Source organism: Mauremys reevesii, linkage group 15, assembly GCF_016161935.1.
Source record: "Mauremys reevesii isolate NIE-2019 linkage group 15, ASM1616193v1, whole genome shotgun sequence".
NCBI classification, from domain to species: Eukaryota; Metazoa; Chordata; order Testudines; family Geoemydidae; genus Mauremys; species Mauremys reevesii.
Genome location: NC_052637.1, coordinates 1,888,447 through 2,012,493, shown reverse-complemented (window position 1 = coordinate 2,012,493; position 124,047 = coordinate 1,888,447). Strand labels below are relative to the sequence as shown.

The 124,047-nt window shown below is 51.2% G+C and overlaps 7 protein-coding genes and 1 long non-coding RNA gene across 21 annotated transcripts; 1 reads left to right on the top strand and 7 right to left on the bottom strand.

Moving 5' to 3' along the window:
- Positions 1-13,603: 13,603 nt before the first annotated feature.
- Positions 13,604-18,120, bottom strand: LOC120382854 (zinc finger protein 850-like). Of its 2 annotated transcripts, none has more exons than XM_039500278.1 (4): positions 18,083-18,120; positions 17,346-17,459; positions 14,329-17,033; positions 13,604-13,659 (listed from the first exon to the last, which is right to left on the bottom strand). In XM_039500278.1, the coding sequence occupies exons 1-4, from the start codon at positions 18,114-18,116 to the stop codon at positions 13,651-13,653; spliced, it is 2,862 nt and encodes a 953-aa protein (XP_039356212.1). In that variant the 5' UTR covers positions 18,117-18,120; the 3' UTR covers positions 13,604-13,650. The 2 variants fall into 2 exon arrangements, with proteins under 2 accessions (XP_039356212.1, XP_039356213.1); XM_039500279.1 differs by having other exon boundaries at positions 14,329-17,030.
- A 44-nt stretch (positions 18,121-18,164) lies between these two features.
- Positions 18,165-43,358, bottom strand: LOC120382883 (zinc finger protein 501-like). 6 transcript variants are annotated; one of them, XM_039500334.1, is made up of 4 exons: positions 43,305-43,358; positions 42,569-42,682; positions 40,901-42,255; positions 18,165-18,209 (listed from the first exon to the last, which is right to left on the bottom strand). In XM_039500334.1, exons 1-3 carry the CDS (start codon positions 43,336-43,338, stop codon positions 40,907-40,909), a joined length of 1,497 nt encoding a protein of 498 aa, XP_039356268.1. In that variant the 5' UTR covers positions 43,339-43,358; the 3' UTR covers positions 18,165-18,209; positions 40,901-40,906. The 6 variants fall into 6 exon arrangements, with proteins under 6 accessions (XP_039356268.1, XP_039356271.1, XP_039356270.1 ...); XM_039500337.1 differs by lacking the exon at positions 18,165-18,209 and adding an exon at positions 35,697-35,739; XM_039500336.1 differs by lacking the exon at positions 18,165-18,209 and adding an exon at positions 38,938-39,499.
- A 29-nt stretch (positions 43,359-43,387) lies between these two features.
- LOC120382945 lies at positions 43,388-44,858 on the bottom strand. The gene is made up of 3 exons (XR_005588286.1): positions 44,803-44,858; positions 43,956-44,043; positions 43,388-43,431 (listed from the first exon to the last, which is right to left on the bottom strand). It is a non-coding gene; the product is annotated as an uncharacterized LOC120382945 (long non-coding RNA).
- Positions 44,859-45,354: 496 nt separating this feature from the next.
- LOC120382867 (zinc finger protein 271-like) lies at positions 45,355-58,515 on the top strand. Of its 3 annotated transcripts, none has more exons than XM_039500302.1 (3): positions 45,355-45,410; positions 48,989-49,076; positions 49,611-49,947. In XM_039500302.1, exons 2-3 carry the CDS (start codon positions 49,053-49,055, stop codon positions 49,860-49,862), a joined length of 276 nt encoding a protein of 91 aa, XP_039356236.1. In that variant the 5' UTR covers positions 45,355-45,410; positions 48,989-49,052; the 3' UTR covers positions 49,863-49,947. The 3 variants fall into 3 exon arrangements, with proteins under 3 accessions (XP_039356236.1, XP_039356235.1, XP_039356234.1); XM_039500301.1 differs by lacking the exons at positions 45,355-45,410; positions 48,989-49,076 and adding exons at positions 55,497-55,610; positions 55,938-58,515 and having other exon boundaries at positions 49,684-49,737; XM_039500300.1 differs by lacking the exons at positions 45,355-45,410; positions 48,989-49,076 and adding exons at positions 55,497-55,610; positions 55,935-58,514 and having other exon boundaries at positions 49,684-49,737.
- A 7,519-nt stretch (positions 58,516-66,034) lies between these two features.
- On the bottom strand, positions 66,035-73,372 carry LOC120382913 (maestro heat-like repeat-containing protein family member 1). The gene is made up of 9 exons (XM_039500392.1): positions 73,175-73,372; positions 72,690-72,822; positions 72,260-72,339; positions 71,895-72,000; positions 71,300-71,395; positions 70,488-70,592; positions 70,003-70,138; positions 68,497-68,649; positions 66,035-66,616 (listed from the first exon to the last, which is right to left on the bottom strand). The coding sequence occupies exons 2-9, from the start codon at positions 72,783-72,785 to the stop codon at positions 66,540-66,542; spliced, it is 849 nt and encodes a 282-aa protein (XP_039356326.1). The 5' UTR covers positions 72,786-72,822; positions 73,175-73,372; the 3' UTR covers positions 66,035-66,539.
- Positions 73,373-81,144: 7,772 nt separating this feature from the next.
- On the bottom strand, positions 81,145-91,189 carry LOC120382861 (zinc finger protein 260-like). 2 transcript variants are annotated; one of them, XM_039500289.1, is made up of 3 exons: positions 91,136-91,189; positions 84,277-84,390; positions 81,145-83,953 (listed from the first exon to the last, which is right to left on the bottom strand). In XM_039500289.1, the coding sequence occupies exons 1-3, from the start codon at positions 91,167-91,169 to the stop codon at positions 81,879-81,881; spliced, it is 2,223 nt and encodes a 740-aa protein (XP_039356223.1). In that variant the 5' UTR covers positions 91,170-91,189; the 3' UTR covers positions 81,145-81,878. The 2 variants fall into 2 exon arrangements, with proteins under 2 accessions (XP_039356223.1, XP_039356224.1); XM_039500290.1 differs by having other exon boundaries at positions 81,145-83,950.
- Positions 91,190-100,584: 9,395 nt separating this feature from the next.
- LOC120382901 (zinc finger protein 135-like) lies at positions 100,585-105,320 on the bottom strand. Of its 3 annotated transcripts, none has more exons than XM_039500373.1 (5): positions 105,282-105,320; positions 103,482-103,569; positions 102,845-103,338; positions 102,106-102,219; positions 100,585-101,792 (listed from the first exon to the last, which is right to left on the bottom strand). In XM_039500373.1, the coding sequence occupies exons 3-5, from the start codon at positions 102,969-102,971 to the stop codon at positions 100,681-100,683; spliced, it is 1,353 nt and encodes a 450-aa protein (XP_039356307.1). In that variant the 5' UTR covers positions 102,972-103,338; positions 103,482-103,569; positions 105,282-105,320; the 3' UTR covers positions 100,585-100,680. The 3 variants fall into 3 exon arrangements, with proteins under 3 accessions (XP_039356307.1, XP_039356306.1, XP_039356308.1); XM_039500372.1 differs by lacking the exon at positions 105,282-105,320 and adding an exon at positions 104,481-104,532; XM_039500374.1 differs by lacking the exon at positions 105,282-105,320 and adding an exon at positions 104,481-104,532 and having other exon boundaries at positions 100,585-101,789.
- Positions 105,321-109,989: 4,669 nt separating this feature from the next.
- LOC120382865 (zinc finger protein 271-like) lies at positions 109,990-113,311 on the bottom strand. 3 transcript variants are annotated; one of them, XM_039500295.1, is made up of 3 exons: positions 113,271-113,311; positions 112,552-112,665; positions 109,990-112,252 (listed from the first exon to the last, which is right to left on the bottom strand). In XM_039500295.1, exons 1-3 carry the CDS (start codon positions 113,302-113,304, stop codon positions 110,217-110,219), a joined length of 2,184 nt encoding a protein of 727 aa, XP_039356229.1. In that variant the 5' UTR covers positions 113,305-113,311; the 3' UTR covers positions 109,990-110,216. The 3 variants fall into 3 exon arrangements, with proteins under 3 accessions (XP_039356229.1, XP_039356230.1, XP_039356231.1); XM_039500296.1 differs by having other exon boundaries at positions 109,990-112,249; XM_039500297.1 differs by having other exon boundaries at positions 109,990-112,287; positions 113,271-113,286.
- Positions 113,312-124,047: the final 10,736 nt, after the last annotated feature.

Genomic DNA, 124,047 nt, shown 5'->3' with positions numbered 1-124,047 from the left:
GTACATACAAAGCACGGTCATTTATTTCTAGCATGCGGGCTTGAACTCCTTTATTCTTTCCTCTCATATTTGCGCCGTTATCATAAGCTTGGCCTCTCATGTCAGCAATGTCTATTCCTAAGTTGTTTGCCTTTTCAAGAAACGTTTCCAATAAGCCCTCGCCAGTTGTATCATAAACATTAAGAAAACCAACAAACGCTTCACGAATATTGACACCATCTTCACCACTGCATTCAACAAAGCATAACACCACAGACATCTGTTCTTCATGTGACACGTCGGGAGTACAGTCCAAAATAACTGAATAATATTTTGCTTTTTTAAGCTGCGCTATGTTGGCCTCTTGAATGTTACTGGCAACAAGTTGAATCAGCTCATTTTGGATCTGTGGACTGAGGTACTGAACATGTGTCTCTGCCTTCTTAATCCTCTGTAAAAGTTCGCTGAGGACAGTATCATACTTTGCAAGCAATTCAAACAGTCCCAAAAAGTTGCCATTCGAAGGATCGCCGAGCTTTTCATTACTTCCTCAAAATGCCAAGTTTCTTTCGGACAAGAAAATAACGACATCAACCATCCGTTTGACAACATTTCTCCAGAAATCTATTTCTTTCAGAAAAGCCTGCAATTCGAGTTGGTCAATAGATGTACGGTTTACTATGCCTGACCGAAGGTCAAACCATTTCACCATACAGTCTTGATGACCTTTGCCTGTTTCATGCTGCTGAAGTCTTTTTGACAGTGTTTTCCAAGCAGATGTTCCACGACGTAGCGGTATGTCGCCAGTGCCAAATAATTTACAACAAAAACAAAAAATGGCATCTTTCTGAACTGAGTACATTAACCATGAACGTCTTATTTTCTCGCCATTTGCCATGGTTCGATAGAAATGAGTACTTGTGAACCTCCGTCTTTCCTCGTTAAATGGAAATTCGTAACTTTCATTCTGCTGCGGTGGGCCACGTGGAACAATGTCACACACTTGCCTGTCCGATATTATAGATGGCCAATCTCCTGGATCATCAGTCAGTGGTTCAGATTCAGATACTTCTTTCCCGGCAGCAGCTGGAATATCTGTCACAGTTTGTTTGGTAGAACAACTGGCTTCACCTTCGACCTCACTTGAAGCACTTCTGGATACTTCTGGATACGATTCATCGCTGCTAGCGCTGTCCGTTTCATGTGCCTGTACCTGTACGTTGGATTGCAGCGCAAAATACATTGACAACTTTTGCTGCCTTTCATTTACTAGCTCCGCTCTTATACATTCTCTTAGACATCACAAAGCACGCTTCTGCATTGGAAACGATAAAAAACTAAACAACTAAATTAATAACATTTATCCGCCGACCACCATTATGAACGCAAATACACATTCTTTGAATGGGTCCAACTAAAATTCGAAACTGACCGACAGACAACTGATGTAGCCAATAGCATAATGATGTATCATAATGACTTCACGGTTTTGTCAGTAAAACCGACATGGATTGTGCAATAGCGTCAATAAATGTCACTTTCCTAGTTATACCTTACATTTTTTTTGCCACTTTTAGGGGCCCTCTTCCTTGCAGGGCCCCCTCCGGTCGGAGGCTACGGAGGGCGCTCGCTGCACCTCTGCATTTCACATGGTGGCTGGCATGTCAGCCAGGCCCCAAAATAGCTGATATCAATGGCTGAGTCCAGCCCCCACCAGGCCCTTGCCTGCCAGAGCTCTGGGCCATCACCTCCCAAATGGCCTTTCATCCTCCCTAGAATGGAACATTTCCCTCTTGGCCTAAACAGCCCAGCAGTGCTTGGGGTGCGCAGTGTAGTAAGAACAGGAATTCTCTTCAGGCACCAGCCTCTTTTTTCTGCCCTGACTCAGACAGGGCTTGTCTAAACCACGCCGAGTTTTAGCAACGAGGCCGTGTCCATACAGCCTTGTTGCTAAAAGCCGGCGTGTGTAAATTCTCTTTGTCGGCAAAATACTTCCAGCCCCACTGTCAAGGTATGATTCCCCTATTTGAACTTTAGCGTCCAAAAGTGGGGACCTGCATGTACCCTTCTAAGCTTAAATCCTAGCTTAGATCTGATAGCACTGCCACCAACCAAAAAGTTAGTGTTTTGGTACACTTTCCATTCCCCCCAAACCTTTCCCTGGGGAACACAGATCCAAACTCCTTGGATCTTAACACAAGGAGAAATTAACCATCCCCCCTTCTTCCCCCCACCCCACAATCCCTGGTGAGTCCAGACCCAATTTCCTGGATCTTAAAACAAAAAAAAATCAATCAGGTTCTTAAAAAGAAAGCTTTCAATTAAAGAAAAAGAAAAGGCAAAAATTATCTCTGTAAAATCAGGATGGAAATGCTTACAGGGCATTCAGCTTATATAGACTAGAGGGACTCCCTCCCCCCTAGCATAAGTACAAGTTAGAGCAAACAGAGGTAACATATCCTTCCAGCAAAATACACATTTGCAATAAAGAAAACAAAAGACTAATCCGCCTTCCAGCTAGTACTTACTATCTTGCACATGAGAAACTGTTTCAGAAAGATTGGAGAAACCTGGTTGCACGTCTGGCCCCTCTTAGATCCAAGAGAGAACAACAACCAAACAAAGAACACAAAACAAAGACTTCCCTCCAACAAGATTTGAAAGTATCTTGTCCCTTCATTGGTCCTCTGGTCAGCTGTCAACCAGGTTTACTGAGCTTCTTAACCCTTTACAGGTAAAAGAGACATTAACCCTTAACTATCTGTTTATGACACCCACAAGTGGCGTTTGCGCTTCCGGCAAAGCTGTGTTCACACTGCCACTTGCTGCGGCAAAACTTTTGTCTTTCAGATGGGGGAGCTTTTTAAAGTACCCGGGAAAGACAAGAGCTTTGTCGACAACTTGGCAGCGTAGACAATCCCATACCTAGTTGCCACACACGGCTCTGTGGGGCGGCATAAGAACATAAGAACATAAGAAAGGCCGTACCGGGTCAGACCAAAGGTCCATCTAGCCCAGTATCTGTCTACCGACAGTGGCCAATGCCAGGTGCCCCTGAGGGAGTGAACCTAACAGGCAATGATCAAGTGATCTCTCTCCTGCCATCCATCTCCATCTCTGACGAACAGAGGCTAGGGACACCATTCTTACCCATCCTGGCTAATAGCCATTTATGGACTTAGCCACCATGAATTTATCCAGTCCCCTTTTAAACATTGTTATAGTCCTAGCCTTCACAACCTCCTCAGGTAAGGAGTTCCACAAGTTGACTGTGCGCTGCGTGAAGAAGAACTTCCTTTTATTTGTTTTAAACCTGCTGCCTATTAATTTCATTTGGTGACCCCTAGTTCTTGTATTATGGGAATAAGTAAATAACTTTTCCTTATCCACTTTCTCAACATCACTCATGATTTTATATACCTCTATCATGTCCCCCCTTAGTCTCCTCTTTTCCAAACTGAAGAGTCCTAGCCTCTTTAATCTTTCCTCATATGGGACCCTCTCTAAACCCCTAATCATTTTAGTTGCTCTTTTCTGAACCTTTTCTAGTGCTAGAACATCTTTTTTGAGGTGAGGAGACCACATCTGTACACAGTATTCGAGATGTGGGCGTACCATGGATTTATATAAGGGCAATAATATATTCTCAGTCTTATTCTCTATCCCTTTTAATTATTCCTAACATCCTGTTTGCTTTTTGACCGCCTCTGCACACTGCGTGACATCGTCAGAGAACTATCCACGATAACTCCAAGATCTTTTCCTGACTCGTTGTAGCTAAATTAGCCCCCATCATGTTGTATGTATAGTTGGGGTTATTTTTTCCAATGTGCATTACTTTACATTTATCCACATTAAATTTCATTTGCCATTTTGTTGCCCAATCACTTAGTTTTGTGAGATCTTTGTGAAGTTCTTCACAATCTGCTTTGGTCTTAACTATCTTGAGTAGTTTAGTGTCATCTGCAAACTTTGCCACCTCACTGTTTACCCCTTTCTCCAGATCATTTATGAATAAATTGAATAGGATTGGTCCTAGGACTGACCCTTGGGGAACACCACTAGTTACCCCTCTCCATTCTGAGAATTTACCATTAATTCCTACCCTTTGTTCCCTGTCCTTTAACCAGTTCTCAATCCATGAAAGGACCTTCCCTTTATCCCATGACAGCTTAATTTACGTAAGAGCCTTTGGTGAGGGACCTTGTCAAAGGCTTTCTGGAAATCTAAGTACACTATGTCTACCGGATCCTCCTTGTCCACATGTTTGTTGACCTCTTCAAAGAACTCTAATAGATTAGTAAGACACGATTTCCCTTTACAGAAACCATGTTGACTATTGCTCAAGAGTTTATGTTTTTCTATGTGTCTGACAATTTTATTCTTTACTATTGTTTCAACTAATTTGCCCGGTACCGACGTTAGACTTACCGGTCTGTAATTGCCAGGATCACCCCTAGAGCCCTTTTTAAATATTGGCGTTACATTAGCTAACTTCCAGTCATTGGGTACCAAAGCCGATTTAAAGGACAGGTTACAAACCTTGGTTAATAGTTCCGCAACTTCACATTTGAGTTCTTTCAGAACTCTTGGGTGAATGCCATCTGGTCCTGGTGACTTGTTAATGTTGAGTTTATCAATTAATTCCCAAACCTCCTCTAGTGACACTTCAATCTGTGACAGTTCCTCAGATTTGTCACCTACAAAAGCCAACTCAGGTTTGGGAATCTCCCTAACATCCTCAGCCGTAAAGACTGAAGCAAAGAATCCATTTAGTTTCTCCACAATGACTTTATCATCTTTAAGCGCTCCTTTTGTATTTTCATCGTCAAGGGGCCCCACTGGTTGTTTAGCAGGCTTCCTGCTTCTGATGTACTTAAAAAACATTTTGTTATTACCTTTGGAGTTTTTGGCTAGCCGTTCTTCAAACTCCTCTTTGGCTTTTCTTATTACACTCTTGCACTTAAGTTGGCAGTGTTTGTGCTCCTTTCTATTTGCCTCACTGGGATTTGACTTCCACTTTTTAAAGGAAGTCTTTTTATCTCTCACTGCTTCTTTTACATGGTTGTTAAGCCACGGTGGCTCTTTTTTAGTTCTTTTACTGTTTTTCTTAATTTGGGGTATACATTGAAGTTTGGCCTCTTTTATGGTGTCTTTAAAAAGGGCCCATGCAACTTGCAGGGATTTCACTTTAGTCACTGTACCTTTTAACTTTTGTCTAACTAACCCCCTCATTTTTGTATAGTTCCCCCTTTTGAAATTAAAGGCCACAGTGTTGGGCAGTTGAGATGTTCTTCCCACCACAGGGATGTTGAATGCTATTGTATTATGGTCACTATTTCCAAGCGGTCCTGCTATAGTTACCTCTTGGACCAGCTCCTGCGCTCCACTCAGGATTAAATCTAGAGTCGCCTCTCCCCTTGTGGGTTCCCGTACCAGCTGCTCCATGAAGCAGTCATTTAAAGTATCGAGAAATTTTATCTCTGTATTTCGTCCTGAAGTGAAATGTTCCCAGTCAATATTGGGATAATTGAAATCCCCCACTATTATTGGGTTCTTAATTTTGATAGCCTCTCTAATTTCCCTTAGCATTTCATCATCACTATTACTGTCCTGGTCAGGTGGTCGATAATAGATCCCTACTGTTATATTTTTACTAGAGCATGAAATTTCTATCCATAGAGACTCTATGGAACCTGTGGATTCGCCTAAGATTTTTACTTCATTTGAATCTACACTTTCTTTAACATATGGTGCCACTCCTCCCCCTGCACGGCCTGTTCTGTCCTTCCGATATATTTTGTACCCCAGAATGATTGTGTCCCATTGATTGGTCTCAGTCCACCAGGTTTCTGTGATGCCTATTATATCTATATCCTCCTTTATCACAAGGCACTCTAGTTCACCCATCTTATTATTTAGACTTCTGGCATTTGTGTACAAGCACTTTAAAAACTTGTCCCTGTTTATTAGCCTGCCTTTTTCTGATGTGCCAGATTCTTTTTTATGTGATTGTTTATCATCTGATCCGGCCCTTACATTATACTTCTCATTCCTCTGCTCCTGACTATAACCTGGAGATTCTCTATCATCAGACTCTCCCTAAGAGAAGTCTGTGTCCGATCCACACGCTCCTCTGCAGCAGTCGGCTTTCCCCCATCTCCTAGTTTAAAAACTGCTCTACAACCTTTTTAATGTTTAGTGCCAGCAGTCTGGTTCCACTTTGGTTTAGGTGGAGCCCATCTCTCCTGTATAGGCTCCTCCCATCCCAGAAGTTTCCCCAGTTCCTAATGAACGTGAACCCCTCCTCTCTACACCATCGTCTCATCCACGCATTGAGACTCTGCAGCTCTGCCTGCCTACCTGGCCCTGGGCGTGGAACTGGGAGCATTTCTGAAAATGCCACCATAGAGGTCCTGGATTTCAGTCTCTTCCCTAGCAGCCTAAATTTGGCTTCCAGGACATCTCTCCTACCCTTCCCTATGTCATTGGTACCTACATGTACCACGACCACCGGCTCCTCCCCGGCACTACACATAAGTCTATCTAGTTGCCTCGAGAGATCCGCAACCTTCGCACTGGGGGTACTGGGGATAACTCGGCACCCACTTTCAACAGTGCCGGCCAAGCCTCATTTGAAGAGTGGCTCTTGGTTAGGATGATTTAAGGCAATTTTTAAAGGTCTTTCCCATAGGTGAGGAAGCATGTCCTGTGTTCTTGAAAGGCCCTTTAAAGTCCCACTTGACTAGGGTGACCAGATGAGAAACATGAAATATCAGGATGTGGCGCCAGGGGGGGTGGGGGTGGCTGGCAGAGCGCAAAAAAAAAAACCAAAAAGAAAAAAGAGCCAGCGGCAGAGGAAAAAACAAAAACAAAAGCAAAAGCGCCGCCAGAGCATAGCACCCACCAGCTGAGCACCCACCGGCAGCTCCACCCCCCACCCTCCTGCACCAGCTCCCCTCCGCTGCGCCTCCACCTCCCCTGAGCTGGCTGCCACGTCCTGCTTCTCCCCCTTCCCTCCAGTGCTTGCGCCACAAGACAGCTGATTAGCGCAAGCCTGGGAGGGAGGGGTGAGGAGAAGGAGGAATGCGGCGTACTTGGGGAAGAGGCGGGGCCAGGGCGAGAATTTGGGGAGGGATCCAATGGGGGAGGGAAGGGGTGGTGCCGGGCTGGGCCGGGAGGACGCGAGGGCAAAATGTGGGGACAGTTTGTGTCCTGACCGATGTTCAGTCGGGACGCGGGACAAACAAGTAAATATCGGGACAGTCCTGATAAAATCGGGACGTCTGGTCACCCTGCACTCGACTCTACACTGTTTAGAACTCTCCCTTGTTCAAACTGCTTCCGGCCAGAGAGACAGAGCTGCAGATACTTGGATCCTCAAGAAAAAAAATAAACGTCCCCTTCCCCTAAAGAAAAGTGTTCAGCTACTCCAGCCTTGTTAGGAGTGAATCCACCTTCTTCCCCAGCTAAGAGGTCGCTCCCTCCCTTGCATTCTGCAGCCCTGATTGCTGCTTTTCTGCTCCAGGTACATCCATAGGCGCTGACTCCGGGGGTGCTCTGGGGCTGGGGCACTCATGGGGAAAAATTGGTGGGTGAGTTGCACCCACTGGCAGCTCCCCGGCCCACCCCCTGACCCCAGCTCACCTCCACCTCTGCTCCACCTCTGCCTGCTCCCCTGAGCGTCCTGCGGCTCCGCTTCTCCCCCCAGCTCCCAGCGCTTGCTGCTGCAAAACTGCTGTTACACGGCAGCAAGCGCGGGGAGGGAGGAGGAAGAGGGGAATGTGGTGCGCTTGGGAAAGAGGTGGGGTTGGGGTGTGGATTTGGGGAAGGAGTCCAATGGGGCAGGGAGAGGGCAGATGTTCAGCAGGGGTGGGTGGGGCGGTGGTGGAGTTGGGGTTGGGCCAGGGGCGTTGAGCACCCCCTGGCACCAGGAAAAGTTGGTGCCTATGGGTACATTCCCCCACTTTTGTTTTAGTGTCAGTTTCCTGTTGACACAGACATATTGTTAATCACAGAATATCAGGGTTGGAAGGGACCACAGGAGGTATCTAGCCCAACCCCCTGCTCAAGCAGGACTAATCCCCGGACAAATTTTGGCCCCAAATACTGAAATGACCCCCTCAAGGATTGAACTCTCAACCTGGGGTTTAGCAGGCCAATGCTCTACTGAGCTATCCCGTCCCAACCCATAAGCAGGAAAAGCAAATGCCCCCTTCTTTTATATTCCTTTAACTGTCCCTCCTCCCCAGCCAGGTTATGTGTGTACCTCTCCCTCCTCCCAGCCCACGTCTGCTGCTGATCCCTGCTGGGGAAGGGAGGGGAGGGAAACGGCCAAAGGGGATCCTCGGCATCTGGCCTTCAACTTCAGAGTAGAGGGAGGCAGAGTGAAAAGGAGATTGCAGGGAGTTGCCCGCAGAGCAGCGGGCACAGGTGGGAGAGGTGCAGATGCAGAATGGGGCAGCTCAGAACAGCTGCTCCCCCCGGGGCACCAGCCTGCTCCCCAGGAAGCCCCAGCACATTCCCTGCTAGCATAGGTGTGGCCTTCTGCCTGCGCCGGAGGGTGCTCGACCTCTCCTTAACCCACCCCCATTCCAGCCCCTTCCCCAAACTCCCCACCCCAACTCCACCCCCTTCCTGCCCCATTCCAGTGGTCCCCAACCTTTTGATGGCCAGTAACACAATCATGTTTTCAGAAGAGTGTGACGGGCACCAACAATTTTTCAAGCCTTATTTCATGTTTGTACATTAAATAAAATGAAAAACATCATAATTATATTATAGAATATATGAATCCATAAGATAAAAAGGACAATTTCACATGTAAAAGGTATTAATTAAATTATTCGGCAATTACTCTTTCACCGTACTATGTGATTTTGCTCTTTTTTATCTACCTGTAAGAAAAATTAAGGAGTTTTTACAAAATAAATATCATAAACAGTTTTCATCTTATTTATTTTAAAAAAAGTAAAACATTGTTGAACTGCTGGTTGAAATATATTGATTATTCTTACTTTAACATAGAATGAAGCCTGCAGCCCCGGAGTTCTCTGTCCTCGGCAAGCACAGTGACACGGTTTCTCTCCGGCTTAAGCCGCGGCCCTGTGCTTGCCGGGGACCGAGAACACTGGTGCCCACAGCCTGCAGCCCCGGAGAAGCCGGAGAGAAGCCGCGGCCCTGCGCCTGCCGGGCACAGAGAACAGCGGCGCCCGCAGACTGCAGGCCCAGAGTTCTCTGTCCCTGGCAGACACGAGGCCGCGGCTTCTCTCTCCTACTGGGCACTAGGCGGGTGCATATAAATGCCCCGGCGGGCACCATGGCGCCCGTGGGCACCGCGTTGGGGACCACTGCCCTATTCCAACCCCTTCCCCAAATCCCTGTCCTGACCCCACCTCTTCCCTGCCTCCTCCCCTCAGCACGTCACATTCCCACTCCCCCCTCCCTCCCGGAGCTTTTACACCACGAAACAGCTGTTTTGTGGCGGCAAGCGCTGAGAGGAGAAGCGGAGACGCCATGCGCTCAGAGGAGGAGGCGGAGGCAAGGTGAGCTGGGGCAGGGAGCTTGGTTGCCGGTGGGTGCAGAGCACCCTCCAATTTTTCCCGTGGGTGCTCCAGCCCTAGAGCACCCATGGAGTCAGCGTCTATGGCTGCTAGCTCACTGAGTCAGACAAAGACACCCCTCCTTGCTCTTTTCCCTTCCCAGCCCACCTCACCCCAACCCAGCCATCCCCAGCCAGGTTCCTCCTCCACACCACAAAGTCCCATGCCCGGCTCTACCAAGCTCAACTCCACCCCCCTCTTCCCAGCCTCCAGAGCCTGTTCCCAGCCTTGCTCAACCCCCCTGCCGGGCCTCACTCCCCTGGCCCTCCTCAATCACATGCTACAAACTTTTGCTCCTGGCTCTGGCTGGTCTCTAGGGCCCCCGCCACAGGCAGGGAGGGGCTCCGCGCAGCTCTGAGCTCCCGGGAGGAAGTGAGGGGGGCGCTGGGTAGAGCCAGAGCCCTCAGCCAGCCTGCTGAGGGATAATTCAATTCCAGAGGATGGGAACAGGGTCACTGAGCCCCCTTGGGAGACGCAGGCAATGTTGGGATATGTACATATATAACCCATCTATCCATGTAACGTGTTATAGGTCTTGCGACCTAGTGTGGCTGGAGTGTGTTTCGACATGAGTGCATGATTTGCATTTTGGCAACCAAAGCGAGAACTGAAGGGTGAATGGGTCAAAAAGAACTGTTTATAATACACCAGTTTTGTCATGTCCCTGGAAAAAAATGAAGAATCGGCCAAAAAGGAAATGACACCAGCAGGACAGCTTTAAAACTGTGTAAGAATTGGAGAAAATGGCACCCCTTGGATTCTGGCTTCCTGCCCAAGACTGGCTCCTTGGAGTTGCAGATGAAGGCCCAGGACAACAGAGACTCCTCCATCTCCTCCATATAATAAAGGGTTCCACACTAAAGGGTTCCACAAGCTCATAGACCTTCCAAAGAGAATGGGATACGGCTGGGAGTCAGTATTCAATCCATCATTGCTCCGGATGGCTGCCAACACCATCGGTAATTTATTGTCCCAACCTTTGTGCACCACTTTGCGAAGGGCTTGCTTGATAATCTGATCCATCCTTTCTACTGTCCCTGACAATTGAGGATGGTAGGGGATAGGCAGTTGTTGCTTTACTCCTAAAGCTTTTAACATTTTTATTCTTTTCCTATAAAATGTGCTCCATATTCTGAATCAATTACTTTTGGAGCCCCGTATCTACTAAACAGAACTTTCCACAACTTCTTGGCGGTGGTCTCTGCAGAAAGATTCCTGGTGGAAACTGCCTCCACCCAGCCAGAAAAAGAATCTATTATCACTAATAAATACTGATTCCCTCTTTGGGCTTTAATATAATCAACCTGTATTCTACTCCATGGCCCTGCAAGTCTTTGGTGCCACAAGGGTCCCACATTCAGTGGTCTATCCCTGTCTGCTGCCCATCTTATGCTGCTTTTAACCAAATTTTCTACGTTCCCTCGCACCTTAGGCCGTATTCCAAACTGGTTTTACCTTAAAAGAGAGTATTTTCTATTCCTCGGTGGGCCATAGACTGACACAGGTTAATGATCTCTTCTCTTTACAGTTTCTCGGGTACCCACTTTTCCTCTCCCGTTTCCTTATTCACTGCAGAACCCCCTTTCATACTCCAGGTTCTCCAACTTTAGGTTTAGCCTTGTGTTTTATGGAGTCGTGGACCCTTTAAATCACCGCCCAAATCCTGGGGCTCCCAGCTGCTGCTGCTATCCCGAGGCTCTGGCAGCGATTTAAAGGGGCAGGGGCTCTGGCTGCCACTACTGCAGCAGAGCCCTGGGCCTTTTACATCAATGCCGGAGCCCCGGGGCTCCCGGCCACTGCCGCAGCTCCCGCCATGATTTACAGAGCCTGGGGCTCCCAACCACTGCTACCGCAGCCAGAGTCCGGGGCCCTTTAAATCTCAGTGTAAAGGGGCCAGGGATTTAAAGATCCCACCAATTCCGGTTGAGGCCCCTCCCTCTGCTTAGGACTCCCGCATATCGCTAAATCCTTTAAGTCACTTTCACCCCTGACCATTGGAAGGGAAACAGACGTGTGGGGGGAAGGCTGTTGGCAGAACCTCAAGTCGCACATGCCAGGGGCAGTTCAGGATTTAGCCAAAGCCAAAGCAGTTGAGGATGTCGGCTGGTTCCTCCTCTCTGTTTTGCCCTGCTCAGCTTCCCTTTCAGGATCAGGATGATGAAAGCCCAACTGTGCCATGTGGGTCCTCCTGGCTGCACTGTACTGAGTGCGACTAGCTGGAAACTCCGTAACTTACCAAACGACACAGCAACATCAGCCAGTTTTCGACTCCCAGCCTTGCGCCCCAAGAATGTGCATATTGGACTGTTCAGTGTGGTCACTGAGATGGACAAACTCAGTCATCAGTGGGTCACCCCCACAGAGGGGCCGGATTAGGCCACAGCCTTGTTCTCTCTAGTCAAATCCCTCAGACACTTCAATGAAAACACACAGGTCCGGACAAAATACTAAAACCACTTTACTAACTGGAGCAAGGGGGTTTTCAGGGATTAGGAGGGAGAAGGATGTCAAAGGTCAGAACTGGTTAAAACTAGAAAATTGCAGTTCACAGTTCTAAAACTAGAACTGTTGCAGGCAGTTCACAGTTCTGAGTACCCAGGCTGGATTCCTTCCAGCCTTGGTCCTTCCTCCCTACTCCACGGCCCCTGTTGCCTTTCAAGGCGGATTCTTGCCTTCTGTAAAGATGGGAGGAGAGGTAAAAATGGAGGCAATTCTCCCTTGTGCTTTTGTACCACTCTCCTCTTTGAGGTACACCCCCAGCCAGGGGGTAGGCGACAATCAGTCTGTGGCCTAATTGAGCATCCAGCCATCGTTCTGGTGAACTATAACTCTCTTGTTCCCAGCACCACAGCTGGTGAAGGGCCAGCTGAGCAATTACTGGCCACTTAGCACCTAGCTGGTGTGCAGGTGCCGCTGTCTCTGCGGAGCTCCTCTGTGGGCGTTTTCCAGCTTTACAGCATGTAACAAACATACAGCAAACTCTCCGAGCCCCATGGACAGTGCGGAAAGACACATTTTAATGGAACAATAATATTCAGCAGGCGATAACTTTCCCTATGATACCTCACAAGACATACTTTGGAGAAGATTTATCATTTTGTAAATGTGGTGACCATAATAGTGTAGACCAGTGGTTCTCAAATGCGTTTCATCAGCAACTCACCACCCCAGATTCTTTGTGTCTTTGGTCATTACGCCCGCACCCTCACAAACACATATATCGCCACCCAGCTCTAACGGCAGAGCAATTGCTGGTGAAGGTCACAGCTCTGAAGTCCTCCAACAGCAGCACAGAAGTGAGGGTGGCCACGTGAAAAGTGATGTTCCTCAATAAGCAGACTTATCACCCCATTGACACCTACTTCTGTGCTGCTGCTCCACCTCTGTTTGAGAGCCTGAGCATTTATCCCCACCTCCCAGATGGGCCTGTTCCTCCTTCATGAGCCCCAGCCACCTTTAAAAAACAAAAAACAAAAAGAACCCACACTGATCACGCCTCCCTTGACACATTCCTGTCCCTCCTTTGGGAGGCTCTGCCCACAGTTTGAGAATTGCTAGTGTAGAGAGTCACCGTGGGGATTGGTAGCCAAGATGGTAACACCTGCTCCTTTCCGTCTCCGGGATCCCCACAGAAAATGTCCGAGCAGGAGAGGGGAACAGATCCGATTAACACTAACCTCGCAAAACACATTCTGGGGATTTCAGCTATAAACATTCCCTCCATCTTTCAGACCCTATCCGCAGCGAATTCAATGACACTGAGCTAGAACTAGGCAGGTGGCATGGCTGATGGGTATAATCTCTGAATTATTGATCCCTGATTTAACAGAATACAGGAACTCTTTGGATAGCTAAACATAGACTACTACAGTTACCCCTCTTAGAATCATAGAATATCAGGGTTGGAAGGGACCTCAGGAGGTATCTACTCCAACCCCCTGCTCAAAGCAGGACCAACCCCAACTACATCATCCCAGCCAGGGCTTTGTCAAGCCTGACCTTAAAAACCTCAAAAGAATGAGATTCCACCACTTCCCAACGTAACCCATTCCAGTGCTTTACAATCCTCCTAGTGAAAAAGATTTTTCTAATATCCATCCTAAACTTTCCTCACCCAATTTGAGATCATTACTCCTTGTTCTGTCATCTGGTACTAATGAGCACAGTCTAGATCCATCCTCTTTGGAACTCTTTCAGGTAGCTGAAAGCAGCTACCAAATCCCCCACCTTTCTTCACTTCTGTAGACTAAAAACAACCTCTCGCTCCTCTCTTCTCTCTCTCATCATGTGCTGTGCTCCAATTTTTTCTTTTTTCCATTGGACCTCTCTTCCCTTTTTTTTCCCTTTTCTGTACTGTGGGTACCCAAAAACAACACAATACTCAGGAGGAGACACCAATGTTGAATGAATATGGAATGATCACAGGAACCCCTTGAATGATGGCGCCCCTTAATCTCCTGGCTTATAAAGTCAAATAAATATACATCTCAATACATTCACTGCTTTCCTCAGAGCACATCCACAGAAGGCAATCAGTAGTTACTTCATAACTAACTCTTTCAATCTTCATACTTTCTTTCACATCTTTCAAAACTGCTATATAGCTACTAAGGTAGCTTCACACTTTAAAATCTCTTCTAAAAGTTGAATCTCAGGAATTTACTGCAAGTTGCTTCTTTTTTTCGTTATGTGTCACAGAAGCTGTGTGGATCTTTCACGCTTTAATAAGGTCAAGGTCAGACTGAAACTTTTCCCGTAGTCCAAGCACCTCTGGAGTCTCTCTTGTGTGGATTGCCTGATGTTGAACAAGCTGTGACCTTTGTATGTAACTCTTCCCACAGTCCAAGCACTTGTGTGGTCTCTCTCTTGTGTGGATTGCCTGATGTTGAATAAGATGTGACCTTTGTATGAAACTTTTCCCACAGTCCAAGCAACTGTGGGGTCTCTCTCCTGTGTGGATTGCCTGATGCTTAACAAGGTTTGAACTCTCTGTGAAACATTTCCCACAGTACAAGCACTTGTGGGGTCTGTCTCCTGTGTGGACTGCCTGATGTTTAACAAGGTGTGACCTTCTTAGGAAACTTTTCCCACACTCCAAGCACTTGTGCGGTCTCTCTCCTGTGTGGAGTGCCTGATGCTTAACAAGGTTTGAACTCTCTGTGAAACATTTCCCACAGTCCAAGCACTTGTGGGGGCTCTCTCCTCTGTGGATTGCTTGATGCTGAATAAGATGTGACCTTCGTATGAAACTTTTCCCACACTCCAAGCACTTGTGGGGTCTCTCTCCTGTGTGGATTGCCTGATGATAAACAAAGCTTGACCTTTCTATGAAACTTTTCCCACAGTCCAAGCACTTGTGGGGTCTCTCTCCTGTATGGATTGCCTGATGATAAACAAAGGTTGACCTTCGTATGAAACTTTTCCCACAGTCCAAGCACTTGTGGGGTCTCTCTCCTGTGTGGACTGCCTGATGTTTAACAAGGTGTGACCTTATTAGGAAACTTTTCCCACAGTCCAAGCACTTGTGCGGTCTCGCTCCTGTGTGTAATGCCTGATGACGAACTAAGTCTGACCTTCTTATGAAACTTTTCCCACACTCCAAGCACTTGTGCCGTCTCGTTCCTGTGTGTAATGCCTGATGATGAACTAAGTGTGATCTTCGTATGAAACTTTTCCCACACTCCAGGCACTTGTGGGGTCTCTCTCCTGTGTGGATTGTCTGATGAGAAACAAAATCTGACCTTCGTATGAAACTTTTCCCACACTCCAAGCACTTGTGGGGTCTCTCTCCTGTGTGGATTGCCTGATGATAAACAAAGCTTGACCTTTGTAAGAAACTTTTCCCACAGTCCAAGCACTTGTGGGGTCTCTCTCCTGTGTGGATTGCCTGATGTTTAACAAGGTGTGACCTCCTTAGGAAACTTTTCCCACACTCCAAGCACTTGTGGGGTCTCTTTCCTGTGTGGATTGTCTGATGATAAACAAAATCTGACCTTCGTATGAAACTTTTCCCACACTCCAAGCACTTGTGGGGTCTCTCTCCTGTGTGGATTGCCTGATGATAAACAAAGCTTGACCTTTGTAAGAAACTTTTCCCACAGTCCAAGCACTTGTGGGGTCTCTCTCCTGTGTGGATTGCCTGATGTTTAACAAGGTGTGACCTCCTTAGGAAACTTTTCCCACACTCCAAGCACTTGTGGGGTCTCTCTCCTGTGTGGATTGCCTGATGATAAACAAAGCTTGACCTTTGTAAGAAACTTTTCCCACAGTCCAAGCACTTGTGGGGTCTCTCTCCTGTGTGCATTGCCTGATGCTTAACAAGGTTGGACCTTTGTAAGAAACTTTTCCCACATTCCAAGCACTTGTGGGGTCTCTCTCCTGTGTGGATTGCATGATGTTTAACAAGGTGTGATCTTTGTAAGAAACTTTTCCCACAGTCGGAGCACTTGTGGGGTCTCTCTCTTGTGTGGATTGCCTGATGTTTAACAAGGTTGGACCTTTGTAAGAAACTTTTCCCACAGTCCAAGCACTTGTGGGGTCTCTCTCCTGTGTGTAGTGCCTGATGACGAACTAGGTGTGACCTTCTCATGAAACTTTTCCCACAGTCCAAGCACTTGTGGGGTCTCTCTCCTGTGTGTAATGCCTGATGAGAAACTAGGTGTGACCTTCGTATGAAACTTTTCCCACAATCCAAGCACTTGTGGGGTCTCTCTCCTGTGTGTATTGCCTGATGTTGAACAAGGTCTGACCTTCGTAGAAAACTTTTGCCACACTCCAAGCATTTGTGGGGTCTCTCTCCTGTGTGGATTGGCTGATGTTTAATAAGGTTTGACCTCTCTTTGAAACTTTTCCCACACTCCAAGCACTTGTGGGGTCTCTCTCCTGTGTGGATTGCCTGATGTTTAATAAGGTTTGACCTCTCTATGAAACTTTTCCCACAGTCCAAGCACTTGTGGGGTCTCTCCCCACTGTGGCTTAACTGATGTCTAATTATTTGTGTCTTTGAAATGCAACATTTCCCGCACTCGAGGGATTGAGAGGGTTTTTCTCCAGTGTGGCCTCTCCCGTGGTTATTAAGATCTGAGAGCTTATTGAAGCTTTCCCCATGGTCCAAGCACTGAAGGGGTTTCTCTCCAGTATGGATTGTCTGATGTGTCACAAGCTGTGATCTCACAATGAACCCTTTCGAACACTGAAGGTAGTGCCAGGGAGTCTCTTCCTTGGCATCCTCCTCTCCTCCCGCACTGTTAATAGATTCATCCACTTTCTTCCCTGGGTGGTTTCCCAGAAGGCTCTCTGACCTGTGCCAATTTCCACAGGCTTCTTCGGGTTCGAAGCACTGGGAAAAATTCCCTTCAGCTCTTCCCACAAAGGTCCCCTCCGGTTCCACTTCCCCGGGACCTTCCTCATGATGATTCCCCTCCTCATTCTCAGTCCCTCGCTCAGCACCTGCTGGAAGAGACACAATCCAGACAGGAGTCATTGTGCTGGGGAGAAAGAGGAATAGCACCGAGAGAAAACCCAACACAAAGACTCAGCAATTGGACTCTGCCTCCACATCCCTCCCAAACACTCACAGGGAAGGAAAGCTGGGAAGCAAATTCCTGCAGGTAAGAGGCTGGGTGGAATGGCGTGAGCTATATCTGATGACTGCAGCCCTGTCCTGTCTGAAACGAGGAAGAACTGAGGGTTTTTACTCACACCATATTTGGGGAGTCTCAACTTTTTCCTTCATTCCCTAAATGGTTCTGTGTCAGTCCTCACCTGTATGGGGGCATCTCGGAAGCCTTCTGTCATTGCAGGTCTGGAGATCGGGCAACCAAGGCTCTTCCCCTCGTTCCAGCTGGACAATCAGTTCAGGTTTGGGAAGGGGAAATCCTGTGCAGAGGGTGAAATCAGACCAGATCAGGGTGCATGGAGCATTGGTGGAGTATTTGTCAGAAAGGACATTCTGTGAGCGGAACCTGTCCCTGTGCTCTGCTGGAGGAACGTGCAATCCAAGAAGACAGGAAAACGGTCACTGAGCCACCATGCGCAGAGGAAGTTGTCTGGGGAGGTGAATTGAATTATTACTACACCCTCACTAGGCGTTCCCAGGATCTGTGCGCTCTGGGGGCCTTGTCGACTCACACACGGCTCTGGACTTAAACCCCTGCCTCTTTCTAACCTGCAGAGCCCAGAGCCCTCACCAGGGCTGGAGCTAGTCCCAACGAGGGAAGTGAACAGGGATTGTGCATGCAGCCGAGAAACAACACAGACAGGACAATGCTGGATTAATGCCCCTTTGAAAGCTGGAGGGGTGGGGATGGTTTAGCTTCTCCCTTGGGTGTTGACACCCATGTTCCACTGGAGGGGCACGGAGATGCAAGTCTCTCTCACATGGCAGCTGTGCATTATGGAACCCACTCACCTCTGATTTAACTGACATGGGAAGAACATGACCAGATTGAGACAGGCAGACCACAAGGCTTCTAGTATCTGAGGGGACAGGAATCCCTTACCCAGCGAGGTCACCATCTCGTAGTTCTCCTGCATGACATCCCTGTAGAGGGCTCTCTGAGCGGGGTCCAGCAGAGCCCCCTGCCCCTGGGTGAAATACACAGCCACCTCCTCGAAGGTCACCGGCATCTGAAACGACAAAAGGCCCCGGTCATTACACGCTGCTCCAGCCACAATCCTAATAGTCACATGGGAGGAAGGATAAAGAAATGGAAGCTCTGGGAGGGCCACAGTTGAAGAATCCCACCCCCACCCTGCTCAGAGCAGCTGGGACGCTTCAGGGGGTGGGAGAAGATGAGAGCTCCTTGTCCCCCCCAGCACACGGAGCAGGGCAGGGTCTTCTCATTTCCCACACTCCTGCCAGCCACAGGCTGATACGGGAAGCAGAGCTCTGAGCCGGGGACAGGGACAGGAATCCCAACAGCCTCCCTGCGTATTTCACACCAGCCTCAGGCTAGTGGGGTCTCACTCCAGCACTGGGAACCTTGAAAATGTTCCCAGCCCAGTGCAAGGGGGTTGTATCCTGTTTGAGAAATGGGGAAATGTCCCGTCTCCCGTCCCCCATCACCAATGGGCCCACTCAGAAAATCAGCAGGTTTATCACACCCTGTCTCCTTCCTGCCCCTGTCCCGCCAAGAGCTCCCTGAAAATCCCCTACCCAAGCTGGCTTCATCTCAGACATTTCCCTTCCCTGCGTCCTGGAAGATGGGCCTATCTGGACCAAAACATGGACGCGATTCCTCAGTCTGTAGGGGCGAGAGGGGCAATGGGGGAGGTACCAGAAGGGGCTTCAGTCCATGTAACCCCCCGATTCCTCCCAGGAACTTCAGACCCTCCCAGTAATAGTATCTCTGAGCCAAATGCTAGAAAAAAAAGCAGAACTAAAGGGGCCACTTTGGGGGATTTCCCCGCACTGCCCTGTAAACTCCTCTCCCTGAGGAACAGCCGGAGCCCTCTGGTGGCATCACCTGAAGAACGAGCTGCCCTGGACTCCTGCAGCAGCCCCCAGGGACAGGCAGGCAGAGGCTGAGCCCAGTGGCCCATCCACACTCCCTGCCTGCCCAAAGCAGCAGCGACTCCGGAGGGGCTGAGATGTGAATCCTGCCCAGAAATCAGACCAGGGCCCCGGGCAGACCCCAAAACTCATGAGACACAGACCCCGCCAGCCCGGGGGTGTCTGACAATAACACACACTGGGAACGGGTGGGGCTGTCCCCTCCCGCCTCCCACACCCCCTTCCTCGCAGTGCCCCCACATCTTCCCCTATTCCAGCCTCGCCCTCAGCCCCACAATCCCCGATCCCCGCATCGCCCCATCTTCCCTTCAGTGCCCCCGCCCCCATCCCAGCCTGCCCCCGCAGTCCCCGCACCCGCCTCCTGCCCCCACCCCGCTCCCCGCCTGCCCTCACCCCTGCACCTCTTTAGCCTCCGCCCCTGCAGCCCGGGGTGCCGGGGGCGGGTCTCTCACCTTCCTCCGAGCGGGGCCCCGGGCAGGGGCCGGGCCGGGCTGGGGCTCTGCCCTGGGAGAGGCTCCTGGGAGCAGCGGAAGGGCCCTGCTGGAGATTCCCCTCTCCCGGCTGCAGCCAGGGCTCCGGGCTCCCAGCACCAGCCGCCCCCCGGGGCTTGGGGATCTCGCCAGGAGCCTGGGAGCCAGAGTCACCGCAGCGGCTGCGAGTCACTTCCTGCGGCCGGGCCGGAGCCCAGCGCCCGCTGCCGCCTCCCGGCATCTCCTGGCCCTAGCGATCAACCCTGCTTAATGCAGCATCTCTGGGCGCGTGTTACCAGCACTGGGTGACCAGACAGCAAGTGTGAAAAACCAGGCGGGGATGGGGGGTAATAGGCACCTATATCAGACAAAGCCCCAAACAGCGGGACTGTCCCTATTCAATTGGGACATCTGGTCACCCTACCAGCACTGGTGCAAAAGTTAGAGCTGGCTGGTCCGGCTGAGCCAGACTTGTGGGAGAGAGAAGCTGTTGTGTATTTGGTTGTCATGGTTTTTGTTCTTATTGCAACTGAGTTAGATTATTAGGGGATAGGCCGGCCAGCTTCAGCCTGTTGAGTGAGCTCTGTGTCTATAAATAAAATGGTAGTTTTGTTAGCTGTCTGCTGTCTGGCCTCAAGAGATTTGTTCCTAAACCGGCTTTCCCCTGTAGTAAGAGGAGGCCCTGAGATCTAAACCTAGGTATCAGAGGCCCTGTATGAGGCCTAAGGCCTGAACTAAAGTAATGGTCAAGACTTTGCTAACATAAAGCAAAGTGAAGCTGTGAGCCAGAGGCAGGCCCTGCTCACAGAAGCTGGCAAGGAAAGGGCTGATGCTGCAAGAATCATGATCTAACACGGCAGAAAACCTCAAGCTAGGGAACCCCCTGATCCCCTCCCTATTGATCCCCATGGAGTTTGATAACTCCTGGACCCGCTGGATTGCCAGTAAGGGGGATCCATATGAATTTAAAAAAGAGAGTGGGGAAACATGGCCTGGCATCTGCAGAGCAATGGTTGAAACTGAGGCTCTGAAAAATAGTAATAAGTGTAAGAAAGCAAGAATCTTACAACTCATGTCTATGGCAGTGAGATGGGTTAGACAGCATGCTGGCATGCTGGCCAAGAAAGTAACAGTAACAAAGGAAGAGTTAAAAGAATCAAAAGAAACTACACAGCCCTGGAATGCTCCCACCCCCCTTGCAGGGTGGCAAGCAGCCCAGAGACAACCAGTACAGGAACAGAGTGAAACACTGGAAACAGCTGTAAGTATTACATTTAGTATGAAATATTAGTAATGCACCCCAAATGAAAATGAATGTCTATACAACAATTGCAAAAGTATAGCTTGTGTTATAAAAGGCTTGGTCCCTATTACATTGTTATTACATTGTAAAGAAACTAAGTTAAAACTGTGTATAAAGTTTGGGTTAATGAAAACAAACAAAAAAAACTTTACTATGTTAACTAACAAAAGTTGTTTATGTTGTATCTCACAGACCCAACATGCCAAAAAATATCACACCCTGAAAACACCAGATAATATCAGTATACAGTGAAGAAACCTCCAGGCATCAAGAAAAGAAAAATGAAGTGCTTTTTAAATAAGAGTCTGGTCAAATACCCCTCTACCTACCATATATGGACAATTAATTTAACAATCAGCTAAAAACCACTAGCTGGACCAGGATCAACTGGATCTACATCAACCAATGGAACAGAGAAGCTACCCACTTCTGTTTCCTGCCCAGTAAAGCTTACCCAAGGGTGACAACCAGCAGCAAGGGTAACCTATAACATGAATGGACAGTACATGTAGTAACTAATTATAATATATTTATAACTAAAGGCCTCTGAGGTAGTGTCACTACTCCAAATTTTTGTTTTACTTTTCATATATATAGCAGTGTGGGACACACTATCACAATCCCTACCCCAGTATTTTAAAACACTCAGCCTACTACTAATAATGAGAGAGATAGGGGATAACTGGAATTGCCTTAACATATTGTGTCACCAAAGTAAAAGGGCCAGAGTACACCAGCAGGCTGGAAAAACATGGTTATGCTTGGATATAAGGTGGTGTCATATGTACACATACATATTATACATATATGCCCATACACACTACAAATATATATGCCATATCCATATAATTCATATATATTAATTATTTGGGAGTGCCTCTAAGGCTCAATCATAATACTACATTCCTCAGTCATGGTCCCAGGCCTAACATTCCCAGGCCCATAATAAGGGACTAAAAAATAATTGGATAATAAAATCTGCCTAACAGTCATATGAGGGAATGTGCAGACTAAACAGACAGATGGGGCATGAGTGTATAGATGGTAAAATAAAATAACCACATAACAGTGTTTAGCCCACTGGGTTATCTTCAGTCCATGCATTATGCTTTTCCGGGACAATGGGTAAACATCCTCCCCATAAAAAGACAAAAAATGGGAGAATGTAGTAAGAGGAGGCCCTGAGATAGAAACCTTGGTATCAGAGGCCCTGTATGAGGCCTAAGGCCTGAACTAAAATAATGGTCAAGACTTTGCTAACATAAAGCAAAGTTAAGCTGTGAACCAGAGGCAGGCCCTGCTCACAGAAGCTGGCAAGGAAAGGGCTGATGCTGCAAGAAGATACGTACCTAAAAGGTGCTGAACACTAGATATCAGAACATTCACATACTTGCACATTCCACACAGATAACAAGGAACAGGCTGGTCCATCCCAATGACAGGGGCAAAAGGGTAATATGATGGATAGAGTTGTTTTGATCGAACCAACATGTACAAGGTGACAGGCAGCACCTTACTACGTAGACGGGTTGCACCTCATACGTCAGGAGTGATGTGTAACTTGTTTGTACCTGTGTATAAGAACGCATCCCTGGGGCGGTGTCTTTGTCCGGCCTACGGGGCAGTGGAAAGTCCCGCCACTGACTGAGCCGAGTCCATTGACCGTGGGTACATATTCGTAGTATGCTCAGTAGACTAAGTAATCTTCAGAGAACTACTACTGTATCCAATACGGCAATAAACCTGGCCGACGTGCCTTCGTACCTTACTAGACTCTGTGGTCATTGGGGGTTCTCTCCGGGTCTGCTGTGTCAGCTATCTGAGCAGAGCTGGGGCAGCACACAGAGGGAACACACGCATGCAGCCGAGTGATATCAACATTGGAGAAAGCAGTGCACCATACCGGTAGCACTCTGACAACACTTCTAACAACACCCCCAAGGATATAACAAGTGGCGACGATGGATGGGATTCCGGTGCTGCTTCAGTAATAGAAGGAAGGAGAAGTCAAGGTAAAGAACAAACAAACAAAAATACTGCTTGTTTGCACTGACTGTGAAAGTGGACAGTATTAGGCCTGACTTTGGGTTTTGTACCCCACTACATCTAAATCTTTAGGTTTAGCCTTGTGTTTTATGGAGCCCTGGACCCTTTAAATCACTGCCCAAATCCTGGGGCTCCCGGCTGCTGCAGCTAGCCCAGGGCTTCGGCAGCAGGACTCTGGCAGTGATTTAAAAGGCCAGGGGCTCTGGCTGCCGCTACTGCAGCAGAGCCCTGGGCTGTTTACATCGCTGCCAGAGCCCGGGGCTCCCGGCTGTTGCCACCGCAGCTGGAGTCCCGGGCCCTTTAAATCTCAGTGTACAGGGCCCAGGGATTTAAAGATCCCACCAATTCCAGTTGAGGCCCCTCCCCCTTCTTAGGACTCCGGCATATCGCTAAGTCCTTTAAGTTACTTTCACCCCTGACCATTGGGAAAGCAACAGACACGAGGGGAAGGCTGGCGGCAGAACCTCAAGTCTCACATGCCAGGGGGAGTTCAGGATTTAGCCGAAGCCGAAGCAGTTGAGGATGTCGGCTGGTTCCTCTTCTCTGCTTTGCCCTGCTCAGCTTCCCTTTCAGGATCAGGATGATGAAAGCCCAACGGTGCCATGTGGGTCCCAGGAGAAAGCGGGTGTGAGACATACCCCAGGGTACAATCTGGACTGTTGAACTGCTTAATTCTCCATCCCAAGGCATGTTTTACACTGCTTCCCAGGGTGAATAAAAATCAATGACATTAAAAAAAAATCAAGAAAATCAGATTTCTGTTATTTAAATGTCTGTCTGGTGATGTTCTCCTCCTAATACAATATGGCATGAATGAAATAACCAAACAATAAAAAAAAACAAATGAAATGAAATGAAATAACCAAACATTCTTTGTCTGATATAGCTGTAAAACTCACCTGAAAAGTTTTCAAAATAAATCACTGTTTAAAAATGTATAGTGTGAACCTTCCATATATGAAACCTACATTTATGTCTATGTTGTGAAGAATATGTAGAAAACCATGATTAAATCGAGTCTTCCTAACTAGTGATTTAAATCAAATCCATCCTGCTGCTTCCCTGGGTGAACAACAAACCCCCCTCCATGCACTGCTCATACACAGCCACCAGCCTTCAAAGTCACTCCTGGCTGCACTGCACTGAGTGCCGCTAGCCAGACACTCAGGAACTTACCAAACGACACAGCAACATCAGCCAGTTTTTGACTCCCAGCCTTGAGCCCCGGGAATGTGCAGCTTGGACAGCTCAGTCTGGTCACTGGGATGGACAAACTCAGTCATTAGTGGGTCACCCCCACAGTGGGAACAGATTAGGCCACAGCCTTGTTCTCTCCAGTCAAATCCCCCAAACACTTCAATGAAAACACACAGGTCCAGACAAAACACTAAAACCACTCTACTAACTGGAGCAAGGGGGTTTTCAGGGATGACAGGGGAGAAAGATGTCAAATGTCAGAACCGGTTAAAATTATAAAATTATAAAATGCATTTTAAATCCTAAATGTTACCAATTTAAGGAAAATGTGAAGCAAGCAGGTTTTCCCACCCCACCTGCTGTTGCAGGCAGTACACAGCTCTGAGTACCCAGGCTGGATTTCCTTCCAGCTTGGTCCGTTCTCCCCACTCCACGACCCCTGTTGCCTTTCAAGTCATACTCTTGCCTTCTGTAAAGATGGGAGAGGAGAGGTGAAAATGGAGGGAATTCTCCCTTGTGCTTTTGTACCACTCTCTTCTTTGAGGTTCACCCCCCAGCCGAGGGGCAGGCAACAATCAGTCTGTGGCCTAAGTGAGCGTCCAGCCGTCCTTCCGGTGAATTGTAAGGTTTGTAGCATGTGAGTGAGCAGGGCTGGGGGAGTCAGGCCCGGCAGGGGGGTTGAGCAAGGCTGGGAACAGGCTGTCATAAACAGACTGTTAAGGGTTAATGCCTCTTTTACCTGCAAAGGGTTAAGAAGTTCACCTGGCCTGGCTGACACCTGACTAGAGGAACCAATGGGGGAACAAGATGTTTCAGAAGGAAGGAGGGAAGTTTTCCTTTGTTTAGAGAGTCTCAGTTTCAGGGGCAGTGAAAAAGATCAAGGAACCAGCCTCTTATCAGAGTAGTTTTTTTTAGAAAGGAATAAATAGGTTTATGTTTATTTCTTTGTAACCTGTCTTGTGCAATTAGAGGGAGAATCAAATTGCCTATTGTGATATTTTTCATTAGTGTACTAAGTTTTTGCCCAGGGGAACATCCTCTGTGTTTTGAATCTGCTGTCTGTGAGAGTAGCTGGTATGCTAATCTCTCCCAGAGGGTTTTCTTTACCTTTCTTTTCTTGAATTAAAAGCCTTTTTCTTAATACCTGATTGATTTTTTCCTTGTTTTTAGATCCAAGGGGGTTGGATCTGGATCCACCAGGAGTTTGTGGGAGAAAGGAGGGGGGATGGTTAATTTCTCCTTGTTTTAAGATTCAAGGGATTGGATCTGGACTCACCAGGGAATTGGTGAAGGAGTCTCTCAAGGCTACCCAGGGAGGGGAAGGTTTTGGGGGGAACGGGAGTGATCCAGACACTGAAAATTCTGGATGGTGGCAGCGATACCAGATCTAAGCTGGCAATTAAGCTTAGAAGTGTCCATGCAGGTCCCCACATCTGTACCCTAAAGTTCAGAGTGGGGAAGGAACCTTGACATGGTGAGCAGCAGTGTGGGATTTTTAGGAACCAAAAGACAGATTTTTTTCCCCTCTTTTGAGATGCTGGGGAAGCAGTGAAGGAAAGATACCCTGAAGGCAAACAGATAAAGGTGTTTCTAACAAGGCTTTGTTAGAAAGGATTTCCAGCTGGGCTTAGCTGGAGGGTAATTAACAGTTTGCAAAAGACAAGTAACAAGCCAGTTTTTCTGGTCTCTTCTCATTCTCAGAAGCCCAGATAAAAGCTGTGGGTTTTTTTTTTACCTCTCAAACCAAGATAGCTCAGGCAGAGCAGGGAAACATGTCAAGCAAAGGGAAAAAAGCCATACTACAGGAGCTGGAATTAGCCAAACTCTGGGCTGAGGAGAGCCAAAAGGAACATGACAGACAGATGGCCAGAGATGAGGCTGCCCACAAAAGAGCTATGGAGGAGAAACCAAAAGAGATGGAGGTGAGAGAAAAAGAGATGGAGGAGAGGGAAAGAGAGAGAAAGCATGAGCTGGAATTAGCAAGGGCTAAGCAGGAGTTACCGGCCAACCCTAACAACCCTTCTCCAGGTACTGCTTCCCATCTCAGAAAATTCCCCACCTACAATCAGGTGATGATGTGAGGCCTTCTTAGAAAATTTCAAAAGGGCCTGCCATGGGTACAGCATCTCTACAGACCAGTACATGATAGAGCTGAGGCAACAGCTCAGTGGACCCTTAGCAGAGGTGGCGGCTTAAATGCCTAAGGAACAAAGGAACGATTATAAACTTTTTCAAAACAAGGCCAGAATCAGAATGGGGCTAACACCTGAGCATGCCCGTTGGCGGTTCAGAGCCCTAAGGTGGAAACCAGATGTGTCATTTACCCGACACGCCTACCACATTGGAAGGAGTTGGGATGCCTGGATATTAGGAGCAAGTGCTAAATCTCTGGAAGTGCTGTCCTTCCTAATGCAAATGGAGCAGTTCTTAAAGGGTGTTCCTGAGGAAATAGAAAGGTACATCCTAGATGGGAAACCCAAAACTGTATCCGAGGTGGGGGAGATCGGAGCCAAATGGGTGGAAGTGGCAGAAAAGAAAAAAACTACTAGCAGTTGGAGCAAATATCAGAGGGGGCAAACTGAAACCAAACCCTATCACCGGGGCAACCCAAGGCCCCACCTACAACCCAAGGAAAGCCCCAGACACCTTATTGTCCCACCTCACCAGTCTACAGCAACCCACCTCGACCCAATGACCAGTCAGCTGGGCCATGTTTTAAATGTAATGAACTGGGACATATAAAGGCCCACTGCCTCAAGTACCTCAACCGATTACAGTTCATTACACCACAATCACACCAGAGATCCCCAGGCACAGATGCCTCTCAAATACGCTTGGAGCGAAGGGAAACCTTGAGAGTGGGCGGAAAGAAGGTTATCGCGTGGAGCGACACCGGGGCACAAGTGTCAGCTATCCACCAATCCTTAGTGGACCCCAAATTCATCAACCCAAAGGCTCAAGTGACAATTCACCCATTCAGGTCAAAATCTTTAAACTTGCCTACAGCTGAGTTGCCTGTCCAGTACCAGGGCTGGTCAGGAAGGTGGACTTTTGCAGTCTATGACAATGATCCCATCTCCATGCTACTGGGGGAAGACTTGGCCAACCATGTGAAGCTGGCCAAGAGGGTGGGAATGGTCACATGCAGCCAGGCCAAGCAAGCTTCCACACCCATCCCTGTTCCTGAGCCGTCCACAAGGGCCCCATCTATGTTACCAGAGACCCCGACAGAGGTGCTGGAACCGGATCTTCTACCCATGAATGCTACAGGCCTAGTGAATCCAGTCCCAGAACCGGAACTGGCAAAGCAACCAGCACCAGAACCGTTGCCAGCACTGACGTCAGCGCTTGCAAACCCATCTACAACCCCAACACCAGAGGGCACCAGCGGGCCTGAACTGGCAGAAGCAGCAGACAACCCTACCCAAGAGGCTCAGCCAGAGCCTGAAATATCACCTAGTGCACCAGCAGAGAGCGGTTCACAATCAACGAAAACAACCCCATCACCTACCTCGCTTCCGGAGGGACCAAGCCCAAGTCCACAGTCTAAGGAGGAACTGATGTCTCCAGCCTCAAGGGAACAGTTCCAGGCTGATCAGCAAGCAGATGACAGCCTTCAGAAAGCTTGGGTGGCGGCACGGACACCCAGCTGCCTCTCAACTCTTCTAACCCATCCCGGTTTGTTGTAAAACAAGGACTTTTATACAAGGAGACTCTTTCTGGTGGACACCAGGAAGACTGGCGTCCTCAAAGACAGTTCGTATTTCCAACTAAGTACCGGGTAAAGCTCTTGAGCTTATCTCATGGTCATCCCAGTGGCCATTCCGGAGTGAACAGAACCAAGGACCGGTTGGGGAAGTCTTTCCATTGGGACGGAATGGGCAAGGACGTTGCTAATTATGTCCCGTATTATGAGGTGTGCCAACGAGTGGGAAAGCCCCAAGACCAGGTCAAAGCCCCTCTCCACTCACTCCCCATAACTGAGGTCCCATTTCAGCGAGTAGCTGTGGATATTCTGGGTCCTTTCCCAAAAAAGACCCCCCACAGGAAAGCACTACATACTGACTTTCATGGATTTTGCTACCTGATGGCCGGAAGCAGCAACACCAGGGCTAAAAGTGTGTGCCAGTCACTAGCAGACATTTTTACCAGGGTAGGTTGGCCTCCGACATCCTTACAGATTCGGGAACTAATTTCCTGGCAGGGACCATGAAAAACCTGTGGGAAGCTCATGGGGTGAATCACTTGGTTGCCACCCCTTACCACCATCAAACCAATGGCCTGGTGGAGAGGTTTAATGGAACTTTGGGGGCCATGATATGTAAATTTGTAAATGAACACTCCAATGATTGGGATCTAGTGTTGCAGCAGTTGATTTTTGCCTACAGGGCTGTACCACATCCCAGTTTAGGGTTTTCACCATTCGAACTTTTGTATGGTCACGAGGTTAAGGGGCCATTACATTGGCGAAGCAGCAATGGGAGGGATTTACGCCTTCTCCAGGAACTAACATTCTAGACTTTGTAAGCAACCTACAAAGCACCCTCCGACACACTTTGGCCCTTGCTAAAGAAAACCTAAAGGATGCTCGGGAAGAGCAAAAGGCCTGCTATGATAAACATACCAGAGAGCGTTCCTTCAAAGTAGGGGACCAGGTTATGGTCTTAAAGGCGCTACAGGCGCATAAGATGGAAGCGTCATGGGAAGGGCCATTCACAGTCCAAGAGCGCCTGGGAGATGTTATCTATCTCATAGCATTCCCCACCTCAACCCTAAAGCCTAAAGTGTACCATGTTAATTCTTTCAAGCCGTTTTATTCCAGAGAATTAAAGGTTTGTCAGTTTACAGCCCAGGGAGGAGATGACGCTGAGTGGCCTGAAGGTGTCTACTACGAAGTAACGGTGGAAGAGGTGAACCTCTCCGCTACCCTTGGACATCTGCAGCGACAGCAGATCAAGGAGCTGTGCGCTAGCTTTGCACCAATGTTCTCAGTGACACTCATGTCTGACCCTGTGCTAAGGGCCCCAGCCTTTGACAAACCATTCCTAGTAACCACAGATGCAGCTGAATGTGGTGTAGGAGCAGTTTTAATGGAGGAAGGACCGGATCAAGAATTCCATCCTGTCGTGTTTCTCAGCAAGAAACTGTCTGAGAGGGAAAGCCATTGGTCAATCAGTGAAAAAGAATGCTACGCCATTGTGTATGCCCTGGAAAAGCTACGCCCATATGTTTGGGGATGGTGTTTCCAGCTACAAACCAACCATGCTGCGCTAAAGTGGCTTCATACTGCCAAGGGAAACAACAAAAAACTTCTTCGATGGAGTTTAGCTCTCCAAGACTTTGATTTTGAAATTCAACACATTTCAGGAGCTTCTAACAAAGCTGAAAATTCTGGATGGTGGCAGCGATACTAGATCTAAGCTGGTAATTAAGCTTAGAAGTGTCCATGCCGGTCCCCACAACTGTATCCTAAAGTTCAGAGTGGGGAAGGAACCTTGACACGGGCTCTGGAGGCTGGGAAGAGGGGGCTTGCAGCCAAGCTTGGTAGAGCCGGGCATGGGACTTTGTGAAGTGAAGGAGGAGGAACCGGGCTGGGGATGGCTGGGATGAGCCAAACTGGGAAGGGAAAAGAGCAAGGAGGGGTGTCTGTGTCTGACTCAGTGAGCTAGCAGCCATAGACGATGACGTGTCGCTAAAACTCGGCATGGTGTAGACTAGCCCTGTCTGAGTCAGGGCAGAAAAAAGCGGCTGGTGCCTGAAGAGAATTCCTGTTCTTCCTACACTGCGCACCCCAAGCACTGCTGGGCTGTTCAGGCTGAGAGGGAAATGTTCCATTCTAGGGAGAATGAAAGGCCATTTGGGAGGTGATGGCCCAGAGCCCTGGCAGGCAAGGGCCCAGTGGGGGCTGGACTCAACCATTGGTATCAGCTATTTTGGGGCCTGGGCCCTGGTCAGTACATACATGTGAAATGCTTCCCTGTGGCCTTTTGACATGCACACCGAGGTATCTCACTGCCAAGTCCCTCTCCTAGGAGGGGAGGGGAGGGGGAAGGCTGCAGGGTGATCTCCCACCTCCGTGCAGCCAGGGGCCAATGCTCCCCACTGCCATGCTGGAGCCTCCACATGTATGTACTGACCAGGGCCCAGGGGGCCGTCCACAAAGTGCACAGCTATGTGGGGCACCAGGAAGTTTGGGGCACCAAAGCCCCTGCCCTGGTTTTGCCCCACCCGGCCTCTTCCTTCCCCTGATCCACCCCAGCCCCGCCCCTGAGGACTCTGCAGCAGGGCCTGGCCTACAGTCACCGGTGGCAAGAAGTACAGAGACCTGGCCCCAGCCGTGCCCCCGGTGAGTGCTGGGGGGTGGTTCCTCCCTGTCTCCCAAGCCAACCCCCCTGTGGAGGCCTGGGGCTTCCCCCCATGGAGGTCTGTCCCCCCTCCTACACAGGGGGGTTGTATAGGGGCCCAGGATAGCTAGGGATGGCCCTGGTATTGACAAATAAAATGGACACGGGCAGTGCAGGGTTGGGGTTGGGGGTGCAGGTGGGAGGGAAGTGCAGGGGTTAAGGTGAAGGTGGCACTGTGGAGAGGTTGGGGTGAAGGTAAAAAAATGTAGGGGTTAGGGGCACAGTGTAGGAGTTAGGGTACAGAAGGGGGCGAGGATTAGTAGCAAAGGGGGTGCAGGATGGGGAGCCCGCAGGGGCTAAGGGAAAAGGCCCTGGTGGATATGACGGTAGGTTTCTGCTGTCACCCTTCCCCTCCCCCCCCCCTTACTTCCTCTCTTTCTCCTTTTGCTTCTCTCTCCCACGAGTCTGGCTCCGCCAGCCCAGCCAGCTCCAACTTTTGCACCAGTGCTGGTAGGGTGACCAGATGTCCCAATTGTATAGGGACAGTCCCGCTGTTTGGGGCTTTGTCTTCTATAGGTGCCTATTACCCCCCATCCCCTCCTGATTTTTCACACTTGCTGTCTGGTCACCCAGTGCTGGTAACATGCACCCAGAGATGCTGCACAGGAGCCTCTTCAGCGCTAGGACCCATTCCCAGCCTTGCGCCCCAGGAATGTGCATCTTGGACAGCTCAGTCTGGTCACTGTGATGGACAAACTCAGTCATTAGAGGGTCACCCTCACAGAGGGGCCAGATTAGGCCACAGCCTTGTTCTCTCCAGTCAAATCCCCCAAACACTTCAATGAAAACACACAGGTCCAGACAAAACACTAAAACCACTTTAGTAACTGGAGCAAGGGGGTTTTCAGGGATTACAAGGGAGAAAGATGTCAAAGGTCAGAACTGGTTAAAACTATAAAACAAAGAAAGAAGAAGTGGGACCACTAAACACTGAGGATGGAATGGAGGTTAAGGATAACCTAGGCATGGCCCAATATCTAAATAAATACTTTGCCTCAGTCTTTAATAAGGCTAATGAGGAGCTTAGGGATAATGGAAGGAAGGATGACAAATGGGAATGAGGTATGGAGGTAGATATTACCACATCTGAGGTAGAGGCCAAACTCAAACAGCTTAATGGGACAAAATCGGGGGGCCCAGATAATCTTCAACCAAGAATATTAAAGGAACTGGCACATGAAATTGCAAGCCCATTAGCAAGAATTTTTAATGAATCGGTAAACTCAGGGGTTGTACCGTACGACTGGAGAATTTCTAACATAGTTCCTATTTTTAAGAAAGGGGAAAAAAGCGATCCGAGTAACTATAGGCCTGTTAGTTTGACATCTGTAGTATGTAAGGGTCTAGGAAAAATTTTTGAAGGAGAAAATAATTAAGGACATTGAGGTCAATGGTAATTGGGATAAATTACAACATGGTTTTACAAAATGTACATCATGCCAAACCAACGTGATCTCCTTCTTTGAGAAGGTAAGAGATTATTTAGACAAAGGAAATGCAGTGGATCTAATTTACCTCGATTTCAGTAAGGCATTTGACACGGTTCCACATGGGGAATTATTAGTTAAAATTGATCCCCATCTTCTCCAATTTATGAAAATTGAAAGGTGGATAAGGAACTGGTTAAAGGGGAGACTACAACGGGTCGTACTGAAGGGTGAACTGTCAGGCTGGAAGGAGGTTACTAGTGGAGTTCCTCAGGGATCAGTTTTGGGACCAATCTTATTTAACCTTTTTATTACTACTGACCTTGGCACACAAAGCGGGAATGTGCTAATAAAGTTTGCGGATGACACAAAGCTGGGAGGTATTGCTAACACAGAGAAGGACCAGGATATCATACAGGAAGATCTGGATGACCTTGTAAACTGGAGTAATAGCAACAGGATGAAATTTAATAGTGAAAAGTGCAAGGTCATGCATTTAGGGATTAATAATAAGAATTTTAGTTATAAATTGGGGACGCATCAGTTGGAAGTAACAGAGGAGGAGAAGGACCTCGGAGTATTGGTTGCTCTTTATAAATATATCAGAGGGATTAATATCAGGGAGGAAGAGGAATTATTTAAGCTTAGTGTTATACCAATAAAAACTAGCAGGATTTTATTAAGAGGGATAAGGCAGAGATGCCACATTTATTGTAAATATAATAGTAAAGCAAAAGATAAAAGCAAACAACATTGTTTTACTACTTATTTCTATCACTACTTATTTCTTATACACACACATACACACACACACATATATTCATTCAGGTTCTGTATAGATGTTATAGTTACCAGCCTAGACGTTGCTCATGCCAACTTACTGGCCAGGTATCTTGGTCATGAGGATGGAGCCGAGTCTGTGTCAGATGCATCTGATGCTCCTGGAGGCTGGTAGCAGAACCATAGACTCAAAGTCCTCAGTCTTCAGAGTCCAGTTTTATAGGAATTTATTCCTATGTCAGTTCATGAGAGTTGCTTCATTCTGCTATTGCTAAATCAATCAGCAGGTGGCTAGCTCCATGTTATCAGATGTTTGTTTTTAATGCCTTTGAGGTGTGGTGGGTGGATTCCAGTTTGCCCTCTGGGGGGTCATCTGGTTGATTCCACTTGACACCTTCTTCAGCCAGCACTGAATTCTTCAGACTGGTAACTCCCTAACCATTTATTCATTATTTAAACTAGGCACTCATTCACATACATTCTCTATCTTAATCACATCTATTTTACTGTCTCTTTACCTTTTGGGGTGTTACCAATTTATGTGAGACTCCCTGTCTTTTAACAATTAAAAATAAAGTGAGATGAAAACGTACAGAGGGTGGGAGTCTCTATCTATATACTATAACAGCTACTGTTTTGGCTTACTTCACCCCCTCCACAGTTAGGGAAACCCATTTGTGCAAAGCCATCCACAATGTCCTGCACGCTCCCCGGAGTCACGGTCTTTCTTAGCAGGATGCGATTAATTGCCTTGCAAACTTGCATCAAAACGATTCCCACGGTCGACTTTCCCACACCAAACTGGTTCCCGACCGACCGGTAGCTGTCTGGATTTGCCATCTTCCAGATTGCAATAGCCACCCGCTTTTCCACCGTCAGGGCAGCTCTCAATCTTGTGTCCTTGCGCCGCAGAGTGGGGGCGAGCTCAGCACACAGTCCCATGAAAGTGGCTTTTCTCATACGAAAGTTCTGCAGCCACTGCTCATCATCCCAGACTTCCATGACGATGTGATCCCACCACTCAGTGCTTGTTTCCCGAGCCCAAAAGCGGCGTTCAACGGTGCTGAGCATTTCCGTGAATGCCGCAAGCACTGTAGTGTCACACGCGGCAGACAAATCCATATTGATATCATCGTCGGACTCCTCACTGTCACTTTGGAGCTGAAGGAATAGCTCGACTGCCAAACGTGTTGTGCTGGTGACACTCATCAGCAGAGTCCTCAGCAGATCGGGCTCCATTTGCCACAGAAATCGTGATTCACAGAGAGTAACAGAAAGACACTCACAATGGCGCCAAACGCTGCCGGAAAGAGTGAATGCTGGGATGTGAAGCGATGCACCACGGGGCGCTGGCAAACAGGAAGCGGAATGACCCGCACACTTCCTTCCCCTTCCCACAATACTCAGCGCCAAAATGGGACGAGGTGCTCTGTGGGATAGCTGCCCACAATGCACCTCTCAATACAGCGCTGGAAAGTGCTGCAAGTGTGGCCACACTGCAGCGCTGGTAGCTGTCAGTGTGGCCACACTCCAGCGCTGGCCCTTACACAGCTGCATGACCAGCGCTGTAACTCCCAGCGCTGCAACTTGTAAGTGTAGCCAAGCCCTTAGAGTCAATTGACGTCAATTAACCACTTAATTACAGCCTTACAGCCGCTGTTACAAAGTAAAGTAGAGACTACAAAATTTTACTTAGGGCTTGGCTACACTTACAAGTTGCAGCGCTGGTGGAGGCTTTCCAGCGCTGCAATTACACCCCGTCCACACTTGCAGGGCACAACCAGCGCTGCAACTCCCTGGTTGCAGCGCTGGCTGAAAACCCATCCCGGCAGGGGTATAAGGAGTGCAGCACTGGTGGATCCAGCGCTGCTCAGCAGGTGTGGACACTCACCAGCGCTTTACCTGTCCTCCAGGGAATAAGGAGCTATCCCAGAATTCCTGTTCAGCCACTCTGCTCATCAGTTTGCACTCTACTGCTCTTGCCTCAGGTGACCAGCCCTTTAAATGCCCCGGGAATTTTAAAAATCTCCTTCCTGTTTGCTGCAGCCAGGTGTGGAGTGCAATCAGTTAATCTTTCCAGGTGACCATGCCTCCACGTGGCAAACGAGCCCCAGCATGGAGCAATGGCGAGCTGTTGGACCTCATCAGTGCTTGGGGGGAGGAATCAGTGCAGGCACAGCTGTGCTCCGGCCGTAGGAATTACGATATCTTTGAGCAGATATCAAGGTCCTTGCTGGATAGGGGCCATGATCGGGACGCACTGCAATGCAGGGTGAAAGTTAAGGAGCTGCGGAGTGCCTATTACAAAGCCCGCGAGTGTAATCGCCGATCCGGATCTGCCCCCACGACCTGCCGTTTTTACAGGGAGATGGACGAGATACTTGGGGGTGACCCCACTGCCAATCCCAGGATAACGATGGACACTTCTGAGCAGGCTGGGGGACAGGAGGAGGAGGCGGAGGCGGCGGCGGCGGAGGAGGAGGCGGGGGGGGGGGAGGAAACCACGAGTGAAGCTACTGGGATGGGGGAAGACACCCCAGAGTGGGCATGCAGCCAGGATCTCTTCTCAAGCCAGGAGGAAAGTACCCAATCGCAGCAGCCAGCAGTTGCAGAACGACAAGCAGAGGAGCGGGTTAACGGTAAGCGGCTTTTATTTTCTGGGTGGAAATGTTTCTGGAGAGGAAGGGGGGTTATGGCTGCATGCATGCCAGCCTCTAGATGTGGAATAGCCCGTTGATGTGGTCTATCACGTCGCGGTAATCTGCTTCAGTTATCTCAGCAAAAGTTTCAGCCAGAGCGTGGGCAATATGCCTGCGCAGGTTTATAGGGAGAGCCACTGTGTTTCTTGTCCCAGTCACGCTGACGCGTCCGCGCCACTGTTCCGCGACTGGGGGGGGGATCATTTCTGAACACAGGGAAGCCGTGTAGGGTCCCGGGCGGAATCCACATTGCTGTAAAAGAGCCTCCCGCTGTCCCCTAGTGACTCGCAGCAGGGAGATATCTTGCAGGATTAACTCCTGTGAAAAATGTTGGGAGACTCTTTAGTGAAGAGATAGGTAGATAGTGAAGATCACCCCTGCAGCTGCATCTTCACTCAACCCCTCTATCACTCCAGATTACCCGAAGCAACCAGCCCCCCTCTATCAATCAAGCCCCACTTCTCCTTCTATAAGCACCCCTCACTCACCATTTCGTGGCTTCTGTCGTGTTATGCGTGTGGGGAAAGAATGTTAAAGTGCAAACTCCCTCAGTGTAACAATTCATGTCTGGAGATAGTGGATACAATGCTGCCCCTGTTAAATGTTTCATTTCTACAGTGACCTTGACTCCTGGAGTGGGCAGATGTTCCACAGCACAGAGGCTACAAAATTTGAGAAGAAATCCCGAAAGAGCAAAGAGGAGATGCTGAAGACTGTTCTTCAGCACTCTGCTGCAGAGAGAAAGGAACTGAAGGAGTGGCGAGAGAAGGAAAGCATGATCCGCCAGAGACATTGGCGTAAACGCTGGGGCAAAGAAGAAAAGCACAAACCAGCTGCTAGAGATCCTGTCGAGCCAAGCGGACTGTCTCAAGGCAATCTTAGCCATGCAGGCAGAGCAGTCCCGTGCTGCCCCACAGCCCCCCCCGTCCCAAAGCTTTTTCCTTGTGCCCCAATGTCAGCTCAAACCGCCTTTCCCCAGCATTCAGTTTCTTACCACCACCAGCTGCCTCCAACACCTGTTCTTTCACCAACCAGCCCTGATACCTACCACCCTTACCCTCTGCACTCAACCCCCACAACCATGCAGTATATGCACCCTGAAGTGCAGGAATCGTTAAACAGCACTCCAGACAGGACATATGCAAACTTGTGACTGTACAGTTCACCAACCCACACCCCTTCCCTCTTGTGTTCATGAAATGTTGTGTGTCTGTCTGTCTGTCAAGGAATTTTTTTTCTTTACAATAAAACAATTCTTGGCTTTGAAAACAGTCTTTATTATAGCAGATAGTGAAAGATACCTTAGCCCAGTAAAGAAAGAGGCACTGCAAATCATTTTAGGGATAATAGAATAACAGTGTAAACAGTGCAATTCACTCCCATGCAAGTCAGCAAACATTACTGTTGGCTTTCAGCCTCAAATTCTTCCCTCAAGGCATCCCTAATCCTTGAAGCCCTGTGCTGGGCCTCTCTATTAGCCCTGCTCTCTGGCTGTGCATATTCAGCCTCCAGGACTTGAACCTCGGTGGTCCATGCCTCACTGAATGTTTCACCCTTCCCTTCACAAATATTATGGAGGGTACAGCAAGCGGATATAACCGCGGGATGCTGCTTTCCCAAGTCTAGCTTCCCATACAAGCAAATCAAGCGGGCCTTTAAGCGGCACATAGAACACTCCACAGTCATTCGGCACCGGCTCAGCCTGTAGTTGAACCGGTCCTTGCTCCTGTCAAGCTTCCCTGTATAGGGTTTCATGAGCCAAGGCAGTAACGGGTAAGCGGGGTCTCCAAGGATCACAATGGGCATTTCGACGTCCCCTACTGTGATCTTCCTGTCTGGGAAAAAAGTCCCTGCCTGCATCTTCCTGAACAGGCCACTGTTCCGAAGAGATGCATCATGCACCTTTCCAGGCCAGCCTGTGTAAATGTCAATGAAACGCCCGCGGTGATCCACAAGCGCCTGGAGAACCATAGAGAAATACCCCTTTCGATTAACGTACTCTGATGCCAGGTGGGGGGGGGCCAGAATAGGAATATGCGTCCCATCTATTGCCCCTCCACAGTTAGGGAAACCCATTTGTGCAAAGCCATCCACCATGTCCTGCACGCTCCCCAGAGTCACGGTCTTTCTTAGCAGGATGCGATTAATTGCCTTGCAAACTTGCATCAAAACAATTCCAACGGTCGACTTTCCCACTCCAAACTGGTTCCCGACCGACCGGTAGCTGTCTGGATTTGCCAGCTTCCAGATTGCAATAGCCACCCGCTTTTCCACCGTCAGGGCAGCTCTCAATCTTGTGTCCTTGCGCCGCAGAGTGGGGGCGAGCTCAGCACACAGTCCCATGAAAGTGGCTTTTCTCATACGAAAGTTCTGCAGCCACTGCTCGTCATCCCAGACTTCCATGACGATGTGATCCCACCACTCAGTGCTTGTTTCCGAGCCCAAAAGCGGCGTTCAACGGTGCTGAGCATTTCTGTGAATGCCACAAGCACTTTGGTGTCACACGTGGCAGGAGAATCGATATCGATATCATCGTCAGACTCCTCGCTGTCACTTTGGAGCTGAAGGAATAGCTCGACTGCCAAACGTGTTGTGCTGGTGACACTCATCAGCACAGTCCTCAGCAGCTCGGGCTCCATTTCCCACAGAGTAAAACAGAAAGACACTCACAATGGCGCCAAACGTTGCCGGAAAGACAGAATGCTGGGATGTGAAGCGATGCACCACGGGGCGTTGGAACAGGAAGCGGAATGACCCACACACTTCCTTCCCCTTCCCACAATACTCAGCGCCAAAACGGCGCCAAAACGGGACGAGGTGCTCTGTGGGATAGCTGCCCACAATGCACCTCTCAATACAGCGCTGGAAAGTGCTGCAAGTGTGGCCACACTGCAGCGCTGGTAGCTGTCAGTGTGGCCACACTCCAGCGCTGGCCCCTACACAGCTGCATGACCAGCGCTGTAACTCCCAGCGCTGCAACTTGTAAGTGTAGCCATACCCTTAGAGAATAGGCACTTAGAGTTAATTGACGTTTAACAAGTTTTATACAAAGTATTTCTTTGAGCAGGCTTCACACAAACACAGCTGGTGGCTTCCAGGTTAGAGGCTAAATGTTGGGAATCACATTTACTTCTAATATAAACCTTCAGTCATAAAGTATCATGTAACAATAAATCATTTCTAACAATAAATCATTTTTCATATAAACCACGTCTAATATAAACCTTCTTTAATATCCCTACATTAGTACCAATGTGGACACAAGAACAAATGGGTATAAACTGGACACTAGGAAGTTTAGACTTGAAATCAGACGAAGGTTTCTAACCATTAGAGGAGTGAAGTTCTGGAACAGCCTTCCAAGGGGAGTAGTGGGGGCAAAAGACATATCTGGCTTTAAGACTAAGCTTGATAAGTTTATGGAAGGGATGGTATGATGGGATAGCCTAATTTTGGCAATTAATTTTGGCAATTGATCTTTGATTATCTGCAGGTAAGTATACCCAGTGGTCTGTGATGGGATATTAGATGGGACGGGATCTGAGTTACTGCAGAGAATTCTTTCCTGGGTGCTGGTGGGTGAGTCTTGCCCACATGCTCAGGGTTTAACTGATCGCCATATTTGGGGTGGGAAAGAAATTTTAATCTAGGGCACATTGGCAGAAGCCTTGGAGGTTTTTCGCCTTCCTCTGCAGCGTGGGGCATGAGTCACTTGCTGGAGGATTCTCTGCAGCTTGAGGTCTTCAAGCCACAATTTGAGGACTTCAATAACTCAGACATAGGTTAGGGGTTTGTTATAGAAGTGGATGGGTAGGATTCTGTGGCCTGCGTTGTCCAGGTGGTCAGACTAGATGATCATAATGGTCCCTTCTGACCTTAGAGTCTGAGTCTATACAATGCATTTTAAATCCTAAATTTTATCAATTTAAGGAAAACGTGAGGCAAGGAGGTTATTGCACCCCACCTGCTGTTGCAGGCAGTTCACAGTTCTGAGTACCCAGGCTGGATTTCCTTCCAGCCTTGCTCCGTCCTCTCCACTCCACGGCCCCTGCTGCCTTTCAAGTCATCTTCTTGCCTTCTATAGAGAAGGGAGAGGAGAGGTGAAAATGGAGACCACTCTCCCTTGTTCCTTTGTACCACTCTTCTCTTTGAGGTTCACCCCCCAGCCGGGGGGCAGGTGACAAAGTGGCCTAAGGGAGCATCCAGCCGTACTTCCGGTGAATTGTAACTCTCTTGTTCCCGACTCCACAGCTGGTGAAGGGCCGGCTGAGCAATTACTGGCCACTTAGCACCTAGCTGGTGTGCAGGTGCCGCTGTCTCTGAGGAGCTCCTCTGTGGGTGTTTTCCAGCTTTACAGCATGTAACAAACATACAGCAAACTCTCCGAGCTCCAGGGCGATAGACACATTTTAATGGGACAATAATATTCAGCAGGTGATGACTTTCCCTATGATACCTCACAGGACATTTATCATTTTGTAAACATGGTGCTGGCGATGTGCCCAGCTCTGAAGCCCTCCAATAGCAGCACAGAAGTGAGGGTGGCCATGTGAACAGTGATGTTCCTCAATATGACTGTTCACAGCAGACTTATCACCCCATTGACACCCCTACTTCTGAGCTGCTGCTCCACCTGGGTTAGAGAGCCTGAGCATTTATCCCCACCTCCCAGATGGGCCTGTTCCTCCTTCATGAGCCCCAACCACCTGGGGACAACAGCCAGTGCTCTTTAAAAAACAAACAACCCACACTGATCACGCCCCTCCCTTGACACATTCCTGTCCCTACATTGGGAGGCTCAGCCCACAGTTTGAGAATTGCTAGTGTAGAGAGTCACCATGGGGATTGGTAGCCAACAGGGCTGGCTCTAACATTTTTGCCGGCCCAAGCAAAGAAAAAAAAAGAGCGCCACCCCGCCCCCGAGAGCCCCAACCTTCCCCTCTCCCAACGCCCCGTCGCATCGCACCGCCCAAGTCCCCGCCCCCTCAGCGCTGCGTCCGGCCTCTCAAGTCCCCACCCCCCCGAGTGTCGCATCGCACCGCCAAAGTCCCTGCCCCCCCGAGTGTCGCATCGCATCGCCAAAGTCCCCGCCCCTCCGAGCGTTGCGTTGCATCACCAAAGTACCCACCCCCACAGCGCCGCGTCAGCCGCCCAAGTCCCGGCCCCCTCCAGCGCCACATCGCTCCGCCCAAGACACCCCCCCCCACGCCGCCTGGCTAAACCAAAAACAAAAACCGCCTCCTCCCAAGGTGCCGCCCGAAGCACGTGCCAAGGTGCCGCCAAGATGGTAACACCTGCTCCTTTCCATCTCCGGGATCCCCACAGAAATCATCCAAGCAGGAGAGCGGAACAGATCCAATTAACACTAAACTTGCAAAACACATTTTAGTGATTTCACCTATAAACAAACATTCTCTCCATCTTTCAGCCCCTACCCCCAGCAAATCAATTACATGCAACTTGCTTAATCCTTTCTTACCATGTGTCACAGAAGTTTAGATCCTGGGTGGATTCTTCCATGTTTAATGAGATCAGACCTCCATATGAAACTTTTCCGGCAGTCCAAGCACCGCTGGAGTCTCTCCTGTGTGGATTTCGCCTGATGTTTAACAAGAGCTGACCTTTGTATGTAACCTTTCCCACAGTCCAAGCATTTGTGGGGTCTCTCTCCTGTGTGGATTGCCTGATGTTGAACAAGGTGTGACCTTCTTAGGAAACTTTTCCCACAGTCCAAGCACTTGTGGGGTCTCTCTCCTGTGTGGAGTGCCCGATGTTTAACAAGGTTTGACCTCTCTGTGAAACATTCCCCACACTCCAAGCACTTGTGGGGTCTCTCTCCTGTGTGGATTGCCTGATGTTGAACAAGGTGTGACCTCTGTATGAAATTTTTCCCACAGTCCAAACACTTATGGGGTCTCTCTCCTGTGTGGATTGCCTGATGTTTAACAAGAGCTGACCTTTGTATGTAACCTTTCCCACAGTCCAAGCATTTGTGAGGTCTCTCTCCTGTGTGGATTGCCTGATGTTCAACAAGGTTTGACCTTCTTAGGAAACTTTTCCCACACTCCAAGCACTTGTGGGGTCTCTCTCCTGTGTGGATTGCCTGATGTTGAACAAGGGCTGACCTCTCTGTGAAACATTTCCCACAGTCCAAGCACTTGTGGGGTCTCTCTCCTGTGTGGATTCTCTGATGTTGAACAAGGGCTGACCTCTCTGTGAAACATTTCCCACAGTCCAAGCACTTGTGGGGTCTCTCTCCTGTGTGGATTCTCTGATGTTGAACAAGGTGTGACCTTTGTATGAAACTTTTCCCACACTCCAAGCACTTTTGGGGTCTCTCTCCTGTGTGGCTTAACTGATGTCCAATTATTTGTGTCTTGGAAATGAAACATTTCCCGCACTCGAGGGATTGAGAGGGTTTTTCTCCACTGTGGCTTTTCCTGTGGTTATTAAGATCTGAGAGCATATTGAAGCTTTCCCCACGGTCCAAGCATTGAAGGGGTTTCTCTCCTGTAACCATTGTCTGATGTGTCACAATGAATCCTTTCCCACATTGAAGGTAGTGCCAGGGTGTCTCTTCCTTCGGATTTGTCTGCTGCGCTCTGGGATCCTCCTCTCCTCCCGCACCATTAATAGATTCATCCACTTTCTTCCCTGGGTGGTTTCCCAGCAGCCTCTCTGACCTGTGCCAATTTCCACAGGCTTCTTCGAGTTTGAAGCACTGGGAAAAATTCCCTTCAGCTCTTCCCACAAAGGTCCCCACCGGTTCCACTTCCCCAGAAGCTTCCTCATGATGATTTCCCTCCTTGGTCTCACTCCCTTGCTCAGCACCTGCTGGGAGAGACACAATCCAGACAGGAGTCATTGTGCTGGGGAGAAAGAGGAATAGCACAAAGGGAAAACCCAACACAAAGACTTAGCAATTGGACTCTGCCTCCACATCCCTCCCAAACACTCACAGGGAAGGAAAGCTGGGAAGCAAACTCCTGCAGGTAAGAGGCTGGGTGGAATGGCGTGAGCTATATCTGATGACTGCAGCCCTGTCCTGTCTGAAACGGGGGAGAACTGAGGGTGCTTACTCACACCATATTTGGGGAGTCTCAACTTTTTCCTTCATTCCCTAGATGGTTTCTGTGTCAGTCCTCACCTGTATGGGGGCATCTCAGAAGCCTTCTTTCCTTGCAGGTCTGGAGATCAGGCAACCAAGGCTCTTCTCCTCGTTCCAGCCGGACAATCAGTTCAGGTTTGGGAAGGGGGAATCCTGCGCAGAGGGTGAAATCAGACCCGATCAGGGTGCATGGAGCACTGGTGGAGTATTTGTCACAAAGGACATTCCATGAGTGGAACCTGTCCCTGTGCTCTGCTGGAGGAACGTGGAATCCAAGAGGAAGGGAACATGGTCACTGAGCCCCCTTGCGCAGAGGAAGTTGTCTGGGGAGGTGAGCCAAATATTACTACACCCTCACTAGGCGTTACCAGGATCTGTGCGCTCTGGGGGCCCTGCCGACTAACACACGGCTCTGGACTTAAACCCCTGCCTCTTTCTAAACCTGCAGAGCCCAGAGCCCTCCCCAGGGCTGAAGCTAGTGCAAAGGAGGGAGGTGAAGAGGGATTGTGTGTGCAGCCAAGAAACAACAGACAGGACAATGCTGGATTTATGCCCCTTTGAAAGCTGGAGGGGTGGGGATGGTTTAGCTTGTCCATTGGGTATTGACACCGATGTCCCACTGGAGGGGGCACGGAGATGCAAGTCTCTCTCACATGGCAGCTGTGCATTATGGAACCCACTCACCTCTGATCTAACTGACACGGGAAGAACATGCCCACATATAGACACACAGACCCCACGGCTTCTAGTATCTGAGGGGACAGGAATCCCTTACCCAGCGAGGTCACCGTCTCGTAGTTCTCCTGCATGACGTCCCTGTAGAGGGCTCTCTGAGCGGGGTCCAGCAGAGCCCCCTGCTCCTGGGTGAAATACACAGCCACCTCCTCAAAGGTCACCGGCATCTGAAACACCAAAAGGCCCCGGTCATTATCTGCTGTCCCAGCCACAATCCCACTAGTCACGTGGGAGGAAGGATAAAGAAATGGAAGCTCTGGGAGGGCCACAGTTACAGAATCCCACCCCACGCTGCTCAGAGCAGCCAGGAGGCTTCAGCGGGTGAGAGAAGATGAGAGCTTCTTGTCCCCCCAGCACACGGAGCAGGGCAGGGTCTTCTCATTTCCCACACACCTGCCAGCCACAGGCTGATACGGAAGCAGAGCTCTGAGCCAGGGACAGGGACAGGAATCCCAACAGCTTCCTTGCATATTTCACAGCAGCCTCAGGCTAGTGGGGTCTCACTCCAGCACTGGGAGCCTTGAAAATGTTCCCAGCCCTGTGTAAGGGGGTTGTATCCTGTTTGAGAAATGGGGAAATGTACCGTCTCCCGTCCCCCATCACCAATGGGCCCACTCAGAAAATCAGCAGGTTTCTCACACCCGGTGTCTTTCCTCCCCCCACCCCCAGGAGCTCCCTGAAAATCCCCTACCCAAGCTGGCTCCGTCACAGACATTTCCCTTTCCTGCGTCCTGGAAGACGGGCCCATCTGGATCGAAAGATTAACGTGATTCCTCAGCCTGTCGGGCGATGGGGGAGGTTACAGAAGGGGCTTCAGTCCATGTCACCTCCCGATTCCCCCCAGGATCTTCAGACCCTCCCAGTAACAGTATCTCTGAGCCAAATGCTAGAAAAAGAGCAGAACTAAAGGGGTCACTTTGGGGGATTTCCCCGCACTGCCCTGTAAACTCCTCTCCCTGAGGAACAGCCGGAGCCCTCTGGTGGCATCACCTGAAGAACGAGCTGCCCTGGACTCCTGCAGCAGCCCCCAGGGACAGGCAGGCAGAGGCTGAGCCCAGTGGCCCATCCACACTCCCTGCCTGCCCAAAGCAGCAGTGACTCCGGTGGGGCTGAGATGTGAATCCTGCCCAGAAATCAGACCAGGGCCCCGGGCAGACCCCAAAACTCATGAGACACAGACCCCGCCAGCCCGGGGGTGTCTGACAATAACACACACTGGGAGCGGGGAGGGGGGCTGTGGGGCTGGGTTTTTGCCTCTGTCCCCCTCCCGCCTCCCCACACACCCCTTCCCTCGCAGTGCCCCCCCACATCTTCCCCCATTCCAGCCTCGCTCCCCTAAGCCCCACAATCCCCCGGAACCCGCCGCATCGCCCCATCTTCCCTTCAGTGCGCCCCGCCCCCATCCCAGCCTGCCCCCCGCCGCCCCGCACCCGCCTCCTGCCTCCACCCCGCTCCCCCGCCTGCCCCCACCCCCGGCACCTCTTTAGCCTCCGCCCCCTGCAGCCCGGGGGTGCCGGGGGGGGGCGGGTCTCTCTCACCTTCCCTCCGAGCGGGGCCCCCGGGGCAGGGGCCGGGCTGGGGGCTCTGCCCTGGGAGAGGCTCCTGGGGGGGAGCAGCGGGAAGGGCCCTGCTGGAGATTCCCCTCTCCCGGCTGCAGCCAGGGCTCCGGGCTCCCAGCACCAGCCGCCCCCCGGGGCTCGGGGATCTCGCCAGGAGCCTGGGAGCCAGAGTCACCGCAGCGGCTGCGAGTCACTTCCTGCTGCCGGGGCTGAGCCCAGCGCTCGCTTCCCCGGAGCCGCCTCCCGGCCGCTCCTGGGTCCTAGCGCTGAACATTTGCTGTCTGGTCACCCAGTGCTGGTAACATGCGCCCAGAGATGCTGCAATGTACTGGGCTGATCGCTAGGACCCAGAAGGGAGCTGGGGACTGAAGTGGACTCGCTACAGTAACGCTTGGTTGCTGGTAGATTCCCGGTTCCCTACAAGATCCCCGAGTCCCGGGGGGCGGCTGGTGCTGGGAGCCCGGAGCCCTGGCTGCAGCCGGGAGAGGGGAATCTCCAGCAGGGCCCTTCCCGCTGCTCCCCCCCAGGAGCCTCTCCCAGGGCAGAGCCCCCGGCCCCTGCCCCGGGGGGCCCCGCTCGGAGGGAAGGTGAGAGAGACCCGGCACCCCCGGCACCCCCGGGCTGCAGGCGGAGGTTTGGCCCCAGGCTGCTCCCAGCGGAGCTGGCTGCGATTCCCGCCCTGGGCCCGGGAAAGCTGCCGCCAGCCCCGGTGTGTGCGGGGCGGGGGGAGCCACGCGGGAGGAGGTGTGGGCAGGGAGGGGGAACAGGAAGCGGGTGATGGGCTTGTAGGATCGGGGGCAGGTCGATGGATCGGGCTTCAGGGGGGAATTATGGGACTGATGGGAACGAGGCTGCAATGGAGGGAAAGTGGGTGTGGGGGGAGGGGAGGCTGTGGGGAGACTGAGAGCAAGAGGAGACCGGCTGGGGAAGGGAGAACCTGAGGATGGGGGGCTGGGGACTATCCCCACAGGGCTCAGAAACTACAAGGCAAATATCCAGATGATCCACCCCCATCTTCCCCGCTGCCCCATGTGCCAAAGACACATCCATGCTGGTGGGGTCTGTCTCTCCTGAGTGTTGGGGGCTGCCCACGGCCCAGGTCTGATTTCCAGGCAGGATTCAGATCTCAGCCACACCGGAGTCAGACTGGAGTCACTGATGGTTCTGGGCCAATGGGATCAGCTGCTGCCTGCCTGGCCCTGGAGGCTGCAGGGGCAGGACAGGGAGGCTCAGGCATTAGCTGCTGTTACCAGATTTGCCCATTACTTTGGGGTAGGCTCATTTATTCGGGTTACTCTTCTGGGGAAGGGGATTCTGTAATTCTACCAATGTGCTGCTTGTGTCATGTGTGTTTTCATATGGAGCCTTACTTCTCCCTTCTACAAGTCCCCTCCCAATGGAGCTACCCTGCAGGACCACGGTTCCCTAGGGCTGGGTTTCTCCAGCCCCAAAACTGGATGAGCACCCCCATCCCCACACATAAGTTAACAGAGCAAGTCTGAGCGGACTGGGTCAATCAGCACTGTCAAGCTGACCCCTTACATGTCTCTGGACTCACTGGGCTGGATGAAGCAGCACTTTCAAGCTGATTCTCCTTATATGCCCCTGGGCCCCATGGACTGGGTCAAGCAGCACTTTCAAGCTGTTACCCTTATGCGTCCCAGATTCAGCACGTCCCTATCCCCACTCTCACAACACAATTGTACTGGCAGTAACCTACTTGATGAGCAAACCCCACAGTATTCTGGGCGCTGCAGGGAGCTTTAGCTTAGGTAAGAGAAGTGTTGCTGTAGAGTGAATGGGGAAAGCTAAAAACACAAAAGAGTAAAGTTCAGCAAGAGAGAGAGAAGCAACCAGCTTAACCATACAAGTTATTTATTGAATAATAGTGATAACTGCACAAGGAGCCTAAACCAACATAACCTACATTATTACAGGTTAATATACCGCTCGCTGAAGCTTGAACTGATCGGGGTTTCCAGATGATGCTGGTAGCTGAGGGTCCTGAGGGCAGGAGGCAGGCAGAGTCCCCAGCACGATCAGTGAGGCCTTGGCTACACTGGTGCTTTATAGCGCTGCAACACCTGCCTGAGCGCAGCAAGTTACAGCACTGTAAGCGAATCCCCAGCGCTGTAAGCAAATCCCCACGGGGAGGTGGAGTACGTGCAGTGCTGGGAGAGCTCTCTCCCAGCGCTGCCGCCGCCACCACACTCAGACTTCAGAGCGCTGCCGCAGTCGCACTCCCGTGGCAACGCTTTGGTGTTTCGAGTGTAGCCAAACCCTCCAGAGAATATGGAGTCCCAGTGGAACTGATGCAGAGTTTGGATCTAAGCATCAGAACACGGACTGAAGGGTGAGTAGGGATTTTTGTAGAGAAAATACAATTGTTCAAAGGGAGATCACTAGATTTGTTTATAGGTAAGCTGATGACTCAAGGGTTTTCTTTAGACTAGACAAAAGGAGCTGATCACTCTTGGCCAGGGAGCTCACAATGCAACTAGGTTGCTTCACTATTTGGATATTCATTACTAGAATTGGTCTCAAGTATCAGAGGGGTAGCCGTGTTAGTCTGGATCTGTAAAAGCAGCAAAGAGTCCTGTGGCACCTTATAGACTAACAGATGTTTTGGAGCATGAGCTTTCAAGGGTGAATACATGCATCCGACGAAGTGGGTATTCACCCACAAAAGCTCATGCTCCATAACGTCTGTTAGTCTAATAAGGTGCCACAGGACTCTTTGCTGCTTTTATAGAATTGGTCTGATAATTGCTGAGCTGGGTGTGTGCAGACATAGCATCCAGAAATTCCCATGATGCAGTGCTTCCTTGCTTTTTCTGTTCCCAGAATTCAGTGTGGTTCTCTGGTCTCCATTCTGTATGTAAATTGAGATGTCTTCCTGTCCCATCTTCCATGCAGATGAGGCTAGGGGAGTTGTCTCTGCTCTCCATTCTTAATCTTGTCACCCTTGTCAGGAGGGGTCTAGGTGTGTCTCCCAACGCCCTTCACTGCTGTCTGCAAGTTTTTTTCCTCTGATGGGTTTTAGTTTAAGCAGAGGGTGGTGGGGAGTCTTTCATAAGTCAGGCTGGATACTGCACCCTGCTTCCCCAAGAACACAGAGGTGTCTGCTATCACTGCTGCCACCAAAGGGCTCCAGTTCTGGCTAAGGGAGAGTAGGCGGGCGCATGTCTCTCCCTGCTCATGTTATTACAGCCCTGGAATGCAGTTCCCTGGGTGAAATGTTGCTGCCCTCTGAATTTTGACCTGAGATTTTGACCTTCTTTTGCAGCAGAGTCTGTGCAGGGGGACCTGCATTCACCCCCCTCTGTGCCCAGCCCTGGGGGAGGGGGCAGGTTCCAGTGACTGGAACCAGCCCCTGGGGCAGCCCCAGGCTCTGCTCACACCAGCCCCTGAGCTGCAGCCTGCAGGTGAGGAGAGACCTGGGATTGGGCAGGAAAGTGACGCTGCACCAACGGCCCCTTTCCGGGACCTGCTGATGAGTTTGTACTGGAGGGGGAGGGGCTCCCTATATGTCTGCGAGTCCCAGAGCTGCTGCCCTAACAGACTCCATCAGGATCAACTCCCTCTTAGCAGTGGCAGTGGGTGATCTAGCCAGTAAGTGCAAAGGCTCATGACAATGGGGCACTCGCCAGTTCTCCAAGCAAAAAGCAGGGGGGGGCAGACTAAAAGGGGCAGCAGGAGCAGGAAGTGGGGAGGGAGGTTCCCAGCTCCCAGCCCTGCCCGGATCCATTCCCTGCACCCCCTGGGCAGACTGACTCTCCTGGGAACAAGGGGCGGAGCTGAGACAGGAGAAGCCGGTTGCTGACTTTGCTGAAGCACCCCACTACTTCGGGGGGGAGGGGAGGGCCAAGAGGGAGTTAGAGGGGCTGACACTACAGTGCCAGGGGGAATCCCCCAAAGTGGCTCCTTCGGTTCTGCTCTTTTTCCTGCATTTGGCTCAGAGACGCTGTTACTGGGAGGGTTTAATGGTGCCCCGGGGGGTTCAGTTCTGCCAGGAGGGGCCTGGCCTAGGTGCTAATAAACTAAGTGGGTTTCTTGCCAGCATGGCAGAGTCCAACGTGTGTGTCTGCAGGGAGAGAGCCTGGGTGGAATCGGGGTGTGACATGGACTGAAGCCCCTTCTGTAACCTCCCCCCTCGCCCCGACAGGCTGAGGAATCACGTCCAGATTTAACTCCAGATCGTCCTGTCGTGCAGGAGACGGGGCAGGGAAATGGCTGTGATGGAGCCAGCTCAGGTAGGGGATCTTCAGGGAGGGGCTGGGCACGGGGAGGGAGAGGCAGGGAGGAGACAGGGTGCGAGAAACATGCTGAGCAGGCCTATTGGCGGTGGGGAGGGGGGAACATTTCCCCCATTTCTCAAATATGAAACAAACCCCCTGGGCAGGGCTGGAAAAACTGACCAGACTCCCAGTGCTGGAGCCTGACCCCACTAACCTGAGGCTGCTGTGAAATTTGAAGGGAAGCTGTTGGGATTCCTGTCCCTGTCCTCAGCTCAGAGCTCGGCTTCCCGTATCAGCCTGGAGCTGGGAGGCGTGTGGGAAATGAGAAGACCCTGCCCTGCTCTGTGTGCTGGGGGGACAAGGAGCTCTCACCTCCCACCCCCTGAAGCCTCCTGGCTGCTCTGAGCAGAGTGTGGGTGGGAATCTGCTTCTCTGCCCCTCCCAGAGCTTCCGGGATTGTTTGTTTTCTTTTTCTTTCTTCCTTTCCTGTGACTAGCGGGATTGTGGCTGAGGCAGCAGGTGCTGAGTGGGGGACTCTTGTTGTTTCAGATGCCGGTGACCTTCGAGGAGGTGGCTGTGTATTTCACCCAGGGGCAGGGGGCTCTGCTGGACCCCGCTCAGAGAGCCCTCTACAGGGACGTCATGCAGGAGAACTACGAGACGGTGACCTCGCTGGGTAAGCGATTCCCGTCCCCTCAGTTAGTCGAAGCCGTGCAGCACTTTAACAGGACAGTGTGGTCGTGCACCAGCACTGGGACAGAGCTGCTAAACCACCTCCATGAGCAAGTTTCAGTGCAGTAACTTGCTACTGTAGACAAGGCCTTAGTAGTGTATCTCATAAGTGTGCATCTGTACACACTGTGTGGCTAGTGCTGTTGTGTTAATTTCAGGCACACCAAATCTCACGGGATGGGCTCCACCTAAGTAGGGAAGGAAGTAGACTTCTAGGAGGGAGGCTGGCTCATCTGATTAAAAGAGCTTTAAACTAGACACTGGGGGGAGACGGTTGGGAGAGGTCCTGGTGCTCTCCACGGCAAATTTATACATTGGGAGTGAAAACAACAAGATAACAACAGATATAGCCAGAGGGGGACGGTTAGGTGTAAGGAAGGCGGGGGGGGACGGATACTAGATCTACAAGTCATACTGGAAGTACTGTGTCCCTACCGAGTTGGGTGAAAAGAGTGAGAGGAGCCCAACAGGAAAAATTAGGATGTTTGTTCACCAATGCGAGAAGCTTAGGTAACAAAATGGAGGAACTGGAGCTCCTGGTCCGAGAATTGAAACCGGATATCGTAGGAATAACCGAAACATGGTGGAACGGTAGCCATGACTGGAGTACAGGTATGGAAGGGTATGTGCTGTTTAGGAAAGACCGATGCAAAGGTAAAGGTGGGGGAGTAGCATTGTATATCAATAATGAGGTGAAATGTAATGAAATAACTAGCAATGCAATGGATAATACAGAGTCTGTCTGGGCAATGGTCACATTGGGGAAGAAAACTACCAGAGCCTCACCCGGGATAGTGATTGGGGTGTGCTATAGACCGCCGGGATCTAGCTTGGAGACGGATAGAGAGCTCTTTAATGTTTTTAAGGAGGTAAATACTAATAGGAACTGCTTGATCATGGGGGACTTTAACTTCCCGGATATAGATTGGGAAACAAATACTAGTAATAATAATAGGGCTCAGCTTTTCCTAGACGTGATAGCTAATGAATTCCTTCATCAAGTGGTTGCTGAACCGACGAGGGGGGATGCCATTTTAGATCTGATTTTGGTGAGTAACGAGGACCTTGTTGAGGAAATGGTTGTAGGGGACAACCTTGGCTCGAGTGATCATGAGCTAATTCGTTTCAAAATAAATGGGAGGATAATCAATAGTGCATCTGAGACTAGGGTTTATGATTTCAAAAGGGCTAACTTTACTAAATTAAGGCGACTAGTTAGGGAAGTGGACTGGATTAACACATTTAGGGATCTAAAGGCAGATGACACCTGGGGTTACTTCAGGTTGAAGTTGCAGGAGTTGTCAGAGGCATGTATCCCGAGAAAGGGAAAACGGCTCGTAGGTAGCAGTTTTAGACCGAGCTGGATGAGCAAGCATCTTAGAGGGGTCATTAAGAAAAAACAGAAAGCGTACCAGGAGTGGAAAATGGGAGGGATCAGCAAAGAAACCTACCTTATTGAGGTCAGAGGGTGTAGGGAAGCAGTGAGAAAGGCAAAGCGACGGGTGGAGATGGACCTAGCGAAGGGGATTAAAACCAATAGCAAAAGGTTTTTTAGCCATATAAATAGGAAGAAAACCAAGAAAGAAGAAGTGGGACCGCTTAAAACTTTAAACGGAGTGGAGATTAGGGATAATCTTGGCATGGCACAATATCTGAACGAATATTTTGCCTCGGTCTTTAATGAGGCTAATGAAGGGCTAAGGAATAGTGGTAGAGGGACCGATGGGAATGAAGAGATGGGGGTAGACATTACGGTATCTGAGGTAGAAGCCAAACTTGAACAGCTTAACGGAAGTAAATCGGGGGGCCCGGATAATCTTCATCCTAGAATATTAAGGGAATTGGCGAGTGATATTGCTAGCCCGTTAGCGATAATTATTAATAAATCTCTAAATTCAGGGATTGTACCGTTTGACTGGAGATTAGCTAATGTAGTTCCTATATTCAAGAAGGGGAAAAAAAGTGACCCAGGCAACTACAGGCCTGTTAGTTTAACATCTGTAGTATGCAAAATCATGGAAAAAATCTTAAAAGAGAGAGTGGTTCCAGAGCATGAGGCCGATGGCAACTGGGATAGATTACAGCATGGATTTACGAAAGGTAGATCGTGCCAAACCAACCTGATCTCCTTCTTTGAGAAAGTAACAGATTTTTTAGACAAGGGAAATGCGGTGGATCTAATATATCTGGATTTCAGTAAGGCGTTTGATACGGTACCGCATGAAGAATTACTGGTTAAACTGGAAAAGATGGGGATCGAAATGAAAATCCAGAGGTGGATAAGGAGCTGGTTAAAGGGGAGACTGCAGAGGGTAGTATTGAAGGGGGAACTGTCAGGTTGGAGTGGGGTTACCAGTGGAGTTCCTCAAGGTTCGGTTTTGGGTCCGATTTTATTCAATCTATTTATTGCTGACCTGGGAACCAAGAGTAGGAGTGGGCTGATAAAGTTTGCGGATGACACCAAGTTGGGAGGTATTGCCAATTTGGAAAAGGATCGGGATATCCTCCAGGGAGATTTGGATGACCTTGTAAACTGGAGTATTAGTAACAGGATGAAATTCAATAGTGAGAAGTGTAAGGTTATGCATTTAGGGATGACTAACAAGAATTTTAGTTATAAGCTGGGGACGCACCAGTTGGAAGTAACGGAGGAGGAGAAGGACCTAGGAGTCCTGGTTGATCGTAGGATGACTATGAGTAGGCAATGTGATGTGGCCGTTAAAAAAGCTAATGCGGTCTTGGGATGCATTAGGCGAGGTATTTCTAGTAGGGATAAGGAGGTGCTAGTCCCGTTATATAAGGCATTGGTGAGACCTCATTTGGAGTATTGTGTGCAGTTTTGGTCTCCCATGTTTGAGAAGGATGAATTCAAACTGGAACGGGTACAAAGAAGGGCCACTAGAATGATCCGAGGAATGGAAGGCCTGTCGTATGAAAGGAGACTTGAGGAGCTCAGTTTGTTTTCCTTAACCAAAAGAAGGATAAGAGGAGATATGATTGCACTCTTTAAATATATCAGAGGGATAAATACCAGGGAAGGAGAGGAATTATTTCAGCTCAGTGCTAATGTGGACACGAGGACAAACGGATATAATTTGTCAGTCAGGAAATTTAGGCTTGAAATTAGACGAAGGTTTCTAACCATCAGGGGAGTGCAATACTGGAACAGCCTACCAAGGGAAACAGTGGGGGCGAAGGACCTCCATGACTTTAAGATTAAGCTAGATAAGTTTATGGAGGAGATGGTATGATAGGATAACGGGTTTAGTCAATAGGTCAATTAAGTGCCACACTGGTAAATAGTACAATGGGTCAATGATATGATATTCTTAACCTTTTTCCAGAGGGTATGGCTGGAGAGTCTTGCCCGCATGCTCGGGGTTCAGCTGACCGCCATATTTGGGGTCGGGAAGAAATTTTCCTCCAGGGAAGATTGGCAGTGGCCCTGGAGGTTTTTCGCCTTCCTCCGAAGCATGGGGCAGGGGTCACTTGCTAAAGGAGTGGGTGGATCAGCTTATGTGGCCTGCATCTTGCAGGAGGTCAGACTAGATGATCATAATGGTCCCTTCTGATCTTGAATTCTATGATTCTATGAAATACATTCATATTTAGAGATGTTTTCAAGGCTTGGGCTTGCTTTAATTGGAGCTCCACACTTCTTATTCCTTGCTTCAGTAATGTGCCAAAAATGTTGTCACGTGTATGTGTAGCCCTCAAAATCTTACCCAAGGCTGACATTTTTCCTTGTAACGTCTCAGTATCAGATGAGTTTGAAACTCCAGTTCCAGCACCAATTGCCACCTACAATGTCTTCTCTTATACCTCTTTTATTGTGTCTACTCCCGTCTCCCCATGGTTGTCGCCAAGCTCGTAATAGAGGTAAGGCCTTTGGCCTACGCTGCAGATGTTGTGCACTCCTGTGTATTTGGGTTCTTTCCAACCTGATAAGGGAAAGTTAATACCGGTGGCGCAGCTGTCTAGAAGATTAACCCCAATGGAGCAGCGGTTTGGAATTTGTGAAAGAATGTTTAGCTGCTGTGTGGGCCATTCAGGCTTTTGCTTTGACTAGTGGCACAGCCCCTGTTGTCATACAGATATCTCACTCTCCCCGACCTACATCTGATCAGGAAAACTGGAGGAGAAAGGAGTTTCCAATACCCGAATGGTCCAAAGGGCTTTGACGTTAACTAGCAGAGATGTTACCTGTGAGAATAACAAACAAGCAGTGTTGTTCCCATATCTCCTCCTCCTGATGGAAGGAGAAGAGCATGAATGCCCACTGCCAGCAACTGAACCAACGTTAGTTGAAGAAGCACCCCCCAGTAGATGAAGCGTTACGCCTTAGAGAAAAAGAGGTTTGGTTCACAGATGGTCGTTCGTACCATGAAAGGCGTAAGCAGTATATGGGTGAAGCTGCTGTGCAAGCTAATGGGGAGACTCTCTGGATCCATGGGCATGACTTCAGCTCAGGTAGCAGAGATTAGAGCTCTTAGGCCATGTCTACACTGGCGCGTTACAGCGCAGTACCTTGCTCGCTGGGGTGTGAAAAATCCCCCTTCCCCAAGTGCAGCAAGTTTCCGCCCTGTAACGTGCCAGTGTAGACAGGCTCCCGGCGCTCGCTGCTATTCCCCTCGTCGAGGTGGATTGCATAGAGTGCTGGGAGAGCTCTCTCCCGAGCGCTCACGGGTGGCCACGCTGTCAGATCAAAGCGCTGCCGTGGGAGCACTTTGAGGTTTTTAGTGTAGACGTAGCCTTAGTGATCTGCTTCAACAGACAAAACAATATTGCACTTTGCCTTTATGTCTGTCTGGATTCAGACTTTGTGGTACAGGGACTGTTACACTGCATTTGGATTTAGAAAAAGAACCATTGGGAAACAGCTGAGGGGGAAATTTGGTCCACAAGGAAAATTGGAAATGTATCTAGGATTGGTTGAAAGAACACCTGGGAAAATTAAAAGTAAGACGTACTAAAAATCATCCCAAGGGTGAAGGGGATGAAAAATATTGGAATGATAAAGTGGATGTTTTAGCTAAATTAGCAAAACAGGAACCTTTGGGGGTTATGGTAATTACTAGAATTAACAGCATAAAACAGGAGGCTGAACCTAAAGATGGGGAACCTGGAGTATGAAAGGGGGTTCTGCAGTGAATAAGGAAACAAGGTAAAGTGGGTACCTGAGAAACTTCAAAGAGAAGAGATCATTAACCTGTGTCAGTCTATGGCCCACCGCGGAATAGAAAATACTCTCTTCCAGGGAAAAACAGATTGGAATACAGTCTAAGGTGGGAGAGGATGTAGAAAATTTGGTTTAAAATTGCATAAGATGGGCAGCAGTTGAAAATAGACCACCAAATTTGGGACCCTTATGGCACCAAAGAATTGTAGGGCCGTGGAGTAGAATACAGGTTGATTATATTAAGACCCAAAGGGGGAATCAGTATTTATTAGTGATAATAAAAAGAATGGGTACTTGTGGCACATTAGTCCTATAACATATTACATGGATATATGGGTTATATATGTACATATCCCAACATTGCCTGCATCTCCCAAGGGGGCTCAGTGACCCTGCTCCCATCCTCTGGAATTGAATTATCCCTCAGCACGGGGACAGGTTCCGCTCATGGAATGCCCTTTGTGACAAGTAGTCTCTCAATACTCCGTGCACCCTGATCTGGTCTGATTTCACCCCGCGTATAGGATTTCCCATTCCCAAACCTGAGCTGATCGCACAGCTGGAACGAGGGGAAGAGCCGTGGGTGCCCGATCTCCAGGCCGGTGAGGAAAGAGAGGTCCTGAGATGCACCTGCACAGGTGAGAATAGACACAGAAACCATCTGGGGAATGAAGGCAAAAGTGGAGAATCCCAAAAATATGGTGTAAGTAAGAGCCCACAGTTCTTCCTCATGTCAACAAGGGGAGGGCTGCAGTCAGCAGGTATCGCTCACTGTTTTCCACCCGTCCTGTTAGCTGCAGGAGTTTCCTTCACAGCTTTCTACCCTGTGAGTGTTTGGGTGGGATCTGGAAGCAGAATCCAATTGCTGATTCTTTGCAACTTTCCTGTGTTGGGTTTTCCCTCGGTGCTATTCCTCTTTCTCCCCAGCACAATGACTCCTGTCTGGATTGTCTCTCTCCCAGCAGGTGCTGAGAGAGTCAATGAGGAGGCGGAGGGGAACCATCATGAGGAAGATCCGGGGGAAGTGGAACCACAGGGCACATTTATGGGAAGAGCTGACGGGAATTTTTCCCAGTGCTGGGAACAGGGAGAAGCTTGTGGAAATTGGCACAGGTCAGAGAGGCTGATGGGAAACCACCCAGGGAAGAAAGTGGATGAATCTATGAACTGTGGGATAGGAGACAGGGATCCCACAGCCCAGCGGACAAATCCCAAGGAAGAGAAACCCTACCACTGCCTGCAGTGTGGGAAAGGATTCATTGTGAGACCACAGCTTGTTACAAATCAGACAATCCATGCGGGAGAGAAACCTCTTCAATGCTTGGTCCCTGCGAAAATCTTCAATATCTGCTCAGACATTAATAACCATGGTAAAAGTCCCATAGGAGAGAAATCCTATCAATGCCTCGAGGGTGGGAACTGTTTGAATTCAGCACTAATTACACATCAGATAAACCACACAGGAGAGAGACACCAAAAGTGCTTGAGCTGTAGGAAAAGTTTCAGAAATACATCAGACCTTGTTAAACATCAGACATTCCACACAGGAGAGAGACCCCATAAGTGCTTGGACTGTGGGAAAAGTTACATACGGAGGTCAGAGCTTGTTAGACATCAGAGAATCCACACAGGAGAGAGACCCCATAAGTGCTTGCACTGTGGAAAGGGTTTCACACAGCGATCATATCTTGTAACACATCAGAGGATCCACACAGGAGAGAGACCCCACAAGTGCTTGGACTGTGGGAAAAGTTTCATATGGAGGTCAGAGCTTGTTAAACATCAGAGAATCCACACGGGAGAGCGACCCCATAAGTGCTCAGACTGTGGGAAAAGTTACACACGGCGTTCAGACCTTGTTAGGCATCAGGCAATCCACACAGGAGAGAGACCCCATAAGTGCTTAGACTGTGGAAAAGGCTTCATACGGAGGTCACTACTTGTTAATCATCAGGCAATCCACATAGGAGACAGACCCTACAAGTGCTTGGACTGTGGGAAAAGTTACATGCGGAGGTCAGAACTTGTTAATCATCAGGCAGTCCACACAGGAGAGAGACCCCATAAATGCTTAGACTGTGGAAAGAGTTTCACACAGCGATCATATCTTGTAGCACATCAGAGGATCCACACAGGAGAGAGTCCCCATAAGTGCTTGGACTGTGGGAAATGTTTCATACAGAGGCCAGACCTTATTAAACATCAGGCAAGCCACACAGGAGAGAGAACCCATAAGTGTTTGGACTGTGGAAAAAGTTTCATACGGAGATCAGACCTTGTTAGACATCAGGCAACCCACACAGGAGAGAGACCCCACAAGTGTTTAGTCTGTGGAAAAGGTTTCTTGCGTAGGTCAGAGCTTGTTAAACATCAGATAATCCACACAGGAGAGCGACCCCATAAGTGCTCAGACTGTGGGAAAAGTTACACACGGCGTTCAGACCTTGTTAGGCATCAGGCAGTCCACACAGGAGAGAGACCCCATAAGTGCTTAGGCTGTGGAAAAAGCTTCATACGGAGGTCACTACTTGTTAATCATCAGGCAATCCACACAGGAGACAGACCCCACAAGTGCTTGGACTGTGGGAAAAGTTACATGCGGAGGTCGGAACTTGTTAGTCATCAGGCAGTCCACACAGGAGAGAGACCCCATAAATGCTTAGACTGTGGAAAGAGTTTCACACAGCGATCATATCTTGTAACACATCAGAGGATCCACACAAGAGAGAGTCCCCATAAGTGCTTGGACTGTGGGAAATGTTTCATACAGAGGCCAGACCTTATTAAACATCAGGCAAGCCACACAGGAGGAAGAACCTATAAGTGTGTGGACTGTGGAAAAAGTTTCATACGGAGATCAGACCTTGTTAGACATCAGGCAACCCACACAGGAGAGAGACCCCACAAGTGTTTAGTCTGTGGAAAAGGTTTCTTGCATAGGTCAGAGCTTGTTGAACATCAGAGAATCCACACAGAAGAGAGACCCGACAAGTGATTGGACCGTGGGAAAATTTCACGCAGAGATCACACCTCATAAACATGAGAGAATCCACACAGGATCTAAACTTCTCTGACAGAGACAGGAAGTGTTAAGGAAATTGCATGTAATTGACCTAGATTAGACCTTTAGAGACATGTTAGAAAAGTGTGTCCTCCTCAGATAAACTAGAGCTTCGAGAGGTAACCGTGTATTGTTAAAGACATGGAAGAAGATGGTAACTGTAGTAGTCTTTGTTTAGCTGTATCTTGTTAGAGGTTATCAATGGAAATCAATGGTTCCTGTCTAGGGCTCTATTCTGTGAATTCAGAGATCAAAAGGGAATATTAACATTTAGATAAAACTTGGTTGTAATAATGTCATTGTTTGTCTCCTGAAAGTTTGTGGTAAACTGTCTATGACAGTGGTCCCCAACCTTTTTGTGGCCAGTAGCACGTTCATATTTTCAGAAGAATGTGGCGGGCGCCAACAATTTTTCAAGGCTTATTTTGTATTTGTACATTAAATAATACGAAAAACATCATATTTGATATTACATAATATATGAATGCAGAGAGAAGAGAGAAGCCGGAGAGAAGCCGCAAGGGCAGAGAACACCAGCACTTTCAGCCCTGGAGTTCTCTGTCCCCAGCAGGCGCGGGACCGCAACTTCTCTCTAGCTTAAGCCCCTGGCCCCTGACTGCCCCCCGGGACTTCCTGCCCCTTATCCAACCCTTCCCCTCCCCACCTCCTTACCATGCCGCTCAGAGCACCAGGACTGGCAGCCGTGCCGTCCGGCCGGAGCCAACCACACCGCCGTGCAGTCTAGAGCACCAAGGCAGGCCAGCAGATCTCGCAGCCGCACTGCCTGGTTGGTAGCAGCTCGCAGCCCCGCCATCCAGAGTACTGGCAGCGCAGTGAGCTGAGGCTGCGGGGCAGGGGGGACAGCAGGGGAGGGGCCTCCTCTGATTTAGATGGGAAACGCTTTCAGGACGGTACGGTCTCTCACCATGTATATGTACAGTGCCTGGCACCGGGGGGGCCATGATCTCAGGCACAGTCCCTAGGTGCGACTCTCATGGAGATTTTGACCCATCAGGGAGAATTCTGGGGCAGGGTGACCCGTCCAGAAGTGGGCCGTATGACCCCCACTAAGAACTACTCCCAAGGCCCTCTGCCAATCAGGGTGCAGTACCATTACCCCATAAATCCCAGCACCGGACAGACAAGGCCATCTCTTACCAAGGACACATGGTTTAGAAATTGTGGAAAGGCTGCTGAGAGGAAACCTGGACTCCTTCACCATCCCCGTGAGAACTTCAGACTCTGTCTTAGCCCCAAGGGTCTTTGACCATCCACGGAGAAAGCGCTACATCAGCGACAGTGCCGAGGAGGAGGAGGGAGCGACCGAGGGGAGCCCTTCAGCCCAGCCATTGATGGATAAACCCGAACCCAAAACCCAACTACTTGTGAGACACCCCAATGAGCATGGTGGCCTCTCTTTGTCCACCCCCTTAGAGGTGGAATGTGATTGAGGCTGGGGGGAGTCACCAGTGGACAAGGTGAACGGAAAAGACATCACACAGGTAAATGAATGATTAAGAAGCAATCGCTTCTTAACTGGTAAGGAACCGGGGGTTGTGTAAAAACAAACAGTGGGGTGCTTACACTGTTTCTGTTCTGAAAATCTCTCAACAGCTCGACAATGCCTTTCTAGACGGCCTGGAAGCCCTGGACAGCGTTGCATCAAGCAGGGAAGATGAACCGGGCCCACCTTGGTTTTGCTCAATGCCGATACAAATTGTTGAAGAGGACTCTGAGGATGATGGCCATGAGGTGTTTCAGAGGAGGCTTGGCATAGAACTAACTGGGCCAGTGCCACATCGTGAGCGTAAAAAAGTCATGCGGACTATTGTACGCGTTGCTGTTTATGCTGCCCTTAAGAAATGCCTTAGGGAAAAGCTTTGTGAAGATTGCGAGGGCCGTGTCATAAATGCACCAGGCCAACAGCCCCACGACTGGGTGACTTGGACTTCAGTGGATATAAACCACAAGCTCTGGGGCCTATGTGCTGAGCTGGGTTTGGAAAGCTGATTAAACACCGTGATTGCCAGAGGTTCTGCTGTGCAATGTCTGTGCCTAAGCCAAGAACATTTAGCGCAAGGGGGGACCTTGTTCAATGCTGTGCAGTTGAGTGGAGCCCCTGACTGTGTTTTAAAGAAAATAACCTGCTTACAGCTGGAGTGGAAAAATTGGAGGCACCTTCTGGTTCATTTTCTTTAAAACACAGTCAGGGTCTCCACTCACTTGCACAGCATTTCCCCAGTTATGGCAATCATGTGAACAAGGACGTGTGTATCACGAATTGTGGGTTTTTTGCTATAAAACCTGTTGAAAAATCTCTATTCAGGGGTAAGCCAGTTCGCTGGTCCCTGCTCCCCGCATGCTCATAATAAAGGGGCCTCGTGTGATTCTGATCCAAACACAATGCGGGGTCGTTTATCCACGACATGGCGTGATATTGGCCGTCTAGTCTGCACAAAAAGTTACAGATCCCTGCTTAAGGAAAAGACTATTTGTAAGGAATCTAAAAGGATTCAGCTAGAGAATGGTGAGGGGACAAACACGCAATAGAAAACTTGGTAGCTGTAAATTTAAAAATAAACCCTATTGAAAAGGGCTTTGTGACTATCCGTGTTTCTGTTCCAAGGCCTTCGGCCCTTAAATGAGCTAGAAGTGTTAATGAAGCATCTTGCCTTGGTTTCAAGGAGCTGTATGTCTTTTAAATAAAAAATCAATTGTTTGTGAGAAGCTAGCGCTTGTGGGTTTTGTGTGTCAAAGTCACCCATTTACAGCAAAAAGCTGAAATGTTTGTGGTGGGTGGGGGGAAAATCCTAAGAAATGTGCTTACAGTAAAACAAACAGGCTGTTCAGACCTGTGTTTGAGTACAATACAGTTGACTTATCCTGTTGAACTGAGTGGGCTTAACCCCCCCCCCTCACTGAATAGCCAGGGTGACTGCGATTACTTACCCTTGTTGCCATAGGGTTAAATTTGATGGGGGTGGGTGGAGGTGGATGGTGAGTTCTGATTAATATGAAATGAAATAAAACCTCAGGAATTCGCAGATGCTATTGGACAGTTTCAATATAACTGCTGGAGTTGGCAGAACTCAATTAGACAGTTTCAATATGACCCCAGGAGTTGGTGGAACACTATTGGATAGATTAAATGTGGCCCTGGAGTTGGTCGAATGCTCTGGGACATGCTTTCTAGAAAACACCCCCACCCCAAACTTTAAGCATGAAAGAAACGTGTTTAAAAAAAACCAACCCAAGCCCCAAGACATTCATTGATATCTGCAAAGGGCCCCCCGCTTGGAAATGGGGACTGTTCAATACTCTAAGAAGGCCCCACAGAAACATTTATTTTAACTTACAGAAAAAAGGAAAAAAGAAAAAAAAAGCCCTGTTGTGCAGACAGCTTGGTTCTCCCACCCCAGATCACCACAGTGGGTGCTGCGGGAAGGGTGCCTAAAGTCCTTCAGGATCTATTAGTTCAGAGCTGTGGGGATTAAATTAACCTGCTAGCTACTATGCTGAAGTCTGTTTGAACAATGGGCTAAGATGGTATAAAAACCTCAGGTCTGTTGGAGACTGTCCTTTTCAACAGAAACTTTCTTGAAAGGCTGCTGGTCGGCAGACGGAGGTAGGGCTTGCTGGCTTGAACTCTGAAACTATACATTGTATAATGCCACTCTTTGCCCAGGCTGTCTTAGGAAAATAATGGTGCCTATCTTCATTGAAGCGTGATCTGCTTAGCATGGACCCAGTAACTTTAAGCTGCAGTTCACCACCAGGCCAAGGTAAAAACCATTTTAACTATAGTTGTGCTTAATACTGTTTTAAAAAACTTTAAGTATTGCACAGTTTGTATAGGGATTTGGTGGTAATAGTCACTAACATTTTTGCTTGTTCTTTAACCTGAAGGCCCAAACACACATTGGGGGAACAGAACAAGCATGTGCCTGCAACACATGATCCCTTAGTGAAAGGGAACTTTTTTGCAACTGACTTTTAAATGCATGGGGAGGTGGGGGTTATTGAAAAGTATATGGCTGCAAACTTGGTTTAGTGTGTTTCTAAAGCTGCTGATTTGTGTGTGAGAGAGGTCTGGGCAAGGCATAGGTGTAGGGTTTTAAAAGTACTTGGTATGTTTCAAACCAACAGGGTTTTTTCCTGTGCAAAATGTGGTTTAAAATGGATTTTAAAAGCAGTTTGGTTTTTATTCTGCAAAATGAGATGTATTTTAAAAAAATGTTTTTGAGGTTTTTGTTGTTGTTTGTTTGTTTTTTGGTTTATGTTTTAAGTGGTAGAAATAAACTCAAAACCTGTGTTTCTCATACAGCCTGAACTGGATGATTTGTTTTAAAGCTGTGACTTTTCAAACAGAAAAACACCCTAATGAATATTTAGTTTTTAAGTTTACAAGATGGTTTCATGTGTTTTATAATAATGCTGTTTGCTCCACAGTATGGTGAAAACTTGAGAGATCCTTAGAGCAAAGGGAAAACAAGCTCAGAAGAAAAGGGAACGAGACAGCTGAAAGGGAAAATTCACCAGCATCAGTGACTGATGGATGGAAGAAGTCCAGTAAATATATTTTGCTTATTGGTTGGGTTGTTCTGTGAGGTTTTGTATTTGAAGTGAATACATAGGTGTGGGTGAGAAAAATGGTAAAGTTCATTGTAAGTTTGTAAAATGGTTCCCCCCACCCCCCCATAGGCATGGGCAACTTTTCTGACAATGCTTAGTCCGTGCTACAAGGACACCTCCCCCAGAACTGCCAAAGAACCAGGAATCTGCTATGAGACTTTTAACAACGCAAAACAGCACAAGAGTGCAGATGAAGCATCTGGGCAGTCCAAACCTCATATCCGTCAAACCCAAGGGCAAAACAAGACTCTGGTAAACAACAACCACAACTCCAGTTCCTCAGCGGCCACTGCCACAGCAAACCCTGAGAAAACACCCACATTCACAAACCCGGAGAACGCGCTCGAGGGGTTGTGAATAAAACACCAAGGACTGACAAACCATTCTCCCAAAACCATAAGCTCGTCACCGCTCCCCTATATTCTAGTATCTGGGAACAGATTGATGGTTCATTCAGAAAACTGATGGACACTGTGTCCCCGGAGGGCGGGGGGGGGCGGGGGCTAAAAGAACGGCATTCTAAAGAGAGTTGGGAAAAATCTGACGCTTCGCTCAGAACACTGGTGACCTCTGTATCCTCAGGGGGCCTAACGACCGACCACAACTCACTTACTGGATGCTGAAACAAGTCTGTTCTTCAAAGAACCGACTGAGCCGAATACTAAAAGGCTAAACCTTACAGCGCTGAGCTTCAAAGGTGCCTAATGTACGTGAAGCCGAGCGATGCGGAGAAAGTGAAAATCAGTCTGTTTCTACCAGAACAGAGACTGAATGTAACTGAAACCCCCAAGAAACACCAAAGACCTCACACTCTGTTGATCAGCAGGTGCTGGATAACGTGAAGAAGCGTTCTAAGAAAAATGCATTCGTATTGCTAAAGAAGCTGGGCCAGGCTACAAATCTCTCTTCATGGAATGATAAAGGGGCTTTTGTGTTCAAAGGCTCTGTGGTTAATGGTTCTAACATGCTCGACTTAGTCAGGGCCGTGACCCAGACGCGCTCTGTTCCTAGCAGACATGGACCTTAAAGATGGGATGTGTTTATGAATGTCATGGCGGAACACAACGTACCACCTTCCGTCATGGGCACTGCGGCCAAGAGAGCTCTATGGAACGTCTCATGACCTCGACCGTCACTTAATCCAGAGGTGAAAGTAAGCCGGTACAGGCCAGTACGGAGTACCAGCCAGAGCCAGTACGCCGTGCCAGACCGCACCGTCTTCCTCAGCGGGGATTTAAAGGGCTCAGAGCTCCGGCAGCTGTAGGGAGCCCAGAGCCCTTTAAATTCCCCTCGCAGCTCCAGCAGCTGGGTTGGGGCTGGAATTTAAAGGACTCACAGCAGGGGTGAAAGTAACTTCCAGGACTTACCGGTACTGCTGGAATCCTGAGGGGGCGTGGCCTCAACCGGAAGAGGTGGGCCTCAAGATTTAAAGGTCCTGGAGCATCGGCTGTGGCTGGGAGCCCCAGGGCCTTTAAATCAACCCTGGGCTCAGGGGCAAATTAAAGGGCCCAGGGTTCAGGCTGGCGCGGAGCCCCAAGGCCTTTAAATTTCCCCCCGCAGCTCCGGCAGCCGGATTCGTGTGTGGATTTAAAGGGCCCGGAGCTCCCACAGCTGCGGGGAGCACCGAGCCCTTTAAATCTGGCCCCAGCCCGGCTGCCAGAGCTGCGGGGGAAAATTAAAGGGCTCTGGGCTCCCTGCAACCACCAGAGCTCTGAGCCGTTCAAATCCCTGCCGAGGAAGTCGGTGCGGTCCGGCACGGCATATTGGCTCTTCCTGGTACGCTGTACTGGACCGTAATGGCTTATTTTCATCTCTGCTTCAGAGATCCCATGGCTGTGGGGAGCCCAGAGCCCTTTAAATACCCCCCCCCCCCGCAGCTCTGGAAGCCAGGCTGGGGCTGTGAATTAAAGGGCTCAGAGCTGTCGCGGCTACAGGGAGCCCAGAGCCCTTTAAATTCCCCCGCAGCTCTGGCAGCCGGGTTCGGGTGTGGATTTAAAGGGCCTGGAGCTCCCGCAGCTACAGGGAGCCAGAGCATTGCCAGGCTGGGGCCGAGATTTGAAGGGCCCGGAGCTCCTTCCGCTATGGGGAGCACCGAGCTCTTTAATTCCCAGCCCCAGCCCGGTTGCTGGAGCTGCGGTGGGAGGAGAGGAGGGATTTAAAGGGCTCTGGGCTCCCCGCAGCCGCCGGAGCTCTTAGCCCTTTAAATCCTCGCCGAGGAAGCCGGTGCGGTCCAGCACAGCGTACTGGCTCTTGCCGCTGTGCCGTTCTGGCACGTACCAGCTTACTTTCATCTCTGGCTCAGAACTCCTATGGCTGCGGGGAGCCCAGAGCCCTTAAATCCCCTCCACAGCTCCAGGAGCTGGGCTGGGGCCGGGAATTAAAGGGCTCAGAGCTCCGGCGGTTGCTGGGAACCCAGAGCCCATTAAATCTCCCCGCTCCTCCCCCCGCAGCTCCAGCAGCTGGGCTGGGGCCAGGATTTAATGGGCTCAGCGCTCCCCATGGCTGCGTAGATCCCAGAGCCCTTTAATTCCCCCCCCCCTCCTGCAGCTCCAGCACCCAGGCTGGGGCAGGGAATTAAAGGGCTGAGAGCTCTCCGCAGCGGCAGGAGCTCCGGGCCCTTTAAATCCTGGCTCCAGCTGGGTAAGGCTCAGGCTCCCCACAGCCATGGGAGCTCTGGGCCCTTTAAATCCACACTCGAACCCGGCTGCCAGAGCTGCGGGGGGAATTTAAAGGCCCTGGGGCTCCCAGCCACAGCTGATGCTCCAGGACCTTTAAATATTGAGAGGCCCCACCTCTTCCGGTTGAGGCCATGCCCCCTCAGGACTCCGGCAGTACCGGTAAGTCCTGGAAGTTACTTTCACCCCTGACTTAATCATTTCTTTACCTGTGTACACCTTGTGCGCCGGTGACTCCCCCGAGCCGCAATCACATTCCACCTCTAAGGGGGTGGACAAAGAGAGGCCACCATGCTCATTGGGGTGTCTCACAAGCAGTTGGGTTTTGGGTTCGGGTTCCGGCGTATCCATCAACAGCTGAGCCGAAGGGCTCCCCTCGGTCGCTCCCTCCTCCTCCTCGGCACTGTCGCTGATGTAGCGCTTTCTCCGCGGATGGTCAAAGACCCTCGGGGCGAAGACAGAGTCCAAAGTTCTCACGGGGGTGGTGAAGGAGTCCAGGTTTCCTCTCAGCAGCCTTCCCACGATTTCTAAACCATGTGTCCTTGGTAAGAGATGGCCTCGTCCGTCCAGCACTGGGACTTATGAGGTGATGGTGCTGCACTCTGATTGGCAGAGGGCCCTGGGAGGAGTTCTTAGTGGGGTCAAACAGCCCACTCCTGGACGGGTCACCCTGCCCCAGAACTCACCCTGATTGGTCAGAATCTCCTCTTGGGGTGGTCCTGTCAGGACAAAACCAATCCTAATTGGTCGAGGGCAGTGAGAGGAGTTCCTAGAGGGGTCACAAGACCCACATCGGGACGGGTCACCCTTCCACCCCAGAGCTCGCCCTGATTGGTCAAATCTCCTCTTGGGGGTGGTCCTTCCAGGATGAAACCCATCCTGATTGGTAGAGGGTGGTGGGAGGAGTTCTTAGAGGGGTCACATGACACACCTGGCTTCCAGTCATGTGGCCGCCTTGACCACGAAGAAATACCCCCATGGGGCGGGACTTCTGGTGACAGGTGGGAGGGACTAAGGGGTCATGGGGTGGGGTTAGGCTTTGATTAATGGTGGGGGCCTTTCTACTGCTGCCGGGTGTTGAGTATGTCCAGGCAGAACCGGAGCCAGTGTCCATGTCCAGGCCACAGGTCGAAGCCGGGTGGTCAGAAGTACAAGCCAAAGTCCGTATCCATGCAAAGGTCGAATCCGTGTAGTCGAAATCAGAGGGGTTGGGGAAGATCAGGAGGAGGAGGAGGAGGCAGTGCTGGAGTGGGTGGGTGGAGGGCCTGGAGCGAGGCTAGAGAAAGGCAAGGAGAATACTGAGCCGGGATTCAGAACCCAAATCTGGAGCCAAGAAAGGTCAGGCCAAAATCATAGCCAGAGACCGGAGTCAAGAGCCCAGCCAGAGTCAACAGCGAGAAACTGGTGGCCAGGGCAGGGCAGGGGGTACATGCGGGCGGGAATGAGGATGACTTACTGGAGCCCTGGAGACCCCTCATCGGGGGACTCCCTTCCTAGCAATAAGAGAAGGACAGCGGGGTGACAAAGATGTCTCTGAGCCTGGGCTCCAAGCCAAGGGGAGCTCCCATCCAGGCTGTGTGCCAGGACCCCGTCACCCTCCCTGTTCATTTCACACTCACAGACCCCCTAGCCAGAGGGGAGACTAAAGGGCAGAAGCGAAGGTGCCCCTGGGGGAAAGGCTCTAGGCTGGGACCCAGTCCACTTCCCAGATCTACACCCAGGATTGTGTGACCAGGCCCACAGCCCTTCCTCTGCATCTCAGTTCCCACCTGCCAGATGGGGAGGCTCCTCCCCTGCCCCAGGGTGTTCGGGGGGAGTTTCCTTCCCGGCTGGGAAGGGTTCAGATACCAGGTGGGTGGATTGGGCCCCAGGTGGGGGATGGTCGGACATTCGCTGCGTCAGGGGTGACAGGGGCCATGGGAAGGTCTGAGCAGTGATGACGGGGGAGGGGCCCCATGTCAGGCCACCCCCTCCCAGACTGCAATGGCTATTGAGCACAACCCCTGGGTGAGGGTCTGCGGAAGCTCTCACTTCTGGGCCAGCCCCACAGCCTGATTCTTCCCAACCAGTATCTGGCCTGGCCCCAGCTCCAGGGGTCGGGGTGGGGCAGGGTGTCCAGAGCGAGGTGCTCGGCCTTGGTTTCTCTCAGTGCTGCGGGGGGCTCTATGGTCCCCCCCCCCCCCCCCCCCAGGCACAGTGAGACAGAGCACTGCGGCGGGGGGGGGGGGGGAGCTGGTCATGCGAGGGGGGGGGCCCACGGGGCCCACCCAGCACTGCAGGCCCTGGAGGGCTTCCCCCCTGATGGACCACAGCTGGACCAAACAGCTGTGTGATGATGTGTCCTGTGTTGCAAGGCAAGGCAAATCAGGAGAGATCAGACACGCAATCTCCGAGGTAACTATGGCACTGGGAGCCAGCAACATTTCCTCCCCACGTCTGAGGGACGGATTCCCCCGCCCAACCCCCGAGATGAAATCTTCTCTCTTCTCTAGTGACTTCCATCCCCTCTCCCACCATTGTGGAATGAACTCCTGCCCCCACTCCTCTCAGTTCCCCCCCTGAGAGCTGTTCTACCTCCCAACCCAGCGGGAATCCAGCTCCGCTCCCCAGAGTCCCCTCAGCCACCCTCGCCCCCTCCAGTTGAGGGGCTGGGAGGCTTTGGGCAATAGTGCCGGGGGGTGAGAGGAAGTGGACACCTTTCCCCAAGGGATCCCAATGTCCTTAACGTGATGCCATGGGCAGTGGCTCTGGTGAATGGGGCACTTAAGCAGCCTCTGCTGACTGACTCCTCCAGTTCTCCCAGAGCAGGTGGGGGCTGGGATAACACGATACCAGAGCTCTAGGAACCGGCCTGAGGCCCGGAGGGGGATGAAAGGCTCACAGAGGTGGCTAGGGGAGTTGGCAGCCCCTAGCATGAGCAACGGCAGTGTGTCGTGCTGATGTGACGCCTGTTAGGAAATAGCCTTGCTGGGGAGCTGGGTCTGCCCTGCTTTGAGCTGCTCAGGGGACAAGCTGGCACCGACCAATGGCACCTGTCTGGGGTCACCCTCTCCTTGCTCCCTGGTCAGCGCATGGGGATGGGATGGGAGTGATTTTCAATGGCCTGGAGGTGAAAGGCCCTGGGGTTCCCTCCCCAGTTGACCCCTCTTTGGTTACCTCGTCCTCTAGCAGCTGGCCGGCTTCCCCCAAGATGGAATAGGTCAGCACCAGGCCAGCCTGGCTGACGCAGACTAGGGGGTCGTGGATGGCCAGCAGCCCCGCCTCGAGGAAAGATCTTTTCTGCTCCTCCGTGAAGAGCTCGCCAAAGACCTAAAACCAAAAGAACCAGAGCCCTTACAATGGCCCAGAACCAGGCTCCAAATCCCTTGAGTGTCTCACAAGGTGGAGAAGAGTCCTGGGGCAGCCAACCTTTGGGGTCCCATGGACCAGGAACCCCCTTCAGTAGGAGGCTGCAGGCACTGAGGCCTCAAAAAGCTCTTTCTGGAGCAGGATTCACCGCAGGTGCCATGAGATGCTGGGAATGTGTCTGTGCGCTCTGGAACCCAGCTCACACAGACAGCCCAGGACCCCTGCTGCTCCCAGCAGCGACAGCTCCTGCAGCTCACCCGCTAGAGGTTCGGGGTCTTTTAGATCTGGTTCATTCCCAAGCCTCACCCCACGGACATTCCCAGGAGCCTCACATACTCTGTGGAAATAAGGAGCAGGCGCTTGCCCTGTGTCCATGACACACTCACTGCAGGGGGAGACAGCTCCACACCTGAGCTACTGCAATGCACCGGCCGAGAGTCCTTACCTCTCCCACCCTGGCCAGATTTCTATACCCCAGGCGCTCGGGGTCATGGAGCCCGCCCCGGCACCACAGGTCTGGGGCCTCTCTGGTGTTGAGCCCTGGGGGAGAAAGACACACTCATTGGGGAGGTTTGGCCTTCCGCTTTCAGTGCCTGTTTCCTTCTGGGTGCATACTGGCCAGGCTCCTCGTGGCATCCGCAGCCCAATGGAATCGCAGGGTCCATGCCAGGCGGGTTAGTACCAGAAGGGGGATTTGTTTCAGCCATCACAGTAATCATGTGACCCTTATGGTCATTGTGCTCTGGGAGTGGGTGCCTGTTCATGGGGGTGTCTAATACTGAGAACCCCCCACACCCACTGAAGTCAGGATCTGGCCCTGGCTACCCGACTGGTGACACCCTACAAGCTTTGTGTCCGTCCCCTGTGGTGCCTGCTCCTGCCCCTGCCCTCATGATGGGCTCTTTCCCTCCATGTGTCTCAATAGTTCCGTTCCTGTCCCCTCATGAGCTGGCTGCCCCGTACGGGGTGGGCTGATTTCCCTGGGCTGGGGAACAGAGCCGGGCTATGAGATAAAGCAGCCAATTTCCTTGGCACTTTCACACTCATCTCCCTAATTCAGAGAGAGGGGGAGAGAAAGAGTCACCATCTAAGCTGGGGTCGGTCTCAGAGGAGGGGGCTTCTTTCTGTAGGGTCCCATTGCCCAGCAGAGGGAGTCTCAAAGGAGGGGCCTTGTTTCTATTGGGGTTCCTCTTCCCCGCTACAGCGGGTCTAAGCAGAGAGGCCTTAGTTCTAGAGGCGTCCCAATGGCCAGCTGGAGCTAGTCTCCCAGAGGCTCGTTTCCATGGGGTCCCATTGCCCAGCTGGGTTTCTTACCCCTCTTCTGAAGCAGGAGCCAGTAAAGCCAATATATCCCACCCCTGGCTTGCCGACTGATGTCGCTGGCTGGGTGGGATATACAGAGACCCAGCTGCAGCACGAATTCACCTGCCTTGGAGAAGGCGGAGGAGGTCTGGTGGAAGGAGGAGGAGAGGGGAATCCATCACCATTCTCCCTTCAGCTCCCCAGTGCCCCTGGACCTGAGCTCTGCTCCCACCCCTCTGTAGGAGGCCCTGGGGGACAGGAGCGACAGCCCTCTTCCTCTCTGCCCCCAAGGGAGCTTGGAGCAAAAGAAGCAGGGCACGGGCCCTCGCTGAGCAGTCGCTGCCTCGCGGCTCCAGAATAACAAGGGCCCTGAGGCCAGGCACGACCCTGCCAGCCAGCGGCCTATGGAACGCAGTCCCTTACGGACCCAGGAGGACCAATTAGCCAGGGGATGAGGAACTTGATTCTGCAGGATGCTGGGGTCAAAGGTCACTTACGTCAAATCCAGGCAGGGAGGTGGCAAACTGGAGCAGGGCCACACTGGTCTGTACTGCCCTGGCTCTCTCCTGGGTGTTGTTTGACAGGAGAGAGGGATGGACGTGCTGCGGGAGAAGGAAGCCGGGGAGGGTCAGCGGGCAGGCGTACATGCTCTACAAACCAGCCTCTCCCCCTCCCCAAGGGGCTGAGACTTTGTGCTCAGGGTGGAGTAGCCGAGCCCTGGTCGCAGAGTTTGAAAAGGGGGTTCATGACACTGCCCACGCCTTGCTGGGCACAAGCTGCTGGTCTCTCCAGGCTGGGACAATGGTCAGTCTTGGGGCTGGTCTATTTGCTCTGACCCCCTGATCCATTAACAGCACATCAGGATCAAGGCACATGCCCTGGACCCCAGACCCAACTTGCAAAGGCCTTGGTACGATGGATGGAACAGCCCTGAGGACAATCCCTCCGGGAACTGCAGTGTCCCTAGGACATAAGAGCTGATTCCCTGAGGCTCCTCCTGTATCTCAGGGTCTCCCTAGAGAGGAGCCAGTGACTTTTCTCTGAGGCCCATGTCCTGCATCTCACAGAGGTTTCAGTCTCTCAGGCCCTAGCCAGGCCTGGTGCTCACTGTTAGTGCTTAATGCAACCGTGCAGAGCTCTGACTCTCAGTCCCAGCTCCTTCCCCCTGCACTGACAGCTCTGGGAAAGTGTGGCTGGCTGGGTCCAAGCTGGGAGGACACAATGGAAACGTGGCTCTTCTAGTCTCTCCTTTGCTGCCCTCCCACAGGGTTCAGGGGCAATTCCACCCCAGACCGTCCGTTCTACTCACCTCCAGGAGGTGCTGCAGCTTCTCCACGGTGGGGGTCTCTGTCAGAAGGCCCCTGAGCAGGATGTCCAGGCTCTGTGAATAGTTGATGTACAGAGCCTGCAAGAAAAGGGATCACCCGTCAGTCATGGGACATGGGGCTACACCAGTCAGGGGACAATTAGGAGGATTCTCCAGGAGCCCTGGCAAGACTCAAAAGGCACATCCTGGCCTCTCCCATTCACATCACTCCAGGGACACTTAGCAAGAGTTCATGGCCGGATGCCTGCTGCCTTGTCAATCCTTGTTCTTAGCAGTTCTCTGTCCAGGGCCTGGTACCCAGCAGAGTAAGGACCAGCCAAACTGCAATGGGTGGGAGGTAGGATCGCCGGGAGAGTCCAGGCAGGAGATCAGAGAATGAGGAGGGAAGGCTGGGATCAGCCATGGAGGGGTAACACAATCCTCTCTGGAGGGAAGGGGCCCCCCCTGCCAGTTTGTCCCGGGCCTGTTCCCAGCTCTGCCCACCCCTCCCCTATTCTCAGCAGCTCCATCAAAGCGAGGGAGCAGGGACCAGAGCCTGCTCCTGCTCCTGGGCCAGAGAAGTAGGATCAGGACCTACCCAGAAGTGTGTGGTGTCCTGCCCAGTGCCCAGGGTGCACATCCTGTTCAGAAGAGCCCGCAGGAGGCGAGATTCTAGCTCCAGGGCGAGCGGTGGCTTCAGTTTGCTGGCAGGAGAGAGGAGCCCATGTTACGCTTTGCAGCACCAGCGTGGCGCTGGCACTGCCATGGACATGACCCCCTCCCCATGTTCCTGGACTGAAATCACCCCCCCGGCCAGGAAAACGGGGACGCTCCCGCCTCCTCTGCTGGGGGATGGGAACAGCCACAGCCGGGGGGAACCTAGGCGGGGGAGGAGCTGTGACTCCTGGCTCTGGGCCCGGTCAGCACCAGGGTTAGGGCAGCTGGACGGGAGGGTCCTGGTACCTGAGGCTGCAAACTGCGGCCATGGAGCTGGGCATGATGGAGCTTGGCTCTGACGGACCAGGGAGATTTTCAATCAGCTCCTGGGAGACCCCAAGGAAACAAAACTGCATGTGAGACTCAGGCCCTGCAGACGCACTGGCACTTCCCCAGGAGGAGCCCCAAGTGCTCTGCAGAAACAGCCAGTGTTACCCCCACCCCCAACCAGCTGGGCCCCCCCATTCCTCCCTTCCATCAAACTTCCTTCCCCTCTCCCCAACTCCTCCCCTCCCGCACTGCCAGCTCCCCATCAGTGTCACAATTCTCCCCTTCCCTGCTCCCCAGTGCTCCGCCCCAGGACTCCCTGTCTTCTGCTTCCCGCTCCGGCCCCACTAACGCTTCCTCCCATATCGGGCTCCCTCGCCCCAGGGGCCGAGCACGGGCTCCCACTCACCACAATGCTCTCCACGAGGGCCGCTTTGGAGACCGGGGGGCTCCAGGGTGTCCCGCCCCTGCTTCTGTGCCGAGAACCAGAGACGTGGCACAGCATGGAGGAAGCTGAGCTGTTCGGCCCTGTCCGCCACCAGCTAGGAGTGGGGGGGGGGGGGAGAGCCTGTTACATAGGGACCTCCCCGCCCAACCCAAACCAGCTCCAGGGCTCAGGACCTCCATGGGGTTGGACAGGGAAAGCCGCCCCCTTCCCGAAACCAGTGTCGCCCTGCACAGACAGGGGGTTGGAACTGGGACAGTGTCTGCGGGGAGCGGAAACCGTGGCCTGTGTGGGACAAATGTCCCCATGTTGGGGTGCCAGATAACAGAGGAGATGTGTCCCCCCATTGGGGGTGAGGGATTCTCTGGGACAAGCCCCCCCTGCCTGGGTGGGGATGGAACAAGGAGCAGGACAAACTGGGGGGCAGCGCAGCTGGGGGATTTTTGTACCTCAGCTCTGCCCTGGAGGTGCTGCTGGATCACCAAGATGGAGGACAAATCCTCCTCCTCTTCTTCCTCCTCCTCCTCCTCCTCCTCCTGTTCCTCCTCCTTCTCAGGCCATGACACCTGGGCACCGGGGGTGTCTGCACCAGGAAGGGAAGGAGAAAGTTTAATCCCTTCTGCTGCTGGGGGATGCAATGGACAGAGAAGGCTCCATGTTTCGCCTTTCTCTGTAAGGAGCCCCATGGCGGCGAGGGCCCCACCCTGCCCCTCCCAGAGATACCCTCAGCCCCATCAGCCTCAGGGCCCCGTGGCAGTCAGCCCCGCCCCCTGACATGATCAGGGGAGGCTGGAGCTCCCCGACTCCGCCCAGCATCCCCTGCCATGGGGTGTGGCTGTGCCACCCCCACTGGTGTTAGGGGGGCTCATGTGGGTCAGTCCCGGCGCCTTGGCGAGCCGATGGGCACAGGGTGTTACTAGTCCCCCACTGCCCCAGTTCTCCTCCCTTTCCCCTGGGTCTCCCCTCACCTCCAAAGAGGGAGCCTAGCAACACAGGGCTACCAGACCCCACGGAGGAGCTGCTGGCCCTGCAGGAGAATACAGAGCTGCTGGTGTTTGTCCCGCAGTTGCTCAACTCCTGCTCTGGGCTGGGAGGAGGCACCACAGGTGCCAGGGTGGGGCAGGCAGGAGGCTCCTCTGGGGCCAGAGTGGTTGGCGGCTCCTGCTGGGCCCTGGGGCGCAGCTCCTGGCTCCTTGGCTTCCTGCGAAGGAAGCCCCAGAGCTGCCTTCCCCGGCTCCTGCCCTTCCCTGGCTCTCTCCTCCACAGCTGAACCCGGAGCCACCTCCATTTCTGCCCAGAAGGTGCCTCAGGGTCAGCTAGGGGAGCTGCTGTCTTCCGCCTCCTCCAGCAGGCGACGCAGCTCCTCCCTTTCCCCTGGCCACAAGCCTCTTCCCCGCCCGCAGGGACAGAGGGGCCGCTCTCCTCCTGGGCTGATGTTTGCTGCTGGCTCTGGAGCCACCTGCCCAGCCTTCCTCCTGAGCATCTGCCTGATTCGCTCCATCCTGGAACTGAGTGGGGAGCAGCCATGAGTCTGGCTTCAAAGCAGCCTCTCATTAACGACCCTGCCTGCTCCCCTGCCCACCTCCCCTCTGCTGAGGCAATTTCTCCTCCCGACACATCCCACCGCAGGGCACAGGAACCCTCAACCGGGGGAACAAACCCTGACAAGGGACGGGCTGGGAGCCCTAGTGGTGGGATATTCCCACCACATGGGGGATGGCTCTGGAGAACTCCACTTACTTGCTCTAGATCGGATGGAGCTGGATGGCAGATGCTCAGGGTTGCTCCTCCCTTCAGCCTCCTCGATCTCCGCACCCAGGTGGCCGGCAACGGGTGCCGCTCAATGCCCTGACAGCAGGGCAAGGGGTAGAAGCCAGAGATTGAAACTGGCTGTGAAAACAATACAATGCCACTAGCGGAACACTCCTGGGACACTCCATAGCTGTACCCGAGGCCACCTCCATTTGGGCCCAGAAGTTGCCTCAGGGTCAGCTAGGGGAGCTGGGGTCTTCCTCCTCCTCCAGAAAGCCAGAGCTGGGAAGTGCCAGCAGGACTCGATTCCCAGTCTCCCTGGCTCCAAGTGGGACCTGTTGTAGTGACTGACGGATTTGCTCCTTGTCCCCCATCCAAAGCCAATAACACATCTCTGGGTTGGCAGTCATGAGTTAGACCTTCTCAGCACCCCTCTGTCTCCCGCAGCCCCCAGCTATTCCTTGGATTGCAGTGGCTTGGATGGTAACAGGACTGGATATTGTTACTGGCTCACTGGGTGGTTCTAGCCAATGAGGGTCTCAGTCTAGCCTCAGAGGCCCACACCCCCAGACACTACAGGTCAGGGTGGATTGATTTCATTCCAAATGTTTTGTAGTTGTATTTTTGAGTTATTTTCCTAATGAGGGATTGATTCTCATGAAATTCTTAGCGGTGGCCAATGACAGAACACGGAGCAATGGTCTCAAGTTGCACTGTGAAAGGCTTAGCTTGGATATTAGTTCACTAGGAGGGTGGTGAAGCCCTGCAATGGGTTCCCTAGGGAGGTGGCGGAATCTCCATCCTTACAAGTTTTTAAAGGTCAGCTTGACAAAGCCCTGGCTGGGATGATGAAGTTGGGGTTGGTCCTGCTTTGAACAGGGGGGTTGGACTAGATACCTCCTGAGGTCTGGTCCAGCCCTAGTCTTCTATGATGCAAGGAATAGGGATCCATTCAAACATGTTGACTTGCTGGTTTTGCAGGATACATACAAACAAAAAGGTTGACTGAACCATTTGTTTTCATTTCAAACAAACTGAGGTAAAGAAGTATCTCTAGTTCGTGCACTGAACTGATTGTTCCTGCTCATAATGTCCTTCCAGATTTTAGAAGTAGTAGCTCACATCTCCTCCTCTCTAGCATTTATTCATATATTACAAGAGGAAAAGAAGCCTTCATCCTTTTTCAACTCCCAATCAGTTTCTTACATTTGAATGAAGTAGCTGCATCAACTGGAATGAAGAAAATATTCTTTCTGCCCCTGCAGAAGAGGCTAGTGCTGCCAAAATCTGGCTGAGTGTTTCAATAACTTCTGGACCCCCCGGTGCTTAGGCATTGACTTCCAACAGTTCAGTGCTTTGACTGCCTCTGACACTTGGAAGCAAACATGGACTTCTTCATGTAGGTATTTATTTAAATTACTTTAATAGGCTGGAGCAACTAGAGGCCTTAACATCACTTGTCATCGTTTCAAATTTTATACTTGATAGGTTTTAAAAAAAACTTTCAATATACATTTTAAAAACCCAGTTTCAGTTTAAAAAAATCTCTTTCTGGGCAGGGGCGGCTCTAGAAATCACGCTGCCCCAAGCAGCGCGTTGCGCTGCGCCGCCCTTCCCCGGTCCTGCGGCGGGTCCCTTCTTCCCGCAGCTCCGGTTGAGCTCCCGCTGCGGCAGGTTGACCGGAGCCCGGGACGAGTGGACCTGGCGCAGGCATGACTCCGGTTGACCTGCCGCAGTCATGTCTGCGGGAGGTCCAGCCGATCCGCGGGACGAGCGCCCCCTCCGCAGTCATGCCTGCGGCAGGTCCACTCGTCCCGGGCTCCGGTCGACCTGCCGCAGCCGTGACGGCGGCAGGTCCGCCGACCCAGACTCCCGCCCTCCCTGGCGGCAGGGGACGCCCCCTACATTTTGCCGCCCTAGGCAACAGCTTGTTTTGCTGGTGCCTAGAGCCGCCCCTGTTTCTGGGGGGAGGTTGGGTTGTGAAAAAGCCATTGATTGGTCTTGCCCTTGATTTTAGAAGAACTACTTCATCTGAGAGAATCAGAAACTGCTTGTATTCTAGTCAAGGAGAGGAGGCAGCAAAATTCATCCTAGCAGTAATTTGTTGGGCCTTATTTGCTCAGTCTCAAACAAACAAGTGTGCAAAACTCTAGCTAGTCTCTTTTATGTAGGCCCAGCTAAGAGGTGGCAGGAGGGGCAGGAATGCTGTCTCCGTCCCGGATCCAGTAGCAATTGCACAGGATATTGCCACAAAACCTACATTTTACTGCCAAACTCTCTCAGCCAGTCCTCTCCTGCGCTTCCTGGTTTCTAAGTTTCAAATCCACAAAACCTTCCCCTTGACAGTCACTGCCCAGGTGGTGCAGCAGGCAGAGGAACCTGAGCAGTAACATTGTGACACCAGAGGTAACTCAGCCACCTGTCACTCCCTGACTCCACTAACCCTGAGCATAAACCCGAAGCCTGAGCCCTGCCTTGGGCATCGCTCCCACGGAAACCTGCAGGCTCATTTACTGACTTATGCAAATCACCTGTGGAGGGTTAGCACTGACTGGCTGAATTCACTCTCAAGTCACAATGCCCTTCAGCTTACAGCACTAATGGAAGGGGCACAGGGTGGAAATCAGGCTTTTCTGGTGGCCCATTTTCCAATTGAGAAGAAGGGACAAGAGGGAAGGAGGAAGAGGGAAGCAAAATGGTCACATTCCAAACGCCCCCAGCGAGTCACAGATTAATTCCAAGCCCAGAGGAAACCACTGTCGTCTGACTTTCTGTTTCACTTCGGCCAGAGAATGTGCCTCAAAATAATTCCCATAGGAATTAGAGCAGATATTTTAGTAAAACACACGAGCTTGATTTTAAAAGAGGCCAGTTGTGGAAAATCCAGCACAACCCTCAGTCAATTGCTCCAAACTCTGAGGTTAAAAATGCTCCTCGCCTTCTTTCCAATGTGTATTGGTCTAGCTTCAACTTCCAGCCATTGTCTGCTCAGAACCTTTCTCTGGTAAAGGGAAGATGGAGACTTGCTGCAGCAAGGCTCCAGAGCTCTGCGAGGTTCCCCCTGCCCCGCATCCCTGTCCTGCCTGGCTGTTGGCAAGGGAGCTCTGTGAGGTCACAAACGCCTCATTCATAGAATCATAGACTATCAGGGTTGGAAGGGACCTCAGGAGGTATCTAGTCCAACCCCCTGCTCAAAGCAGGACCAATTCCCAACTAATTGTCTTTGCTCAATGGGCTGAGTTCCTGCCAAAGGCCTTTGTGAAGTCACTGCCGCACCCACCTTTCCCTGGCAGGCCTGATGTCCCTGGCCAGCCCAGCTGGATGTTTGAGCTGCACCCCGGATCACCCCACTTGCTCAATATTGATTCTGGGGAGCAAGCAGGCCACCCAGTAAAACAGCAGAGTCTGTTCCACACCCCACACTGAGTTTTTCATAGAGGCATCGGTTGTGAAACAATTCAGTCTCCTAATGTGGCCTCTATTTCATGGGCTATGAAATTTCACACTCTTAGCACCCTATTAAGCCCAATTGCTTGTAATTCACTATAAGGCACCTTCCCAACCAGTTATGATGGTAGGACACCAGGAAACAGAGACTCCACCTCCAGTGGCTAGTCTCCCTCACTGTCAAAATTACATTAGAAATTGACAATCTCTGATAAGGGCCAAATTTATGACAATCTTTTAAATAATTTAAACAGAAGAGAAAAAATAACATTCAGTAGAACATGTTCACTGCCAAGTTTTTCAGACAGTCACACCACTGATGTGATAGTTAAGGCCCTGGAAGCAAAGTTAGCTGAAATGCTAACCCAGCTTTGGGCAGCAGTAAAGGTGCAGAAAATATTGTCTTCCTTTCAGTTTATTCAAATCGTTCAGTTCAATCGACTAGTTTGCTGAAATTCAAGAAAGCCATTGGGAATTCACAAAACAGGCAAACTTGTTTTCCTCACTCAATCTAGGGATGAACACTAGGGGATAGATCTACTGGTTCATCAATCTAGAAACTCGTGGAGACAAGAATGTATCATTTCACTTCATTAACCACACATCAAATTGCCTTTGTTTAAGAAATCTGTTAGTTTGAAATGCAAAACATTTTGATACAACTTCTTTCTTATGCTTCTCTTTCTAGCTCTGGCATGACCTTGCTGTGTGACCAAAGAGGTCACTTCTTTTCTCTTTCCCTCGGTATCATGGGGGATGGAGAAAGTTCTCTCAGCCCTAGCAGGAGAGAGATTGAGCAAGTCAGGCGTCTTAGGGCCCTCGTGCTCTAAAGGACAATGGGTGATTGTTGTTTGGGGCAAGAATCCCAACGGATTTGTTACTTGTCCCCCAGCCAAAGCCAATAACACATTCTGTATTTTCAGTCATGAGTTAGACCTTCTCAGCACCCCTCTGTCTCCCGCAGCTCTCAGGTGTTCCTTGGATTAGAGAGGCCTGGATGCTAAGAGAACTGGAATTATTTTACTGGCTTCCTGGCTGTTACTAGCCCATGAGGGTCTCAGTCTGGCCCCCAAGGCCCACACCCCCAGACACTAAAGATCAGGAGGGGTTGATTTCACTCAAAGCTTTTTGTATTTCCATTTTTGAATTATTTTCCTAACGAAAGATTGATTCTCATGAAATCTTAGAGCTGGTAGATGACAGAACAAGGAGCAATGCTCTCAAGTTGCAGTGTGGAAGGCTCGGATATTAGCAAAAACTTTTTCCCTAGGAGGGTGGTGATGCCTTTGAATCTGCTAGGATAGAGTCCCCTATCTTGTACTTAGAGCCTATATTTTTTCTTACCTTCTACACAGATGACAATGTCTTTGAAACAAATCCACTAGGGAATGAAAAACACACGCACAGAATCTCCTGCACACCAACGTCTCTTGGTCCTGAGTGAGAGACCGCGAGCTGGAGGCTTGCTGCAGCAAGGCTACAGGGCTCTCTGAGGTTCCCCCTGCCCCGCATCCCTGTCCTGCCTGGCCGTTGCCAAGGGAGCTCTGTGAGGTCACAGGCGCCTCATCATCTTTGCCCAATAGGCTGAGTTCCTGCCAAAGGCCTTTGTGAAGTCACTGCCACACCCACCTTTCCTTGGCAGGCCTGATGTCTGCCCCTGGCCAGCCCAGCTGGATGTTTGAGCTGCACCCCGGATCACCCCACTTGCTCAATATTGATTCTTGGGAGCAAGCAGGCCACCCAGTAAAACAGCAGAGTCTGTTCCGCACCCCACACTGAGTTTTTCATAGAGGTTATGACACAATTTGATCTCCTAATCTGGACTCTATTTCACAGGCTATGAAATTTCACACACTTTGTGCCATATGAAGCCCAATTGCTTGTAAGTCACTAAAAGGCACCTTCCCAACCAGTTATGATGGTAGGACACCAGGAAACAGAGACTCCACCTCTCCCCTGGGTAATTTGTTCCAGTGGCTAGTCTCCCTCACTGTCAAAAATGTGTGCCTACATCTCATTTGAATTTCTCTGGCTTCAGCTGGCAGCTGTTGGTTCTTGTAGTGCTTTTTTTGGCTAGATCGAATTAGCCCTGCCCCATGAAATGCAATCTTCTTGTCCTGCTGGACCCCCCAGCCAGGAGAACCCAGTAGGGGCCTCCTAGCTGTTTCTCTGCCCGGCTGGTGACAGAACTTCCTCTCCATGGGGATATCAGCTGCAGTCACTTCCCCAATCAGCCCAGCCTAAAGGCTGTTTTCTCCAGCTTTGGCCCCTTCCCAGGGCTGTTTTTAACCCCTTCAGGGCCAGAGCAGGGGTCCACCCTGCTACAGGGAGCTACAGGGGATTCCCCCCTCCCCCCACTCATGGGGACTGGGGAGCCATTTCCTCCCTGCTCCCGGGGAAATTCCCCAATGCCCCCGGCCCCTGAGGAGCTGCTCGGGATTCACCCCACATCAACGGGCCCTTGGGAACTCCAGAGGTGCCAAGCACGAATGGTGACTGGGGAACTGAGGGATCCCACAAGGCCCGCGGGTAGTGGGGAACCACAGGGCATTCCCCAGGGCCCAGGAAGAGTGGGGAGCAGTGGGCCCGCGAGGACTGGGGACCATTGGTGGACTCCCTGCCAGCCTACATTGGTGGCAGCTTGCGAGCTGCAGGGGTGTTTCCCCACCAGCCGAAGTGGCTGCAGAGCCATAGGGGATTTTTTCCCCCAACACCTTGGGCTGGGGAAATGCAGAGCATGTCCACCCTCCCCCCACCTTCAGTTGGGACTAGGGAGACACGACGGCTGAATGAAACTTTCCCCACACACAAGGCATTTATGAAGTTGTGACCAGGGTCCCAGAGGCCACACTGAGATTGCTCAATTAGGGCATACTGCAAAGAATGGGACCGACAATCCTCAAAACTAGGGGCTATTCCATTACTTAGATTCACCAAGTCAGCAACAAAACAGCTCCTGCAATACTTTACCTACTACATAGAGCCAAAGCACAGCTCCCTTACAGCAACCCAGCCTTGGGCTCCCTCCCAGACAGCCCACTTCAACATGATGGGGATACATTAAAATCTTATTCATCACATTACAAAGTTCCACCAATCCCAAGGGATCCTATACATTATCCATCAAGTTAAGGAATACTTCAGTTCTTACCCAAACACACGCTTACAGCCAATTCTTATTAACTCAACTAAGATTTATTAAAAGAAGAAAAGAGAGAGTGTGCTGCTTAAACGATCATTATCCATACAGAGATGCATCGAGTCCTTAGGTCAGTTTCACTGTAGAGATGATGCTTTAGAATTGCAAAGAGTCCTTTACAGAATCATTTCATTAAGTTCTAGTCCAATGTCCAATTTCAATGTCAGGGCGTTCCAGATGGGACTGGAGATCTCTGTCTTCCGACTCACGCTCCCCCACTCCCACCTTGAATAACGCTTCGGCAGATCAGAGAAGAAAGGATCATTTTTGCAGCGTCTCGACAGCACACAGTCATTGGCTGAACAACAGGCTTTTGAAGTAACCTTCTATTTCCTAAACATCACTGGTAATTAATTACATGGATTAACATGAGGTGGTTCTTCATAAAGCAGTTCATAGACAGTTTACCACAAACTTTCAGGAGACAAACAATGACATTATTACAGCCAAGTTTTATCTAAATGTTAATATTCCCTTTTGATCTCTGAATTCACAGAATACAGCCCTAGACAGGAACCCATTTATTTCCATTGTTAACCTCTAACAAGATACAGCTAAACAAAGACTACTACAGTTACCATCTTCTTCCATGTCTTTAACAATACACAGTTACCTCTCGAAGCTCTAGTTTATCTGAGGACACACTTTTCTAACATGTCTCCAAAGCTTGAATCTTGGTCAATTACATGCAATTTCCTTAACACTTTCTGTCTCTGTGTCAGAGAAGTTTAGATCCTGTGTGGATTCTCTCATGTTTAATGAGGTGTGATCTCTGCGGGAAATTTCCCAACAGTCCAAGCACTGTGGGGGTTTTCTCCTGTGTGGATTCTCTGATGTCTAACAAGGTGTGACCTACATATGAAACCTTTTCCACAGACTAAACACCTGTGGGATCTCTCTCCTGTGTGGAATCTGTGATGTAAAACAAGGGATGATGGGATTCCGAAACTTTCCCCACAGTCCAAACACTTATAGGGTCTCTCTCTTGTGTGGATTTTCTGATGTTTAACAAGGGCTGACCTCCGTATGAAACTTTTTCCACAGTCCACACACTTGTGAGGTCTCTCTCCTGTGTGCATTCTCTGATGTTTAAGGTGGTCTGACCTCGATATGAAACTTTTCCCGCAGTCTAAGCACTTATGGGATTTCTCTCCTGTGTGGTTTGCCTGATGTTTAACAAGGATTGACCTCCGTATGAAGCTTTTTCCACAGTCTAAGCACTTATGAGGTCTCTCTCCTGTGTGGAATGCCTGATGCCTAACAAGGTCTGACCGCCGTGTGTAACTTTTCCCACAGTCTAAGCACATATGGGGTCTCTCTCCTGTGTGGACTGCCTGATGTTTAACAAGGTCTGACTTCCATATGAAACTTTTCCCACAGTCCAAGCACTTATAGGGTCTCTCTCCTGTGTGGATCCTCTGGTGTGTTACAAGATATGATCGCTGTGTGAAACCCTTTCCACAGTGCAAGCACTTATAGGGTCTCTCTCCTGTGTGGATTCTCTGATGTCTAACAAGCTCTGACCTCTGTATGTAACTTTTCCCACAGTCTAAGCATTTATGAGGTCTCTCTCCTGTGTGTAATGACTGATGTTTAACAAGGGCTGATGTGTCTCTGAAACTTTTCCCACAGTCCAAGCACTTGTGGGGTCTTTCTCCTATGTGGATTGCCTGATGTTTAACAAGGTTTGACCTCTGTATGAAACCTTTCCCATAGTCCACACCTTCATGGGATTTCTCTCCTGTGTGGATTGCCTGATGTCTAACAAGGGCTGACCTCCGTATGAAGCTTTTTCCACAGTTTAAGCACTTATGCGGTCTTTCTCCAGTGTGGATTGCCTGATGTGAAACAAGGCTTGACCGCCGTGTGTAACATTTCCCACAGTCTAAGCACCTATGGGGTTTCTCTCCTGTGTGGATTCTCTGATGTTTAGCGAGCTCTGACCTCCATATGAAACTTTTCCCACAATCCAAGCACTTATGGGGTCTCTCTCCTGTGTGGATCCTCTGATGTGTTACAAGATATGATCGCTGTGTGAAACTCTTTCCACAGTCTAAGCACTTATGAGGTCTCTTTCCTGTGTGGATTGCCTGGTGTCTAACAAGCTCCGACCTCCATATGTAACTTTTCCCACAGTCTAAGCATTTATGAGGTCTCTCTCCTGTGTGTAATGACTGATGTTTAACAAGGTCTGATGTGTTTTTGAAACTTTTCCCACAATCCAAACACTTGTGGGGTCTGTCTCCTATGTGGATTGCCTGATGTTTAACAAGGTCTGATTGCTGTGTGTAACTTTCCCCACAGTCTAAGCACTTGTGGGCTCTCTCTCCTGTGTGGTTTACCTGATGTGTAATTAGTGCTGAATTCAAACAGTTCCTGCCCTCGAGGCATTGATAGGATTTCTCGTCTATGTGGCTTTTCCCATGGTTATTAAAGTCTGAGCAGATATTGAAGATTTTCCCAGGGACCAAGCATTGAAGGGGTTTCTCTCCAGCATGGATTGTCTGATGTGTAACAAGCTGTGGTCTCACAATGAATCCTTTCTCACACTGCAGGTAGTGGTAGGGTTTCTCTTCCTTGGGATTTGTCCGCTGGGCTGTGGGATCCTTGTCTCCTGCCCCACAGTTAATAGATTCATCCACTTCCTTCCCTGGGTGGTTTCCCATCAGCCTCTCTGACGTGTGCCAATTTCCACAAGCTTCTCCCTGTTCCCAGCACTGGGAAAAATTCCCTTCAGCTCTTCCCACAAAGGTCCCCTGCGGTTCCACTTCCCCGGGAACTTCCTCATGATGATTCCCCTCCACGTTCTCACTGACTCTCTCAGCACCTGCTGGGAGAGAGAGACAATCCAGACAGGAGTCATTGTGCTGGGGAGAAAGAGGAATAGCACAGAGGGAAAACCCAACACAGGAAAGTTGCAAAGAATCAGCGATTGGATTCTGCTTCCAGATCCCACCCAAACACTCACAGGGAAGAAAGCTGTGAAGGAAACTCCTGCAGCTAACAGGAGGGGTGAAAAACAGTGAGCGATACCTGCTGACTGCAGCCCCCCCCTTGTTGACATGAGGAAGAACTGTGGGCTCTTACTAACACCATATTTTTGGGATTCTCAACTTTGCCTTCATTCCCCAGATGGTTTCTGTCAGTCCTCACCTGTGCAGGTGTATCTCAGAACCTCTCTTTCCTCACCGGCCTGGAGATCGGGCACCCATGGCTCTTCCCCTCGTTCCAGCTGGGCGATCAGCTCAGGTTTGGGAATGGGAAATCCTATACGCGGGGTGAAATCAGACCAGATCAGGGTGCAGGAAGTATTGAGAGACTACTTGTCACAAAGGGCATTCCATGAGCGGAACCTGTCCCTGTGCTGAGGGATAATTCAATTCCAGAGGATGGGAGCAGGGTCACTGACCCTCCTTGGGAGACGCAGGCTATGTTGGGATATGTACATATATAACCCATATATCCATGTAATATGTTATAGGACTAAGGTGCCACAAGTACCCATTCTTTTTACTATCACTAATAAATACTGATTCCCCCTTTGGGTCTTAATATAATCAACCTGTATTCTACTCCACGGCCCTACAATTCTTTGGTGCCACAAGGATCTCAAATTTGGTGGTCTATTTTCAACTGCTGCCCATCTTATGCAATTTTTAACCAAATTTTCTATTCCACAGTGGGCCATAGACTGACACAGGTTAATGATCTCTTCTCTTTGAAGTTTATCAGGTACCCACTTTACCTCTCCTGTTTCCTTATTCACTGCAGAACCCCCTTTCATACTCCAGGTTCCCCATCTTTAGGTTCAGCCTCCTGTTTTATGCTGTGAATTCTAGTAATTACCATAACCCCCAAAGGTTCCTGTTTTGCTAATTTAGCTAAAACATCCACGTTATCATTCCAATATTCTTCATCCCTTTCTCCCTTTGGATGACTTTTAGTACGTCTTATTTTTAATTTTTCCAGGTGTTCTTTCAACCAATCCTAGATACATTTCCAATTTTCCTTTTGGACCAAATTTTCCCCCTCAGCTGCTTCCCAATGGTTCTTTTTCCAAATCCAAATTCAGGGTAACAGTCCCTGTACCACAAAGTCTGAATCCAGACAGACATAAAGCCAAAGTGCAACATTATTTTGTCTGTTGAAGCAGATCACTAAGGCTAAGTCTACACTAAAAACCGCAATGTGCTCCCGCGGCAGTGCTTTGATCTGATAGCGTGGCCACCTGCGAGCGCTCGGGAGAGAGCTCTCCCAGCACTCTATGCAATCCACCTCGAGGAGGGGAATAGTGCCAAGCGCTGGGAACCTGTCCACACTGGCACATTACAGGGCGCAAACTTGCTGCACTTGGGGAGAGGTGATTCTTCACACCCCAGCGAGCAAGTTACTGCGCTGTAACACGCCAGTGTAGACATGGCCTAAGAGCTCTGATCTCTGCTACCTGAGCTGAAGTCATTCCCATGGATCCAGAGAGTCTCCCCATTAGCTTGCACAGCAGCATCACCCATATACTGATTACACCTTTCATGGTACGAACGACCATCTGTGAACCAAACCTTTTTTTCTCCAAAGCGTAACGCTTCATCTACTGGGGGAGCTTCTTCAACTAACGTTGGTTTAGTTGCTGGCAGTGGGCATTCATGCTCTTCTCCTTCCGTCAGGAGGAGATATGGGAACAACACTGCTTGTTTGTTATTCTCACAGGTAACATCTCTGCTAGTTAACGTCAAAGCCCTTTGGGCCATTCGGGTATTGGAAACTCCTTTCTCCTGCAGTTTTCCAGATCAGATGTATGTCGGGGAGAGTGAGGTATCTGTATTACAACAGGGGCTGTGCCACTAGTCAAAGCAAAAGCTTCAATGGCCCACACAGCAGCTAAACATTCTTTCAGAAATTCCAAACCGCTGCTCCATAGGGGTTAATCTTCTAGAAGGCTGCGCCACCGGTATTAACTTTCCCTTATCAGTTTCCTGCGTCAAGACTGATGCTAATCCCTGTTGGGTTGCTGGCCACCTACGGCTTGTTCATCTCAGGGAATTTCAGTGTCGGGGCTTGTACCAACGCCTGTTTTAAGTCACAAAAAGCTTTTTCTTGTTCAAGCCCCCACTCCCATTCTACTTCCTTTTCAATCAATGCCACAAGGGTCTAGTTATAATGGCGAAATTCCAAATACGCTTCCTTAAATAGTTAAACCCCCCTAACATTATTCTCCATGCACGAGAATCCACTGGCCTGGGTAATTTCAGCAATGATGTCACCTTTTGTTGATCTACCTGAATTCCTTGCTCCCCTTGGGTCACCCCCGAATAATTCACCCTCTGTTGCACTAATTGGGCTTTCTCTCCATTAGCCTTAAAACCCGTTCCCTGAATAAGTCTCAACACCCTTTTAGTCCATTCAGTCAGCACCTCCTCAGTCTCTCCCCAAACTAATATGTCATCTACATATGAGGTGACGTTCTCCCGATCCACTTTGGTGTGCAATAGCTGGAGCACAGCGGAGGCCCTGGGAACTTCTTTTGAATAAATACCGTTGTCCTGTGAAGGTAAACATAAAGCGGGCCCAAGAATCGGGATGGCAAAAAAACCAATTTGCTAAATCTATGACAGAACCATTTAGAGGCCCCCTATACTCTTGTCATGACTTGAGGCAAATCTGCTACTATTGGTGCCATGGCAGGGGTAGCTTTATTCATTTGTCTAAAATCCACTGTCAATCTCTAATCTCCTGAAGCTTTTACTACCAGCCAAATTGGGCACCTGTGTGTGGAATTCCCCCTTCCAATCACTCCCTGTTGTTCCAGTGATTCAACTATTTTCTCAATTCCTGCCTCTGCCTACACGGGGTATTTACATTGTCTCTGTGGTAGCACGTCATCCCCTGCGATTTTAACACATGCTTTGATTCTACCACATTCTGCTTTATTCTTGGTCCATACATTGGGAAACTCTTTTACCCAGACATTTCGTGGAATCTCCTCCATTGCTTCTGCAGCACATATTCTTGGCGTGTGCTCTGCTGTCAGGGCGTCTTCCATCCAGTCGGGCAAACGTCACAGAACTCCATGCGTTAAATCTAAAATCAACCAATTCCTCGCCAAAAAAGGAGTTCCTAATATTATTGGCTAAGTCGCCTGATTTATCTGAAGCATTTGTTCTTTACAACAAAAGCCCCCTATTCGCTCTCTGGGTATAACAGCTATTTCTACTGAACGATCCATCTTTCCTGCCAGTCCTTTCCCCATAAAGGAAGCTGCTGTAATGATCTCAGACACATAACGAGTCAAATCACAATGTCTATTTACAATATTTCCACCAGCCCCACTATCCAATAGGGCACCTTTGGGTCCATTGTCTCCCACAATGACAGTTGTTCTAGGCCTCCCATTCGAGTCCCATCTTCATCTAGTTACCATCTCTCACTCCTGGGGACCCATTTACACTGGGAGCAACTTGTCATCGGTGCTTCCCTATAAAACAGGTTCCTATGAATCCTCAGCTTACACAGCTGCAACTCCCTTCTGCTCCTGAGACATTTCTTCTTCCATCCTTTGCATTGCTTTAATCAATTCATCAGTACATCTCCCATTCCGCTTATCCTCAATTTCAAATACCTCCAAGCAGGGGCGGCTCTAGGAATTTGGTCGCCCCAAGCAGTCATGCCTGCGGGAGGTGCTGGTCCCGCGGCTCGGGTAGACCTCCCGCAGGCATGACTGCGGAGGGTCCGCTGGTCCCGCGGCTCCAGTGGACCTCCCGCAGCTGCGGAGGGTTCGCTGGTCCCGCGGCTCCGGTGGAGCATCCGCAGGCATGCCTGCGGGAGGTCCACCCGAGCTGCGGGACCAGCGAACCGTCCGCAGTCATGCCTGCGGGAGGTCCACCCGAGCCGCGGGACCAGCGCACCCTCCGCAGTCATGCCTGCGGCAGGTCCGCTGTCCCACGGCTCCGTTGGACCTCCCGCAGGCATGACTGCGGAAGGTCCGCCGGACCCGCCTGCCACCCTGCCGGCAAAATGCCGCCCCACGTGCGTGCTTGGCGCGCTGGGGTCTGGAGCCGGCCCTGCCTCCAAGCAATATTTCAAATCCCATCTCCTCCATTCTGGGGCTCATTTTGATTATTCCACCTTCTATCTCCTTGAGGTGGCGCATCTTCTCCTCTACCATGGCCTCTTCCTCTCTCATGGTATCCTGATCTACAACACTCTCGTCTGAATGTTATTGATTCAACAAAAGTGACTCTGGGTTTCAATCCTTCTACCTGGCTTCCCCCTTTCATCATTCGTTGGCACATTATCCAGTGAATCCATAACAGTTAACCCCTCATCCTGGGCTGCTTGGTTTACCAAATTAGTAGACATTGCTGCTAAATTCCTGTCCAATCCTTCAAACACACGATTCCAAAATTCTCTCTATTCAAATCAACGGCCATCAAAGAATCAGATGTGATATGTCTGGCCGTGGAGTTAGTCACCGATTATAGACTCATAGACTTTAAGGTCAGAAGGGACCATTATGATCATCTAGTCTGACCTCCTGCACAATGCAGGCCACAGAATCTCACCCACCCATTTCCCCAGCCAATAACCCCAATGTTATTCTCCTCAACAAGTAATCCCTGGGTGAATCCCCAGGCTTCATGTAATCTGCACTGGATAACTCCTTTAAGGGTCTTTGATCTCTCTCTTTCCCTGACAGCATAATAAATCGCGGCACCAGCCTGCGTGCTTCTGGCTGCCTCCCCAAAGCATTTTTCACTCAATCTACTGCTTGTCTAATCTCTCAGGTGGCAGCTGCCCTGATCAATTTATAACATTCTCTCATATTTAAATTCTCCGTTCCGCCTAACTCTGCCCACTGTACCAGCCACGCAGCTAGATCTTTCATATTCACTGGGCCTAATGACTTCGCCCTCAACTGTAAATCTGACGCACTTGCCGGAATTATTCATATCTCTTCTGATTGTATTTCTCCCACCCCTTCTCCCTGTCCTGAATGCCCCCGGAACCCCTACCCCTGACTGCCCCCTGCTGCCCCATCCAACCCCCCCTCCTTCCTGACTGCCCCCGGACCCCTGCCCCTATTCAACCCCTTGTTCCTCCCCCAACCATCCACCCCTTATCCATACCCCCACCCCGACTACCACACCGAACTCCTCTACCCTCTATCCAACCCTCCCCTTCTCCTTGCCCCCTTACCACACTGCCTGGAGCACCGGTGGCTGGCAGCGCTACAACCGTGCCACCCGGCTGGAACCGGGCCATGCTGCCGCCGCCACTGCACAGCACAGCACACCGGGTCAGGCCGGGCTGTGCAGCTGCGCTGCCCCAGGAGCTCACAGCCCCACCACCCAGATCATTGCGCCAGTGGCGGAGCGTGCGAGCTGAGGTTGCGGGGGAGGGGGAACAGCAGGAGAGGGGCTGAGGGCTAGCCTCTTGGGCCAGGAGCTCAGGGGCCGGGCAAGACGGTCCCGCGGGCCGTAGTTTGCCCACCTCTGTCTCAAAGAGTGTTCTAAGTTGTTACAATAACACCGTGCGGTATCTCCCTGCATGCTCTCACCCACTTACACTTACTGCAATTAGTTCTTCACATGGTCTCTCCCCCTACGTTTCTTTCTCACAAATATATTTTTTGAATATTCGGGGGAATTTAGGGGTAGGTGGATATGCATATGGGAGCACCTCTAGGATGGAGGTATTGAGCAAAGGAGATAACACATCTGACTACTCGTGGGCCAGAATGGGAAAAACAGGACCAAACAAAACCATATGTGAAGAGCAACCTTTTGAGGTAAAATTTAAAATATGGTGGGAAGATGGAAAAAAATGTGAGATGGAAATACCTACAACCAATTTGGAAGAGCAATGGAGATATTTGTTCATACAAAGAGAGGAAGGTCAACTAATGTTTAGATTTACTTATGATGGGGGGAGGGAGAGCTCAGTGGTTTGAGCATCAGCCTGCTAAACCCAGGGTTGTGAGTTCAATCCTTGAGGGGGCCACTTAGGGATCTGGAGCAAAATCAGTATTTGGTCCTGCTAGTGAAGGCAGGGGGCTGGACTCAATGACCTTTCAGACCTCCCAGTTCTATGAGATAGGTATCTCTCAAAGTATTTTTTTTAATTTTATGATGAAAATAGTCTGAATGTGAGCACTCTGAATCATACCTTTTGGAGTTTGGGATTTGATGTAGTCACCTTAGACGTGACTCAGGAACAAGACTTGGCTAATATTCATGTGGGATGGAATGAGTCAATGGCTCTCAAATTATGGGAATATGATATGATGGTGGATTCTTCCATAATGATAAGATTGAGTTGCTTTAGGAAAATGAATGAGGGAGGATATTTTCAGGGATATAAGATTGCACCAAGAATAATGGCAGATGAACACACATATAGAAGGGGAGAAATAATTAAAGCCCGAACTACTGTGGACCAAACAATCGGGTTGGAAAGAACCCAAATTAACATGAGTGCACAACATCTGCAGCGTAGGCCAAAGGCCTTACCTCTATTACAAGCCTGGCGACAACCATGGGGAGACGGGACTATACACAATAAAAGAGGTATAAGAGAATACATTTTAGGTGGCAATTGGTGTTGGAACTGGAGTTTTAAACTCATCTGATACTGAGACGTTACAAGGAAAAATGTCAGCTTTGGGTAAGATCTTGAAGGCTACACAGACACGTGACAACATTTTTGGCACATTACTGCAGCAAGGAATAAGAAGTGTGGAGCTCCAATTAAAGCAAGCCCAAGCCTTGAAAACATCTCTAAATATGAATGTATTTGGTGTACCTGAAATTAACACAACAGCACTAGCCACACAGTGTGTACAGATGCACACTTATGAGATACACTACTTAGGCCTTGTCTACAGTAGCAAGTTACTGCGCTGAAACTTGCTCATGGTGGTTGTTTAGCAGCTCTGTCCCAGTGCTGGTGTGCGACCACACTGTCCCATTAAAGTACTGCACGGCTTCGACTAACTGAGGGGACGGGAATTGCTTACCCAGTGAGGTCACCGTCTCGTAGTTCTCACGCATGACGTCCCTGTAGAGGGCTCTTTGAGCGGGGTCCAGCAGAGCCCCCTGCCCCTGCGTGAAATACACAGCCACCTCCTCAAAGGTCACCGGCATCTGAAACAACAAGAGTCCCCCACTCAGCACCTGCTGCCACAGCCACAATCCCAATATTCACAGGAAAGGAAGAAAGAAAAAGAAAACAATCTTGGAAGCTCTGGGAAGGCGGGAGAAGCAGATTCTCACCCGCACTCTGCTCAGAGCAGCTAGGAGGCTTCATGGGGTGGGAGGTGAGAGCTCCTTGTCCCCCCACAGCAGATGCAGAAGGGCAGCATCTTCTCATTCCCACACGCCTGCCAGCCACAGGCTGACACAGGAAGCCGAGCTCTGAGCCAGGAACAGGGACAGGAATCCCAACAGCGTCCCCTCATATTTCACAGCAGCCTCGGGCCAGAGGGGTCAGGCTCCAGCACTGGGAGTCTGGTCAGTTTTTCCAGTCCTGCCCAGGGGGTTTGTTTCATATTTGAGAAATGGGGGAATGTTCTCCCCTCCCCACTGCCAATAGGCCTGGTCAGCATGTTTATCGCACCCTGTCTCCTCCCTGCCTCTCCCTCCCCGTGCCAAGCCCCTCCCTGAAGATCCCCTACCTGAGCTGGCTCCATCACAGCCATTTCCCTTCCCCGCCTCCTGGACGATCTGGAGTTAAATGTGGACAGTGATTCCTCAGCCTGTCGGGGCGAGAGGGGCGATGGGGCAGGTTTCATAAGGGGCTGGAGACCATGTCACACCCCAATTCCGCCCAGGCTCTCTCCCGGCAGACACACACGTTGGACTCTGCCACGCTGACAAGAAACCCACTTAGTTTATTAGCACCCAGGCCAAGCCCCTCCTGGCAGAACTGAACCCCCCGGGGCACCATTAAACCCTCCCAGTAACAGCATCTCTGAGCCAAATGCAGGAAAAAGAGCAGAACCGACGAAGCCACTTCAGGGGATTCCCCCTGGCACTGTAGTGTCAGCCCCTCTAACTCCCTCTCGGCCCTCCCCCACCCCCCCCAAAGTAGTGGGGTGCTTCAGCAAAGTCAGCAACTGGCTTCTCCTGTCTCAGCTCCGCCCCTTGTTCCCAGGAGAGTCAGTCTGCCCAGGGGGTGCAGGGAATGGATCCGGGCAGAGCTGGGAACCTCCCTCTCCACTTCCTGCTCCTGCTGCCCCATTCAGTCTCCCCTCTCCCCCTTTTTAATCTTCTTCCCTCACCCTGGGAGAACTGGTGAGAGCCCCATTGTCCTGGGCCTTTGCACTTACTAGCTAGATCACCCACTGCCACTGCTAAGAGGGGGTTGATCCTGACGGAGTCTGTGAGGGCAGCAGCTCTGGGACTCCCAGACACATAAGGAACCCCCTTCCCGTCAGGGCCGCCCAGAGGATTAAGGGGGCCTGGGGCAAAGCAATTTCAGGGGACCCTTCCATAAAAAAAAGTTGCACTACTATAGAATACTGCATTCTCGTAGGGCTAGTGCTAAAAGGCACTAAAGCTCATTAAAAGGGTTGGACAAATAGTTTCTGTCAAAACTTTTTTTGGATCGAAAACTAGGGGTTTTTAAAAAGCAGAAAAAAATCATGGACAATGTCTGCTTTCCTTCAAAATTTGTTGTGTTTTTTTTAATTGAAAAGCTGAAATTAGTCTTCCAATACCTGAACACGGTTTGGGGTTTCAGAAGTATGTGGCCAAATATTTGCTGCTTGCTGTGTTTGTTTAAAGAAACAATAAAAAAAATTCTGCTTAAAATAAATCCAAAACTTTTGAGCCACCTCAGCTTCTGACCAAACGCCTGAGCCCATCCAGTCAGAGATTCTTCCAGGTTTCTGATACTCTGCTGGCTTCCTTGACTTCATGTCTGTCTCCATAACTTTGGATTCACTTAGCTTAGAACATAAGAATGGCCATACTGGGTCAGACCAAAGGTCCATCCAGCCAAGTATCCTGTCTACCGACAGTGGCCAATGCCAGGTGCCCCAGAGGGAGTGAACCTAACAGGTAATGATCAAGTGATCTCTCTCCTGCCATCCATCTCCACCCTCTGACAAACAGAGGCTAGGGACACCATTCCTTACCCATCCTGGCTAATACCATTAATGGACTTAACCTCCATGCATTTATCTGTTTCCTAGAGACTGGCTCCATTGGGTCCCTCACAAACTGGAGACGGTTACTGTGGGTTTGTCTTGAGTATAGCTTATGTACATACTTCACGAACTGAGTATTTGAGCTTATTCCAGAATCTGGGATGAGCCTATGTTGTGAAAACTGAAATGCTCAAAATAGCACATGCGTGTGAATGGACACAGAGTGCTAAAGTTAAACTACACTCTGGGGGTCACGAGGTTATTACTGGGGGTCGCGAGCTGTCAGCCTCCACCTCAAACCCCGCTTTGCCTCCAGTATTTATAATAGTGTTAAATTTTAAACACTTTTTAAATATATTTATAAGGGGGGGGGGTCACACTCAGAGGTTTGCTATGTGAAAGGGGTCACTAGTACAAAAGTTTGAGAACCACTGAATTAACCCCTCTGGAGCCTCGGGGAATGCAGGGGATGGGGGTCTCCCTTGGTAGGGTTGGGAAGGAGGTAGGTGGTGTAGGATATTGCTCTTCTCATGTGGTCCATCGGCCATGGAAAAGATAACAGCTTGACTCTTTGTGTTAAATAGCTGTCTGCAAGCTTCAAACTGCTGAATGAGCTTTAGGGTAGGGAAGGCTGTGCCTCCCAAACAGCCTGCCCCTGCCCCCTACCCAACCCCCACCCACTTCTTCCCCCCCAGCCACCCCCCTCAGAATCCCCGACTCATCCTGCTCCTTGTCCCCTCACCGCCCCCCTGAGACCCCCCTCCCCAACCAGCACCGGGACCCCACCCTCCACCAACTTCCCTGTTCCTGACTGCCCCAACCCCTATCCACCCCTGCTCGCCGAGTCCTGACAGACCCCGGAATGCCCACAATCCAACCCCCTTCCTCGCCCCTGACCGCCTCCAAACTTCTGCCCCCTCCCTGTCCCCTGACTGTCCCTGGGACTCCCTGCCCCTTATCATGCTGCTTACCCCCGCCTCCCCCCTCTCCTGGATCCTCAGCGCACTGCGTCTAGAAAATCCGCCGCCCCAAGCAGGGCGGTGCACCGTGCCGCTCGCGTCGCGCTTCCCCAGTCCCGCGGCCGGGGCAGAAGTGGCTGCAGACCGTCCAGTGGTCCCGCGTCTCCGGTGGAGGATCCGCAGGCATGCCTGCAGGAGCTCCGTCCGAGCCGCGGGACCAGCGCACCCGCCGCAGTCATGCCTGCGGGAGCTCGAGTGGAGCCGCGGGAAGAGGGGACCCTCCGCAGTCATGCCTGCGGCAGGTCCACTCGTCCCGGGGCTCCGGTGGACCTCCCACAGGCATGACTGCGGGAGGTCCGCTGGAGCCAAATGCCACCCTGCGGGTAAAATGCCGCCCCACGCGCCTGCTTGGCGCGCTGGGGTCTGGAGCCGGCCCTGGTCCAGGAGCGGCCCTGCTGGACAGCGCTGCAGTGACCTGAGTCCAGTGGGGCCTGAGCTCCCACCACTCGGCCCAGAGCTCGCAGCGGGGAGGAGCTCAGGCCGCCCCTGGGTTACCCCCACCTCTCCTCTCGGAGCTCAGAGCGCCGCGTCCAGGAGCTGCCCTGGCCCCTGGACAGTACGGCCATGGCCTGGCTCCGGCAAGACCGGAGCTCGCAGCCCCGCCCCCTTACCACGCGGCTCTGCCAGGAGGAGCTCAGGCCCCGCTGGAGCCAGGCCGCTTTAGCTCTGTCCAGGGCCGCTCCTGGACGTGGTGCACTGAGGCGCCGGGGGATGGGGGAAAGCGGAGGCGGGACCAGAACATTCTTGTGGGGGTCCCTAATGGGCTCAGGGAAAATTGCCCCATTTGCCTCCTCCCCCCCAGGGCAGCCCTGCTTCCTGTCCAGTACAAACTCACCAGCTGGTCCCTGAAAGGGGCCCTTTGTGCAGAGTCACTGTCCTGCCTGGCCCCAGCCCTTCCCCCAGGTCTCCCCACCACCTGCAGGCTGCGGCTCAGGGGCTGGTGTGAGCAGAGCCCGGGGAAGGTGTGTGTGTGGGGGGGACATCTGGATATTTGCCCTGTTGTTTCTGAGACTTGTGAAGATAGTCCCCAGCCCCCCACCCCCAATGCTCCCTGCCCCCGGTTCTCCCTTCCCCAGTCGGTCTCCTCTTGCTCTCTCAGTCTCCCCCCGGCCTCCCCTCCGCACACACCCCCTTTCCCTCCATTGCAGCCTCCTTCCCATCAGCCCCATGATCCCCCCCTGAAGCCTGATCCCCCTGCATCGCCCCATCGACCTGCCCCCCAGCCTGTCTCCTACAAGCCCATCACCCACTTCCTGCCCCCCCTCCATCCCCACACATCCCCGCCCCTCTTATGCCGCCTCCTGCTCTCCCCGCCCCCCCGCGTGGCTCCCCCCGCACACACCGGGGCTGGCGGCAGCTTTCCCGGGCCCCGGTCTGGGAATCGCAGCCAGCTCCGCTGGGAGCAGCCTGGGGCCAAACCTCCCCCTGCAGCCCGGGGGTGCCGGGTCTCTCTCACCTTCCCTCCGAGCGGGGCCCCCCGGGGCAGGGGCCGGGCCGGGCTGGGGGCTCTGCCCTGGGAGAGGCTCCTGGGGGGGAGCACCGGGAGGGGCCCTGCTGGAGATTCCTCTCCCGGCTGCAGCCAGGGCTCCGGGCTCCCAGCACCAGCCGCCCCCCGGGGCTCGGGGATCTCGCCAGGAGCCTGGGAGCCAGAGTCACCGCAGCGGCTGCGAGTCACTTCCTGCTGCCGGGCCGGAGCCCAGCGCCCGCTGCCCAGAGCCGCCTCCCGGCTGCTCCTGGGTCCTAGCGATCAACCCAGCGCGCTGCAGCTCCCTGCCCGCCCTCCCCTGGGCTCAGGCAGCTTCTCCCAACATTAAGGGGCATCCTGCATAGAAACGTCTCCTGTCAGCATTCAGTCTCGCTTGCAGCTTCCCTGCAGGACAAACCCGGGCTCCGGCCGCTGGCTGATCAGCCCGTCTGTGGCACATTTCTCTCCGCATTGGGCTGGGTAAGGCCTTGCTCTAACCTGGCTCTCTGGTCACAGGCAGGGCCGGTGCTACCATTAAGGCAAACTAGGCGGTTGCCTAGGGCGCCAAGATTTGGGGGTGCCAAAAAGCAGTGCCCCCAATTTTTTTTACAGTGTTCCTGGCAGGGCCGGCTCTACATATTCCGCCGCCCCAAGCAGTCATGCGCGGGAGGTGCCCCGGAGCCCCGGGAGCAGCGGACCTCCCGCGGGCTTGACTGGTGGAGCTGCCGCAGTCATGCCTGCGGGAGGTCCAGCTGACCCGCGCGACCAGCAAACCGCAGTCACGCCTGCGGGAGGTCCACTGGAGCCGCGGGAGGAGCACCCCCTCCGCGGCAGGTCTGGTCGTCCCGGGGCTCCGGTGGACCTCCCGCAGGCGTGACTGTGGCAGGTCCGCCGGCCCAATCTGCCGCCCCTGCCGGCAAGTGCCGCCCCACGCACGTGCTTGTCGCGCTGGGGTCTGGAGCCAGCCCTGGTTCCTGGGCTGGGTTGCCGGCAGCTCGCTGGCACGTGCGGCTCAGACTCCCTCTCCCAGCGCACCGACTGCTCCATGCAATTATTGTCATTGCCAGGGGGGCAACATGCTCGGGGAGGGGGCGTAGCACAGGTGAGCTGGGGTGGGGAGCCCTGTGGCAGATCCCCCCCACACCCTGAGGCACCCCCTATCCCCTCCCCGGCCCAGGGAGCCATGCGGCAGCTCCCCACCCCAGCTCTACTCTGCTATGCCCCCTCCCCAAGCACACCCTCACTGCTCCCGCCTCCCAGGCTTGCCGCGCCAATCAGCTGTTTGGCGCCGCAAGCCTGTGAGAGGAGGAGAATTAGAGCGAGGGCAGAGTACTGGGGAGGAGGCAGAGCAGAGGTGAGCTGCAGTGGGGAGTTGCCGCATGGCTCCCAGGGGAGGGGGAAACAGCCGTGCGGGGGGCGCCTCAGGGAAAGTGGGGAAGCTGCCACGGGGGGGGGGGTGCCTCAGAGCGGGGAGCTGCCTCAGGGCTGGGAATGGGCGGCACAAAGTGGAAGCTTAGCCTAGGGCACGAAACTTCCTTGCACTGGCCCTGGTCACAGGCTACCGGCACTGAAGCAAAAGTCTGGTTGTCTCAGCTGGCTGGGCCAGATTTGTAGGGGACAGAGTAGAAGGGGGAGGGAGGGTGGCACAGTAGTTTAGACCAGTGGGAAGGAAACAGATGCATGAGGGGAAGGCTGGCTGCAGAATTTCAAGTCTCACATCCCAGGGGGCGTTCAGGATTTAGCCGAAGCCGAAGCAGTTGAGGATGTCAGCTGGTTCCTCTTCTCTGCTTTGCCCTGCTCAGCTTCCCTTTCAGGATCAGGATGATGAAAGCCCAACAGTGCCATGTGGGTCCCAGGAGACAGCGGGTGTGAGACATACCCCAGGGTACAATCTGGACTGTTGTCCTGCTTAATTCTCCATCCCAGGGCATGTTTTACACTGCTGCCCTGTGTGAACAACAAACCCCTTGTGGAAGCCAGGAAATAATTAACAAGGATTTGAAGGGGATTTTAATGCATGTCAGTCAGTTAGCAAGAGTCAGGCCATACTATAACCCTAATGACGTGAGACTTGTAGAAGCAAGGATAGTGCGAGGCGAGAGGACAAGAACTGTGTACAAAGTTATTACGACCTTGCAACAGTCTAACCAAGTATGCAGGCTTGCTTTTCTTAGGAGTGAGACAAATAAGATAGCAGAAAGGCTTATGTATAAACAAAATGTATTTGTTGCTTTTTACCGTCTGTATTATTGTTAGAAATTGTCTGTAACAAAGGTATAAAGCTTGCTATAATTGTTTACCAGTTGAGAGACCTGTCCGGGACTGGGGTGACCCTGTGTCCTATGGCACTCTCTCCTTCCATTGTAATTACTGGAGAAATAATAAAGTATTTGATTTTGCTGCACCCAAACAAAAAGCGAGAACTGAGTTTTTCTCCGACACCCTCCACGCTCTGCTCTCACACAGCCACCAGCCTGCAAAGTCACTCCTGGCTGCACTGTACTGAGTGCGACTAGCCAGACACTCAGGAACTTACCAAACGACACAGCAACATCAGCCAGTTTTCTCCTCCCAGCCTTGCACCCCGGGAATGTGCATCTTGGACAGCTCAGTCTGGTCACTGGGCTGGACAAACTCAGTCATTAGTGGGTCACTCCCACAGAGGGGCCGGATTAGGCCACAGCCTTGTTCTCTCCAGTCAAATCCCCCAAACACTTCAATGAAAACACACAGGTCCAGACAAAACACTCAAACCACTTTACTAACTGGAGCAAAGGGGGGTTGGGGGGTTTTCAAGTGAGAAAGATGTAAACAGTTAGAACTAGTTACAAAAATAAAATTAAAACATGCATTTTAAATCTTAAATTTTACCAAGCTAAGGAAGATGCGAAGCAAACAGGATTTCCCACCCCACCGGATGTTGCAGGAAGTTCACAGTTCTTAGTACCCAGGCTGGATTATCTTCCAGCCTTGATCCACCCTCCCCAGTACAAAGCCCGTGTTGCCTTTAAAGCCACCTTGTTGCCATCTTTAAAGATGGGGGAAGATGTAAAAATGGAGACAATTCTTGCTTATGTTTTTATACCACTCTCCACGTTGAGGCTCACGCCGCAGCTGAGGAGCAGGCGACAGTCAGTCTATGGCGTAAGTGAGCGTCCAGCCGTCCTTCAGGGCAGGGGTTCTCAACCTTTCTCTTGCTGAGGCCCCCTTCTGCATCCTATAAAAATGCTAGGGCCCAAGCGGGGGGGGGGGGGCCGCGCAGTGTGAGGCTCTGGGAGAGGGGGACACCCTTGGGCGTAGGCATAGTTTTACTTCTATTTGGGGGGACAAGGGCTGGCTGGGCTCAAGCCAGTTCCACACAACAGGGTCCAGAGAGGGCATTGACTCACCCCCTGACTCACTCAGGAAGCCCCCCACCTGTCTGGGTAGTGGGGGGATGCAACCAAAAATATAACTCAAAGGGGAAGACTCAGTTCAAAAAGTTTGAAAACTGCTTCGGGTGCGGGCAGGGGGTAGCTAAGGACTGTATGCGGGCAGGGGGGAAGCTCAGGGTGCAGGCATGAGGAAGCTAGGGGCTGTGTAGTTGCAGGGAGGCTCCTAGTACAACTCACAGCTTCAGGGGGTGTTGGGGATTCCAGCTTCAGCCTCCCCACTGCTCCCGGCTTCGGGGATGTGGGGAAATGCCAGCTTCAGTTCCATGGCGCTCCCTGCCAGGGCCGGGGGGGCCCTCGGATTCAGCTCTGCAATGCTCCCGGACGGAGCAAGAGAGCGCAGGAATCTTGAGAGACACATTTTAACCAGACAATAATATTCAGCACATGACAACTTTTTCTATGACCTCTCACAAGACATACTTTGTACGTTTATCATTTTCTAAATGTGGTGGCCATAATAGTGTAGACCAGTGGCTCTCACATGTGTTTCATCACACCCCCCTTCCATGTGTCTGTGATCATTTACGCCCCCACCCTCACAAGCACATATATGGCCACCCAGCTCTAATGGCAGAGTAGTTGCTGGCGATGCACCCAGCTCTGAAAGACAATAGCAGCACAGAAGTTAGGGTGGCCACGTGAAAAGACTCATCACCCCACTGCCACCCTTACTTCTGTGCTGCTGCTCCACCTGGGCTTGAGAGCCTGAGCATTTATCCCCACCTCCCAGATAGGCCTGTGCTTCTTCATGAGCCCCAGCCACCCAGGGCCAACAGCCAGTGCTCTTTAAAAAACAAACAACCCATAGAGGTCACGCCTCCCTTGATACATTCCTGAGCCTCCATTGGGAGGCTCTGCCCCACAGTTTGAGAATTGCTAGTGTAGAGAGTCACCGTGGGGATTGGTAGCCAAGATGGTAACACCTGCTCCTTTCTGACTCTGGGATGCCCAGAGAAAATGTCCGAGCAGGAGTGCGGAACAGATCCCATTGACGTTAACCTTCCAAAACACATTTTGGTGATTTCAGCTATAAACATTCCCTCCATCTTTCAGCCCCTACCCCCAGAAAATTCAATGAGACTGAGCTAGAATTGGGCAGGTGGCAGGGGCGACGGGTATAATCACTGAATTATTGATCTCTGAGTGAACAGAACACAGGAACCCTTGGGATAAATTGTTAACCTCTAACAAGATACAGCTAAACATAGACCACTACAGTTACCCCTCTTCTTCCAAGTATTTAATAATACACATTTACATTTCAAACTCTAGCTTATCTAAGGTGGACACACTTTTAAAATCTCTCTCTAAAGGTTCATAGGGGTAGCCGTGTTAGGCTGGATCTGTAAAAGCAGCAAAAAAATCCTGTGGCACCTTATAGACTAACAAAACGTCGGTTAGTCTATAAGGTGCCACAGGATTCTTCGCTGCTTTCTCTAAAGGTTGAATCTGAGTTAATTAAATGCAAGTTGCTTAACATTTTCTCGCCACGGGTCATAGAAGTTTACATCTTGTGTGGATTCTTCCATGTTTAATGAGGTCTGACCTCCATATGAAACTTTTCCCACACTCCAAGCACTTATGAGGTCTCTCTCCTTTATGGATTGCCTGATGTTTACCAAGGATTGACCTCTGTATGAAACTTTTCCCACAGTCCAAGCACATATGGGGTCTCTCTCCTGTGTGGATTCCTTGATGAATAACAAGGTTTGACTTCCATGTGAAACTTTTCCCACAGTCCAAGCACTTATGAGGTCTCTCTCCTGAGTGGACTGCCTGATGTTTAACAAGGCCTGTTCTCCGTGTGAAACGTTTCCCACAGTCCAAGCACTTATGGGGTCTCTCTCCTGAGTGGACTGCCTGATGATTAACAAGGGATGATCTCCAAGTGAAACTTTTCCCACAGTCCAAGCACTTATGGGATCTCTCTCCTGTGTGGATGGCCTGATGAATAAGAAGGGATGCTCTCCGCTTGAAACTTTTCCCACAGTCCAAGCACTTGTGGGGTCTCTCTCCTGTGTGGACTGCCTGATGTTTAACAAGGTCTGACTTCCGCTTGAAACTTTTCCCACAGTCCAAGCACTTATGAGGTCTCTCTTCTGTGTGGCTTTTCTCATGTGAATTTAGTGCTGATTTTGACCTGAAACATTTCCCACACTCAAGGCATTGAATGGGCTTCTCTCCAGTGTGGCTTCTCCCATGGTTATTAAGATCTGAGAGCTTATTGAAGGTTTCCCCACGGTCCAAGCATTGAAGGGGTTTCTTTCCGGTATGGATTGTCTGATGTGTCACAAGTTGTGATCTCACAATGAATCCTTTCCCACACTGCAGGCGGTGACAGGGTGTCTCTTCCTTGGAATTTGTTTGCTCTGCTCTGGGATCTTCGTCTCCTCCCCCACCATTAATAGATTCATCCAATTTCTTCCTTGGGTGGTTTCCCAGAAGACTCTCTGACATCTGCCAGTTTCCCCAGGCTTCTCCCTCTTCCCAGGACTGGGAAAAATTCCCTTCACCTCTTCCCACAAAGGTTGCCTGTGGTTGCACTTCTCCAGGAACTTCCTGATGTTGATTCCCCTCCTCATTCTCACTCCCTCGCTCTGCACCTGCTAGGAGAGAAAGACAATCCAGACAGGAGTCATTGTGCTGGGGAGAAAGGAATAGCATGGAGGGAAAACCCAACACAAAGACTCAGCAATTTAATTCTGCCTCCACATCCCACCCAAACACTCACAGGGAAGGAGAGATGGGAAAGAAACTCCTGCACCTAAGAGGCAGGGTGGAATGGCATGAGTGATATCTGTTGAGCACAGCCCTGCTCTGGGTGAGATGAGGAAGAACTGAGGGTGCTTATTCACACCATATTTAGGGATTCTAAACTTCTTACTTCATTTCCCAGATGGTTTCTGTGTCAGTCCTCACCTGTGTGGGTGCATCTCAGAAGCTGTCTTTCCTTGCAGGCCTGGAGATCCGGCACCCAAGGCTCCTCCCCTTGCTCCAGGCGGGCAATCAGCTCAGGTTTGGGAATGGGAAATCCTGTGCAGAGGGTGAAATCAGACCAGATCTAGATGCATGGAGCATTGGTGGAGTATTTGTCACAAAGGACATTCTGTGAGTGAAACCTGTCCCTGTGCTCTGCTGGAGGAAGGTGGAATCCAAGTAGATGAGAAAACAGTCACTGAGCCCCCTTGCAGAGAGGAAGTTGTCTGGGGAGGTGAGCTGAATTATTATTACACCCTCACTAGGCGTTCCCACGATCTGTGCGCTCTGGGGGCCTTGCTGACTCACACATGGCTCTGGACTTAAACCCCTACCTCTTTCTAAACCTGCAGAGCCCAGAGCCCTCCCCATGGCTGGAGCTAGTCCAAACGAGGGAGGTGAACAGGGATTGTGTCTGCAGCCGAGAAACAACACAGACAGGACAATGCTGGATTTATGCCCCTTTGAAAGCTGGAGGGGTGGGGATGGTTTAGCTTTTCCACTGGGTATTGACACCCATGTCCCACTGGAGGGGGCACGGAGATGCAAGTCTCTCTCACACGGCAGCTGTGCATTATGGAACCCACTCACCTCTGATCTAACTGACCAGGGAAGAACCTGACAGAATTCAGACACACAGACCCCACAGCTTCTAGTATCCGAGGGGACGGGAATCCCTTACCCAGCGAGGTCACCATCTCATAGTTCTCCTGCATGACGTCCCTGTAGAGGGCTCTCTGAGCGGGGTCCAGCAGAGCCCCCTGCCCCTGGGTGAAATACACAGCCACCTCCTCGAAGGTCACCGGCATCTGAAACACGAGTCCCCCACTCAGTCCCTGTTGCCCCAGCCACAATCTGGCTAGTCATGGGAAAGGTAAAAAACCATGAAGCTCTGGGAGCGACAGGGTAGCAGAATCCCACCACCCACCTGATCAGAGCAGCCAGGAGGCTTCAGGGGGTAGGAGATGGTGAGAGCTCCTTTTCCCCCCCAGCACACGGAGCAGGGCAGGGTCTTCTCATTTCCCACACACCTGCCAGCCACAGGCTGATACGGAAGCAGAGCTCTGAGCCGGGGACAGGGACAGGAATCCCGACAGCTTCCCTGGGTATTTCACAGCAGGCTCCTACCAGTGGGTTCAGGATCCAACACTGGGAGCCTGGAAAATGTTCCCAGTCCTGCAGAGGGCGTTATATCCTACTTGAGAAAAGGGGGAATGTCCCCTCTCCCCTCCCCCGCCACCAATGGGCCTATTCAGAAAAACAGCAGGCTTATCACACCCTGTCTCCTCCCTGCCTCTCCCTCCCTCAAAATCCCCTACCTTAGCTGGCTCCATCACAGCCATTTCCCTTCCCTGTCTCCTGGAAGATGGGCTGATCTGGAGTGAAACCTGGATGTGATTCCTCAGCCTGTCGGGGCGAGAAGGAAGGTTACAGAAGGAGCTGGAGTCCATGTCACCCCGATTCCCCCCAGAATCTTCAGACCCTCCCAGTAACAGCATATCTGAGCCAAATGATAGGAAAAAAGCAGAATCAAAGGAGCCACTTTGGGGGATTGCCCCCATTGCTGTGTAAACCCCTCTCCCTTAGCAATAGCCGGAGCCCTCTGATGGCAACACCTGAAGAATGAGGGGCCCTGGACTCCCCCGGCAGACCCCAGGGACAGGCAGGCAGAGGCTGAGCTCATTGGCCCATTCACACTCACCCCCGGCCAGAGCCAAAAGTCTGGCCAAAAGTGACTCCGGTCTGACTCTGGTGTGGCTGAGATCTGAATCCTGTCTGGAAATGAGACCAGGGCCTCGGACAGCCCCCAACACTCAGGACACACAGACCCCATCAACACAAGTGTGTCTGACAATAACACACAGGGAGCAGGGTGTGTGTGTGTGGTGGGGGGGGGGGGGGGCTGGGTTTTTGCCTTGTAGCCTCTGCGCCCTGAGGGGTTAGTCCCCTGATCACCCTCAAAGCTGGTTTGACCAGTTCCAGGAGAAGAAAATCTTTTCTCCGTCCCTTCCCCCTCGTGTCCCGTGGGGTGGAGAAGCCGTCTGGGCATCGCCCCCCCTTCCCCCGCCAGTCTCCCCACATCCCCCCTTTCCCTCGCAGTGCCACATCTTCCCCCATTCCAGCCCCGCTCCCTTCAGCCCCACGGATCCCCCCCATCGCCCCATTTTCCTTTCAGTGCCCCCCGCCCCCATCCCAGCCTGCCCCCCGCAGCCGCCTCCTGCCCCCACCCCGCTCCCCCGCCTGCCCTCACCCCCGGCACCTCTTTAGCCTCCGCCCCCTGCAGCCCGGGGGTGCCGGGGGGGGCGGGTCTCTCTCACCTTCCCTCCGAGCGGGGCCCCCGGGGCAGGGGCCGGGCCGGGCTGGGGGCTCTGCCCTGGGAGAGGCTCCTGGGGGGGAGCAGCGGGAAGGGCCCTGCTGGAGATTCCCCTCTCCCGGCTGCAGCCAGGGCTCCGGGCTCCCAGCACCAGCCGCCCCCCGGGGCTCGGGGATCTCGCCAGGAGCCTGGGAGCCAGAGTCACCGCAGCGGCTGCGAGTCACTTCCTGCGGCCGGGCCTGAGCCCAGCGCTCGCTGCCCCGAGCCGCCTCCCGGCTGCTCCTGGGTCCTAGCGACTGGGTCTGCATAACTTTTTGCAGAGTGGAGAGAAGCCGCGGCCCCACCTGCCGGGGACAGAGAGCACTGGAGCCCGCAGCCCCACACCGTGTCACTAGGCGGGCGCACATAAATGCCCCAGCGGGAGCCAAGGCGCCCGCGGGCACCACACTGGGGACCACTGATCTAGACTAAACCTAGAAAAAGCCAGGAAGCAATTTTACCAATAGATGGAAACAGGGCTATAAAATCTGAAGATCAAACTGTGCTTTGAAGTTCATTGGGATTTCCCTGCCCACCCCCAGGTCTGTGACGCTTCCTTCTCCAGCACTCAGGAGTCTGACTTAAGATCGCAGACCTCAAAGCTGTGACTAAGCCTGGAGAGCCAGGGACAGGGTGGTAATGACACCTTGGGAGAGGGAGGGATAGAATGGAGACAGGTTAAACTTTCCACGGCTGGGACCGAGCCTGCTGTGTCGAGGGTGGAGTGTGACAGTGACAGGGGAAGGAGGGAATCTCTGGCACTCACCCCATCATCCTGAAATAGCACATCCGACGAAGTGGGTATTCACCCATGAAAGCTCATGCTCCAAAACATCTGTTAGTATATAAGGTGCCACAAGACTCTTTGCTGCTTTTACTGAAACAGCACAGAAGCTAAAACACCACATTTTACTGTCCCTGCTCCCCACTTTTTTAACATCTAGTTAATTCTGGTGCATAAGGGATAAAATGTACAAACACTAAATGCTTTTCAGCAGGGCATGGTGTAATGCGAGATCATCTGGGAATGAGACAATCTGGCCCCAAAGGGGAAACTCAGGGACTAGCAATCACTCTGCTAACGGGAGGTTGGGGGATCAGAAACTGTTCCCTACAGGCTAAGCAGCTGCACAGCAGGCTATACACCCCAATCCCCTCATCCCCAGCCACACCCCAGAGCCTGCACCTGCATCCAGAGCCCTCAGGCCCCAGCCCCGAGCCCCTTCCCACACTCCGAACCCCTCAGCCCCACCTCCACCACATGAATTTTGGCTGTGCACCAATGTGGAGACGATATGTCACATACTGGTGCATAGAACCAAATTCATTCCACACATGGATGTAAAAGACGAGGGAGCACTGGTCAGAGCACATAAGATGCTCAGAGTGAGTTTACACTAGGAAATCTGGTGGAGGGTCACAGAGATCTGCTGGCTAATCCCCACCACACCTTGTAGCAGAGCCAGAACTTCACAGGCTGATGCTGCGGAGGCAGAGGTGGAGTCTCCAGGCCTCCCACAATAGGCCCTGTGGGAATCAGTCCCTCTTGGTGCTGTCTGAATGCAGAGGGGGCTGGGAGAAGGGGCAGAGGGGGTGAGTGAGGAGAGGCAGCACCTCTCTACCCCTGTGCTCTCCCTCTGCCCTTATCCCATGAGCCCCAAACACTTGATACCCCAGCACCCAGCTCCCCCTGCTTCCCAGCTCCCCCAGCTCCAGCCATTCAATCCCCAGTGACCTCCCCAGAACCCATCACCCTGGTCCCTTAACATTTGACTCCCCCAGAGCCCAGTCCTGGGGGATTTGGGGAGACGAGGAGTTACCAGCCCCCAAGGACACGCCCCCTGCAGAGAACAGCACCAGGTAAGTAGGGGAGCCCAGCGCATACCTCTGTGGTTCTCTGCTACTGAAGCTTTTCTGACATGCCAGGCATTTATAAAGTCTCTCTCCTGTGTGGCTTGCATGATGTGTAACAAGGCCTGATCTGAGGGTACGTCTACAGTATGAAATTAATTTGAACTTATTCTATTTGAATTTTCAGAAGTGATTTTATACATTCGGTATTGTGTGTCCCCACTAAAGCGCATGAATTCGGCAGAGTGTGTCCACAGTACTGAGGCTAGCATCGAATGTCAGAGTGGTGCACTGCGAGAAGCTATCTCACAGTTTCCGCAGTCCCCACTGCCCATTGGAATTGTAGTTTAAGCTCCCAGTACATGATGGGGCAAAAACATTCTTGTGGGTATTTCTGGGTGTGTGCCGTCACTCGCTTCTCCCTCCGTGAAAGCTAGAGCAAACGCCATACTGCCAGCAGACAATGCAGTATGGTGCATTGCCTGTCTCCTGGTACAATGAATCCTCGCATGTCCTCTCGTCTTTCTATCTACTCTTTTATCTAACCATTTCCCGCCTTTTTTCGGCTACCATGAATCGAGCAGCACAGCTTCTGCCGCAAACTCTGCTCTCCCACTCTTGCATCGCTAGCTAATTTTTCCATGTTGTCTGTCCTGGGCTTGCATGCAAGCTACAGAAGGCAACAATTCCCCACGTTTTTCAGCCATCGTGAACTGAGCTGCACAGCTTCCGCCGCAAACTCGGCTCATGCTTCCACGGCAAACTCTGCTTTCCCGCTCTTGCAGCTCTAGCAAGCTTCCCGGACCCGTGAAAGCTACAGAAGACAGCCATTTACCGCCTTTTATCGGCCATCTTGAACCGAACAGCTCTCCTCCATCTCGCACCCTTTTTCCAGGATTACCCATGCAGTGCTATAGTTATCCTTGAGGACTCAGCCTACCCCTTAATGCCATGGCTCATGAAGCCGTACACAGGCACCCTAGACAGTAGACTCAGACTCATAGACTCACAGACTTTAAGGTCAGAAGGGACCATTATGATCATCTAGTCTGACCTCCTGCACAATGCAGGCCACAGAATCTCACCCACCCACTCCTGTAACAAACCCCTAACCTATGTCTGAGTTACTCAAGTCCTCAAATTGTGGTTTGAAGACCTCAAGCTGCAGAGTATCCTTCAGCAAGTGACCCATGCCCCACGCTGCAGAGGAAGGCGAAAAACCTCCAGGGCCTCTGCCAATCTGCCCTGGAGGAAAATTCCTTCCCGACCCCAAATATGGCGATCAGTTAAACCCTGAGCATGTGGGCAAGACTCACCTGCCAGCACCCAGGAAAGAATTCTCTATAGTAACTCAGATCCCAACCCATCTAACATCCCATCACAGACCACTAGGCATACTTACCTGCTGCTAATCAAAGATCAATTGCTAAATTAATTGCCAAAATTAGGCTATCCCATCATACCATCCCCTCCATAAATTTATCAAGCTTAGTCTTAAATAAGGAGCAGTTCAACTATAGGCCGAGCAAGTGCAGAATGGTGGTAGAATGTGCTTTTGGCCGTTTGAAAGTGCGCTGGCGCAGTTTGCTGACTTGGTTAGATCTCAGCACAACCAATATTCCAATTGTCATTGCTGCTTGTTGTGTGCACCACAATATCTGTGAGAGTAAAGGGGAGACATTTATGGCAGGGTGGGAGATTGAGGCAACTCGCCTGGTGGCCAATTTTGCACAGCCAGACAACAGGGCGATTAGAAGAGCGCAGCAGGGCATGCTGCACATCAGAGAAGCTTTGAAAGCCTGTTTCATGACTGGCCAGGGTACGGTGTGACGGTTGTGTTTGTTTTGCTTGAAGTTACCCGCCCCCTATATATAAATGAAAGGAAATAAAGTCAAATTTGTTTAAAAACTGTTCTTTATTATTTGTTGCACAACACATTGAGGAAAATCAGAAGGTAGACCAGGGGAAGACGGGGTATTGGGTTAGGAGAGTGGAGGAGGAGGGAAGGAGAAGTCCAGAAACCAAATCAAAAGGTCATATATGCCAGCTTTCTGGTGCTTGCGCGATCCTCTGGGGTTGAGTGTGTGGGTCTCCGTAGCCTCCTCCCTCTTGTTCTTTGGCGTCTGGATGAGGAGGCTGTGGAACTTGGGGAGGAGGGAGGGCGGTTATACAGGGGATGCAGCGACAATCTGTGGTCTTGCTGCCTTTCCCGCATTAGATCCACCATACAGCGGAGCATGTCAGTTTGCTCCCCCATGAGCTTGACCATAACGTCCTGCCTGCTCTCATCGCGCGTGTCCCTCCTCTCTTCGAGTTCCTGTAATGCTTTACGGGACTCCGCAATTGTTTGCCTCCACACATTCAGCTGGGCCCTATCAGTGCAGGAGGACTGCATGAGCTCGACAAACATGTCGTCCCGAGTTCGTTTTTCCCATGATCTCTTGTGATGGGGGACTCTGCATGGTCGCCTGTGATGGTGGACTGTGCTGACGTTCACCTGTGCTGATGGTGACCAAACAGGAAATGAAATTCAAAAGTTCCCAGAGCTTTTCCTGCCCACCAGAGAGTTGCATTGGAGTTGAGAGTTGTTAGGGGGCTTATTCCTTCACCCTCTCACTTCCCTGGTCCTTCTCGCATGAACAGAGAGCAACAGTACCCGAAGTCCAAAGGTGCAAACAATTCGATGTTTATTGGGATGAACTTCCAGGAAGCATGATTCCACTTTCCTTCCTCAGTGTCCCCCTTCCCAGCTCTGACACCACAGAGCCATGCCTGTGTCCCTGTTCTTGTTCCCATTCCGTGTTCTTCTTCACCCCACTTAGCAAAACATGAATCCAATTCCCCAACTCCCAGTTCCCATTCCCCCCTTACTTCCTGATTGACTGCAGACTATATAGTAAAACTTGAATTCTGCTTAGCTTATACCTTAACCAATCATTTTACTGAAATTTAACTAACCAATCCTAACATACTGTAACACGGTTATTTAACCAATTATATCCCACCACCTTAATTGGTTTACATCCAACAAAATTAATTATACAGCAGACAGAAACAATCACAGAACCAGACAGAGATTATACAGACAAACAATAGGGAAGTGGAGACTACAGTAATAGAACAATACAGAAATGAGGATTTCACATCCCAGCTATTGATAAGTGAGTTCTTGCCAGACAGGATGCTATCAAACGAAGTTTCCTTTTACATCTTCTAGGCTCTTCCCTTTCTCTGGAGGTGACAGGACTATCAGGACAGAATTGTATTCCTAATAGCCCAATAGCACCTTATTTCAATGTGACTAGTTTGGAATGTGAGGATGTGACCATACACTTCCCAGCTTATGGCTGCCTCTGCTGCTTAGCCGAAGGCCTTAGCCTAAGAACCAGGCCTCAAACTGTCACAGTAGGAGAAGGCCCTTACACCGGCAGACAGTGATTTTGATTCTTTCTTTTATATCTCTATAACTAGCTAAGTGATAAGAATACACCTAAATTCTTACAGTATAGGCCTTTGCAGACAGGCCTGAATATCTATATCCTAACAAGAGTGTTATCCAGAGCGGTCACAAGGGAGCATTCTGGGATAGCTCCCGGAGGCCAATAACGTCAAATTGCTTCCACAATACCTTTAACCCGGGATTGCAATCTCGATTTAAGCGCTACTCCACTTGCCGAGGTGGAGTACAGAAATCGGATTAAACAGCCATTTAAATCGAAAAAAACAGTATGGTCATGTGAACGGAATCTTTTTTTTTTTAATTAACTCATCTAATTCCGAAATAACAGACTAGTGTAGACCAGGCCTGAGTCAATTAAATACAATCTGTTTAACCCTTTCTTGTCACGTGTCACAGAAGTTTAGATTCTGTGTGGATTCGTCCATGTTTAATGAGGTGTGATCTCTCTCTGAAACTTTTCCCACAGTCCAAGCACTTGTGGGGTCTCCCTCCTGTGTGGACTCTCTGATGTTTAACTAGGACTGATCTCCGTGTGAAATTTTTTCCACAGTCCAAGCACTTATGAGGTTTCTCTCCTGTGTGGACTGCCTGATGGTCGACAAGGTCTGACCTCCGTTTGAAACTTTTCCCACAGTCCAAGCACTTATGGGGTCTCTCTCCTGTGTGGACTGCCTGATGTTTAACAAGGTCTGACCTCCGTTTGAAACTTTTCCCACAGTCCAGGCACTTATGGGGTCTCTCTCCTGTGTGGATTGCCTGATGTTCAACAACGTCTGACCTCCGTATGAAACTTTTCCCACAATCCAAGCACTTATGGGGTCTCTCTCCTGTATGGATTGCCTGATGTTTAACAAGGTCTGACCTCTGTATGAAACTTTTCCCACAGTACAAGCACTTATGGGGTTTCTCTCCTGAGTGGACTACCTGATGTTTAAGAAGGTATGACCTCTGTAGGAAACTTTTCCCACAGTCCAAGCACTTATGGGGTTTCTCTCCTGTATGGATTGCCTGATGATTAACAAGGCTTGACTTGTGTATGAAACTTTTTCCACAGTCCAAGCATTTGTGGGATCTCTTTCCTGTGTGGATTGCCTGATGATTAACAAGCTTTGACCTCCGTATGAAACTTTTCCCACATTCCAAGCACTTGTGGGGTCTCTCTCCTGTGTGCATCCCCTGATGATAAACAAGGTCTGATCTCTGCTTGAAACTATTCCCACAGTCCAAGCACTTATGAGGTCTCTGTCCTGTGTGGATTGCCAGATGCTTAAGAAGCGCTGACTTTGTTATACATTTTTTCCCACAGTCGAAGCAGTTATGGGGTTTCTCTCCTGTGTGGATTGCCTGATGATTAACAAGGTTTGACCTACGTATGAAACTTTTCCCACAGTCCAAGCACTTATGGGGTCTCTCTCCTCTGTGGATTACCTGATGATTAACAAGGTCTGATCTCCGTATGAAACTTTTCCCACAGTCCAAGCATTTATGCGGTCTCTCTCCTGTGTGGATTGCCTGATGATTAACAAGGTCTGATCTTCGCTTGAAACTTTTCCCACAGTTCAAACACTTATGAGGGCTCTGTTCTGTATGGATTACCTGATGACTAAAAAGGTTGGACCTGTGTATGAAACTTTTCCCACAGTCTAAGCACTTGTGAGATCCCTCTCCTGTGTGGATTCCCTGATGTCTAAGAAGGTGTGACCTCTGCTTGAAACTTTTCCCACAATCCAAGCACTTATAGGGTCTCTCTCCTGTGTGGACTGCCTGATGTTTAAGAAGGTGTGACCTTCGCTTGAAACTTTTCCCACACTCCAAGCACTTGTGAGGTCTCTCTTCTCTGTGGATTGCCTGATGCTTAAGAAGGTTTGACCTTTGTATGAAACTTTTCCCACAGTCTAAGCACTTATGGGGTCTCTCTTCTGTGTGGCTTTCTTGATGTGAAATTAGTGCTGACTTAGAACTGAAAGATTTCCCGCACTCGAGGCACTGAATGGGCTTCTCTCCAGTGTGGCTTCTCCCATGGTTATTGAGATCTAAGTGATTAGTGAAGCTTTCGCCACGGTCCAAGCATTGAAGGGGTTTCTCGTCAGTATGGATTGTCTCATGTGTAACAAGCTGTGATCTCACAATGCATCCTTTCCCATACTGCAGACAGTGCCCGGGTGTCTCTTCGTTGCGATTTGTCTGTTGCGCTCTGGGATCCTTGTCTTCTCCCCCACCATTAATAGATTCATCCATTTTCTTCCTTGGGTGGTTTCCCACAAGCCTCTCTGGCCTGTGCCAATTTCCCCAGGCTTCTCCCTGCTCCCAGCACTGGGAAAAATTCCCTTTAGTTCTTTCCACAGAAGTCCCCTGTGGTTCCACTTCCCTGGATACTTCCTCATGATGATTTCCCTCCTTGGTCTCACTCCCTTGCTCAGCGCCTGCTGGGAGAGAGACAATCCAGACAGGAGTCATTGTGCTGGGGAGAAAGAGGAATAGCACCGAGGGAAAACCCAACTCAAAGACAGAGCAACTGGATTCTGCCTCCACATCCCTCCCAAACTCTCACAGGAAAGGAAACTCCTGCAGCTAACAGGATGGGTGGAAAGGCATGAGTGATATCTGCTGACTACAGCCCTGCTCTGGGTGAGAGGAGGAAGAACTGAGGGCATCACTCACACCATATTTTGGGATTCTCGATTTTTGCCTTCATTCCCTAGATGGTTTCTGTGTCAGTTCTCACCTGTGTGGGCGCATTTCACAATCCTTCTTTCCTCGCAGGCCTGGAGATCGGGCACCCACGGCTCTTCCCCTTGTTCCAGCTGGGCGATCAGCTCAGGTTTGGGAATGGGAAATCCTGTGCAGAGGGTGGAATCAGACCAGATCAGGGTGCATGGAGCATTAGTGGAGTATTTGTCATAAAGGATATTCTGTGAGTGGAATGTTTCCCTGTGCTCTGCTGCAGAAACGTGGAATCCAAGAGGACGGGAACATGGTCACTGAGCCCCCTTGCACAGAAGAAGATGTCTGGGGAGATGAGTTGAATTATTACTACACCCTCACTGGGTGTTCCCAGGATCTGTGCGCTCTGGGGGCCTTGCTGACTCACACACAACCTCTGGACTTAAACCCCTGCCTCTTTCTAAACCTGCACAACCCAGAGCCCTCCCCATGCCTGGAACTATTCCCAAGGAGGGAGGTGAACAGGGATTTTGTGTGCAGCCAAGAAACAACACAGACAGGACAATGCTGGATTTATGCCCCTTTGAAAGCTGGAGCAGTGGGGATGCTTTAACTTGTCCATTGGGTATTGACACCCCTGTCCCACTGGAGAGGGCACGGATATGCAAGTCTTTCTCACATGGCACTAGCCTCTGATCTAACTGACCAGGGAAGAACCTGACCAGATTAATTATGCAGACCCCACAGCTTCTAATAACTGAGGGGACAGGAATCCCTTACCCAGCGAGGTCACCGTCTCGTAGTTCTCCTGCATGACGTCCCTGTAGAGGGCTCTCTGAGCGGGGTCCAGCAGAGCCCCCTGCCCCTGGGTGAAATACACAGCCACCTCCTCGAAGCTCACTGGCATCTGAAACAACAAGAGTCCCCCACTCAGCTCCTGCTGCCCCAGCCACAATCCCACTAGTCATGGGAAAGGGAAAAAAAAGTGATGCTCTGGGAGGGCCAGAGTAGCAGAATCCCACCCCCACCCTGCTCAGAGCAGCCAGGAGGCTTCAGGGGGTGGGAGAAGGTGAGAGCTCCTTGTCCCCCCAGCACATGGAGCAGGGCAGGGTCTTCTCATTTCCCACACACCTGCCAGCCAGAGGCTGATAGGGGAAGCAGAGCTCTGAGCCAGGGCAGGGACTGGAATCCCATCTTATTTCAGAGCAGCATCTGGCCAGTGGGTTCAGGCTTCAGCACTGGGAGCCTGGAAAACGTTCCCAGCGCAGTGCAAGGGGCTTAAATCCTGTTTGAGAAATTGGGGAAAGTCCCTTCCCCCACCACCAATGGGCCTACTTAGAAAAACAGCAGGTTTATCACACCCTGTCTCCTCCCTGCCCAGCCCCTCCCTAAAAATCCCCTACCTGAGCTGGCTCCATCCCAGCCATTTCCCTTCCCTGTGTCTTGGAAGATGGGCCGATCATGGATGTGATTCCTCAGCCTGTCAGGGCGAGAGGGGTGATGGGGGAGGTTACAGAAGGGGCTTCAGTCCATGTCACACCCCAATTCCACCCAGCCTCTTCAAACCCTTCCAGTAACAGCAACTCTGAGCCCAATGCTAGAAAAAGAGCAGAACTAAAGGGGCCACTTTGGGGGATTTCCCCGCACTGCCCTGTAAACTCCTCTCCCTGAGAAACAGCCGGAGCCCTCTGGTGGCATCACCTGAAGAATGAGCTGCCCTGGCCTCCCCCTGCAGCCCCCAGGGACAGGCAGGCAAAGGCTGAGCCCATTGGCCCATCCCCACCAGGGCCGCCCAGAGGATTCTGGGGGCCCTTCCGTTCCGGGACCCGCCGCCGAAGTGCCCCGAAGACCCGCGGCGGGGCCCCCCCCGCCGCCGAATTACCGCCGAGCCGGACCCGCCGCCGAAGGGCAGCCCGGTCTTCGGCGGTAATTTGGCGGCGGGGGGGCCCCCGCCGCGGGTCTTCGGGGCACTTCGGCGGCGGGTCCCGGAACGGAAGGGCCCCCCGCCGCCGAATTACCGCCGAAGACCAGGCTGCAGTTCGGCGGCAGGTCCCGCTCCGTCTTCAGTGGTAATTCGCCAGCGGGGGGTCCTTCCACACCGGAACGGAAGGACCCCCCCGCCAGTGAAGACCGGGAGCAGAAGAAGCTCCTGCGCCCGGCCCCGCAAGAGTTTTCCGGGCCCCCCGGAGCGAGTGAAGGACCCCGCTCCAGGGGCCCCAAAAATCTCTGCTGGGGGCCCCTGTTGGGCTCGGGGCCTGGGGCAAATTGCCCCTCTTGCCCCCCCCCTTTTGGGCGGCCCTGATCCCCACTCCCCCCTGCCAGAGCCAGCAGTGACTCCGGTCTGACACTAGTGTGGCTGAGATCTGAATCCTGCAGGGAAATCAGACCAGGGCCCCGGGCAGCCCCCAACACTCAGGACACACAGACCCCATCAGCACAGGTGTGTGTGACAGTAACACACTGGGAGCAGGGTGTGGGTGGGGTGCTGGGTTTTTGCCTTGTAGCCTCTGCGCCCTGAGGGGTTAGTTCCCCCCCTTCCCCCCATCACTCCCAAAGCTGGGTGGACCAGTTCGAGGAGAAAAGATTTTCTCCACCCCTCCCCACTTGTGGCCCATGGGGCAGAGAAGCTGCCTGGGCATCTCCCCCCCTTCCGCCACCAATCTCCCCACATCCCCCCTTCCCTCGCAGTGTCCCCCCCTCACATCTTCCCCCATTCCAGCCTCACTCCCCTCGGCCCCATAATCCCCCCGATCCCCCGGCATCGCCCCATCTTCCCTTCAGTGCCCCCCGCAGCCCCAGCACCCGCCTCCTGCCTCCACCCCGCTCCCCCGCCTGCCCTCACCCCCGGCACCTCTTTAGCCTCCGCCCCCTGCAGCCCGGGGGTGCCGGGGGGGGGCGGGTCTCTCTCACCTTCCCTCCGAGCGGGGCCCCCCGGGGCAGGGGCCGGGCCGGGCTGGGGGCTCTGCCCTGGGAGAGGCTCCTGGGGGGGAGCAGCGGGAAGGGCCCTGCTGGAGATTCCCCTCTCCCGGCTGCAGCCAGGGCTCCGGGCTCCCAGCACCAGCCGCCCCCCGGGGCTCGGGGATCTCGCCAGGAGCCTGGGAGCCAGAGTCACCGCAGCGGCTGCGAGTCACTTCCTGCGGCCGGGCCGGAGCCCAGCGCTCGCTGCCCGGAGCCGCCTCCCGGCTGCTCCTGGGTCCTAGCGCTGAAGGGATCGCGCTGCAGCATCTCTGGGTCCGGCTCCTGTTCCACTCCCAGGCGCTAAGGTCATAAGGGCCCATCACGAGCATCTGGCCCAGGGGGTCTCACGACCAAATTTGGTGGCCTCGGAGTGTGGCCAGCAACTCTCACTGGTGGCCGCTCTGACACTTTCCCCTATAATCCTAACTAACTTTAGGAGAAGCCAATAAATATGCACACAGGTAAGAGCGGGGAACGTTCCTCCTAGTGTGGGGGAACTTTTCTGGCTTATACGGAGCCATGGTGGAATTGGCTAGTGAAGGGATCTGAGTCCTTTACCCAGAGGCCTGCATGACCTCAAGGATCCCTCCCCTTCCACTCTGGTCCCCATAACCCCCAGGTTGGGCTCAGGGCTCCTGAGGTGCTCAACCCCCAATCTTCTTGTGATCACCCAGGACAGGTATCCCCATCGGGGGGTGTTCCCTTCACTCTGGACGCTTCCCTGATCATTGCACAGAGTTCAGAACAAATACAATTTATTAAATAAGAAGTAATACAAAAATGAGAAACGTGAGAAAGATTAAAGGAAAACATGTCACTCCACTCTGGGGGGGTGGGGGGACCACAAACAGCATCTGTGGGATGCCCGGGCAGTTCACAGTCTGTCCCTCCCATGTCCCAGGCCTCCTGCCCAGGCCCTGGCTGTGCTGCAGGGATGCTGTGGCTCGGACACTTACTCTGGTGGTGGCCACATGCCCTCAGGCTCTAGGTGGCAGGACCCTTCTCCTAGATCAGCCTCTTTCTGTCAGGGTTATTTATAAATAAATAAATGGTGATATACCAATCTCCTAGAACTGGAAGGGACCTTGAAAGGTCATCGAGTCCAGCCCCCTGCCTTCACTAGCAGGACCAAGTACTGATTTGTCCCCAGATCCCCAAGTGGCCTCCCTCAAGGACTGAACTCACAACCCTGGGTTTAACAGCCCAATGCTCAAACCACACCCAGTCTGGCCTGCAAGGCCTCTTGGCTGAGGGCATCTCCTTGCCCTGGGCCCCTTGCCCAAGATCCCCTTGGTTCACTGCTCCCGGCTCCGAACTGCTCCAGTTTCCCTCTGCCACAGCACTGCTGCTGCTCTGCGTCCAGCCCAACTCTCCTCTTTCCTTGGCACCTCCCGCTCTGCTCTGGCCCAGCCAGCTCCACTCACACAGAGGAGAGGAGAGGACCCCGGGCTGCTGACTCCCTCATTGGCTTGCCTGCCCTGTCAATCAGGCTGACCTAAAGCATTGACCCCTTTCCATTATCAGTCTCAGGGTATGGCTACACTGGCGATTTGCAGTGATGGAAAGCCTCCACCAGCACTGCAATTAGTAAGTGGCCACACCTGCAGGGCACTTCCAGTGCTGCAACTCCCTGGCTGCAGCACTGGCCGTACACCTCACTCAGCATGGGGAATAAGGATTCCAGCGCTGATGCTGCAGTGCTGGTCATCAAGTGTGGCCACACACCAGCGCTGTGATTGGCCTCCAGGGTATAAGGATGTATCCCAGAATGCCTGTTCAGCCACTCTGCTCATCAGGTCAGACTCTACTGCCCTGGCCTCAGGTGACCCGCCCTTTAAATACCCTGGGAATTTAAAAAATCCCCTTCCTGTTTGCTCAGCCAGGTGTGGAGTGCAATCAGTGAATCTTTACAGGTGACCATGCCTCCACGTGGCAAACGAGTCCCAGCATGGAGCAATGGCGAGCTGATGGACCTCATCAGTGTTTGGGGGGAGGAATCTGTGCAGGCACAGCTGCGCTCTAGCCATAAGAATTATGATACCTTTGCCCAGGTATCAAGAGCCATACAGGATAGGGGCCATGAGCGTGACGCGCTGCAGTGCAGGGTAAAAGTAAAGGAGCTGCGGAGTGCCTATTGCAAAGCACGTGAGGGAAACCGCCGATCCGGCGCTGCCCCCACGACCTGCCGGTTTTACAAGGAGCTGGATGCAATTTATGGGGGTGACCCCTCTGTAAATCCGAAGACCACGATGGACAGTTCAGAGCCGGTAGAGGAGGGGGAGGGGAAGGGGGAGAGGGAGGCAGACAGTGATGCTACTGTGGTGGGGGAAGACACCCCGGAGTCCCAGGAGGCATGCAGTCAGGAGCTCTTCTCAAGCCAGGAGGAAGCTAGCCAGTCGCAGCCCCCAGAACTTGGTGCAGAAGAATCACAGGAGCAGGTCCCAGGTAAGCAGCTTTTATTGCAATGCAAAGGTTTTGGGAGAGGAGGGGTGGTGGTATGGCTGCATGCTTGTATGCCTAGACATGGAATATCCCATTGATGTTGTTGTGGAAAAATTGACCACACCTTTGAATTTAGAATCAGGCAGCCTGAGGCACTTTATTATAGTACAAGCATGCATGCAGGGAGAGGGTTAAGCTCCCCTCTGCCTGTTACAAATTTTACCAAGCTTATAAAGGTTAAAACCGCAAATTAGCATTTAAGTTCCTTATTTGGGAGTATCAATTGTACCATTAGCAAGCTACTTCAGTTTTCTCCTGTTTCTGGGCAGTTTTCTGGTGGTCTGCCAGTCTTAAGACCCTTTCTTTGTGGTTACATTATACAGGCTAAAATTACAGATAAACATATTAAAAGCAGAAATGCAAACCTTGGCTTCAATGTGGTCTATCACGTCGTGGTAATCTGCCTCTGTAATCTCTTCAAAAGTTTCTGCAAGAGCATAGGCAATTCGTGACCAAGTTTAAAGGAGAGCCAGTGTGGTCCCTGTCCCAGTCAGGCTAACGCGTCCGCGCCACTGTTCCAGGAGGGGTGGGGGGACCATGGCTGCACACAGGCAAGCTGCATAGGGGCCAGGGCGGAATCCGCATTGTTGTAGGAGACCCTCCCTTGCTTCCCAGGTAACCCGCAGCAGGGAGATATCTTCAAGTATTAACTCCTGTGGGAAATGGAGGGAGTGTTTCAGTGCACGTCACAACCGCTGCTTCCTGCCTTTACCAAAGCCCAAAAAAAGCAGTGCACCCATGAAGCAAAAAGCACCCTGCCCAGGCAAACCACGGCAGGAACCCCAGGTTTAATTCCTGAGGGACATGGAGGGAGTGTTTCCCAGCATGTCTCCCAGGTTTTATTGACTTCTACTTCTACTATGCCATACCCTCACTTACCATTTCTGGGAGGGTGTGAATGCTCTAGCTGTGTTTGAAATGTCTGAGGAATGCTACAGTGTGAGACTTGAAACTAACTTCAGATTATACACAATGCAGGCTCTATTAAAATGTATCATTTGCTGTATTTTTATAGTGTCCTTGACTAGTCCTGGACCGGTCTTATCAGTGACTGAAAGAAAGCTTCAGAACCTAAGAAGGAAGCCTAACAAAAGCAAGGAAGATTTGGTGAAGGCAGTTATGAACCAGTGTGCAACAGAGAATAAAACTGCGCAGGAATGGAGAGAAAAGATGCAGCACTGGAGGGAAACAGAAAGCAGGAGAAAGGCGTTGACGCTGAAGAAAACCACGAGGCAGCTTATAAACCTCATGGTGCGCCAAACAGAGTGTATGCAGTCACTGGTAGCAATGCAGGCAGAGCACTACCGTGCCAAACCCCCACCCTCCCAAACCTCTTTCCCCTATGCACCAATGTCAGCTCCAAGTCCCGTTCCCCAGCATCCGGTTCTTACCTACACCATCACCAGCTGCCCCCGACACCTGTACGGTCACCTATGAGCCCAGAGAACTACGACCCTTACCCTCTGCACTCAACCCCCATCACCATGCAACAGTACAATCCTGAGGTGCACAGCACTCCTGGCAGTACATATGCAAACCTATGAATGTACAGTTCATCAACCAACCCCCCTGCCCGTTTACTTGCTTTTTTTAAAATAAATTATTTCTTTGATTATGAACCAGCTTTTATTATTGCATAAAGTGAAAGATAACAAACACCAAGGAAAACACAGGTAACAAACAGCAAGGAAAACACAGGCAATTAAAAGCACTGTAACCAGTGCACGTCACTCCTGGGCAAGGCAAAAAACACTACTGTTGGCTTTCAGCCTCAAATTCCTCCCTCAAGGCATCCCTAATCCTTGTTGCCCTGTGGTGGGCGTCTCTAGTAGCCCTGCTATCTGGCTGTGCAAATTCAGCGTCCAGGACTTGTACCTCGTTGGTCCATGCCTGGCTGAATGTTTCACCCTTCCCTTCACAAATATTATGGAGGGTACAGCACGCGGATATAACCGCAGGGATGCTGCTTTCCCCCAAGTCTAGCTTCCCATAAAGTCTCGCCCCTTTAAACGGCCGAAAGCACACTCCACAGTCATTCGGCACCGGCTCAGCCTGTAGTTGAAACGGTCCTGGCTCCTGTCCAGCTTCCCTGTATAGGGTTTCATGAGCCAAGGCATTAATGGGTAAGCGGGGTCCCCAAGGATCACAATGGGCATTTCAAGGTCCCCTACTGTGATCTTTCGGTCTGGGAAAAATGTACCTTCCTGCATCTTCCTGAACAGGCCACTGTTCCGAAAGATGAGTGCAGCATGCACCTTTCCAGGCCAGCCTGTGTAAATGTCAATGAAATGCCCACGGTGATCCACAAGCGCCTGGAGAACCAAAGAGAAATACTCCTTGCAATTAATGTACTCGTAGGCTAGGTGGGGTGGTGCCAGAATAGGAATATGCGTCCCATCTATTGCCCCTCCACGGTTAGGGAAACCCATTTCTGCAAAGCCATCCACAATGTCCTGCACGTTCCCCAAAGCCACAGTTCTACTTAGCAGGATGTGATTAATGGCCCTGCAAACTTGCATCAAAATGATTCCCACAGTCGACTTTCCCACTCCAAACTGGTTCCCGATCGATCGGTAGCTGTCTGGAGTTGCCAGCTTCCAGATTGCAATAGCCACCCGCTTCTCCACCGTCAGGGCAGCTCTCAATCTCGTGTCCTTGCGCCGCAGGGTGGGGACGAACTCAGCACACAGTCCCATGAAAGTGGCTTTTCTCATACGAAAGTTCTGCAGCCACTGCTTGTCATCCCAGACTTCCATGACAATGTGATCCCACCACTCACTGCTTGTTTCACGAGCCCAAAAGCGGCGTTCCACGGTGCTGAGAATTTCCGTTACCGCCACAAGCAATTTCATGTCACCCGCATTAGGCAAATCCAGATCATCGTCGGACTCCTCACTGCCACTTTGGAGCTGAAGGAATAACTCAACTGCCAAACGTGATGTGCTGGCGACAGTCATCAGCAAAGTCCTCAGCAGCTCAGGCTCCATTTCACACAGAAAGCGTGCTGCATTCACAATGGCAAGAAACGTGGACAGGGAAACTGTGACTGCTGGGAAGTGAAGCGATGCACCATGGGGCGTTGGAACAGGAAGCGGAATGACCCACACACTTCCTTCCCCTTCCCACAATACACAGCGCCAAAATGGGACGAGGTGCTTTGTGGGATAGCTGCCCACAATGCACCTCTCAGTACAGCACTGCAAATGCTGCAAGTGTGGCCACACTGCAGCGCTGGTAGCTGTCAGTGCGGCCACACTGCAGCGCTGGCCCTGCACAGCTGGACGACCAGCGCTGCAAACTACCAGCGCTGCAACTCGTCAGTGTAGCATTACCCTAAGGATCTTGATTTCTCATTGGCCCTTCCCCTTTCTTTTGGTATTAGGAGGTGGCCAACCGATTGAGATGGCCAACTAGTGTCCAACTCATTAAGTTTCAGTAAGAGGTCAACAATCCCCTTACATCTATAAATGTGAAAATCATAATTTATTTATTGCTAGCTAGTAAGTCTGCTGCTGGGAAAAAATGTTATTTCTACGTTTGCTAAAATTTTTAAAAACTTCTCAGCTAGCGACTCAGGATGACGGCAACTTGGTAATATTTAAAAATGGACACTCAAGCAGGAGTGCTGGAACCTTCCCTGCCCCACCTCTTCCCCCTGAGGTCCCATCCCTGCCCCACTTCTTCCTTGCAAGGCCCTGCCCCAACTCCGCCTCCTCCTCCAAGGCTCTGCCCGCCCTCCACTTCTCTTCCTCCCCTCCCTGGCTAGGTCAGGAGGGACTTGCCTGTGGAGCCAGGCCTGGGAGCTGCAGCTGCCCAGGGCAGATAGGAGGCAGCCCCGGCTGAGTAGGGTCTGATGCGAGTGATGACCCAGTTCCTCCCCACCCGCAGTAATTCGACTTTGTGTGTCCGATCAGTAGATCTGACCAGATATTGTCAGGTCCCCTTTTCGACTGGATTTCATGGTTGAAAACCAGGCACCTGCCCACACTAACAGCACCCAATGTGCAATAAGTGCTGGGAATGCGTCAGGAACAACTTCTGCTTTTTGATGGTGGAGGAAGTAACCGGAGGGCAGACGGGTTAGACTCAGTTCTGACCAGCGGGGAATGGGGCTTAGATGGTGCGGGGGACTTCACACAGAGCTTGTAGGGCAGCCACAGTCCTGGGAGAGAGCTGCTGCTGGACTGGAGAGACCGGGCTCTCAGCTCCCCACACTACCCCTCTTAGGTCGGTGGAAGTGCTCCTGGTGAGGACATGCCGCACCGACCCAAGAAGGATTGTGTGAACATCACCTACCACAATCATTACTGGACTGGTTATAAGTCAACCTCATACAGGTCAACTTAGGTTTGGAGTGTTGCCGTACCCTTACGAGCAAAGGGATGTCTCTCACCCCAAAGCTTTCAGAAGTCCATGTTCATTGGAAAGCCTTCCAGCTAGGACCACTCCCCCAGCTCAATGATGCTCCTATTGTCTTTCAAGTGATCTTGCTCCCATGAGTAGAGATGGAGCAGGGGAGGTGGCCAGAGCCCTTCTCCCCGCCCCTTCTTATACTCAGAACCTTTATACTGGAAAAGTCTTTAGTGGGTCATGGGGTCAAGGAACTCCATGGCACAGGTGAGCTCCACACTACGCTACAGATGAATTGTAAGTTTCTTTGTTTACCCCTTTCTTTCTATTGGTGGACGGCCAAATAAGAGTTTTCTAACAGGGACAGTCAGTCCTTTGTTGTCTCTGAGGAGTTAGTCTGTGGGCGTTCCCCAGAACTATGGCATATTTCAGTAACAAACTGGGTTACCCTATGGCTGGGTTTTCCCAGAGAGAGCCTCTTTTTTGAGCCTGCTGAGTGGAGACGCTCTCTACACCAATATTCCACAGGAGGATGGGCTACAAGCTGTCAGGAAGAGTATCCCTGATGAGGCCACAGCACACCTGGCAACTGAGCTTTGTCACTTTGTCCTCACCCACAACCATTTCAGATCTGGGGACAACTTATACCTTCAAGTCAGCGACACGGCTACAGGTATCCGCATGGCCCCACAGTATGCCAACATTTTTATGGCTTTCTTAGAAGAACGTTTTTTCAGCTCTCGTCCCCTAGCGCCCCCTCCTCTACTTGTACTACACTGATGACATCTTCATCATATGGACCCATGGGAAAGAGGCCCTTGAAGAATTCCACCAGGATTTCAACAATTTCCACCCCACCATCGACCTCAGCCTGGACCAGGCCACAGAACAGATCCACTTCATGGAAACTACAGTGCAAATAACTGATGATCACATAAACACCACCCTATACTGGAAACCTACTGACCTCTATACTTACCTACATGCCTCCAGCATCCATCCAGGACACATCACACGATCCACTGTCTACAGCCATGCCTCAAGACACAACCGCATTTGCTCCAATCCCTCCGGCAGAGACAAACACCTATAAGAGCTTTATCAAGCATTCTTAATACTACAATACCCACCTGGGGAAGTGAGGAAACAGATTGACAGAGCAAGATGGGTACCCAGAAGTCACCTATTACAGGACAGGCCCAACAAGGAAAATAACAGAACACCACTGGCCATCATGTACAGACCCCAGCTAAAACCTCTCCAGCGCATCATCAACCATCTACAACCGATCCTGGAGACAGTTTATTCTTAAGCAATTGCAAGAGGGGAACGACACACCCGGGCAGGGAATTTCCCTTACTTTAGGTAGGGCTCCAAATATAAACAATTGGGGCAAGGCCTTTCTACCTTTTTTTTTAAAAAAAAACAGACAATAATGATTATAGCTGCAGTTTGTTTATACATTTTTGCCGGATTTTTTTAAATAAGCTTTGCTGCAGTTTATGTTTTATTATTATTAAAGAAAGGTCAAAAAACAGCATTTCTGACCATTTCCCCAGCCGCCTAGCACAAACCCTGCTTCTACAAATCTTGCGCTATTAGCAAGGTTAGCCTGTCTTTTACTCTGTCACTTGACAACACAAAATGGCTACTACACTTCCACACACACCCCTTTTGTGCTTCTAGCACAACAATCAATTTTAAACTTTTATTTTTATTAAACCTTGCATTTTTGATTTTAGATTAA

What these genes read in the sequence shown, in the direction of transcription:
- LOC120382861 (XM_039500289.1), bottom strand. Translation starts at nt 91,169, where the DNA reads ATGCGTGAGAACTACGAGACGGTGACCTCACTGG. An exon ending in CGAGACGGTGACCTCACTGG is followed by an intron (nt 84,391 to 91,135) that starts GTAAGCAATTCC and finishes CCCCGCGTATAG; the next exon opens with GATTTCCCATTCCCAAACCT. An exon ending in TCTGAGATACACCTGCACAG is followed by an intron (nt 83,954 to 84,276) that starts GTGAGGACTGAC and finishes TCTCTCTCCCAG; the next exon opens with CAGGTGCTGAGAGAGTCAGT.
- LOC120382883 (XM_039500334.1), bottom strand. Translation starts at nt 43,338, where the DNA reads ATGCAGGAGAACTACGAGACGGTGACCTCGCTGG. An exon ending in CGAGACGGTGACCTCGCTGG is followed by an intron (nt 42,683 to 43,304) that starts GTAAGGGATTCC and finishes CCCTCTGCGCAG; the next exon opens with GATTCCCCCTTCCCAAACCT. An exon ending in TCTGAGATGCCCCCATACAG is followed by an intron (nt 42,256 to 42,568) that starts GTGAGGACTGAC and finishes TGTCTCTCCCAG; the next exon opens with CAGGTGCTGAGCAAGGGAGT.
- LOC120382865 (XM_039500295.1), bottom strand. Translation starts at nt 113,304, where the DNA reads ATGCAGGAGAACTACGAGACGGTGACCTCGCTGG. An exon ending in CGAGACGGTGACCTCGCTGG is followed by an intron (nt 112,666 to 113,270) that starts GTAAGGGATTCC and finishes CCCTCTGCACAG; the next exon opens with GATTTCCCATTCCCAAACCT. An exon ending in TGTGAAATGCGCCCACACAG is followed by an intron (nt 112,253 to 112,551) that starts GTGAGAACTGAC and finishes TCTCTCTCCCAG; the next exon opens with CAGGCGCTGAGCAAGGGAGT.
- LOC120382854 (XM_039500278.1), bottom strand. Translation starts at nt 18,116, where the DNA reads ATGCAGGAGAACTACGAGATGGTGACCTCGCTGG. An exon ending in CGAGATGGTGACCTCGCTGG is followed by an intron (nt 17,460 to 18,082) that starts GTAAGGGATTCC and finishes CCCTCTGCACAG; the next exon opens with GATTTCCCCTTCCCAAACCT. An exon ending in TCCGAGATGCCCCCATACAG is followed by an intron (nt 17,034 to 17,345) that starts GTGAGGACTGAC and finishes TGTCTCTTCCAG; the next exon opens with CAGGTGCTGAGCGAGGGACT.
- LOC120382901 (XM_039500373.1), bottom strand. Translation starts at nt 102,971, where the DNA reads ATGCCGGTGACCTTCGAGGAGGTGGCTGTGTATTTCACCCAGGGGCAG. An exon ending in TGAGATGGTGACCTCGCTGG is followed by an intron (nt 102,220 to 102,844) that starts GTAAGGGATTCC and finishes CCCTCTGCACAG; the next exon opens with GATTTCCCATTCCCAAACCT. An exon ending in TCTGAGATGCACCCACACAG is followed by an intron (nt 101,793 to 102,105) that starts GTGAGGACTGAC and finishes TTTCTCTCCTAG; the next exon opens with CAGGTGCAGAGCGAGGGAGT.
- LOC120382867 (XM_039500300.1), top strand. Translation starts at nt 49,704, where the DNA reads ATGCAGGAGAACTACGAGACGGTGACCTCGCTGG. An exon ending in CGAGACGGTGACCTCGCTGG is followed by an intron (nt 49,738 to 55,496) that starts GTAAGCGATTCC and finishes CCCCGCGTATAG; the next exon opens with GATTTCCCATTCCCAAACCT. An exon ending in CCTGAGATGCACCTGCACAG is followed by an intron (nt 55,611 to 55,934) that starts GTGAGAATAGAC and finishes TCTCTCTCCCAG; the next exon opens with CAGGTGCTGAGAGAGTCAAT.
- LOC120382913 (XM_039500392.1), bottom strand. Translation starts at nt 72,785, where the DNA reads ATGCTGTGCCACGTCTCTGGTTCTCGGCACAGAAGCAGGGGCGGGACA. An exon ending in GCCGCAGTTTGCAGCCTCAG is followed by an intron (nt 72,001 to 72,259) that starts GTACCAGGACCC and finishes CTCTCCTGCCAG; the next exon opens with CAAACTGAAGCCACCGCTCG. An exon ending in CCTCCCTGCCTGGATTTGAC is followed by an intron (nt 70,139 to 70,487) that starts GTAAGTGACCTT and finishes TCCTTCCACCAG; the next exon opens with ACCTCCTCCGCCTTCTCCAA.